The sequence below is a fragment of the Vanellus vanellus genome (assembly GCF_965231255.1).
Source record: "Vanellus vanellus genome assembly, chromosome: 5".
NCBI lineage: Eukaryota > Metazoa > Chordata > Aves > Charadriiformes > Charadriidae > Vanellus > Vanellus vanellus.
The window spans coordinates 62,803,922-62,922,257 of record NC_138910.1 but is presented as its reverse complement, the minus strand read 5'-3'; the positions used below and the strand labels follow the sequence as shown (position 1 = coordinate 62,922,257).

The following is a 118,336-nucleotide window of genomic DNA, read 5'->3' as shown; positions in this document are numbered from 1 at the left end:
TCCAACTCATTTTAATTGGCAGTCCTTTTGAACTATATATGTCGGTTATCAGTCTGCCTGTGCCACCTCCGTGCTCGCCCTTAACCTCCTCCTGCATGCCTAGGACAGTCAGGCATGTCTGCATAACACTTTGCCATCATTGCTTGTCGTATTTTGTAACAAATCATTTTGTTTAAATATCTTCAGCAGTAGAGTTTCATCCCAGTATCCATGTATGCTGCTAAAACTATACCACTGCAACCATCATTACATTCCAGTTTTTGGCATAACTGATAAGAGGCCATAATGTATTTGTGTTGATTTGGGGAAATAATACATCTCAGCTCTAGCCTACAATGCAATCAAGAGAAACTCCTAGAACTGTGGTCCATCTTCAGCACTTCAGTAACCTGTTGTGAGCACTGAAAACCTGGAACACCACCAGAGAGGATTCACCACTGCAAGCTAATGACTGTTTTCAGAAGTCAACCACTTGCCATTCAAATGCTGCCTTAAACTCGAGTGCCTAAATCTGTTGTTTGCCAACACTACCACGTACAGTATCCCGCAAAGGGCTTTGCGTCTCAGCTCTTTCCACAGTGCTGCAGCTGCTGAGGTAGCCACGATAGGTGTTTTCTAGAGCTCTACTTTACCGGATACATGGTGCATCATGAATTTTATACATTGAAACATGTATCTTTTCATTTGACTTTAATATTTTTTAAAATATTTTTATGGAAACTGTCTTTTAGTTTTTGACTATGAAGTTCCAATTTTACTTACTGCAGTGCTAGTCCATTTCCAGGTGATGCTTCATTGTATGGACCAGTTGAAATTTGAGTGATACTTCGTAATGATCTATGTGCACTTTTACTTGTAAACAATTGAAATTTGGATATGTTTATACATGTAAATATAGTTGTCTGCAGTGCCCCTATTGCTTATGTTGTCTTGCCTCCCATTTGTGGTTCTATTAATAAATACATTATATCTGATTTATTAGGGCGATAAGAATTAGATTAGAGATGTTGGGGGGAGGGATACTTGTATCAAAGCGAGCTTGTCAACCCAGCCACCTGCTGTTTGGGGAAACGTAATAATAATCAAAACATCCTGTTTTTCTGGGGTCTGAAGCAATATTTGGATGCAGCAGTGCTGGATTCTTTTTAATTTCAGTGTTATTAGGAACTGTACTACCCGTAAAACTGAATTTGAGTGACTTGTGTAGAGGTTTATTCCTTTTGTTATGTATACCACTATTACACAGCTTGACCTAGTGTATTATGGGGGCTATTAAACTCTAAAGTTTAGATTTTTGGAGCTTGTATACAGGGTTATTTATATAATAATGTGACATTACTCAATACTGACAAAACTACTTAGGTAGTTTTTTGGGTTTGGGGGTTTTAGTTTTTTTGTTTTGTTTTCTTTTGTTTTTAAATCTAGTGCTTTTTTATTTTAAAGTTAGAGAAAAGGAGGAAATGTGATCTGTGTATTTTCTGCTAAAGGACCTGTGGTTTGCCTGGCTAACAGCCTTGCAGGTCAGTAATAATGCTTCCTGGTAAAGGACTAAATGTTCCTTTAACGCTACTGTTTGTTTTTCTAAAACCAGGATTTGCTTCCTTTGGAGGCAGGTTGCTTTCATGAGGGATAGTGCAACTTGTATGAGGGTTATTAAACATAGGAAAAAAAAAATTGTACTTGCACAGCTAGTTATAAATCACTTATTCTAAAATTCTGAACGTGAGTTGTCTTAAAGAATCTTACATTTTCCAGTAATTTTTAATCCTTTTTTGTGCACATGTTGATTTCCTAAATGTTAAATGCTTTGTTTAAAAATAGTGTTCTCTGTTGAGAATATTTTCATGGAATAAAAAAATCTTTTCATGGTCTAAGTAATTGGCTTCCCCATTTGTTTTCTGTTAAGATTGACAGGGAGACCTGCAGCATGAGGTCTGTAACCTCTTGTTATGGTGGTAGAACCTCTGCTATGGTTGTAAATGGGGGGAACAGATAATACCATTTTGGTGTTGGTTTTGTTGTTAGCCTACTCAAATACTTTCAAATGCTGTAAGTAACATCTCACTCCAGAAAAAGGCTTACTGTCAACAAGCACATGCAGCTCTAACCATAGTTCTTGCTTAAATATTTATACAAGTTCTGAGGATAATACTTACACACCAGCTCCGTATGTGACAAAGTGGAATTTGCTGCTAAAGCATTCTTTATATAAACACCGTGCATGCTGATTTCCTGTGAAAAGTGCTAACAGCTTATGCTTTGCCTTCATCCAACAACAACAAAAAACCACCACCAAAACTACTTACCAAAGTGATTCACCTCAGTAAATGAAGCAAGTTTAATATATACATACACCCACATTTACTCATATCTGAAAGCATTTTAATTATCCGGATTGTTTGTTCTTGCCATTTCATCATTCATTCCTGGCAGCGTAGCTGTCATGCAGGCTCCAGCAAAAGCCAAAGTACTACAGATGCTGTCTTAAAAAAAAAAGTAAGTTGTCCCAACACACACGCAACTAATTTTCTACTTTCATAGGTGCAGTAATATTTAAGCCTTCTGTTGTGGTCACAGAAAAAGGATAATTTCTGCAATCTGCAAATATGCATTTTTTTTTTTTGCATAAAGATACACTTTAATTCACGATTCTATGTACACTTTTATATTCATTAAAGGAGTATTATACAACAAATTTTCTGCAATGTCACATACTTAATCTATCATTTTATTTACACTATTTGCTTCATTTTAATATTAAGATGCCAATGCCCTTACTCGTAGGCATCAAAACATTGCGACTCTGGGGAAATACAGAAAGCTGTAGGACTACCTTACAGGGATAACCTAATTGTTTAAAAGGATCATTAAATGACTTGGCGACACAGTAAATAAATAATTTGTTTAGCAATCAGTAGTTTCAAAACAAGTGTGCACTGTGCAGTTAAAAGTTCTAAACATCTTATGAAATGCAAGAAGTTTGTGCAGTATCACATTGCCAAAAGAAAACTAAGGTTATTTCAAGTATATAATTTAAATAGTGTTTACAGAGTCTTATATACTCAATTGTTCCACCTGCTTCACTGGAGGAGGTTCCAGTTTTCGGGAAAGTGCAGTTAAAATCTGGCTGAATTTCTCGTATCTTTTATTTTGATTAACTTGTGCTCCTTTGCTGCCCCAGAGCAATCTCATTTGAAATTCTGTCTTGAAGATTTCACTCATCTCTTCATCTGGCTGGAAACCTAGTAAGTAAAAAGAATCCCACAGTATCACCATCAGGCAAATTGTTAATTCAGAGGTGGCTTTTAAACTGTATTGCCTGCAAATAAGATAGGCTGTAGCGTGCTGGGTTCCTTTTGCACACTGAATTTAACAACCTAGTAAAACAGTGAAAATCCTTTCCATCTGTGATGCTGTAGTAGCTCACAAATGGCTCTAGAGACACTAGTACAGGCTATCTTTTACTCAGTTCTAATTGGCTAGAACTGTCATCGTAGCCTGACCTTAAATATAATTACTGACATATACTGCTGCCTGCAGAAATACTTACACGTCTCTCCGCTCCCTTAACTTTTTCACTGCAAGTTTGAAATACATAGTCAAATTATTAACATGTTGATGCTTTCTGGCTACAAGCAGTCAAGATTTCAGCGTTGCATCTCGCCCTGCTGTAAAGAATCTTATGATGGGTGGAATTTTAAGTTGTACAGAAGACAGGAAGTCATCCTCAGTCCTTACTGTACATTGTATTCAGTTGCCAGAAGAGTCAACATATTAAGTCATGAGAACTTCTGCGTATGTTTAACAAAACTGTATGCTATATTGCTTGGTGAACTATAGTGATGAATAATTTACTGTCTGCTTTTAAACAATATTGATGATGTCTTCAGACTGCATTTCCTGCAGGACATTTGCTACTATCTCCGCTTCCATGAAAGAGGAGAAGAATTTCCTGCACTGACTTTTAGCGGCACTTAGGCGGAGACCTTATTCTTCAGATGTAACCCAGACATTCTGTTAATGTGCAGTAGTTTCTTCTAGTAGTGCTCCCTACCTTCCAGCATCCGTTCTGCAGTCAAGCTGTACATTTCTGCATTCTGTGCTATCTGGCGAGCTGTGGCCAAGTGCTTGAGCATTATTTCGCAGCTTTGGTCACTGCTTTCCCACAGGTCCGTGCCTTCTAAAGTGACAGCTTGTCGCTCCATCAGGGTAACAAGAGGCATCAACAGTGGTACTGTTACATTGTTCTGTAGAGCACTGACAGTCTCTGGGATATAGAGAGTAACAAATGAATCGTATCATCCGACAGTATAAAACCTACTAATTGAAGAAAGTATTGTAACTAACTGCAGTATTCTTTTCAAAGTTGGGAACTACCATTTGTCTTTAATCTTTAAAATTAGCACTTTACCTCAGATACACCTGTCCTACCAGTTTCCAGTGAACTGATTGGGAGAGAAGGCCAAGAGTGTTAGAAAACTGCATTTGCTACAGGAGAAGGCTCTGCTGAATTATTAGACAGTGGCATAGAGATTTTAAGCACATAGAAAATCTGGGTCATTCCAATAAATTCTGTGATGCTAAAAAGTTTTCCTTCTCTACCCCTTGTCTTAGAGAAACATTCAGCGAAATGTTATCTCCCCCTTTGGAGACCAGAGCGGCAAAGACTCTCATGCATGAGCACCTGATGTTAATTATCTGACTAACCCATTTTTTTGTATTTGAGGATTCATCCTCTGATCCAATAGGCAAAGCAAATAAAAAGCAAAATCTGCCAGAAGTAACTCTCCTCTGAGGAAGAGGGAGATTTTTTCCTGTCTTTGAGGCAAGATGATGCAGTGTTTCAGCTCCTGCTCCACAACGAGGGAGCGTGGGTTTGGGCAGGATCGCGTAGTCTGCATGGGTACATGCACACACTGATGTTTGGCTGCCAGCTTGTTTCCTTCTATTTCATTGTCTTATACGGCATTACACAAGTTCATGTAGTCTTTTTAATGTATGATGCACAGCTATCAAAACAGCAGCTGCCTCAGCTCAGGAAATCAGTAGTGGGACTGTTCAAAGGCTGAATAGAAACCAGCGTTGCTCATACTCACTATTCCACTCATCTTGTCCTTCGTGCAAAGCTTTGCTGAATGGCTTCAGCTGTTTCTCGTACATAATGGCAGTCTGGGTATAGCGATGTCTTAGAGACGTCCAGGTTTGTTCTAACCTAGTGACCTGTTCAAACAAAACAGAGCATACCCATTATTGACTCCATAGCAATTCATAGGAAAAGTACACTGCTAATGACAAAGTTTCTGTTCTGATGATCTCTCTAATCTCAAAGAAATTGCATACATTAAATTAAATAACCCATCAAACAACTCCATGTTTTGGAACATAAAGAGAAACTGATTTGTACCTGTGGCATTTCCAGTGCTTTCATAATGGCAGAAAATGCATACAAATCCCCCAGTGAGTCCTTCAGCTCCACTGCAACTTGGATGATCCTGTTTAACGTTGCTGCTCTATCTTCTACATTTCCTGTGCAACCCAAGATATCCACAGCTATTCCTATTGCCATAGTATTGTGCCTGTAAGTGAAACAATTTATACTACAGGTTACAAATTAATAATACATTATGCTGTAAATATGTTCAGAGATCAGTTCAAAGGTGTATTTCAGTATCTTGGTGTGCCCACCAAACTTGCCAACATCTTTGTATGAAGACCAATACCATTATGTGGAATATATATACATTGGCTTTGAATTTGAGTTTTAATAAATTTTCCTAAGATACTACTACTATACAAAATTCTGCTCAAGCAATGAATGAATGAACACTTACTGGAAAGTTACCGCAATTCCCTTTGTCTTCCACACTCAAATCCTGGGACCTTCTCCCTAAACTTCAGCAACCAAACTATTGAAGTCTGAATCAGAGAAGCAGAAAATCTAGCTCAGGGATAGAAGACCCTCATTGTTCCCCCTTAACTTGTGCAGAGGTTTTACAAAAAGCTTTGCTGATCATTTTTTACTTTGCTAGATCCTCTAGCCTCTTCCCCAGCTGCAGAAGGCTACTACCTTCAGTCTCTTTCACAACCACTTATGTGCTCAGCTATATGATAGGTCCCCTGAACTTCAGTTTACCTGAGCTCTCAAAGGCGAGCTGAGTTCAGCAGCTCTAAGGACCCTGCTTTCACTACAACTCCCCTTTACCTGTATTACATGCGTGGAGTTGCCCCGTGATCTTAAGGATATTTTTCCTGTGCAAAAAGAAGTTATGTGCTATCTCGTTATATCTTCTGTACGCACAAATGCAGAAAACGTGCAGGAGAGCATTCTTTGAGGAAACATAGAGTACAATGTAGCAATGTTCTGATCTTCTGGCCATCTGCCCTCGAAATGAGTAACAGGAACATTTACCTTTCAATTAGGTCAAGGCGCAGTTGATGTCCATAAGGCAAGGTAATCAGTTCAAGACCAGAGTTCACTCCCATAATCTTCCTCATCTCTTCAGAAACTTCTAGTATCCTTGCCACCTGTCAAGTGCAAAAATTTGTGCATAAGTTTTGAAACTAATGTATTTCAGAAAAAAAAAAAAAAAACAAAACAAACCCTAGCCACGTAGAAGTCCTCCAGGTTAGTGCAGGGCATATAGAGCTAAGTGCACAGCGTGCAACATTAGAATATAGTCATCGAAGAAAAACCATTTTAATTAACTTATGCACATTCAGTGTCTTACACAAAAAGACCTTTTTTTTTTGGCATGATTCAGCTGTCAGAAAACATAAAATGTGTGACCAAAATGCTTTATCAAACTTCTGTCCTCCACTTACAGATTCCAGAAGGAGATTCATACGCAAGTTCAAGAAACATGGCACGCTCTTGGCCTGATGCTTGTCATGGTGCCATCGCTCTTTCCCCTTAAAGATGTGCACATTTGCTTCACCTTCTTCATTTCTAAAGATGACGACTGCTCAGAATGATTTTGGATTACACCACAGGGTCCTCATAAGGATTAATAAGTAAAAGGACTTTAAGGAGGACACTGAATGTTGAGTGCCTAATAAAGTCTGTATGTGAAAGCTGACACCCTCACCAATTTGTCTTTGCTTTTTAAACATACAGTATTAGCTACTGGTTATATCAGTAACAATTATATATGCTAATTACAAGCAAACCCACATTAATATGATCATGTGAGATTATCTGCTGGTTTAAGGCCTGTATGTTGACACATTTACAAACCAATCTGCCTGCTCTTCCTGATACACCCATCAGCAGGCTTTCTTGGTTATGAAAAGATGAATGTAATCTGGGCCACACAACAAGCCTCACTGGTACAAAATCTAGCACTGCAGAGAAACTTGTTTCAGTCTAGAGACTGCAGGGGTGATATGAAGCCCCTGGAGCCACGCTGATTACTACTCCTGCATCACAAAAAGCCCTCTTAGGCATGCAAGTGGCCACACTTGCAATATGGGTGCTTCTTTTATTATTAGAAATGTCATTATTTAAAATGCAATCCGAGCTACTGATGCCAAGAGAAGCCCTACGAACTTCAGCCTTATCATGGATCTCAGTACAAAGCATTTATTCTGACCCCGTTCACATGCCAATCTCATTGTCTCATGCAGTTCTTATCAGTGCAGTCGTATGCAACAAGTTACCAGTGAATCACAGTCACTGGCTCTCAGCACTGCCAGATGAAGGTAAAACAGACTTCTCTACGTGTCCTGGCTAGTTACTGTTCCTGCTCCAAAATCTAAAAATCTGTTTCTGTAAAACACTCCAGTGACTCTTAATGAATTGTAGAGGCTCCCATTCTTCCAGCATGCCAGCTTCCTTGGCCTCATTCCAAAGTTGACAGGATTTTAAATAAGAAGATTAATAATGACTGATTGAATACTCTCTCTATATATAACCCCCCCTACTACTTCTTTAAGGCATGCATATCCTATGCCTTCAAGCAACATACTCTCTTTACCAATATATTAAAAGACATTCTGGTTATTGTTATTAGGTTGAAGGAGGAAAAGGTGAGTTTTGGAACCAAAATGTTGGAGAATGCTGTTACTATTCTTGGAACCATAGTGAAGAAGCCACAATCTATCATTTCTGAAAAGACCAAGCAGTTGTGGAGCTGAGTTTCTCTGAGTCACCATGTCTGCATGAAGCCTCGCTTAGCAGCAGCCGACACTGCTACTGAGGGGGGAAGCTGTGTTTGCTGTTGGCAGGAACCCAGCAGCTGGCAGGCACTCACACACACTCCTCCAGTGCAGCAGCACTAGGAGAGTGCTTACAGACATGTTTCTTCTGGAGCACCACCATTCCCGCTTCCCTGCTTGCCTGCAGTGGAGTTGCCCAGTGAGTAGCTGTGTGTGCTGCTTCTCAAGCTGCTCTTAAAAAAACAACTGACCAAAAACCAACAAAGCTGGCGGCACTTGGTTCCGGTAGCGACACTTGGTTCTAGTAGCTGCTCTGTGGCAGGTACAGCACTCAAGTCATCCTGGCAAAGCAGTGCAGTTGCATTTCTTTTATTACACAAAGTCATCATCTCATAAGAAGATGACTTCTCCTGTCTTTCCATATTTCTGATCCAATAGCTGATCTCCAGGCCCTGTCAGCTGAGCAAAGTCTACATTGTGAAAAATACTTCTTTGTGTTTTCACATCTATCCAGCTGTAAAACAGAGACTCAGACAAAGATTAGGAGAGCAGCTAGTTTTAGAAGTTTCAACATATTTAGTGCCATTGCACATCTTACATTACAGCCAGCAGTATGGCAACCAGGTAATGTCTGTCTACTGTTTGCCCTTGCAAGACAACTAGCTATTTCCTGTCACAAGCAGTTCTTCCCACAAGGGTTTACAGCATAGCCAGCTCTTCCTCCAGAGGAGAAGAAAGGCTGAATCACAGATACACAACAACTGATAGGAGATTTAAAACATGTATGGAGCACTGAGAGTTTGAGTTTAAAGTGAAGGACAGTGGGAGACCTTCAGTCCAAAGGGTTTGTTAATGATCTTGTGCTTCAAATGGGAACAAAAAACCACTCCACCCTAAAAATTCCTGCAAGCAAGGCAATGCATTTATTAGCTGCAAATCTACCCATTAATCTTTTCAAATCAGTTCTTTAAAAACTCTAAACTTGCAAAATGTAAAATAAAATGCAAGATTTTTTTTTTTTTTTTTTTACCTTGCAGTCCATTCTAAGAATATGCTGTGCGATAATCTTCGGATTGTTGTTGGTGAAAAGCTCCTTAACTCTTCTTAACATTGATGTTTCCAATGGCTTGTTTTCAGAAGGAAGTAGCCTGGATTCAAAATCGTTTGGTTTAAAACTAGACACCATCTCAAAAACAGGTGCAGAAAAGATGCTGTCTTCTTCAGCCATCTCAGGTGAAGCTTCTAAAGGATCTGCAGAGTTCATTGTAGGGTCATCTTCCAGGATGAAATAGTTTGTTTCAGAGTTCCTGAATGAGTGTGTTACCTTCTCCTTTCGAGTCAGATGTTCCACATAGCTGTTTTTCTGACATAAATGTTGTTTTGTAGCTGCAGGATCTTCAGCAGGGCTCAGTTCACAGTAGTGTCCTTCTGAACTGTGGGAAGCCAAAGGAGAATCCGGGGGCTTCATCAGGGGTGCTTTGCTGGGTTTAGGTGGAGGCTTCGGATAGAGCTGACTGTCTGAGCCTCGAAGAGCTTCCCCTACTTGTGACTCAGAGGTGACTTTCTGAACAACTGTGGGGCTTAGAGAAGGTTCACTGCCTGTTCTAAATGCAGGAGAGCTTGGACAGGAGTCTGCTTCAGGTAATTGAGATGGACGTCTTGAACCTGCAGGGGAAAACACTAATTTACAAGGCCAAAGCATACAATTCCTGATGCCTATACCTGTGTTCATCTCTTAATGCTGTTTCCTGAGGAGAATATTATCAGTTCATGTCAATTATTCACTGACAAAAATGTATATGAAATTATATTTTGAGGACTGAGCTAGCCAGCAAATTCCATTCACTTGCTGATCCTCCCAAAATCCCAAATACACAAAACAGCTGCACTATAATATTATTCTGTGGTAATGCTGACAATCATTCCACTCCCTGCCACATACATGGGCTATACTGTCAGAGCTGGATGGCTTGGAATAGGAGGTTTCTTTGTAACCTGATCTAGGCTATAAAAGCAAAAACTTCCAGCCACACCACATAAAAGATGAGTCATTTCTGAGAACGACAAGTTTGAGATGAAAGAAAAATTTCCCAAAGTCAAGCCTGAACCTGCAATAAGGAGCAGAACCTGCAATAGTGGAAGGAATGAATTTCAGGGATGCTAATCTTTTTGCTAAACAGTAGCTGATTTGAAGAATTGGAGAAATATCCATATACTTGTGTGTATTTATGCCTCATCTGGTACTCGCATATGCAAACCTCGGCATCCAATATTGGACTGAGCCCTAGATCAGACATTCCCAATCTGCTGGTACCTACAGCAAAAAGGCCACTTGCATCATGTGGGCTTTACTGCTTGTTTCCAGCTGCCTCTCAGTTTATGCAGACAACAAAATCTGCAAATCACAGCCTGTCACCACTCATAAGCAGTATGATACCAGAACCTGCTCATAGGACCCCCACAACAGTACTCTTCGGGTTAACTGTTACAGTACCAAAAGAAACATTTTTGTAGCCATGGGTTGGAGTATGATAATAAATTCGAATACACATGGACAGAAGCTTGTTTTATGAATGTCTGCCCATTCCACTCTTAAACACAGGAGGACACCATTTCTTATCAAAATACAATCTCACTATAGAAATACTTAATATTTTCTTTGTCTCGAGAAGTCTTTCCACAACAGGCACTATAAACCTTAACAGCTAGCATATTCAGAATTACTAGCAGCCTTGGAGGTCAAACACTACAATTTGTTCACATGGGAACAGATGCATCATTGCAAGCTTCCTTACACAGTGTGTTAGTATGGAAACAATTACTTAAACCTCTGAAGAATCTGAGAAAGAAAAGGCCACAATCAACAACTGATCAAGTGTTGGTACACCTTGTATCACTGGAGGAAGAAAAATGACAGTGGCTGTGGAACCAGACAGCAGCAAAGGTGTTGAAAGGAACGAAAAGCAAAAGGGATGGTGAGGAGAAAGAGATTGAGAAAGACAGAAGGACAGAACTGAGTACAAGCACCATGGTAGCGCTTTTCTCCTGGTGAAGAACACTACCACATCTGTGTACTTTACCCTGAGAAAAAGCAGTTACCAAAATTTCCATGAAACACCGGTTCTACTTAATAGACTTCTGTCAGGACAAAATGAGTGAAACAAGTCAGTTCTTGTAAAGCACAAGTAAGGAAAGGTAACACTGTCAAAAAGGATATTAATGCCAAGTGTAGCTGCCACTTTTTTTTGATGTAGAAGCCTGCTGTGTGCTGAGGTACTCAACTAGCTGGTGCGTTGCAAATAAAAAACCTGTTCCAATGACTTAAAGAGCAAGCAGTATGCTAACACAGCTTACACTGGCCATTAAATATTTAATTTACAGTACTCAGAACACTCAACAGTCTCACTTTGGTCTGAAGTGTAACAGACCACCTGGGCACACACAGATTCTAAGTGTGAAACATTTAATTATAAAACATACCTATTAGCAGATAGCTCTCTGACTGGTGAGCCTTTAGAGGGAATCTTTTCTCCAGAACATGATCCAAACTAGCTGGTTGGCTACCGCTTTTTTCTTTGTTTCTAGGGTAAACAAAAATGCAAACAAAAATATATCAGTATATCCAACACTCTTAACATACATACCTAATTGCCAGAATGTACCATAACCAGGGCAAGGATCATTAGCTTTCCACTTGGGCAGCTTATAAGAATAAAAGGTACTTCATGCTGTTGTGGTAGCAATGACATGGGCTACAGTATGTGTGACCCTGCACCATTCATGAGGGTGCTTTTTGAATGTTGAGACTTTTTAATAGAATGTTTGATTTGCACGCTGAAATTAGGATCCATTATTCCACACTTGGTATTTTTATTGCAGAAGACAAATATGGAAAGAAAGACTTCTCTGGAGCAGCAGTAAGATTTTATTTTAATCCTTTGTCTTATGCTAGTCAAGATTTGCCAAGTCACCGAATAAGCTGCAGTGCTGTTGTATTTCCAGAGTCTACATTTGCTCTTACTCTGTGGACTTGCTGATTTCTTGGGCCCTAAAAAATCCTTTGCTAAAAATCAGCAAATCCTCATGCCTAGTCTCCCACCTAAAATCAGAGTGAAAATTCACATCACTTACAGCGGGAGCTGACAGAGTTACCTCATCTCCCCCCATAAGGACAGCAAAATTAAAGTACCTCAAAAGATTTCCTCTGGGTGTGTTCTGCTCCGGGGATTGCATGCTGGATATACCAAGACTCAGCCTTTTTGCAGTTTCTGTTTTTCCTTCAGGGACACTTGGCTCTTTTTGTCGGGCTGGAGTTACACCATACTTTTCCTCTAGACACCGGAGAGGCACAGTCCTGTTGATAGGCTGAAAAATAATTGCTCCGCTCTGCTTTGATATCGGTGTGCGATTCCCAACATAGTATCTAACTAAGCCAGGGATACTGTCAAAACTTTCAAGTTCAAACTGATACTGAACGCGGCAGTAGGCTTCATTGAGTCTTAGAACCGTTCTGTTGATTTTAAAATGCTGAGAGGTATTTTTCCACTGACAGGTAAGAACAAAGTTCCCAGGACTGGAGAGAGAATCCCTAATCAGAAAATCTCCATCTCTCTGAACTAGGCCTTCTGCCACCTTTGAGGAAAAAAGAAAAATACTTTCAGAATCAGAAAACAAGTCGTCAAATAACTCATTGCAACAAAATATTCTTTAACATAGGACTCAATTTGGCTGCTCTGGGAGGACAGACAAAGCCAGAAATACAAAGCAAAGAATGAACCGTTGTAGAAGAATGATGTCTCCAATTCTAAAATTAAGAGCTCATCCCACAGCAGAAATCTGGAGGGGCTTCTTGGAAAACGCCCAGCAGCCAGAAGCATGACCCACTTTTGCATGTGTATTTCTAGTTTGCTAACAGAAAATAAGGCACGAAGGGAAAGCAGTGACTCAGGATTTTAGAGTTTAAAACCTCTGAATAGACAGTCATGCTGAAGTTCAGAAGCCATTACTACAGGACCCCAGAAATTGTCCTTTCATTATTACCTTAAGTTACAGAAGCTTTCACTTTTCATTCTTTGTGAATACTGCATAGTACTAGGAAGAGCCAGAAAAACCCTGGTTTTCTGTTTTGCATTAGTCCTTTCACGGGGTAAAGTGAGGTTAAGCGCAGCCTGCCCGCCTGCGGTGCCGCCTCTCCGCAGGGCCGCCCGCAGGGGGAGCTCCAGGTGCTCCGGCAGCCTCAGCTCCAACCCAACCACAGCTTTAACCTATTTTTAACTTCCTTTCTAAGGATCGAGATTAAGTTATCGCACAGATTTTCTTGTGTTTGGTTGGTTGTTCTTTTTCCCTCCCCCGAATTCCAAGTGCAAGAAAGAAAATAAACACGAACATTTTAACTTTGATTAAGAATACTGAACCAAATTAATGTCAGTGTGTCTGAAAAATATGTGGAGACGGTATTCTCATACAAAGCTCAAATTCCACTTCCGCCCTTATTCAGTGCACGCAAATCCTGAAATATCTATGTTTTCCACCAGTGTCTGCCCTGAATCCTCATTTTATGCCAAGCTGTGATAAATACCATAGCTTTCACATGCATAAGCATTACGTTTCTACTAAATTCATGAAGATATCCGAGATGCGTATAGCACTTTAGTGTAATTCTGCTTGTCTATAAAAGCTCAAAGCACTGTTGGCAATGCAAAGACCACATACCTGCCGAGGAATACGTCCGTGGTACCAGGCATGGCTACGCAAGTCTTCACTACTTAGCTGCAGTTCTTCCTCTAACTCCTTCTTCAGTTTTTCTGGGCTGTTATCCATAACCTGCCTCTCCCTAGAAAACTGCAATAAAAGATTAAAAGCTTCGACTGTGCCAAATTTAGTGATTAACATTTTACCTGGGTTATAACTTCCATCACATGATCTGCACTAGCCACTGGAATGCAGGTGCTGCCTTTAGCCGGCTGGCTTGGCTTTGCTCACTAGATTGTGTTTGTAAAATCCAGCATTCAGCAAGATAACATGTGATTGTTATACACTGCACAGAACAGAGCGAAGTGTTCTGTTTGTACACCGAGCTAATGATGACACACCTAACAAGTCACTTCTCTTATTACTTTCTCTTTCCCATAAGAATTCTAACTACACCTCAAACAACGGAGCTGGACACAAATGTCCTGCTCTAATATTCTTTCTCTTGTTTAAACTCCCATTTTCAATTCAGATTCTTTCCCCTACCTCCCCCTCTCACCCTTTGAACCCATCCAATTAAGAACACTCCAAATGCACCAAGATAGGCTAACCTGGACATACATAGTTGTTCAGTATTTCTGTTGCACTAAAAAAAAGTTTGCCAAAGTTTTCAGCCTTAAAGGGCTTGCTTCTAACGGTCATTAAATCTGCATGTCCAAGATGTTCCCTTCTTAAAGAGGGAAAAAGTTCTCGTTGTCCCTTAGCACAACAAGCATGAGATCTGCTTGGACATATCCCCATCACCACTATACAACTACTAGGAGATTTTCTGGAAAATTTCAATCTTCATCTCTTCTTGGAGTACAGCTTCCATGCTGGACCACTCTGGCTCATTAGTCCTCGTTGTTGCAGTGCTGTTACAGTAAGGTGCAGTGTTTTCCCTAGAGAGTTGTCATGTACTCTTCCGTAAGCACTCAGGGGAGGGAATTTCTTTGGACTTCCTTACATTTTCCAAGGGCCGGGGACTCCAGCCCGTCTTTACTGTTGCTGAAGTGTTTCAAAAGCCTAAGATACCCAAGAGAAACAGCTTCATTGCAGGGGACATGTTCTACACTGATCAAAGAATCAGAGTATACCCTCTCTTAAAAGAAAGTACATTTTAAAAAAGAGAGGGGGGAAGAGAGAGGGACCTCCAGCTGGAGAGCAGACTAAAATGCAACATTTTTCCCCAGTGCATTATGGATTTTTTTCTTAGCTCTGGATATGAGCCAAAGCTCACAGGTTCCCTTCACTGACACAGTGATGTAAATATGCAACACAGGCATTATTAAAAAAAGAACTGAGAATGCTCGCCCACCAATCCTATTCTTTCCGTGAACACTGCTCTCTATAGCATTTTCTTCATATTGAGTACTAACAGCACCTAACCGTGGGAGCAGGTGGCATACATTTAGCACTTCTTTCAACAATCCTCCCTGCAATTTCAGCAGACTGAATTACAACAGATTACTAGACAGCAGATTTTTGGTGGAATAATGCCAGAAGAGGCATCGTGCTGCCAAAGCTATTTAAACATGCTGGGAGCCCAGAGAAATTCTGAGATGAGTTCTCCTCCTCTCTCCACTTCTCTCCAAGAAAACTAAAACATACGCAAATGAGCGTAATAGCTTATCCAGGAAAGCAACATGTAAAAACAACCTGGTAAAGAATCACTTTTCACCTCAGTTTTGCTTCTGTGAACAGGGTGGTATTTATCCATACAAATGTGGTTCAAAATGGACAACCATTTTCAACAAGGAGTAAATCCTTTGTGCTTGTCAAGGCCTGTCATCAACTCCTCCCAAGCTTTACAAGAAGTAGTCTGTGCAGGAACAAACCATGCCACAAAAAAGGACCTTCACTCCAAGGGCTCTTTCATAAAACCATGTACAATGTGAAGCGATTAAGTTACTGGGTGTAGAAAGGGTCATAGAAGAGGCTTGGTGAGGACTCAAGTCTAAAGGCATATCAGAGTCTCAAAACATAGTCAAGTAAGGCCAAAAATGCCTCCTCCACACCAAACCTCTGTGACCTGTCAGACTAACATAGTTAAAGGACTAGTGGCACGTGCCTGTCACCTTAATTTCCCAACTCAAACGGCTGGGTACCCATTTAAAGCTGACTGGCATCTATTCCAGAATTAACAGTTAACCCTTTCACTGTCACATCTCACAGAACGCTAGTGAGTATTATAGCATTTACATAAGCTGAAGGTAGAGTGAAGAGCACACAAATTGAGAATAGACTTTTCAAGAGCACCTTTCTCCTGACCACTCAAGGAAGTGGCTAGAGAACTTTTAAAGTACCCCCTCCAAACTACAGCATTCAGTTGCAATGGTATATAAATCTTTCATATTCATAGCTGTGTATTTTGCTGACCTTCTGAAAGGAACTACTACTTTTATGTGAACTGTATTTAAGTTTTTGAAAGATACTTTTGACTGAATAGAGATCTCAAAAAAACCCCAAAACTACTGTAAAAATTGTTACTGTCATTCCAAAAGCATCTCACTTTATCGCAGTGGTAGGCAAAGCTACTGTAGATGGAACAGAGCATAGCACACAAATGCAATAACTGAATTTGCTTGGGAGTGGCTAGATTCTTAGCCAACAGAAAGAGCTATAGGTCTTTGTGTACAGACTAATTTCATCCATTGTACTGACAGAAATTATCTTTAAAAAACCAGGCTGATCAAGTTACAGATAGACATGAATTACAAATACAGCAGCAAAACCTAGAATTTCTTCTGGTGGTTAAATGGATTTTTCACTACTCGAACAAACGTAATGAGACACATATTGCACTTGAATTACATCTAACAACACAACAGGAAAAACATTTAAGGAAACCAAACCAACTGAACTGTTAACATTCATGATTATTGGTTTGTTAAAAATCCTCTCCACCATGGTCTACCACACCGAGCATGCTCTGATTGCCAGAGGTCAGGCATCTCCTGAGATGAAGCAAACATGCTTAAATAACCCTTATGCAACTCTGAACTTAGTGCAAGGACTCCTGTGGGTAGCACAAATCCCAAAATACACAGGGGGAAAACTGCCTAGGTAAGCAAGTTTAGTAATAGCATGTCTTCCTGGACAGTTTTTTGTTGGTTGAGACTGATTTCTTATACAACCTACATCCATTAAAAGAGAAGTGTGACCAACGAACTGGTTGTAACTAGACCAGCCTATGCCTTTCTATTCTAGATGCCATACTCCAGGTCCTGCAAGAATATCTGCATGCACTGAACCTCCCATCATGCAAGTAATCACTTGCACGCTCAAAAATCACGCCAGGCACAGCCTATACAAGCATGTTACTCTGTAATAAGGAAGAGCATAAACTTAGAACCATGTAATTAGCTATGTCAATGCACCTTCTTTTAAAAGAAAAGGTGACCTACTCCACACAATGTGATACAGATACTTCAGCCTCACTTCCCAGTAGCACCCAAAAGTTAATGGACAGTAATAGTATGCTGTAAATTTGCACTAACCATTTCATGGTATGTCCACAGTTTACGCCTTTGTCTAAGACACTTTGTTGGCTCCTATCCAATAACAGAAAGAAACCTGAATTTACATTTACAGTTACATAGTGAAGTGGATGCTAAAAAGAAATTATAAAAAAAAAAAAAATCAAGGACGAAAATTAAAGACTTCAGTATATTCTGCAACAAAACACGGTGACACAGGGAAGCTTCCAGTTTAAATTCTTTAAGATTTCCAAATAGTAACAACCCTGTCAGAGATCCCTGGAATATAAAAGCAATTCAACTCAGCAGCACTCTTCCAAATACAGATGCTTTTCCTGATCTACAAAGAGCTCCCCCTAAGTATGTGCTTTCCAGAACTGTTTGTTCACATTTTAGTCACATTGTTTCCAGTCCTGGTGCTATTTTAAGTTATTCCTGCCATGCTGAGGTTTTGTGAACAGGTCTTTAAAAGAAAAATACAAAACTATTTAGTGATACGATATTATCAACCTCCATCAAAAGCCCTCAATCCTACCCAACAGAAAACCTAAAGAGACAAGAGTTTAGAAGGAGGAAAAAAATTTCCAGTCAGTACAGTTATTTGAGTGTTTTTAATAAATGCCACGCAAGTTGATTGTATTTCACAAAGGATTTCTACTTCAGGGACATTAAACTGAAAGCAGACTGTGCTTACAGATTTAACGAGCTACCCTTGATGTTACATATTCTTCTACCTTTTTTCAGGCAAATATTAATCTAGCATACCAAGAACTGGAAAATAGCAAAGTTTAAGGAAGTAAAACATCAAAATATGTTCTTATTCAGGGTAAATTTAAAGAGGACTTGATCTACCACAATATGCTGTACCTATGAAACTTGTGAACATGTTTTACGGGGAATTTCTCACAATAATCTGTTGTTTGTGCATCCAAGGGGCTACTTTCATTTGACTTTGGTTTGAGAGTTCGGCACTCTCCAAAGGAAACTCACTATTATCAAGCTCTTGTGTCAACCATCCTAGCTGAACTTATCACATTAGATGAGAATAATTTTCAATTGTGCTGAATAATCCACTGTATGAGCTTGGTGGTAAACAAAATAGAAGTCCCGCAGTTATTTCTGTTGACTACTGGCAGTGAATTCTTTTTCCAGTTCATATCTGTAACAACTCCAGTGAAGTACATGCACCAATGGAATAGCAAAACAGCTGAGAGGAGTATCACACAGGTTTCTACATACATACCCAAAGTTGCATCTTACGTGTTTTAGCTTTCATGGCTTACCTCAATTGTTATTAATTCCTCTCTAAAGTGATCAAGTGGGGATTGTTTGTTTGTGTTTTCAACAGCTTGAATTATGAGGGAAAGACTTTTACTTTTTAGATACAGTTTGGAAGTGTTCCAAAATCTGTCATACTAGATCACCTCCTTCAGTTCTGATAATGCGGACTTTCATATCACCTCTCTTTGTATCCTTCTGGGAAAGTATTATTTACTTAAAGCACAACCAAGGACTGTTACAGGTACATGGCTAAAGGTGGCCACATTTCCATCCAATCTCAATTATTTCCTGATGCTTTGCACAGCTACGCCAGCTGATATTTAAATTAGCCCAACAGGCAGCCTTGGAACCACCTGACTAAAAAAAAAAAAAAAAAAAAGGAAAGAGATAAGTATTAGGGATAAATGAAAACAGCTCTGCAAACACTGAAGCTTGATCGGAATGAGGAAATAAGTCAAGCCAGTATGAGGAAATAAGTCAAGCCAGTACCTTTCCTAAACGTTTAATATATGTACTGTATCTATCTAAATCAAATCTATTACAGCTTTTTTCCAAATCCATCTTTTCTCCAACACTAGAGGCCTGCTACGCTTGCTTAAGTGCACCATGAACTCTGAACTACAACTTCCTGACCTATCACTAGGTCCTACAAACCCTCCAAATAAATGAGGAGAGATGGGAGAGAATTTGTGATTCAGCAAAAACTTAAACTTTGTGAGATTTACACAGCTTTTAGCCAAATGGATAATTTAACAGAAAGACCAATCAACAGAAAATGCGGAGGGGATGCTGGGGCAGGGACAGGAAATACCAAGAGGAAAGACAAAGATGTGAAACAAGAAAGAAGGGAGGAGATGCGCAGACACAGGACACTAAAAACATCTGGAAAAGTGAAAAATTAATGAAATTCTTCTATTTCCAAACCACTAGAGAACAATCAACTTGTTCATACAGAAAATGAACATTTTATTGTCAAAGTTCCAATTCTGGATTAAGAGATACTTCACTGGCTGCAGAGATCCCTTAAGTCTCTAACCCTGTGCTCTTGTGATCCTGATCAGACTGCCTGTCTGGCACTATGAGTACAACTATTTTAAAATATACAGTTACATCAATTTATAGTATGTTTTAATTTTATTTATAACGAGTACAATGTATTTCATTTCACTTATAACTATTAATCGGCCACCAAAATGAACAGACTTGCACTAGGCATTTAAAAGAATACCCATGTGGAACCAGACTTTCCATCTTTGTTGGAAAACATTTTTGTCAATCCTTATTTTCCCCTGCACAAAAAAGTAGTACCATTGGCCAAGAACTTACAAAGTGACAAGAGCACACAGAGAAACAGTTATTTTGAGAAAGAACTAATGAGAAAAAGGGAGTTTCTAAATTCAGGAAATCATTTTCTGATTAACTTGGACATTTTGAACTACAACTGTGGCAATGTTCGTCTCAGGGGCAGTTTTCTCTTATCATCCAGAGTGCACAAAGTTCACACAGGACTATAACAAGTGCTATGTTAAGTAATGGGAGGTACAAAATGGATGATGAAAGGCTCTTTGCATAGATGACTGCCATCTTCTGCGAGATTTTATTTTTATTTTGTAGTGGCCTAATTAGTTGGTTGAGACATAGAACAAATAATATATAAGCTTTCAGCCATGCCCAAGATACAGGAGAGAAATCTTGAACTAATCAGAGAGATGAATTAGTACAGGAGAATGGCAATTTTGAAGCCAAAAGATTTCTGTGTGCTTGTTTAGGTAACAGGTGACAGCTTTTGAGGTTACTGATGAAAAGATAACAAATCACTATGAAAACTTCCATGACGACTGTGATGGCTCTTTAAAATCAAATAAACTCCATCATGTGCATGTTCTCAGTCTGCCACTGTGAACATCACCTACCTGACAATCACAGAAAAGTGGCCATTTTTTATTGACTAATAAGTGAGATATTTGTTTGGGAGGAGGAAAATAAAAAAGGCGTTTAGTACCAAGTTCAGTTTAATGTTAACTGAAGATAACGAAAAGACTCTGTATCCACCTTCCACTACAACACTACACTGATAACAATTCCTTAATTTTCCAGGTGACCGCATTCAGAGCTAGGACAGCCTCGTTTCTGGAATATGGATCCTGCGACATCCTGAGTTTAGAGTCAGTCAAATCCCAATCTCCTCACTCAGTGACCCCGAGGGATTTTGACTACCAAATCTAAAGGATTTTAGAAGTTGGGTAGTCGTGTTTTTGTTGTTTTTTTTTTTTGTTGTTGTTGTTGTTGTTTTTTGTTTGGTTTTTTTTTTTATTTTAATCTGAGAAATAACTAAATGAAAGGTATTACCAAAAAGTTAACAGCATAAATATCTACGAGAGAATGTTCCCATTCCCATCAAACAGGAATCACTTACAGAGCACCACTGGTCCCTCTGCTATCTATATGTTTATGATAGAGGTTATACTGAAATGAAAATTTGATGAACTGTATAAAATTACCATGGGAAACTGAAAAAAAGTTCTATAGCATAATACTTATCAAAACTCAAACTCACCAGCAAGACAATGGGGAATTAAAGTTCAGGAAGCTATACAAAATTTCACATCATTTTTATTAGTCAGTCTTTTCTCATCTGGTCCTGTCCAACAACAACAAATCTAACATCAAAAAGGCAGACCCATAATGCTGGGTGGTGATGACTTATAAACTCATGTTATCAAATCCAACTGCCTCCACATACATGCTGAAACTGGATACACGAAGCCTGAGGATGCCAGTAACACAGATTTAGATCATCACATACTGAAGAAATATTAATTAAGATCTACTATCTATAAAAAGTGTTTGCAATTCATCCAAGATAAGAGATGGCACTTGCAATAAGTAGCTGCTTATAAAAGGCTTCTTACGCATGCCACATTCATAGCATTAGTACATTACTCAGTAATGTACTAGATCAATGTGCTGGAAGTTTTAAAACTTGGCAGTCCTGATAATTTCAGCGGCCTTCCCCTTTTGTGCAGCTTCAGCTGAGGGTGAATCATAGCAGAGAATTAAGAATGAAGATACTTGAACCCCAATGTCTTTCCCTCTGATATGACAACCATACTAGCAAGAACAAAGAACAACTGTCTTGTGGCAAAGATAACTTCAGTAATTAAGACCTCTTCATTTCTTAAATCACTGCTTATCACTGATTTAGTTGTAACATAATTTTTAACTTCAAAAAAAATGCAAAAATTAAAGAACAATATTTTGGCTTGGAAGTGGTGTAAGTCACAATTTCGAATCCTCTCGTCCCTTTCTTTTTTTTTTAACCACAAACACAAACTGCTTGCCTTGAAGTTTCCCTTTATTTTCCTCAAATGTAGAAGCTGTCCTTAATTGTAAACGGCTATTAAAACCAAATGGGATTGTAAAAGGTTCTCACACATCACAACTGAAGAATGAGTTGATTCACGGTTCAGATCTTCTGCACTGATCATTATATTTTCTGTTAATGTATGGGAAAACAAATCAAACATCTGCTATTGAGATCCTAATTTCACATGCTAAAATTAAGTACAGCAAAATGTAAGCACTCAAGTGCTGTACCGTTTCCTGTGCTTTGATGGGACATAACGAGGCATCTCTAAGCTTGGCGACATACTGTTTTCAATTTAATCAGACAACAATTACAATGAATTTATCTCAGTGCAGAAAAAAATCTAAATCTCTCAGAGGTAGCTGTGGACTTCAACATGCTTATTTATGGATCAATTTGGTATTTCATTACAATTATAATTATTGGTAAAACTAAGAATTCGTCTCATCTAATTACACAAACTGATTTTGCTGGAAGTGGTATGTTTTCACAGATTAAGTAAGAAGACAACTTAGGCTCCGTTGTTCATATCATCCTAGGCACTTTGGCATTTCATAGTACGTACATCATTTGGCTCTAAGGTGCAGACCTTACTTGATTTGACCACCAGCTGTTTCTATAACTACAGCCACTTTCTCTACAGCAAATGCACCCCCGTTTCCTACCATCAGAACTTCTTAAAATAGCAGTTCATCAGATTCAACTAATGCTAAATCTGCATGATGGAATGCATGCATTCAAATCTATTTTAAATGCTGCAAATCTCTTTAAATAGAACCTTATTTTTGAAAGAGCCCAGCTATGATTTGTTTCTACATAAATGGTTTTATTTTTTACCCTCCATAGAGCAAACACTATTAATGTTTCAGTTTCTCTAGAGACTATATGGATTAGACCAAATGGAAAGTTGCCATGACAACACCACTGTTATTTTAGGTATTAGAAATTCATGCCAAGTTAAACAAAGGGCAGGCATGGTCAAGAACAACGGTTTTATAACTGCTCTGACAGCCAAGAATAAAACCCAATGTCATTTTTAAAGTTCTAGAACAGAAGAGTTAAGTCTTATGCTTAAAATTGGAATGAAAATGAAAATTCTGAGATTTGTCCCACTGAGAAAGAGAAGAAAGTCTGATCAGAGTCACTTTTTCAATGTGCCCAGCAGACAGTCCCACACCCCACTTTCAGAAATGGAGAGTTAAAAGGCTAAATCACTGGAGGAGAGAGAAGAGGGACAGCTGTTCCCAACTTTTAAGTGCCTCAATCAAAGTTTGAAAGCCGACAGGCCAGAAGATAGTAGTAAGCTTCACATCCTTCCTCATTGCAAGCGCTCCAGAAAATCCATACACATCACACAGTGACTTACAGAGCTGACACTTTGTTACTCAAAGAACAATTCAAGCATAAATCTTCAATAAAAAGATTTATAAGCTTAAGTGTAGCTCACAGGTCCTCAAAGGTAGTTAGATACGCCACCTGATTACAATTCAATTCCCAAGTCACTTAAACACTTCTCTAAGTCTGGCTCTAAATGTTTATAAAGGCTTTTTCTTTGTATATAGTGCATTTTTGCATAAAGTGAAAGATGTCCCTGCCCATGGCAGGAGGGTTGGACTAAATGATCTTTAAAGGTTCCTTCCAACCCAAACCATTCTATGAGTATATGATTTTGTGCGTTTTTTAATTTTAAAAGTTCTAAGATATAAGGACAAGTCCAAAATTCTCTGAAGTATTAAAAAAACCTGAAGTCCTGAGCAAAATTGCCTAGGTTTTCAGCAAGTAGGTGAAAAAGTTAGGGAACCTAATGGTCTGATCAGCTAAATTCTGAAAGCTTGAAACCTTGCTAAAATTCTTTTCAGCAAGTCCCAAACCAGGGCATTTCTAACTTAGTGCCTAATCATAAAGACAGTAAGATTCAGGCTTATAAAACGGAAAGTTGTTTAAGCTTCTCTCTGAGACAATGGTGAATTCTAAAGAAGTTCTTTAGAACAGAAACAGACTGTACCCAACCATTGTATAAAAACAAACACATCTGAACAAAACCTAAAAGCATTACTGACTAGTACATTGTGTATTTACTGTTATTGAAAAAGGGCACCTACCTTGACTCTGATAATAGACTTACGATGATAAAAGCAGCAAAATGCTGCAATCAGCATTTGAAAAACATTATAATCCTTCGGCATTTTCAGTTCTGCTGTTTGCAGTTCCTCAAGACTGAAGACATACAGTCACTATTAGCAGTTTTCAGAGGTTTATCAAGCTCTTTAGTATCACCACTGCCTGCCAGAGCTGCTACACCCCCTTACTCACATATCAGTCCGGGACACTTTCCGCAGCTGAAGCTGATACTATCAATTCAGTGGCTGCTGGCATGGTTGCTTGCAGCATGCCATATACAGAGTGCCAGAATCCTCATGTGATCTGTTTCACTCACCAGTGAAATCCTAGCTCTTCTATCTTGGTATCCCCTGGCTCAGAGATGTACTGAAGCCACCAGTTCAAGGCAAACTTCTCTTCTTGATGAGATACAATACCTGACTGTCTCCCTGTGCTGATAAAGGCTTAATCAGTTACTCCAGCTCAATCATGAAACGTCTATCTGCATCGTCAATAATATACACATAAAACAAAAAAAATGAAGAGGAAAGCAGTTGATTACTGTCTGACAACTGTTACTCTTCATACTCAAAAAACAATTACATCCTTAGAGCTTAGGTAACCAAGAAAAATGATAAATCTGTTTATTTTTAATTAGGGAGCTTCTGGCAAGCAGTCCTTGGTAAAAACAGCAAGAAACTAACATCGTCAGCATGGTCAGTATTAGTGGTGCAACCAAGATACCTTTACTATTTAAAGCTATCAGTGGACAGCTTTAGCTTGGTCATAGTCACACGTGATTGTGCAAACCGCTAGAGAAAGAAAGGACTGAATTCAAGAACACCTTTGATTTGGCAGAGTAAAAATAAAAAGCAGCAGTTTTATTCATGCCGGTGATTCTATTCTCTTGGACAGCATAGTCCATAGCTCACTGACCAGTAAACCACTCATCAGCAAAGGATCTGTCCCTACATAGCTCAAGGCCCTCTCAAGAGAGAAGGCAAAAAAGGCACATAATTTGGCTAATTATAATAGCTGTTAAGAGACAAGACCTCACCTCCATAGCAGCCCAATTAACAGACTTTGTGAAAGGAAACAAAATGCACTGGATTGAGGGGTACAAGAAAGCCTGTAACAAAAAAAGAGAAACTCTGAAGATATCAGTCACTTATAACTTGGTTGGTACAAAAGTCCAGGAGTCACCAATATTTCAGACTTCAAATTAGGAATAAGTTAGTCCCAAGGAGTGCTTAAAAGGAAGTTACTTGTCTTTTTCTTCAGCAACAAATATATTCTATAATTAGCAGGGCATATATATTAAATGCTTATTGATGTCCTCAAATATTACTTGCAAGGCAATACTTCTCACCTAATAATAGAGTACTTCCTTCCCACACTGACTGAACAATGCGAAGTGCCCTCAGTGCCTGCATCAAGCAATGGCACTAGGCACATAAACCAAGCAGCAGCACTGAGCAAAGGCAAGACGTAAAACGTGCACTGCCTTTCAAGGCAAGTGGGATGGAGAGCCTATCCAAAAAGAAAAGGAAAGCTTAGTCTTGATAACAAGAAAAGGGAAGCGTGATATGTAAAGTTCTCTCACCTGTTTGACCACCTAAGGTTTGCAGGTATCTAGCACTAAGTTAATCACTAAAACCAGAATGTTCATAAAGCTAGTCAGACTACTTGGCCATGTGTAGGAGATGTTATGCCTGTGACTCTTTTGAGGAAAGGAAAACCCTGTGGGAATAAAAGATCAGAGCATTAAATGGTCTGAAAAGTGATTACCCTGAGAAGAAAAAGGATGAAAGATGGGCTCAGAAAAGAAGCTGAAAATAATGACTTTGAAGATGGAGTCCTCCTATAGCTGGGGAGAGGAAATGCCTCTCCAAGTAGTTTATGACAAACTTGGACAATGAATGAGTAAATAAAATACTAAGAATGTGAAAGGATCCCCCTTTTCTCTCTATGCTGCAGCATATTTTATTTTAACTTCTTTTTACACTTTGAGGAAGTCTATAGGATTGCTTTAGCAGGTAGCCAGAGAAGATAAGATGAAAATATACCCTGCAGAACCCTAAACACAACAGCCTTAACTGACTTCTTGTCTGGAGTTTTTTGGCACTGTGGGAGGACATCTCATCAAGGACTGTATTTTTGAAGAATCTTCATCAATTTACAGAAGAGAGGGGGGAAAAAATGACAAAAAGGAAAATGAAATTCAAGGATGCATCAGTTGAGGCATTTCTGTTTTAACGGTGACAAGAAAGTATTAGTACCACAGCAAATACACTGAAGTTTCTTTTGGAATATTATGAATGGAAACTATCAAGACAAGCAACTCAAAACTATAACAGGTGACAAGAATGGATTTTAGGATGACTGATTTATTTTGGCAGCAGAAACCAACTGGTTTAGCAATGAAAAATAAGGTGGGCCGCTTTTGCTCCGAAAAGAGTTAGAAGTAAGTTCTAAAGAGGAGAGGAGTTCTTCATGGATTTAAAAAAAAAAAGGGGGGGGGGGACGACACGACACAAGAAGTATTATGATCTAGCAACAAGTAAACCTGTACTGGAATTTAGACAAAGGTTCTCAGTCATCACCAAAAATAAACCCCTCAACTTTCCAGAAAATGGATGGTTGGAATGGCAGTTCTAATAAGAGTTCAACAAGAAGCACTTCATAAAAAGAAAAAACCAACACTCAAGTCCCCATAGTAGTATGATATAGTACTTGTGACAATAGTGAGGATGCAGTATCCCTTACGAACTCATGTTTTCCTACTTTGTCAAGTTCAAGATGACAAATACAACCATTATTGTGGTTCACTAGCTAACACATGTCTATTTCCCCAGGCCTCAATAACTTTACACATACATTCATGTCTTACAGAAAGACCTATTAGTTTTGCAACTTCTCGTATGACTCGTTTACCCAGGGATACTTACTGGTACAGTTCCATTGGTGTAGTTTGAAAGATACAATTCTCAATATGGTTCCTTCCCCCAAAACAAATAGTAAAAACAGAAAGAACAAAGTTTTTACAAATTAATCATCTTCCCAGACCTTTTTAACAGGACCTAGATTCCCCCTTTAGTCTTTTTCTACATAGAGCAAATGAATGTAATGGGTTTATCCTCAACAAATTCCCTGGATTGTAGGCACAATCTCCCCCCTTCAATGGGAATAGCACAGCTCAATCTGGAAAGTAAATTTGGCCTAATACATATTCAATATGGGAGTGCCTATTTTTCATTTGAAAGGCCTGTTACTAAGCAGCAGTGAAAAAAGTTTAAGTGTTACATCCACAGCTCAACATGAACAGCAGGGCATAAATTACAAATGGTAATTGCCAGTTCCTTATTTCTTGCCTACAATGGAGTAAGTAAAGAATCAAAAAAATACGTATGCTGTGAGAATGACAGAAATAATGAACCTTAAAAAATAATACTGTACAATAACATACAGCAGCTGCTGACATTTTTTTGATCAACAGTATAACTGGCAGGAAAGAGGGTACTTTATTTAGATAGTGAATCTAATTTTTTTAAAAACAAAACTAATGGGATTTTTGCTTTTATTAAAGGTTAACATGACTTCTGCACATATGGTTCAATGAATGGATGACACGTTCTTAAGATTCAGAACCAGAAGCTTTCCATGACACTGTGATACAGCAGTAAAAAAAAAAAAATAAAATTAAGACTACTGGAAGTATAGTGTGACAGCTCCTGCACTGCTGGCTATCATGAAGCTGTTTTCAGCCAGCATGTTTGAGAACAGCCTTCAGGCTGCTCCACGTTATATTTCATACACAGATAGGACTTACATTTATAAATATTGACTTAGAGAAGCAAAGGATGGTTTAGCCATTTTCACTCTCCTGTCCTGTGACTTTTTGCTGGTCCTTTGACTCTGTGTGCGAGCAATAAACCAGCTGTATCTTGCACCTTAGAAACAGTCTTTCTGCTAAGTCAATCTATTGATGTATTTCTAATGCTCTCCAGCATCAACAGATCAACCATCAGCTTCATTTCTTTGTTTTCAAAGATCCTTGCCAAGAATCTTAAAATATCTGATAATCCCTTCATCTGTTTCTAAGGATGGCTGGCTAGAGTGGTTTTGATAACTAAGTTTATTAAGAAAGGATTTCTAAGTTCATAGAACTCAACGCCACAGGAGTTTAAAGACACTCAATTATATATTCTGTGCTGAGTTCCTAATAGTCCATCAGGAAGAGAAATGAAGGTGTCTCTGCCAGCCTCATCTGTGTTATTACAAAGCATTTAGAGTTATTTAGGTTGTTTTCATGGTCTGCTTTAAATTACACTTACCCAGCATGGCATATTTGGATTCTTCCCCTGACACACCTAAACTGTGTCCAGCTCCACTCACAGCACATTGCATATGCAGGAGTTTGAAGCCTTCACATTGGACAGTGTAAACCTGCTCTGGGGGAATTCTTTTAGGCTGCTTTAATTGTACAGGTCAAACGAGACAGAATGTAGGGATAATTTCTCTACCGGGGTTTGGTTTCTTTTTCTCCCATCAATAAAGAAAAAATAAAAAATTCTTGGGCTTCAAAGTTGTAAGTGGCTCGAGTAAAGCAACTAAACTCCATAAAAATATAAACACACAAAAATTCACAAGGAGTTCGAAATTATCAAAACAGTCTGCAGATCAACAAGAAGCTACGTTGAACCAAATATCACTCATGTTCACGGAAGTGCTTGTAATTCACAGACAGAATTATGATTTGCGATTTCATATTACAGAGAAATAATTTCAGACTAAATTAGATGAGGGAATTGGTGGCTTGCCGCTATTACTAAGTACTAGATCAACAAATCATTTAAGCATTTAAATCAGCCTAACAATATTCAGTGAAATACATGTAATCCCTCAGATTTCTCTCCACTAAATGAAAGTAAACAATCCAGGTGGAAAGCCAGATGTAAATGAAAGAAGGCATGGTGTACCATACAAGAGTCAACAACATAAACCTGATTTGATACAGCACACAGCCAATCCAGAGCACGCTGCTGTCGCTGGACTAATGACACCATATGGAATACAGATACGCCCTGATTACACAGTCCACATGCACAATCTAACTACAGCTGTGAGTACCTGTGGCTATAAAATGGCACCTGTGTAATAAAGTATAACATGAATAAAACTTGATAGAAAAAAAAAACAAAGAAAATCAAAGCATTTAAATCTTCAGATCGAAACATTCTTCATGTATTACATAAGACTTTTCTCTTTAACTAGTTATTTGTTCTTTTTAAGGTGAGAAAAAGTCAGGAAACGGGACAACAATTCATAAATAATTTGTCTATGCAAACATCATCTTCACAATGCCCACTACCATTCAGTCTTAGTACTTAGTCCATCAGACATGGCCCATCGCCTCTAACAACATTCTGTGGGGGATGCCTCCAAATACAGGTAGTGCCCATCTGTTTACAGCTGAACACTTTTTAAAGTGTAGAATAAGTGGAAGAAAAGGGATGACAACACTGCCAGAAGTGTTGCTTACTTTTATCAGTTCCTAACTCAACTGTCTACAGGCGCATAAAGTGTTGTGGTTTAGGCACTACCAAGCTTATGTCCTACCATTCCCGTGTCATTTCTTAAATAGAACTGACTTTCATACTCTCTTCTATACTCACTTCCTGCAGGCTGTTGTTGCTGCAGCTTCTGATCATAAATCAATAGATACAGCTGCAACTGTAATTACACTTGTTTGCATTGCAGGGGTGTGGTACGGGAGAGGTCAGCATAAATTCTTCCTCCTCTCTATCACAGTTCCATGAGGCAAAGTCAGAAATACACTGCAGTTGTACAGGAATAGTGAGAAAACAGAATTTGCATATATTTAGTTTTCAATGCTGCTTGAATAAATCTCTTTGAAAATCTGATTCATATAAAAAAACAGATTGGCAGCTGCAAGAAATAGGCACCCAACCTGCTTACGAGCTTTCTACTAGGTGCTAATTTGCACTTTAAGACATCCAAATACCTTTGAAAAATCTCATCTTTTATACTTAAAAACATACAAACTTTACAGTCATCTGGCAATAGGCTTGGTTTTCCTACTAGCCATCTTCCTATTAAGAAGCCACCGGCAGGTTTTATTGACCCTACCAAAAACTAGTATACGTATTCTTGAGCTCCACCTACTGTCTGCCAACCCATGTACAAACATGAAGCAATTTTATAATGTCTCACCCGTCTTTCCTTCAATTTATTCCTTGGATTAAAAAAGAAAAAGAAAACATGAAAAGGCATGAATTTCCTTTTGTTCAGAATTAGTTCACAATTTATGGCTCATACTTTCTTCTCTTTCCTGCTGACTTAGCTGTCATTAGTCTAACTTCAGCTTTTCTGGAGACAGTACAAGAGCACTCTTGCACATAAAAAGAAGCCATTAACACAATCACTAACTTCAGATTTCTGTTTTTGAAAGCCCCCCCAGTCCTGTCAAAGTAAAGTGTGTGTTTGTCTGAGATTTACACCAATTCCAAATATAATTCAAAGATGAAAAAGTTCTGTTACTTCACCAGAGTGAGTGGAGGCATTTAAAAATCAACTATTTATCTAAAACTCCTGAATACCCTAAAATACTTCCCTTTTATACAAAGAGAGATTTTGGATGTGTAGCACTTGAAAACACAATTGACTCGGGCTCTGTCAGAGCTCAGTTCTTCCAAAGTCTCAAAATTTTCAAAATACCAGCATGTATGAGTTTGAAGGGGCCTGTCTCCTGCCCACGTTTTTGCACAATACACTTTGATGAAGCAAAAGCAGCAAGCTCACCTCAGCTCATATACCGCCCTTTCAATGTTCACCCTTCAAACAGGAGGATTTGATGGCAAGGAGGCAAGCAACCTCTGGGTATTCTAGATAGCAACATAACATTATACTCCCTCATTTGTGTAGATCCTTGGTTCCAAATAGTATCTGACATACAAAATCTCAGGCAAACATGCTCCTTTGACAGCACACATTAACAGATGGCATCCCAACTGAAACGTACCAATGCTCCTTCTGCTGCCCTCTCCACGGCATGTCTCCAAAGAGGCAAGATGTACAGGCACACACACAACGTTATCAGTCTTACTCTAATTACTATCTATAAACACAGCTCCAAGAGACTAGGAGCTTTACCTCCATAGGCTTTATCAGTAGGAGTACCCAAAAGGTTTATTAATAATCTGCCTTCCACAAGCTATATACTCACTCCCCCTTGTGGTTCGTATGCTTACATACATTTAAAAGTGTACTTCAGCAAGGTGTTGCTATGAAGGAGTTAAATATAAATATTTTCATGTCCCAGTTAGCTTTTGCTATTAGTCCATCTTCAAAATTATGAAAAGGATCCAACAACACCAGTAACTATAATCTTAAAGGCATAGTTCCCGTGGAACAATACTGAAAGCCCCAAATGAATAGAAAATTACATCTTCCACATAAGAAAGCAGCTCGGAAACAGTTAAGAAAAGATCAACACACAAGATGGTAGACTGTAGTCTGAGCTCTAGTGTTATTAACAGTTTAAATACCTCACATGAAAAGGAGTAAAATTCTATGTGGCACTCACACACCTTTTATATATACATACACCTATTCATATACGTATACGTATATAAAAGCCTGCTGTAAGAATTCCAGCAGATGCCATCATACAGACAGAAAGATCTTCTCTTTGTGTCAATTGACACAAGTATTTGCACAGAAATTGAGACCGGAAAGAAAACCGTACTCACTTCACAAGAAGATAAAGTTTTCTGCATTTTACTGCTTAGTCTCCACTCAAATCTTCAGATCCTTTTTATGATGCACAGTGATGCTCTTACCAAGATAGACAAAATGTTCACTATTGATGAGGTAGGAAAAAATCAGGCATGGCGATATTATAATTCAGCACCTTCCTTTCTTTCCCATAGATACCACCTCTGTGGGAAATGACATGTTCTTTCCTGGCAAACAAGGCAATACCATGCCTACTGCAACGCAACGGATTGGATCCACGATTACACCTGGGTGTAATCAGTACAGATTCAGTACAGGACACTGTCAGAAATGATCAGTCACTTCAACAATCACTGTATCTGACAGATGATACAATACCTCTGTTTGCAATGAAAAAGAATCACAAATCAATGTGAACCAGACAATGTCTTAAAATAAAAACTACCCTTTTTTTTCTTTTCTTTGAAAAGTAAATACATGTCACCATTTACTAGTATTTCCTTTCACTGACACTGTCATTTTGACTTGGGGATATTATCAAGAGGAATGTATAACTGTCAGCATTTGAGAGCCACAGATGTTAATATTTTGGAGAAAAAGGGTAATACAGTTACATCCAAGTTTCACAAGATCACTAAAGAGAAAATAAGAAGAAAATGTCTTTGTACTTCAAAACTTCTGTCCTGTGGTTCAGATTCAGACCTTTCCAGCTTATATTTCTCATCTGTGAATAAAGCTCAGTAGTAGTTACTGATCATCTGACAAAGATATCGAAAAGATCAACTAAGTATCTACTGCCACTAGTATTACTACTGATGCCAAGGAAATTAGTGCAAAGTAATTTTACGGACAGTTTTCAACTCAAAGCTCAGTACAACCGCAGTGTATGCAGCAGCTTTTAATGACTCCAGATCAGACATAATTTAAGAGTTAAAGAGGAATAATACAAAAAGGAGAATACAGACATTAATAGAGTCAAATTCATGATAGGACAGATGTAAGACTAACCCTTAGCATGCAAATAGAGAGAATGCATACTGCAATAAGAATTATCTACATTTTAATTTACCAAAGCATACTTAGCATCACAAAAGATGTTCCATAAGTAAAATAACCTGAACTCCATTTCAGCATCAGAAGGGAATGCAAGAACCACTGCTAAAAGACGTCACAGTAAAAGCCAGAATAATTAGAAAACCACTATTCACTTGACTGAATTCACATAAGGATTATCATTCACAAAGAAAAAACAACCCTTATACTTCACAGTATGCTAAAAAACAAAACCCAAAAAACCAAGCCACAAAACCCCCCAGGTCTTAGAGCTAATCAGGTCATTCAAGAATCAGGGGCTGGGAAACAACAAAAAGCCCCAAACAGTAGCAGGCTAGCTTGCGAATCTCTCTACTAGGAAAACATGAAGTAGGACAGTAGACTAAAAAGTGCATTGTTCTGCAGAGCTGTAGAATCATACTTCCTGCATATTTAGTGCAAACACCAGCTTAGATTTTATTAATCACTTTGCACCCAAAAGATTACAGAACCGCTGACTCAACCATCTTTTCAGAGACTAGCCTGTTGGCAAACATGAGAAAATACTGAAACTTGGGTGTAAGATTCCACCACTAATTATGGATAACTTCATTTTATCAAATAAAACAAGTTTTCATTAACTCCAAAACAAACAGGGCAAGATTCTCATAATGATTTTAGGGGAATTAACTACTTGAGAGCTGCTGAATTTCAACTACGTATGTAACTCCTTAAGTCTTTTTTGAAATTTCCCGGGTTGCTGAAAGCTTTTAGGAATATCTATCACACATACTTAAAGAAACAGTTGCCCCTTCTAAGAAGAGAAAGGGCACGTGTTGTAAGAAACAAGCCTGGTATGAGGCTGAGGAAAAAATTCTACTACCTGAAACTGGACTACCACTAGAACAGCACTAAAAGTACAAGACAAGATGATTTGTCCAACTTATTGCAACAGCCAAAACTTATCCCACTAGCAAATTACATCAAGGTAACAAAAAGAAGACCAGGGAAAAAAGTCACCTGTACATGCAGAAAAGATGATTTACATCACATTTTAGGAAAAACTTTTCCACAGTAACAATGAAAAGACAGTTAGACTAATCTAGTTTGGGAGACAGCAAAGATTATCTTGGGAGGCTACAGAATCTCTTTTGCTGGAGGTTTTGAACAAATCAGAACACCTATTCTAACAATCTCAGTGACACTCCGACAAAGACCTTTCTAAAGTTCCCTCTAATGACCTACTTCTACAACTTAATGGCAGGAAGGGGGGGAATCTTTCCCCCCCATTCTATGCCTCTGGAGAAAAGAGCAACCAACTTCAAACAGTCAGGCTACGGACTTTTTATTACTATGAAAGTTACAGTGAAATTATTATGAAAAATGGGATTTTAATGGCCATGACTTGATTAGAAAAATATACACTTAACCATGTTTTTCTCCAGCAGAGGGCAGTGTGTAACTAGCAACTACTCATCAACCATCAAACCTGAAAGTTTTCATTGCGAGACAGATAAATATATGTATTTAAAATTAGATTAGTTCTAACAGGATCTTATCTTTCTGAATTATACAGCTTGTATACAAGAGCCAACTGCTGAGGAGTTATGTTTGTGAAGCTTCAGTTCCTACTAAGTAGAGAAACGTGGGGAAAAAGGTAAATGTCTCTCACTGACACCGATAATGACCTTTGAGTTGGATGACAAATCCGTAATGACAAAGAGAGATGTGTAAAGTCAAAGTCAGCTATATGGGCATACTCCTTTTCTCCTCAACAAAATACACTCCATCTGATAATTCCACCTTCTGTTACACTGTTGCCCTTGCTGCAGTTGCAAAAAGAAAACAAAAAATAGAGCTACAGATTAAAAAGAACTTTCTGATCATTTGGTGCCTTAGTGTCAGGCATTCCTCCGAGCTCAGATACTTACTGTATAATGCCGTCAGACAATGCAGAAACCCAACACACTTTCTGCTCACAGGTCACAACTTGCATCTCAACAAGCAAGTCTCCACAAGAGAGTGATATGCAGCAGCTCGTGAACAGGCATACGCTGTAGTTGGCAACTTTTCCAGTGGGATGGGGATGTCTCTAATATATTTCCATGTCTGAAAAAGGCTCCTTGCAATGAAATTTCAATGTCGTCAGGAAGAATTCTTTCCCAAACTGTGACTACTCATCTTGCTGACACAGATTTTTTTTCTAAACATTCCCAAACACACATACAAACTTCGCTTTTGATATTCTTACTGTACTATCTTCTTGGCACAGCCATTGGAATGATGAGAGTAAAACACCTACACATATATTTGATCGGCATCCACAATATTATGAATTTGTGCCATTAACTATACAAACTGTGCCTCAATAAACCTCATCACCTGACCAAAGTTTCCTGGTGTTGAATTACACCCACAAAGTTTTGCCCTATCTTGCAAAGCTACAGATAACAACCAACACATCGGAATGTCATAAAAATTTTATTTTCAGTTGCACTCACAAAAGCCACCATAAATGACAATAATGTCTATGACAGTTTGCTTTCTAATAACATCAAGGTGGAGTAAAAAGAAGGAAAAATGAACACTATGGGATTCAAACAAGAATCTTTCCATAGAACTTCACAAGGAAATAATATTTTTCTGTAGGTGTAACTTCCTTAGACCAGTGACAGTTATTTCAAGTTTGAATCTAAATATAAACTTCCCTCATGACCATGCTGAGCAGACAATCAGTCATAAATTTTGTAATTTTTCCGCTAATGGATTAAAATAGAACTCCAAAACCTCAGGCCATAATAATACTCATCAACTCATTGCTAATAAGTATTTCTGTAATTATTAGCACTATTTCCACAGGATTCCATGAGCGGAGGAGAGAAATCTGTTTTTCTTTCTTTCCACCCTTATACAGCCTTAATGATTATAGCACAGACTTCTATTAAAAGATCCCAAAGTATTTATAATGAATAGGAATGGGACAGAAAGCTACCTTTAGTTCACATGAATTTGATCAAAATGACTCACAAGAAGTTCTCTGACACACTCAAAGCTGCCAGCACTTGATCCCTTCTCCCTGCAGGACACTGTTCTATAGATGTGCAGACTCAGGGTGTGGGAAGAACCTGCTGAGACTACCAATGGATCTATTATTTGGCTCATAAAACTTGTAAAAATCTCACAGAATGTACAACGTGCTATTGTGTCTGTAAATCTCTTTCATGACTTGGTTAGCAGCCTGACTCAAAGCAGTCTGGCCTGTTTTCACTTCTACCATAAAAGGGTTTTTTGAAAGAGCCATTTAACTGTGACCATGGTTTCAGCAACACTGAGAAGACAAAGGAACGGTTGAAGCCATATGGATACTTCAGTACTCAGACTCCAGCAAATCAGTACTTTTATTTTTTCTTAGAACTTGCTTTTGCATAATTAGCTCTCTTTATATACTGAATGAACTAATACATCAATATTCAAGATGCAGGAGACTGCCATTTGTGAGCTGTAATTTAGATTCAAGTATTAGAAACCATAGCGCATCTATAGAGAGCATTCTCTCGATAAATGCCTTCAGAGGATTAATTTTATAATCAGTGCTTTCCATCTTGTATCTTGAACAGAATAAAACAGGAGAAAAAACAATTTATTTTGCCTTTCCTCTGTCCAGAGTATTTCTAAATACAAAGAATTATTTATATTACTTTTAGTCACCAGATTCTAGCAAGGAAAGCTTTGTATAAAAAGCAAATTGATATACTCATCTTCTAAGTTTACCATCAGTCTCTCTGCCCTATACAGCAATGCCTGCTTGTAGTCACTACTGCCACAATAAACACTATGATATTCTTTTCAGCGCGAAACAAAGCACACTGAATCAAAAAAAAACAACAGCCATGCTACTTATTCTCAAACCTCAATAAATTCTCTGCATTCTATTTACAGTACAGTTCAGTTCTGAAGAGATGTTGATCCCTCCCCAGCAGGAGCACATTCTGAACAAGTATTAATTATCTTTCTTATGGGACTCACAAGAAACTCAAGTAGCATGCTTGCATCACTGCAGAAACAGTGCTAATTTGCAACTGTGAAGCTGCAGGATCAGCTCTGTGAGACCCCACCTGGAGTACTGCGTCCAGCTCTGGAGTCCCCAAATAAGAAGGACATGGATCTGTTAGAGCAAGTCCAGAGGAAGGCCACGAAGATGATAAGAGGGCTGGAGCACGCCTCCTATGAAGACAGGCTGAGGGAATTGGAGTTGTTCAGCCTGGAGAAGAGAAGGCTCCAGGGAGACCTTACAGCAGCCTTCCAGTACCTAACGGGTGCCTACAGGAAAGATGGGGAGGGACTCTTTATTAGGGAGTGTAGTGATAGGATGAGGGTTGATGGATTTAAACTGAAAGAACAGAGATTCTGATTAGATATTATGAAGAAATTCTTTACTATGAGGGTGATCAAACACTGGAACAGGTTGCCCAGAGAGCTGCCCTCAAACCAGGACATTGCCTGATCCCTGGAGGTGTTGAAGGCCAGGTTGGACGGGGCCTTGAGTAACCAGGTCTAGCTGAAGGTGTCCCTGCCCATGGGAGGGGGGCAAGTCAAATAGACTTGTGCAAATGCCAATGTCTCACTACAAGCATACAAAAGTCTATTCCTTCAGCTTTGTAACTTGAGTGGGTTAGTGTTCTACAGTTTATTACCTGACTTAACACTGCCATCATAATTTATTCAAAGAGCTGGAAAAATTATAAACATTAATATAATAGTTACCATAAGATAAATCATAAAAGACAATAAACACATACTTGCTGAAACTTAAGCCAAGAAAGGGGGTTCCAAGATCCTGTTGTTATGAATTCAGACACATCTTTTACAGTCATAGTAAACTGATAACAAATTATTGACGGGAATGCTCCTTTATTTGGCATTAACGATCATTTTTTGTGTAAGAATACATTTCTGGAATCAGTTTTTTGGGGGGCTACATTTATTAGAAAGCAATTTCAGTGTATTTTTCAAAGTTGTAGTTTAAGATTTCTTGTCTAGAATTCCTGTTATAATACCATTGAACTGAGGACTAAAGTCACCGTTCACTGAAGGTAGGGATATAGACAGGATAAACTGAAAGAGGATGGAGAAAAGAAGGGGATGGTAATCCTTTTATTCTCCCTCATAAGTCTCTTTTCCCCAGGCTTTCCTCCCCAACATCAAAGTTTTAACAATTAAGCTTAGCACCACTGCTATTGACAAGAGTCCAAGACAAGCTTCTACTAGAGAAGTTGAAAAGATCAGAAACCACATTTATAACATATAACTTGCCGCAACAAGACAAGACACACATATTGATGAACTGGCACCTGAAACCTCTGCCTTCTATTTGGCCATATTATTAAAACTGTAGCAATGTACTCTGTACAGGATAGGGCAAGATACACAGTAAATTAAATAGAGCAATTAACATGTCCACCATTTTGTTGCCTTTGGCATCCCCTCTTCTACAGTACCCTTCAGAAGGCTCTTGGCCTTCTCTGTTTCTGCTACTTTACCATATCCCAACTTTAGGCTGGGATTGGGGCCAGGGACCTTGCAACACTGAGCCAACTGTTTAGAACAGAATTCCAGCAGCAGTCCTCAGTGTCCTTTGGCAGCCCCTTTTCCACAGACCTTCAGGTTCTGCTCTTCTTCTCTTATTCCAAACCCTAATTCCTACCTCCACCCTAACTCTAGGCAAAAAGCCCAGCAGAGGACACCTCCATATTTTCAGGCAAATTAATTCTCGGCACTTTCCTTTGGCAGTCCTCTCTTAACACTGCATTATGTTCTTCTAGCTCACTTCTTCAATCAACCTGAACCCTAGCCTGGGCACCTCTCCATTTTCCTCAGCTATGAACACCTACAGAGGGAATTCTACCAGCAGAACCCAGTTGACTGGCTCTCCTCAGTCTCTTCCTCACCCAAACTCTAGCCTGAAGCAGAAATTCAGGTTTCTGAGAAATTCAGGCTGTTCACATGAATAGCTACAGAAATATCCTACGTTCAAAGATAACCTGTGTTTATCAGACACTTTTCAGAAGATTAGTCTTCTAAAAGACAGGGAACAAAGCCCAACAATTAAAGAAGCCCATTGTTGAGAGATATGACATAGAGGCCAGATTCTTTCAAGGTTAGGAGAAATAATATTCACTTAAATGAAACATGTTGAAAGGTACTAATTCAGTGGAAATTACAGCACTGCAAGACACTCTCAGTACAGAATCACATCCCTAAGGTTTCTTCAAAACTTTCTATATTACCAATCCAATCCAGGACTGACTTTTGAATAAAACTTATGAAGGGTCCAGAGTATTTTTTATTTACTCCAACAAAATACACATTTATCTATTGTTTCAGCACTCTGATCTTGTACAAACAGAAAACAGAACTTACAATTTTGACAGGATTCCAGTTACTTTTTGGACCACAGGTGAATTTTTAACTGTAACGTAAGTATATTGCTAAATCTAAATAAACCTAAATCTGACATTTTTATGATCTTTTCAGACATGTTCCTTTATTTCCCCAGAAACCCTTAAGCAAGAAATATGGATTCTTTTAATGTTAACAAAGGCAAGATCATAGGTAGTCGCCATGTAACTGCAAAGAGGCCCCAATATAAAAATGCAACCTACCCCCAAAGCACAATGCCCACAAGTATTTCACTGAAGCATGCAGAAAATAGTCTGACATATATAATTAGTTTTTTTCTGTAGCAAAAGATAGACGGAAGCACTATTTAACTACAAATGACTGGAAATGACGTGACAGTGCTAGTTATATATTGAATAAAATATTTTGAGGGTAAGAAATGGTACCTTACCTTAACATATTCCAAAGTAGGAGCCAGAATATTCTGATCTCTGTAAGAAAACAGGACGAGGAGGGAGGAAGAAAGGACACAAAAACAAAACAAAAAATGGTGAGTCCAAATATAATCTCATACTGAAGGGATGCAGTCATATGAGCAACGGGCTACTAGGTCATGTCAAAATCCTCGTTAAAAACTGTGTGCTACAGCTAGATGGCCTAAGCAATCTAACTTTTAATAAATATATAAATAACTGATTTCTTCTAGAAGGTCAGGTAGTGAAGCCACTAGTAATTAATTTGGGAAATCAAATTAATCATACAGTTTTAAGCAAAGCAAAAACAATCTTGACATTTCAACAGATGGCTGAAAATACTTATATACCACCTAAAACATTTGAAATAAATTTAAGAGAGACCTCTCCCAATGGCTTCTAAATTTATTTCTTTGCTTGTATGTTTTCCCATTTAAGCTACTGCTACTGACAGCCTTAAGAGGGCATTGCTAACATTCACTTTTTATAGAAACAAAGTAAAGAATTAATAGATTTGCAAGAGTAAAATGTTTTATTTTACATTTGGAAAAAATAAATATGGTTCTTGCACTCTTTTAAAAAATTCTCAAAATCATCATAATTTCAACATTACAATTATTTGAAAGCCAGATAATCAAGTCATTGCCCCATTTTAAAAAGAAAAGCTCTCTTTGCAGGTTTTCTATACATACGGATGGCAAAGGGCACAGAAGCCTAAGTGGAGAGCACTGTGATCAATTACAACTCTTTCCATAAATAGAAATAAAAATAAACATTTCTTTTCAAAGGTTTTTGTATATTTACTTTTGTAAATAAGTATATAAAGTAGCAGGTTGGAGTTTGCAGTACATGACTTGACACTTTCTACAGAACCTGGGACAACATACATGGTGCTGCCTTAAATACAAACACATAACAGGCACAATGAAAGCCTTGCAAACTTACAGAGGGATCAGGAGCTTCTTATAGCAATCATGTTTGCACACAGACAACATAGGGCCCATAAATTTAGAAACAATTCTGTTTGGTGGTAGTTGTCGCAATGATGCAACACTGGAAAACTAAAAATTTGCAGAAATTCGCAGCAATTGGGCTACACCAGAATCAACCAATCCAGAATACAGTCTCTAAACTCCCTGTGCTGTTTTGAATGTAACTGTATATCACCTGAAACTAAGCTATCATTTTATACTCGGTTTTTAGTCTGGTTCCCGAACAGCTTTTAATCCAGAATACCTATATAGAGGCAAAACACAACCCGCCCACTTCTTAGATCTGCCGGTAAAAGATGGTGCTCAGCTGTTCAGGCTGTATCATGTGTTACTGTTTCACATTATCCCAATATTTACCCAGGGTCAAGTTCCATTCCCAGCTTCATTTAAAAAAATAACATCAACAATGCTGCCAAATTCAACAGAAATAGAATTTGGACCATTTGAAACTTTTTCCTAGCCAATACACAACGGAGGGTCAGCTTGGTAACTGTATGCACATAAAATATGTACAAGCATACCAGCGAAAACAGGGGTGAAGGAAGCACAGAGGAAAAAGAAAAAGGAAGTTCCTAAACAGAAAAAAAGTTTCTTTCTCAACACTTTGCAATTTGACTGTGAAAAAAAAAATCCCATTCTTAATCAGTTCAGCAAAGTCATTAAGCATGGCTGAACTCTTCTCATATTCAAATGATCTGCAGGAAGTTGTGCCAGTAGCAAATGCTTCTAAAAACTTTGCAGTTTAGTTTTTCACTAGCCTGTGGAAACTTTCAGGACAAAGGGTCTACCAGCACTGCATACTCAACACACTCCAAAAGAATGAACCTGAGCAATAAGACTAACAACTCATTTACTTGCTTACTTCGTACTTCATCAGTAAGCACGTTTTGTTATGGTCTGCATTTACAAACTCCACTCCCACAGACTAGCCTTGCTATGGACTTCACTGTTCCCACTGTCAGGTACAAAACAAAAGATCTTTAGGACAGATCAAGCCATAGCAAAATGAAAGAGGTAGAAAAGCTTTAAGACAAAACAGGCTATTTACTGCTATATAAAGCAGGAAAACCAGAACAGAGAGAGAAAAAAGCGACCTACATTTTCTTCACCATCCACATGACAAAAGTGCTTTGAAAATGCTGGCTTTAGGAAATGGATAGTGTAACAAATCTCTTCACAAGTACTATAATATTTGATCTGGTAGGCTGTTACATAACAAAATGTAGGAAACCCCACAATTCACCACAAGCACATTATATCCAAAGATGTTCATATTGTAGCCCTATTCACCTCAGATACCTTTCTCCTGCCAGATTGACCCCTCTCTCTCCCCATCTTCCCTTTTTGTCTAATTCTTAATCTTTGTGCAAATTTTTTGAAGTTATTTTCAAGGAATGATAACTTTCATTGCTTTGCAGTAACTAATAGTAAAGATTAACAACTGCATTTTCCTGTCATTCAATTCCACCATAACAATTATATGCAGAAAACCAGATTAAGCAGCTAGGCCAAATAACTAGGAACTAATCAAATAACTAGATGACAAAACTAACTGCTGAATCTCAGCTCCCTGTTAGCAATGATAATGTGCTCCTTTATGCCATATGGTCCCAGCAAAGGAAATCTCTAATGGCTGGAACCTAAGAAAAATATAAAGTACTTCTTTTCCCTTCCATTTTCTCTCACAAGGAATCTTAATAGAAATGGTGAACCCACAATCTCACTTCTTGTATTAAATGATCTGCAGAAAGAAATTAATACTTTCAGATCACTACCAGATCAGATGAAAGTAGACAGTAAATTATCCATGGCCCAGCAATGTGCCCTTGTCGCCAAAAAGGCCAATGGAATCCTGGGCTGCATAGGGAAGAGTGTGGCCAGTAGGTCGAGGGAGGTCATTCTCCCCCTCTACTCTGCACTGGTGAGGCCACAACTGGAATACTGTGTCCAATTTTGGGCTCCCCAGTTCAAGAGGGGAACTGCTGGAGCGAGTCCAGCGAAGGGCAACTAAGATGATTAAGGGCTTGGAGCATCTGCCTTATGAGGAAAGGCTGAGAGAGCTGGGACTCTTTAGCCTGGAGAAGAGAAGGCTGAGGGGAGACCTTATTATGGCATACAAGTATCTAAAGGGTGGGTTGAAGGAGGATGGAGCCAGGCTCTTTTCAATGGTTCCCAGTGACAGGACGAGGGGTAATGGGCACAAGTTAGAACACAGGCAGTTCCGTTCAAATACACGGAAACACTTCTTTATGGTGAGGATGACAGAGCACTGGCACAGGCTGCCCAGGGAGGTTGTGGAGTCCCCTTCTCTGGAGATTTTCAAGACCCGCCTGGATGCAGTCCTGAGTAATGTGCTCTGGGCAATCCTGCTTTAGCAGGGGAGTTGGACTAGATGATCTCTAGAGGTCCCTTCCAACTCTGATAATTCTGTGATTCTGTGAAAGGTACTTGCAGGCTCTGCAGTCTCTCAAATCAATTCAGTATTATTGAAACAAACCTTCAGCTAAATTCTTCATTTTTCAACTGATTATGTTTCAAGTAATGCTAATGTTTACCTTCATAATAAGCTTGACTCTACAGCTGTATTCATTTGCATCTCTTTACCTACAATGTGTATTTATTACAGTCTGCACATAAGTCAACCATTACCGTGTAAACTGTGGGTTCACAGATTGGGTTTTATTACACATTTTGGCTTCCTAATAATCAGATAAGCCCAACTTCCATTCAGATAAAAAGCACATTTAATGCAGAAAGACATCACTTAGAATAGAGAATTTTTCAGAACACCTCAAGCTAAGGTGTTGGGTAAGGGCTGCAGTAGGACACACAGTATTGACTTTATGCTCTTTTCATACTCATTCTATCACAGAAAGACATTTAAGAAAGGGATGCAAACACCCTCCCACATCTATTTCACGTATTCACATTGCTGCCAGACTCTATCACCTCATTTCATGACAAAACAAAGTCCCTTTCCAGTATTTTTTTTTTGCTCATAGGAAAAAAAATGGAAAAAAAAATATGCCTGACTTGATACATGTAATCAAGCCATTCTCCTGAGTAGTATAAGTCCTCTATTGACTCTCCTCCACATGCACAAGGTCTGCGTGGAAACTGTAGTAGCATAGACACTCCTCCAGTAATAATTCATCACTAAAAGAAATCAGTTAGTCATCACAACCTTCACCATTCTGAGGCTGTCCTAGCCAGAAACACATTCTTTCTAGATCATCCCTACTGACACCTGACAAAACCGTTCTCTGCTGGCTGATCTTGCAGACATACAACCCTTTAGCCTCTCCCTAGTACTCTTTGGAAACTATCTCAACTTCTTTTCAGTCCAACTACAAGATTCTTATTAGAATTATGGGGGTTTTTGCATGTATGGGTTTCTTACTGATATTGCCAAGAAAATATGCAGAGCTTGAAAGTCAGGCAGGGAGCTCCAGCAACCCTACAAAAAGATGAAGACGACGAGAGAAAATGTGGAGTTGCTCCTCTGCTCTTCTTCCCTCAAAATAAAATCTGTTGCAATAATGCTTGACATCATACTGGTTGGAAGTGACTGTCTGTGAGCAAATACTGATACTTTTGAACACTGTGAGAACCAATGTAACTTCTCTGAAAACAGGGATTATCGTTATACGTAGACTCCTTCAAGATACAGCTAAAGCTGACTGGAATGAGAAAAGAGAATTAAATTCAGATATTATTGGATGCTACTCTTCCACTTCCCAACACCTCTAAGTAACAGCCAAATATGTGGGAAGAATTAAAAAAAGAAAAAGCTTTCTGAAATTGTCAACATCAGCAGTCATCAGCTAAAAGGAAGAAAAAATCCCTGTAGGCAACCTGAATCGTACTTCTGGTATGACAAACAAAATACTGCCATACTGACAACTTCAAATCCTGCATTGATTTAAAGACAACGAGCAAACAAACATGAAAATCCAGTAAAGAAAACATTGAAGTCTGAGTAACTAGTCACTCTTTTAAAAATATTTGATAAAATTGTTATGTAGTTATAATCAATGCTACAACTTAAAAGCTGAATTCTGCGGTCCAACCCCAACACAAATTATTCGGTTCAGTGGGTGCAGGAGAATAGCCAGAATCTCAGTAATTCAGAAGCAGTCTTTTTTTTTTTCGTACTCTTGACGTTTGTCCAATAGTTCTCTATAGAACTGCTTCAATAAAGAACCTTTAAGCAGATACCCTGTAATCTTTAGCTGTTCATTCCATGAAAACCCCCACCTTTCTACTAACAATTGTGCATTACTCCCTCTCTCATCACTGTTGCTGTAAAGAATCCTGCAACATATAGATGTGGCCCGACTAAGGCATATTAAGCATCTGCTTTCTCCAGGCCTTTGGCATCCTCACAGACATACCAACCACAATTATAAATTAGCTGTGATAACTTTAACAAAATTTAAGTGTAGACACAACAGCATTATCAAAGATGCCCAAATCCTCACCATCATTCAACCATGATATATATACTCTTACAGTGGTAGAAGCTGCCGAATGGCCCTGATGCAGCTTTGTGCTCCACAATTTTATAAATGCACTTGTGAGAAAAACATTAGGACACACTGCCAGTACTTGATGTATGAAAGTATGTTTGTTTGTTTCTTTTAAAGTGATCTTTGCTAGGGACATTTGCAAAAGTATCTCCTTCCTACTACATTGAAAGAGCAATCCTGAGAAGAACAATCTTCTCAATAGGGCCAACACCAACAGTGTCAGTGCCAAATCAGAATGAAAGCAACACAGGCTCAAAGGCAGCCTGAGAAAAATATACCAAGCTGTTGCATGGCTGCTTACACAGACCAAACTGCTATAAAGAGACCAGATGGGATCAAATGCCTTCTTCAATTTGTGCCTTTGAAATCTCTCTGTCTACAGAGATTTAAGAAATAAACTCACACCGTCATACTTTAGTAGTGTAAGCATGCTAGACAGACTGTGTTTAAGTATATGTACTGCAGACTGATGTTATTTGTACTGTAAACTAGAGTAAAAGATCCAGTGATTTTATTCTCCAGCAGCTACTGCTTCACACACACACTCCTACTACTTTCCTAAGGCCATTCCACCCTTCTGTCTACAGCTGCACAACACCATGGACATGACTCATTCAAACACCAGTGGAAACAAGTGCAAACTGCTATGACTAACTGTGTAATGACCGGCAGTTCACACAAGAACAGTAGGGACTCTTCAGTAATTAAAACTCAAGAAAAGATACAATGTACTTCTCTCTGAATTAAATGAAATCTCAAGTCATTCATATTTGTCCAGAACACCCCTGCAGAGATAATGTTATAGCCATTTACTTCTACCTCTTAGATTTTCTCCATGTGCCCGTAACTTGCTCCATTTTACCTATCACAGCAGAAAAATCTACCCCATTTTTTCTCCCTTTTCCAAATCAATTTCTGCTTCTGCACCACATACAGCACTGGACTCTATAACCTGTTCCAAAGTTCAGCCTAGGCACCCCCATTGTTTTTCCTTTATTTTCTTTAACATTTAGGACTCCCAGAGCCCTTCTTAAATCTTCTGTTCCCAAGACTGTTACAACATTGTGAAAGTAGTGGTTGGGCCACAAGACTATTGCTTATCCAAAACGTTCACTGTTTTTACAAACTTCCCTATAGACACACTTGTCTGTTGACTTGTACCTTCAGCTGGCAACTCTTTACAGTCAGTGCTTTAGTTGCTGCAGTTACTTAGAATCCAGCTCTGCAAATTTTTAAGCGTTCAAAAATAACTTAACCTTGCAAAATAAATATGCACATTCCCAAAAGACTGACGAATGCTCAGTAGAATCACAGACTCCATCAATTCATCTGAAATTCATGTAAATCTAGGTTCAGTTTATTCACAAAGCATGGTTGTCACTTGGCTGATATGTCTTTCTGGAATGTGTATTTGGAGTGAAGCATAGGAATGTTAATCTTTCGCTTTAGTACTGAATAAGTTGATGGTGGGAGGAAAAACTGTCCTCCCTGTCTATTCCCTTACCCCAATTTAAGAAGCTCATTACATCAAATACCTCTCTACGTTGGATATTGCGAGTGAGCGTTAGGAATGTATTCCCCTATGTGACAGTTAACTACACTTGGGGATATTCTACTCAATTTCACCAGTTTCCTCCTAACTAAAAGAAATTTATCATCCTGTATTACAGTTGGATCACTCATCTTCCCTCCCCACCTCCCATCATCAAAATAGTTTCTATTTTGACAAGTTTGGACTGGTGAGTTGGAACAAGCTCAGAACACAACTCCAAGAACATGCAAACTTCGCACATAAAAGTGGCAAAAAATGGGCACAAAACTACTGTTCCTTTATTAGAGCTGGTTAGCAAATATTAGGGATATTTGATTTTAATTTCACGTGTCTGTATGTTTCTGTGCTATGTGAACCGTGAACTGTGCAGCAGTAGCTTAAATTCTTTAAATGTGGAAGTGTCAAATTATTATCAGAACAGACATAAAAAATCCACTGCCCTACACTTTTTTTTCAGCTGCAGAACAGAAAGACTGAAAATACCTTTAAGAACAAATTGTGAAGTATAACAAAGCAGTTCGAATGTATTAAGAAGGATAGCAAGGCTACGGAAGAAGAGGAGCTGTGAATACCTGACTGTAGCTTCTATAAGACTTTCAGAGGCTAGCAGGTATCTCACAACCTATCATAAAAACACGTATCAGACCATAGCGTATTAGAAATTGCAATGCAGTATATCTTTTGCTAACACTTCTTGCTGAAAGGAAGAAGTACAGCTACAAATGGTAGTTTCACACAGAAAGTGATAGATTAACAGGTGGCTTGCAGCATCTATACAGTTGGTAAAACTATTGTTATAGAAATAGTTTATCATAATCTAAAAATGTAAGGATAGTTGTCCTAGTACAATATTGTCATGATTTCTTCTGAACTGTGTTCTTAAAAGACAACGTCTAAAATGATTGCTGCCCTGATTAAGAAAAGTGTTTAATAGAAGTAAGCACCTAAGCACAGGTGAGAAAAAAGGTATTTTAAAATTGTAGTTGCCTTTTTTGCGACACATTTTCTCCTTCATTCAAGGACTGAAAAGAAAATAGTGACTTTCACATTTATCTGCAGGACTGCTGGTTCTTAGCCATAGGCATCAACATACTGTTGTCATGCCCTGCAGTAGTCATGGAAAGAGGATTTTTATTTAAAGCATAAAAGGGGCAGAAAGGAAAATGAATAGTCACATGTGGACAGGAGGCAAGCTGAAGAAGCAATATAGTACTTGGTACAAGCAAGCAGGGCTCTCCAGAATCTTTACAAAAGAGACCAGGGAACAGCATAGCTAAGAGAGAAACTTTGGGTGTGACAGAAATTTTCCACTACATACAGTGTCCTCTGCCCAAAGAAGAAATGGCCTGAAAAGAGAGAAGTTTTCAGGAAGTTTTTGAAAAATAACATACACTCATTTTGGTTGAGGCGTTGAGGAATTTGGGCTAAAGCTTACCTGCCAAGTCATTCATTAACAATAATGTCCTGACCCCACAGTTAATTCCAAACAATGATACAACTGTGCCCATCCCATACGGCACTTGAGTTCCTCTGCTCAGAAGCTGAAGGACTAGGGTTTAATTAATCTCCAATACTGGAGAGATGGCCTCTCTTTTACAGACACTTTGTCCTGTTCCCCTTATCTCCCTCCCTCGCCCATGATCCCACATGGGCAGGCTTTTGATAACTGTCACCTGTAGTCAGGTTTCCAAAATGCCCATAAAAAGCAAGAAATGAAGCTTTGGTTCTGCAGGTTTACGTCAAAAAAGCAAAGACAGCAGATGCAAGCATCAAATGGGAACAAAGGGGTGAAGTGTTGAGCAGAACTTCACAACAGAAGAATCTGACACTAACAATGGACAGAGGGGCTAGAAAGGAAAGGCAGACAAGCCAAGCCAGAGAAATTACCTCCAAAAGTTAAAGGATAAGAGGATTTGGTACTGAATGTAAGCAGCTATTCTCTGCTTATACAACAGAGCATACCTTCTACCACAAACATGTGCCAGCTTTAGTAGGTAGCTCTGCTCCACCTCTGAGATAGACCAGGTCAGATTTGCAGGTGCGTATCGAACAGGACAGATCAAGAGAAAGAATGGGAAATTCTGGGACAAAAAGCATGAAGCTTTGGCAACATCTAAGGAATGCTTCCTTTTGAAGAACTGTGTGTGTGCATGGAAGAAGTCAACGAGATATTCAGTAGCCCTAAATTCACCATACTTGTCTTACTCTTATTAAAAAATCACAACCACAAATTCGCAGTCCAGTTCAGGATTTTTGGAAAACAAAACTCATACTAAGAGGAAGTTTCAGGCATTACACCAAAACCATAACTATTTTTACTTAAAAAATTCTGTGGTTTCATAAAAGTTTCCTCCCCACCTACCCTAAAATTTAAAAGGAACTAAAGGTATTGATCTTCCTCCAGTTAATCTTGCAAATATTTTCATACCTGAAGAACTACACTGCTTTCTATAAACCAAACAAACACTATTATTTACTTTTCTCCACACAAGAAACATGTAAAATACTTATTTTACTTGATATATTCAAATATTAACTTGATAAAAATATTTTTTTTTAATTTTCGAAGTGCACCTAACCATATGCTGTAAAATGCACACACAGTATTCACATAAAAAAGTAACACATATTCAAACTAAAACTATCCAACAAATAACATTTTCAAAATCACTAGTTAGAACAAATTAAATGCTGTCTAAATACCCGACCCACCACATTCTCAGAACCCAAAGGAAAACAGAACTTGTAGCATTTGGAGAAGCTAAACAGGCTGCAAATTCTGACAAAGAAGCAGCAAATCCCTGAATAGTGTGCTCCTCACCAAGTACTGCCTTGCCAGCTCCTTTTCCCTTATGAATCAACTGTCCATTCAAGGACTTCAGCAGGTCTCATCTACTGTGGTAATACCACTAAGAGGAAAGGAAAAGTTGCAGGAACCCAGAATCCAGCCATTAATGGCTTTATACCTCAAGACTAATACCTTGCTAACACCTTCCAAATGTACTGCCCTCTAATGACAAGGTCCTGCAGAGGACAGTGAGCCTGCTTAACTTAATGTTGATCAAGTTACCCTATTAATGTCAGTGGTACTAGTCAAGTTTAAAATTGAACTTTTTTTTTTCCCCCTGGACAGTTATGTAAGATGAGACAAGTATGCAAGTCTCACTCAGCTAAACACACAGAGCCTTGAAGATCAGAAATTTTGAAGAGTACAGAACATCCTAAATGACCAGATAAACTAGTCTGCTGCAGCAACTGAAAGCCCAATGCTAGATGATAGCACTTTATCTGAAATAAGGGGGGGGAAAAAGCTGACATAGGAAAACAAGAGAAAAAAAAGTCTGCCGACCAGTACTCACGCTAAGAGTCTGAAGTCTAGCTAGATATACAGTTGGACACACCTATCATACTTTCAGAACTACACAAGCTAGGCATACTGTAGGTACTTAGGGCTAGTCTATAAAATACATTTTAGTTTACATGTTATTTGCCACATTTTGATCTTTTGCAACACAGTTCAGTGAGCACTGGAAGATGTTAGAGCTACTGGTTCGCCCATTTCCTCAGTGCAAGATTCAAGTTAAACACAACCTGTCCGTCCCCGTTCCGTCCTCTGATTCAATTTTTCTTTTTTAACATGTCTGAACTATGTTAGAAAAATTAACAGCTCATGTTTGAGATTTTGGTAGAGTAAAAAGAAGCTCTTATGCCTTATCTACTTACAAAAAGGAATAGTTTGTAGCTACAACACTACTACTTTTTTTACTAACGTAGCTAAAATCGCATTGAGGACTTTCAGCATATCCAGCAATTTACAGGGCTTGAAAACACAAAATCAAGATGAGAGAAAAGGAGAAAAGATTAAAATTACAACAGCTCTCTAGTTACAAACCTATGCTTCCAAATATATAAACAGTTAGAAGTAAAGCTTTAAAAACAAGGGGGGAAAAAAAAAAATCTAGTTCTGCCCAGTTGGTAGGTCAGACCCTCTCATGAACAGTGATAAAACAAAGCATCCAAGGCATTATGTGTAATTTAGAAAAATGCACGAAGCATTTTGATTCCAAGCCAGTTCCAACAGTACAGCCCTACTGTTTATCAGTGACTCTATTTCTGAAATGTCAGTATAGACAAAGAATGGAATTTGAACAAAAAATTGTCTTTGCAAGTGTGAACAGATGAAATGGTTACTGGAAAGACAGCCAGTAAACAGGAATTAAACCAGCATATACTCACAAACATCCCGTATAATGGAAAACAGCCAGTGTAAATTAATGTCAACTTTATTTGAAGGCTTTAATTAGCATGAAAACTTAGAGTTATAATTTCTGGCAGTTGGTATGCTTCAACATTTCCGAGGGGAAGGCTCAGCAGAGGAAGGATAGTGATTTAACACAAACGTGTAACCACACAGTTTCTCCTAAGATATCCAAAGCTCTACTCTTCAAATAGTCCCATACTACACATACAGGGCAAAGACAAAATTAACTCATCTTTCTTTCCATCAAATGCTAAATTTCTCATTCACATACTTTTATCAGTCAAGTATCTTTTCTAAAAAGTCCGAGTTGGACACACATGAAACACGAAGCGCTTTAAATATGCATATTACTCTACAAACTGCATAGAAAATTAATAACCTTATTCATAAGAAATTGTGTCTAGCTATGATTTTACTACTGTGCTAGATTATCCATTCTGAAATTTGTATTAAATTCCTTCAAAGCATTATGAAGAGAAAAAATAAAACCAACAATGCCAACTTTGTGCAAATTTGGATCCTATTTCTGACCTCTTGACAGTTTATAGTTTCACTCCAGAGCTGTTATTAAACTGAATTTCACTTAATTTTGTTGCAAAGCTGGTTTGTTTCAACAGGAATACAGGCTGGGGTTTTTTTCCTATTACTTTGCAGGCAATAGAGGAACTACCAGTATGGAGAAAGAAGTATCTTTTTTCTTTCCTTCACCATGCTTTAAACTGATTGTGAAGATCACATCTTTATTAGCCTGATTCTCTAAAAACACAACTTGTGTTATTTCTCTCCCCACAAAACAACTTTGGAACTAGTGACCTGTTTGGCAGTGGGGTATCAAAAATATTTTTCTTTCTCACAATTTCAAAATAAATAAGTGGCTAGAGGCAGCAGAGGGAATGACTTCCTCCATGAGAACTTGCTAAGAGGAATACTGTGGCATGAGGTTAAAAATTTATTTGTCAGAGAATCCACATAAGAAGAAATGCTGTGAATATTCTAACCGTGGAAAAAGTCTTTATTGATGTTTATTCTATACCAAGTATTGAAGAATACATGCAGCAGCAGACATGACTGTGCAATGGATTTTTGTGTGTCTTGTAAAAGTACTAATTTCAAGTCAAAACCTCAGATGGAGGAAAAACCTTCAGAGTATGTCTTATGCACCTCTTTCTTCTTCTTTTCTGGGTATGTGGATTGGCTTACCAATAATGGATAGTATATATGCTGCCGTATTGAAATTCAAACAAAACATAAGTTTTGTATGAGAAACATGTCTGTTGGAATCAAGACTCTGTTAGTTTTTATGAAACTGTTTGTTAGATTATTTTTTTAATTAGGAAGTTTAGGAACACAGAATAGTATAGCTGTCAGCTGCCAGACAATCCAAGAAGCAGTTACTTGTTCTGTGATCTCTTGCAACCACACTGCCTCATGAAGCACGGAATCATAGAATCATAGGGTTGGAAAGGACCTCTGGAGATCATCTAGTCCAACCCCCCTGCCAGAGCAGGGCCACCTTAGAGCAGGTTGCACAGGAATGCGTCCAGGCGGGTTTTGAATGTCTCCAGAGGGGGAGACTCCATAACCTCTCTGGGCAGCCTGTTCCAGTGCTCTGCCACCCTCAAGGTAAAGAAGTTCCTCCTCATGTTTAGGTGGAACTTCCTATACTCAAGTTTGTGCCCGTTACGTCTTGTCCTGTCACTGGGCACCACCAAAAAGAGCCTGGCCCCATCCTCCTGGCACCCATCCTTTAAGTATTTATGAGCATGAGCACAGAGCATATACGCTATGCACAGAGCATATATATACTATGCACAGAGCATAGTATCAGTCCAGGAATCCACTTTTGCTTTGGAATATTTGCAGAAGATTCTTTGCAAAAAATCTTTGCTCCATTCCATCTTCTTAACAACCCTCAGAAATTCCTTGCATCTCTGCATGAGGAAACATTTAAGTATGCTTGTATCAAAGCCAGTACCAGATCCACAGAGACAATTACCCCCTTAACCCAAGACTACATGGGTACTGTTGACATCGAACTGAAATGGCGTAAAATATCAAAATTGGTCTTTGACAACTGCCTTCATCACTACATTCAACGTGCTGTGATAGTGCTAATTCTGCATTGCTTTTAGGTCTTGTTTATCTGAGGGCTATTCGGCTGCATTACTGAAAAAGCAAGAAAATTCCACAGGTCTGTTAAACTGGAATGTCAGTCATGGAGAACCACAATCATCCAAGCGACACCGTTTCTTCTGTTAGTCCAATGTAAATTCAAGTTTTTGCTTTTAAAAACACGAGGCTATGACTCCTTATGTCTCTGATTTTTGCCACAATGTAGGTATGACAAATCTTCCTAATAAGGACTGCAGACTTGTGATGTTCTTGGTCACATAAAAATTGACATGAGTTTGACATTTCCAATATTAATTTATTTGAAATGAAATATGCTTTGTAAGATCCATAGAGAGTCTAAAATCATGCAAGTAATTGACTAGCATTGACTGTGAAAACTGGGAAAGTATTGGGGGTGGGGGGAAGAACCATTTATCTTTCCCAAAATGCTAGAATAAAGAAACAAGAATTATTCTACTTCTCTGGAACAGATACTAGTCAAGATAGCTGCACAAGACCATGAGTATCGGCATAGTGAAATGAAGCATTTGATATAGCAAATACAGCCAGTACTCTTTGCCTCAGTAAGAAGAGGAAGAAAGATGTCTGGGCTGACCCACTTCATCCAAACAAGTGTGAAACTAATTATTAAAAACTTGGAAATTCTGGGTTTCCTGGTGGCAGCCACAAGCCAAAAAAAAAGATTAAAGGTTCTAACAACAGATATGCATTTGATCAATTTTTCTTTTAAATAAAGGTATCATAATATAAGGCAAAGCTAATTAAACAAAGATAACCCATGGACCAGGTGTCAAAAGGAAATTCCAATTGTGCTTTATTTAGGTTTAATTGTTCTTTATTATCTGATGTTGACATTACACACAAGCAGCTTTACAGTTCTTAACTTTCAGGAGAGAATTCTTATTTTAGCCAATAAAAATAACTTCCAAGAACTTTCAAGAGCTCAGCTGCTTCTAACTTTGGCCATTTAATTATTTCCAAGAGACTCTAACAATCAGATATAAGCTTTCTCAAGAAAGAAAACTTTTTTTCCCCTTGAACTAACTAGCACAGGTATACATTCCCAAACCAAACAGAAAAGAACACAACCTTATTGTATTGAAAGTTGACAAAATAATTTTTCCAAGTTTTCAGAATTGACTGTGCGGTTTGAAAAGACTTAATCTCGTGTGTTTTGTTTGTTGTGTTTGTTTTTTTTTTTTTTTTCCTGAAACTGCACAAATTAATTACTGCAACATTAGAAGAGTGCTTTTGTATGTCAGAATTTTATTTTTCCATGTTAATCCAGCAGATACTAGAAATTCCATAAAGACATACTATTTGTGGTCATATAAGTGTAAAAATCCTGACAGAATATAATCCTACAAATAAATTACTATACATACACTTCATCTTGGCTGCAGAGTAATGCAATTAGGTGGCTGTAATATAATACAGGATAAAAGTTTCTAGAAATCACAAGAGTTTCATTAGGGAATGGACCATCAATTATCTTTTTCCTATTCTCGCTTTGGCTTATTTTTTGTTCCACAAAATTATGCATTGCATATTTATATATTAAAGATTATATTACTCATCTTGAATTACTGAAAGTGTTATCATAGTTATGTTTTTAAAATTAGAATTAATCAAACAAACTATGACATGCCTGAATCATAGTTCAGTATAATCAGATCCATGTGCACATAAAACACTGTAATCCTAATGACTATTAGTTCCAGTCCACTGACATCAAATACGGCACTTGGGTTGAACCATGCACCATGAAAAAGTTTGATTAAAATGTGTGTTCACACTTTTAATTTTTGTAAACAGCATTATAGCAATGAAAGACTGATTTACTCCTGAATGAGAATACCCTTGTAACATTATACTATTTCACAAGTTCCTACATTAAAATAGAAATATAACAGAGCTTTTTTCATAAAACTCTGATAAAGTAACATGGAATTCCCTATACTATTAGTACCAACTAATTTCAATGTGAGTGTAAATAACACAATATATACCTTAGCATATATGGTAGAATGCTTACCACAGGAAAATCAAACTTGCTCTCTCAATTTTCTTTTAAGTATACTAATGAAAGGCACAGAGTCATCCCAAGAAGACTCAAGAAGTGATATGTTTGCTGACTGTCAAGTTGGTAGTGTCTTCTGCTCTAATATAACTCGGCTGTCAGGTCACAGAGCAGAATGTATAAAGATCCATTGTAAAAATTAAAGAAAGCAAAAGTCAGAAGTTGTTACCATAGCATTCCATGTGTGTTTTAGCAAAGAAATTGAAAGATCAAACACAGGAACAGCACTTGCTGCTATGACTCAAAAGACAAATTCTATTAACAGGCTGCACTAACAACATCCTTTGAATCTCTTACTATTTCGAAAGCATCGATTTAATTCTAATCAGGCAGAACTTCTTGACACTTTCCTCTCAAGCATTCTGTTCTTACTCTTATTGCTTACGCAAAAGTGTTCTTCACAGGACAAGGAAAGTTATCAGTTACAAGTATAAATATATTTAATATGGAGGCTTTGGTCTCTCAAGAAAAGAAAACATCTGTTGCAAATCACATTTAGTAACTGCTCTTGAGAAGGAAGACCTAAGATAAAACTTCAGTGTATACCACCATATTCTTTTTATGGCAGCAGCCCTAGCTGCTTGCGTTCTCTAAAAGTATGCAAGTCAAAGCAGCAAATTATGTTAAACAGCCAGTTCATGTAAGCAGGTACATCTCGGAGATCAGTGACAGAGGAATACTAAACACACTGAGGCCCTTTCTTCTTTCAAAGTGAATGGGGTATAGAGAAGAAAGACTTCTTTTCAAGGGAGAAGAAAGCTTGATCCTGTATGCAGTAAGCAAAAAGCATACAAAAACCACTCTACACACGCAACCCTACATAATTAGAATCGTCCTTCCCTCACAGGATTTGAGAACAAGAAATCTTATAGTGATGGACACAACAAAACTATTAATCCTAATTCAGAAGTTGTCATTTGGTTATTGTTTCTCAACCTTTGTCTCAGTCACCCAAGCAACTCTCATATTTGTGCCTTTAACTGATCCACTGCATTATACTGCATTTTTCTTGTGTTAGCTGGAATTTTTTTCCCATTTTATACACCTCAAAATCAGCACGAAAAAAAGGACATTTATAAAATTAATTACTTTTTTTTGTAAGCAATGAAATATCAGTTAATGATAATAGATTCCCAAAAGAAATGCTAGCTATGAGAGTACAATTCAAACCAAGTTTGAACAGTTTGACTTCTTGGTTAAAACCACTCTGGTAGAACAATGCAAAGGGTTATTTCAAAGCAATTCAGTGACTTCTAAAAGCTTCCTCCATGGTAACAGTACATGCAACGCTACACCTTTTAAACAGAGGTGAGACTTAGTCCTTAAAAATTATTTTTAAAAACTACACAGATGTCCAAAGAATGAGTAAAAATCCAAATCAGTAGATCCCACTGAAAGAGTGGTACAGGAGTATTTAACAGCCAATATACTGACTGGTCTTACTGCAAAAGGAAAATTGTTTTGAAGCTTGAGCTATTCAGTAAGTCAAAAAAAGAAGAAATTCTCAGAATTCCTGAAATCTATGCATCAGATCCACTCCCCCCCTCCCCACCCCACACATGGTTCACTCTGGTTTTTGTTTGGCTTCTTCCATCAAGAACCTAAATTGAGTACTAGGGAGAAAAACCAATCTCTGTTAGAATGCAGACTTATAATAAACAACTGCACCTATAACTGGACATTTAAAGGTCTAGAAAAACCTATGCAACAAACATATGTAAATTAAGGTTTTACAAGGTACCTGGCATGGAGTTTGTTGCTCTTCCCATTTTGTGAAGGGTACTCTTCTATAACATCCTGTACAAAAGGTGGCTGCTGCCGATGTGTTCTGGTGTATGGCAATGTTCCCATGTGGCTAAACATATCACAAGACCTAATGGGAATTGTCCCCTTCTTCTTCCTGGGGAGAGTACCATGGATAGAGATGTCTTGAAAGGAGCCTGAGCGATGCTCAGGTGGTGAAGGTTTAGTGGTCAAAAGGTCCATGGAAGAAGCTAATGAGAACTGGTGGTTCACCGGGCCACTTCTGGGAAGACTTGAAAATTTTCCTGCAGCTATCATTTTTGTTTCTGGAAAAAAACAAAAACAAGATTTATCATAGCGCATCAATCCTTAAAGCCCCCACTTTAATGGAAGTTAAATAGCATGACTAACAAAGGCATCTACAACTGAACTTCTGCTTTTCTTTGAGGCAGTCGGATACCTCAAGATGTAGCCTGTATTATAATCCAGTCACATTGCTCCCAACTGCACACCAAACACACATGTATATTAACTTTTATACACATGAAAAGTCACAACAAAACCCAACTCATCTGGACACATGCGCAAGAGCAGGCCCTGAGCAATTCTCCATTTTTATCCACAGAGTTTCTCTTTTTTGCTCTTTCACATCCTGAGGACTCAGATATCAACTTAAAATCATTAACAAAAAGCAAAGTTTTAAGAACATTTTGACAAAAAATAAAGGACACTCTACAGCTTGGTTTGGAAGAATATGTTTCTAAACCCAGCAGTTGGCACACTGTGAGGAAAAAACTGTTTCTGAAGCATCTTGCTCAAGTAATAAATCTAGCAGAGAACCGGTCACATATTTCTAACAGGCTGTAAACTAAAGGGCTCTACCCAAGAGATAAGGGCAGGAGCAGATTACTGGAATTCTCTTCCTCAGCATGCTCAGCCTGCTGGCTCAAATCATTGTTGACATTAGGGATTTGCATAGTTGTCAGTCTCTTGTACAATCAATTCTAGCCTGCCATACAGTACAAGTTTTTCTGTTACCGTGAGAAAAAAAACTTTGAGAGACAAACACTTCAGGCACCTTAACAGATTGCTGTTCTGTTCCTCAAAAAATGCTGCCTTGTGCTCACTTTACAGTGCTGTATTACAGAAGACAGACTGCTTTATCCTATCCAGTTATATTAGCCTGCAAAAGCCACTCTATGGAACATACACACAGATCTAAAGGTCAACCAGTCCTACATTATTTAACCTAGGTAGTAGTCAACCAGGTGCCTCCTATAAAAACTGGGAAAGCCACAGAAGCGGCAGAGATTGATACGGAATCAGAAAGCAGAAGAGCTTTTGGAAAAGAATTATGGACAGGGAACAGTTCTGACCTTGGACAAATTTCATGATGAAAAATAAGAGCAGCACCGTGAAGGTCCAGCAGCCTGGAAGTTAGCTGCTTACAGCTGCACAAGAATTCCTCTGGCTTGGGGGAACACACAGGTGTTGCAAAGAAAACAGAGCTGCCTCTACAGCCCTCCTGCTCCCCTCTCCAGCCTCAGCATCACAGGTACTATCAAAGTGTTGCTGCACTGAAGCTACTGTTTCTTCTACTCAGAGGTTATCATAACAGGCTTACTGTTACAGTAACACTAAAGATGATCTCAAATTTATGAAAGAATTCTGCTATTTCCTGTCAGTTGCATTGCAGAGATATCCACAGGCTGGATAAGGTTTCCAGACTTCAACAACATATCCCCTCCCACTTCTCCCTTATTGAAGTCCCTACAATAAATACTCATTAATTAAAGATTATAAATAATAGCTAGATCTTCAATTTGCCAAAGCTCTGTCCGAGAACGGCTACTATGCACTACAGTAGAAAAAACTCTGGAAATAGCACTTCTGCCCAGAGAGAATCTGTTTGACTTTGGTCAGGTTTCTTCTTGAAAAAGAGTAGAAAAGAGTTGAGAAGTCACTAAGAATCAACACTTTCAGTTACACAGATCCAAATACATTCAAAATCCTAAAGAAACCAAACTACGTTCTCAGAAAAAAATCTGCCATAAATTATCATATGGGTCCTTGATGTGAAATACTAAATCACCTCTCCATTTATCATGTGGTTTGAGGACACAGTTTATGCTAGCTAGTATTAATATCACATAATTATTTTCAAAATAATAATAAAAAAGGGCTGTAAAGTCAGTTTTGCATTACAACTGTTCTAAGCAAAACAACCGGTCCAGAGACAGGAAGCTCTAAAATGCAAATAGCTTACCACAAAGCTACAATCTCCTATTGCTAAAGCAAACTGACAGAGCTCGTTTCCAGTAAATTTAGCTTTATTATTAGACAGCAATGATAAAAATTACTTCAAAAGTTGGGGGGCGGGGCGGGGGGGGGAGCTTCTTAAAATTCACACAATCATTTGAAAACTCAACTTTATGTATTTATTGGAGTAAGGCAACAAACACTGTTTATAGAGTCTGGAAAATTGGAGGACAGCTTGCTCATATTGCACAAACATGTTGGTACTCTCCTTTTGGGGGCTGCTAAGATTTTGTACTTAATAGTTGTACTTTCTTATTGGTCTATAAAAAAAACCCTCCAAACCTCTGAATTCTGACTATTTAAGTGCAGGTCATCCGGTTAGAGAGATTTTCCTTAGGCTTTACTGCAAGACTACCACCACTATGCTGAAATGAAACACATGACATTTCATGCAAACGGGTATAAAGACCAAGCAAGTACAAATATATCCAACAAAAGCTTCAGTTTAATAATTGATACCAGGTAAGTCCATGATAAGATTACAATGACAGTAAACTGTTGACCACTTCATGTGTGAGGATCCATAAAGCAAGCTGAGAATTCCCTCTCCTAAACAAATCACAGGAGAATTATTATAGTAATCCAGTAGGCTTTCAATCCAACAGTCTGATAATTTTAAACAAATAAACAATGACCGCCTAAAGTACAGCATTTTCCATTTAACCTCCCCTTCTAAGAAGCCCTTCCTAAGAAAGAAAACCAAATTCCTTCAGTTATGTCCTAATTATTGCACCTTTTAAGTCACTCTCAGTAATATCCCATGATTTACAAATTCAATACCCTATCCTCAAATTCAAACCTGAGTTTTATTTTGAGGAATCAAGTTAGAGTTCCAAAGTTAGCATGAAATACCTACATTCAAGAACTTGCAAGACACTTCGTCACAATTATGTGCGTACAGAAGCTCTGATAATATGTCAAGCAATCCTCCCTTTAAAACCCCTCAAAATAACAAGCAAAAAAAAAAAACCCAAAACAACAGACCTGCTAACTTCTACCCATAAATCTATTTGCTTGCCAGTGTGCTGCTGTACTATGTATTCTTCATAAACATAAACCAAGAACTACAACAATTAGTTCAGTAACAAAAGTTCTGCCAACTATCCATACATTTTTCTCATTTTGAATGTAAACACTGCAAGGAGGGAGCCTCTTCAGCTGAAGACTCTGGAATGTCTCAAATACTTTAGCATACGATTCAAAGAATGTTTGACTTTACTAGATATAGAAACCCTGAAAATTTTACTCCCTAAGAGACAGTGTGCTTTGAACATCTGCCATCATGCAATCAACACTGGAAATGGTAGAAATTATAGCAGAACCATAGCCCAAAAGGAACTGAAATTTAATTGTACACATTCCTGTTTGTCAAAAGGCAGCATTTAACAAAACAGAGCACTTTGGGAGTCATACAAGTTTCCCTTAACTAAATGCAAACAAGACTGAGGCATGCCAATATAATGATAAAAATATTAAGTGAATTTGTATTTATATATAGAGTGGCATTTCTCTTTCTTCGGTCTGTAATTTGTGAAAGTATACAGGAATGGAATTGGCAGGAGTCAGACTGTGAATTCAGAGAATCAGAGGGCATAAAAAATTTCCAGGTAACTTCTGACGTGCTTTAGTTTTTTGTTATGAATGAGGGCGAGGGAATACAAATGAAGTAGTCTTTAAAAACAGCATGGCATTTAGGAAAACAGTATGAGATAGGACACAGAATAAAATACATATCTGGTGGGCAAGACCAAACACGCACCAAGCTCTAATCCGATGGGGTGTGCATCTCTTCACATCATGGCTCAAAACAAGTAAGAACCATGTGAACAATGAAACAAATAATCTTTGCTTCCCCAAAACAACATACAAAATATCCTTCTAACTATGCCCTTGGCTTTGGGATGCAAATACAAACTTTCTGGCTCAGCTTGTCTTCATGAAAACTTTCTGATGTTCACACAGTCTGAAGCAGTGTTCTGATGGTTCAGTGAACCCGATACAGGCACAAGAACAAGGGCCCCTTCCATACCATAACACAACACAACTAGTGGCAATGCCTGCTACTTTGTTGTTTCAATATATTGGAGGAGGAGAAGTGAGGGAGACAGCAATCTCCAGTTTGGCCTCAGAGATTCAGGAATGGCATGACAAACAGTCCAAGGCTGTATATGCCAATGCTAATGGAAACCTCATAAAAGGAAATAGAGAAGCAATTTCAGAACCTTGAATCAAGCTACCTCAAACCTCTGAGTTATATCTAAATCAGTTTCAGACATTAAAATACTCACACTTCTCTCAAAGTCTTACTGATCTGCAGTCCAGGTAATTCTCCCTGTTAGATCAAAGCCTCTGAAGTCTATACCTGGTGTTACCATATCACCAACGGTACAATACTTTACACAAAGTCTTACCACGTCTTTATCATTATCTATGCTATGAAGCGAAGATGGCTTGAACAAGGTACAATACATCCAACTGAAGAACAACTGCCTTGTGTTCTCAGGTCTTTACAGGATGGAGTCAACTTTTGTGAAAAAACCTACTTACTTTTGACACAGCAAATCTCCTCACAACCTCCTCCCACCTACCTGCCCTCTCTCCCTCAAAGCCAGTAACAATAAATTGGGATGAGTGGGAGATATATTACCCTCTTCTCCCTGCTAAGTTATTGGCACATTTGCATGCACTATGCAGATGCACATGGGAAATAATGAAAGTTATCAACCTTAATGGTGAAGAAAGTCAAGTTCAGGACAAAAACCAGATCAATTTCCTGAGATTTATTTTTTGTGTAGTAAGACAGCAAGTTATGGAAACAAAAAGCACGAGTGAGAAGCCACTAAAGTTAACATATCATAGGAAGATATACAGTTAAAACTATAGCCACTATAAACTAAGGTAGATTTCACATTAATTACCTCCCTAGAAGCAATGTACTCTTCTTCCTCAGTAGAACAAAAAAGAGAGGATTCCTGATCCCAAAATGGCTTATAAGCCGCTTTCTACAACCTGTATTTTCTGCCTTTTTTTTTTTTTTTTAAAAACAAGATAAACTGATGCAGTAGCTGCTATAGCAAACAGGTCACAGGACTTTGAGAACAATATTAAGGTTCAAGAACCTACAGCCTGTTATGATAAGAAGAAATAGATTGAGAAAGCATATGCAATAGTTCAAAGGCTACTATCAGAAAAAACACGTGTCTGTCAAACATCAAAAACTCCCCACAAGATTACAGACAGGTCAGTGCTCCTAAAGGGTCCTTAAGAGCTAGCAAAATGTTTGTGCTCTCTTTCTCTCTCATTATATATGTCATACCATTTCCACCCCCCATACAACCTTGCACTGTAATTTGAAAATTTATTTTAAATGTTTTCTTTAACTATTATTCTCAGGCAACAGAAAGCACACAGGCTAGGATAAGTTATCTTTAAAATTTCTCTGTTTCCAGATGACAGAAACAGATAAACCCCACACTTCATGAGTTTTCACATGTAGAATGCCTTGATATCTATAAAAAAATGCCATGAAGAAGTGATCATTGAAGAGGATTCAATAATAAGTAGAGACCACCTCATTTGGCCTATACTACGATATTATCTCAGAAACTTAAGTGCCCAACCAGTTAGCTAAGTAATCCTGACTGGTATGAAGCCTTGACTTGAAACAAACATTCTCTCCCCATTTTGCTGGCAGAAATAGAGGACTTCATCAAGGTTACAGTCGAATCTAAGCATTTTTCAGCTAATGCTTCCAAATACAAGCTTCTGTTCCTCCTCTAGTATAGGAAGTCATTTATTATTTTGCCTGCTCCTCTGTTCCCACGATGTTACTGAAAAAAAAACCACAAAACAACCCACTTTAACTGGAAACTAAGTATTTGAAAAAAACTTTTCAGCAGTAAGTATGCACTTAATTATTCTGAACTAACAACCGACTTATGGAAATTACAAATTTGGACATAAAGAAGCACTTTTATATACGCTCCTCTTTAACTGACACACACACAAAAAAAGACACAGCATTTCCTTTCTCTCTACTCAGCGAAGTATCTCAGCATCTCGAGTACGTCACCGCTTTATGCTTAAAGAATATTAACAGATTTCCATAAGATTCATTCCTAAGCATTGGATCAAACGTCTCGGTAGTTACTGTCGCTACATTTCTAGTAGCCCGCAAGTCAACCGCCGCCAGGGCGAGGGCTCGCCCTGCTGCCCTGGTCCCTGCCCGACAGAGGCAGCGGGACGCTCCCACACACAACTAGCTTTTCATTCTCTGCCCGAGAGGACAACGCTGTCCCCACAGTTACCAGTCTGATCACTTCTGCTGCTTTCCAGGCTTTCAGAGGATTAGTCGGAGGTTTCGTCCCGGCCAAGCGATCTCCTGGCAGCGAGTCCAGTCCAGGTGCCTCGGGGCTGCGGAGCCCCGCGGGCGGCGGTGCCGGGGGGGGGGAGAGGGCAGCCGGGCAGGAGGAAGAGGTGGCCGGAGGCGATGCGGAGCGCTTCCAGCAAACGGACGTTCTCAGAAGAGCCCAAGGTACGGCCGTGCCGCGGCAGGCGCCGGTGCGCACCCTTGCACCAGCCCGCCCAGGGCAGTTGGCGATAACTAAACTAAGAGCGACTCAAGCGGAGTCTCCTAAGAGCGCCTTATCGCTCACCCGCCCGGGCCGCGAAAGTACGGACCTGGTTCCGCGACCCTCCCGTTTTCACTCCCAGCAAACGAGAGACCGACTCCCGGGCGCCGCTCACCCGGTGCGCGCGGCCCCGGCGGGCGCGGGGCGGGAGCGGTGGCGCCGGGCCGGCCCTCGCAGCCCCTGCGCTCCGTGCAGCCGCTCAGGCAGCGCGGCGGCCGCAGGCGCTCTCCGCTGCCCTCCCCCCCCCCCCCCCCCCCCGCCCCACCGTGATTTACGGCGCCGCAGCCACACCCCTCCGCGGGCTGCTCGGGCCGAGTCTCGCCGAAGCCCCAGCACACAAACCCCTTCGCCTGCAGTGACCTCCCCTTGCCCTTTTCCACGGATTTATGAATTTGCCTGCCACAATTTCGCCCCTCAAATTAGCACTGCAGCAAAAATTAAGAGTTTCCTAAATCCACCCTGTTCACGGACAATTCAGGATCTATTACACACTTTACACACACAATTTGCTTACATTAGCAGACTTCCCCCTCATCCCTCCATGTTACATGAAGTTATCTGTGCAACAGGTTGGTGGTATGAAACGCGTTTTCTAAAACAAAGAGTCAAATAGCTGTAAAGGACCAAGAGCTACTGACAGAATAGATAGCGAGTTAACCTACTGTTGTAAAGTATACCCTTTAAAACAATCAGATAACTATAGACAGAACATTCATTTTTAACATATTACCTCAGGCACCTTCAGCTGTACTACCGACTCGGCCAAAGGGCATTTGCTTAAATGGAAGTCAAGGCACACTTAGTTCACTTTTAAAGCACTGTCTAGATCAAATTTTTTCTTTAACATTGCGTTTGCCTCTTTCCTGTTGGCTCAGTCCTTCAGGCTGCCTGGCCAACATTTCTCTGGTTTTACCGCAGTTATTCCAGTTGTCCAAAGCAATTTTGATAATGCTGTTCTTTCCCCCTTGTCAGAATTCATAAGCCAACAGTCTGCAAACTTCTTGACAGCTATCCTATTGGCATTAGCTTCCCAGAGGCAAATATTTCTCTGCCTAACCAAACATTTAATTGATTTTGACATAAAATATTCAAACCCCACTAGTTGTATGGTTCTTCTGGTTTGGGACATCCTCTTCATGCACTATTTTCATTTCACTCTAATGTTCAATCCTTTCACTCTCTCCATTTTTACCGGGACTAGCTTTCATAAGCTTCTGATGCGCCTACTTCAGAGCCAGACCACATGATGTTGCTGAAGTTGTGGTCCTAAACTATCTAAATGATAAATGTCATTAAGGAGCAGATTATTCATCTTCCAGGGCCTCTGTGCATTATCAAACCAATCACCAAAAAGAAATGAAACTCTAGTGTTCTCACTTCAAACAAGCTAAGCTAACCTCCAGTGACAACAGCAGGATTAAAATTCCATATGGTGACTTACCATAATGACATCTCTGGGTACTGAGTAGAACTAGGGCATCTACCTCTTTTTTTATTGTCTAGAACATTGAATTTTGCAATCTGAGCTATCTAAAATACCTTACAGCAAAATCAATTTCACGAAAAATGAAGCAATTCAAGACAGAAAGAGCACTGGGCCTTCCTTTGAAGTGTAGCTAGAGCTTAAGAACCATTTAGCTCATCAAGACAAGGTTCTTTAGCCATCAAGTATGTTGCAGAAGTAGGAGAGGAAAGTTCTTGGAAAAGTCTAGGAATTCTCATGAATATGAGCAGAATCTTTACGTAATAAAGCTAAAGTAAGATGAAGTTTAGTATAAAATAAGGGGAAAAAAAGACAGAGATGGCTCAAATATGCAGTAAGGGAAGAAGAGGAGACAGAAGATTAGAAAATTACATTTATCTAATGTATTGATGTAAAGGAAGCTCACAGTGGCATTTCTGACCGGTGTTCCCCTTTCCCATAGCAACCTCACTCTGGGTCCTTAAGGCAGGCACAAGCAGGAGGAAAGCATTACCACTGTTGGTATTCCCACACACCTCTTACAGGAACAACTTCCAAAACAGAAAAGTTGAGGTAAACACAAAACACAACAGTTTCCCAAAGGATTCATTCACTGGTGCTAGGAAATAAGTCGCCATTTTGTGGCAAGCTGATGGACAGAGACTTCTACACTTACATAACTTTCTTCCCTCAAATTACAGAAAATTTTAACATCATACTGACACTGAACAGAACCTTGAAGCTAAGATCAAAATTCAAACCAATTTCACATGAAACGAGGCCTAAACGCACAACAAAAACTCACTCCAATCTTTTTTTTAATTAAGTTTTTCCCCAAATGCAATAACATTTGAGCTACTGATAAACTAGGAAAGCTAGAAAATCTTGAATAGGCTTATGGCACTCTGCTTTTGTCATTGCCAGTTGTGCAAAACCAGGTATTGAGGACAGAGAGGTACCAGAAATGTTTCAGGCACAGTGACAGATTCCAGAATTTCACTGCCACAAGTGACAATTTATGGAGATTTCCCATAGGATATTTCAGGCACAATCTTTCTTCAATATACCTGGGGGAGGGAGGGGAAGAGCAGGAGGAAGAGAAAGGAACCAAAAACCAACAGACTGCAATCCCATCTTGGACACCAAAATGCCTCACTAATATGTCCTGTGGAAGAAAAATGAAGTTATGGTGAGAATACGGAAAGAGGAGTTGAGATACCTGGATTACGCTTCCAGCTCTAGTATTCTGACCCACTTACTTCCTGCATGACCTATACTTACATTTTTGTAACGTATATCAGAGTGGTAGATATTTTTCACAGGAAAGACCGTACAGTACTTTATCAACTTATCAAGTGGAAGGTGCTACTACACTATTATTTTCCTCTTTGCATAACGGAAAATGCCTTGCTTCTCTAAATCATACATTCCACAGTTTAGGCAAAACACATCTACAAGCATGCCAAAAACTCTGAGCGGTTAGCACATAAGATGGTCTCTATTGGCTGATAGAGAAACTCAGGAAAATTTCAGGCACTGTAATTACATAGGAAGTAATGTCATACTTCATTGTCATGTTTTATGAATAAGAACTAGAAAAGAAGAAGTAATTTCCTTAGTTACACGACTGGGTGCTAAGTAATGGGACTGGTAGCTGGGCAGCCCTGCATGAACTGTGATTACTCTTGCATGAGTCATTACATCCTTTTCCTAGGACGTCTTTTGTGTCTTCAGATGAAATTAAAAATTGATCTTTGTCTTCACATATGACAATTTACACAGCCCATCTGGTACATACTTGCTGCAAAGCTGTTAAAGAGAACTTGCTTGCAACCTATAAGAATGAAGAATTTGCAGGACAGCCTACACTAGCTACATTAGTTGTGAGTTACTTTGAGTTAAACTAGATTAGATTCCTTGTTGCAAAATTTTTGTTGCTTTCATGCTTTGTATCTACTTTGGAAATGGCCTTACTGAGATACAGGATGAAGTCTGGAAGCACCAATGTCCTGAAACAAGCACGACACCTGTGTCAAGCCCTCCCCATCAGTATTCCATGTTGACCCGCCATACCCCTTAATACCCATTACCCTGTTTATCTATATGGCATCATGCTGTCTGCTATCACCTTGCCACAGAAATGTTAGTGGTGAAGCACTGTCCCTTGTGACAGCAGCCTGAGGGAGGCTGAGAAACCAGCAGTGTGCAGGCTGTCACTGGCCACGCATCATACACTGCTGTGGCCTTCTACAGTCACCCTTGACTTCTGCTTTCTGAAGGCAGGTAGTATGTAGAGATGCATCTTTCCACCTAGTGCAAAGACATGTATACAAGCAGCTATCTGAACAGATAGGTGAGGAAGAACGGTAACTGGGACATAGGTCCAGTGTTGGATGTACCTGTGATGCTGTAGCTTGCCTACCTTAATCGTGCCAAGATTTGGGTACTTGCCAGTTCTTGAGAGACTATTTTCAAAATATTCCTGGCTTACAGTAACAAAAGAGATGATGGGACAAAACAAGATGATTCATTGGAACTTTTCAGTTTGACCTTAAACATCAGAATTCCAGTCTTCCTAAAATAACCAGGAGAAAATACATCTACTCCAAAAACACTGCTGTGCAATGATAAAATGCAGAAGTAACTGCACAAGATGAGGACATGGTATGCATGGATTGCTCACACAGCAGTTCTTGTAGATTTCCTGATAAACAAAAGTCAAAGCAAGTTTCTACTGTAGACTTGTCTTAGAAGAGAAAGGACCCAAACAAACAAAATGCTACATTCCCTCAACTCCCACAGATGCCACATAGAAAATATAATGATCAGCATAACTGTTGGATAGGAAACCAAGTTTATTTGCTGGTAATTTTCAAACTAATCAAAGACATATCAAGCCAAATTAGAATGATAATATGAAGTGAAAAATGCTCCAGTACTTGAAACCTGACAATATTTTGTTTGAAAACTGTAAGCTATGGCAACTGTGCTTTCTAAGGTCCCCCTGGCTGCCAACTGCAATGGTCAAGTTTAGTCAGCAGCTATCCACACCTCTGTAATAAAGCTCCCAACATCCAGTCTTGCTATTTGATCTGCCTTAGGTCTGGAGATATGAGGTCTTTCAGAAACTGCAGCAGAGCTATCTGTTATGAGTCAGAGTCAAGAAGCCTCGTGATCCCTAGCCTCAGAGAAGTTTGCAAGCAGGAATGTGCCATAGCTGATCATTTTGGAAATAATGCTGTAGTAAAGCAGGAGAATTTGAGGAGTTATATAAATCTTAGCTCATTCAGTGACAAACTGGAGCATGAACATGCTCTGGCTTGCTGGAGTTTCTGACAACGGCACATTTAATTTTTGCAGTCCTAGAAGAGTACAAATTGGATACATATAATACCAGATGTCTGATCTTCATTTATTAATAGCTAAAAATATTAGTTCTGACAAATCAGTGTTTTCCAATAGGAATTGGTTTACTGTTAAACTCCTCTAATCTGCAGCTCACTAATTTTAAGTCTTAAATCAGAAAGAAAACAAAACTTTTGGAAGGATTTGGAAAAAAATTTTCACGGTAGCTATCAGAAGTTCTCAGGGCTACAGAATTCCATATGTTTTGAGTCAGCTAGTATCAGCCACTGCTAGAACCAAAAAAAAAAATAAGTACAGCCCTTGTCAGATATAAGAATACTGAGTATCATCTTTAACAAAAACCAATTAATAGTAAAAAAATTAGTAAAAATAAATTATTGCACATATTCTGTGAGAATAACATGTTGTGTTCCTTCCACCCCACCTTCAGTTTGGTATTGAAAATAATGTCTAACAGTTTGTGCTGGCATAGATTAGACAGACCTGTTTCAGAAGTTTGAAATATATGGGTAAAACTGCACTAAAACCAGTTTAATTTTATTGACTAGTTTTGGTAAATGACATATTAAACATGACAATACCAAAAAGAAGCTCGATAAAGTTTTATGGGTTTCTTTTAACAGGGGGTCTATTTTCCTCTCTTTGCTTCTAGCAGTGGAAGAACTGTTACTACGGGGCTAAGCTTTCCTTGTAAACTTTTGGTTTTCCATGTTTCTGTGAAAAGTCTCAAATGCAAGAGAATTAACAGCCTGTCTTTGCATGTGACAGTTGCTGGGGGCTTTTTCATTTAGAACGTAACTGATGTAGAGACAAGGATAAACAGAAGGCCAGAAAGCAGCAATAAACGAATCTGGAACTTGTAACAGATGAAATGGTACAGTCAGAGGTGTAAGTTTACAACTTTGTAACAGCATCTACGTTTCTGGCCTCCTCAAACAGAAATAGCAAAATCCTTCAAATCCTTGTGTCTCTCAGTGAGAGCAAAATAGACCACACAGGCAGCAATACCACCTCTAACTATTATGCAGATTAAAGTGTTCAAAGCTACCTCCTCTCCATCCATGGGCAAAGCTACCAGAATACTTTAGCACTGGTCTGGAATCTACCAGGTTGACACTACATACCACTACTCCAAAGCACCCTGGTTGTGTTTGTAATGTTTCAGAGAGAAGCAAAAAAAAAAACCAAACCCAGAATGAGTAAAAGGGCTTTATCTGAGAGTGACAAAGACAAGATATCTGGGTTTGACAAGTTATGACAACCAGTTATGGCTTTATGCTAATTATTTTTGCCATCTAATAAAAACACATGAGGGTGTCCCTCAGTTATTTCAGACTTTCTTTGAAGATGGACTTGTCTCTATATTGTCACAAGCAAGGATGTGTACTGCTTGCTCATCTTCCTTCTTAATAGCACACATCTTAGGTCTTCTATATAATGAATGGCAAGGAGAAGACCCACATAGCAAGAAACCACTTCATATTTAACTTTACACTACTGCAGCAGGGCAAGAAATACAACATAGGCAGAAACAGTTATTTGTTTAAATGCAAACTCTTTTCCCCATGACATGCAAGAAGTTATGGCATATTAATTACATTTAATCTAATTCAGGTTTTGCATATTATTTTATGTTCACCCACAATAAATTATGTCAACATATATATTTTATTTAAATCCATTAAGGCTGGCCTTCTTTGTCTGACAAATAAAATTTTAAAAGATCTAAATATATACCCTATTAAAACTGTAATCTCTCTGTGTAAGAAAACCCATACAAGACAAAAAGGAAAGATTCTATAAACCTTTAGCCTCTCAAAGGAAAACATCCTAAGATATTAATGAAATCACATTAAGCCATAAAATGTTATTAACCAGAATTCAGCTCAGTAAAAGAAAATACTGGAAAAAACAAAGTTCTAGCTCTTAGAACACCTCAGAAAAAAATCTTTTTGTCACTTAGCTTTCTGTGTATCTTTCCACTCATAACTCAGCCAATAACGCAAAGAAAAGTACATCATGAATACCTAAACCCTAACATTTTAATAGTCAAAAGCTTTCCAAAATAATTCTATATTTTAATTCATGGTTATAAAGGAACCAAGAAATGTCTTCTGTGTCTGGCAATATCCAAAGTATTTTTTTTATTATATCAAAATAGACATTTACATTTATATATTTACATTACCCTCTCTATAGGTTAACATTTTTACTGCATTGAAGGAGCTGGTCACATCATGGTGGGATTCCTCAACACATCTGAAACATGATTTATTCTTTTACTATCAGTCATAAGAAATCATAATAAAACCACACTCCTAAAGACTGTAGCATGATATGGTAACATGATTAAATATCACTCTGTCCCAATCCCACATAGCATCAGACCTTGCTTTAGAGGATACTGAGAAAACCACAGTTCCTTCCCGAAGCACTACTCTAAGTACTGGGCTACAGATTTCAGGATGTCTGTCTTGAACTGCTGGTTGTTACAGGACAGAGTGCTATGCCTCATGCTCTGGGAAGGAAGACCCTTTTGTGTAATAGAGGAGTCAGATTGCACCTAATTTGTCACCCGTTTCTCTCAAACCAGAAGAAGCTACTTCTAGAAGAGGATATGTTGTTTCCTAGCTTCTTTCCAATGCCAAACAAACTCTTCCAAAACTACAAAAAGGAGCTAGATATCCACTTAGAATATTCCTATAAGCACAGTCCATATTTTGCATTACTTGGGAGTAGTTTAGTACCCGAATTTTGAATGCATTTTGATTCCATATTGGGACAAGCCCAGGCAAGCTGCAGGCCCCACCCTCTGACTACAGTCTCCCTGGAACAGAAAACAAAAGGTACATCTCAAAGGAGTCACGGTGTGCTATGAATACATGAATGGATATTGGTCTAGATGGCAGGACACCAAGATCCAGAACGTGCAGCAGTGCACGTCAAAAGGTAAGATACAGGCAAACAGATTGTGGAAAGAGTATTTATTGCTCTTCACATTCATACCTTTTTGAAACTTCATTTTTGTTAGATTAAATGCTTAGAGGCTGAGAAAGTATTCTGGGAAAGCATCAGTATGGGTTGGTGTGCTCCTTCATGTTTCACTTGACATCTACTTTGCCACTACCTGATACAAGATCCTGGCTTTGAGCAACTATCAGTTTGACTCAGTACCAGCCATGTGGGCTTCTGCTGATGAAACAGTGGTAGGAAGTACGTTCAGAACTGGTAACAATTTCGTACTTCGGAAGAAAGTTTCCAGAAATTGGAAACATTTTTCCACTTGTATACTTTGATTGCCAAGGAAGTGAAATATAGTGATAATCCGTAAACAAATATTTGAGATCATCAGGATTTAGAGAAAAGGAAACAAACATTTTCTTGAAATTTGGAAGGCTGCACTCAAAAGATGAGATGAAATGTTCCAGGCCAACTACAGTTGTAGCTTTTAGGCCTAAATTAATTCCACCAGCTGTCAGCACTTGCTGAGTGATCTGCCAGGAAGTCAGCCATCCTGGGATAGCTCTACAATAAAAAAAAAAAAAAAAAAAAAAATATAGACACCTACATAAGGTAATTAAAATTGAAAGTGGAGTGAATTATCTGCTCAATTCATCTGTGTCTTTCTAATACCTACAGAAAGCACAGAGCGAATTGTCTCCTAACAGAACACCTTCAGCTGTGGTTTCATTGTAGGCAGTGGGGCTGTTCCAGTCCCCAGGGCTCACCTCTGCTGTCTCTTCCTCGGCCATTCATACCTGTACAAGTGTTTGCCCTGCTCAACAGTGAACTGGCATGGGGACTTCATCTGGATGAATATGAGGGGGAAAAATGTTGTTTTTCAGCCAGATAAATTTCCCAATGGGTTCACCACGCAGCTGCAGGATAGTTTTATTGACAAAAAAAGGAATGATGCAAAGATAGGGAAAAGCGGTTAAAGGAAAGCTGGAGGGCACAGACTGCTTAGGCTAGCATTTTCGAACTCCAGCTTCAATTAAGGTCAAGAGCTAATAGCACAGCAGTCTTTCAGTTTTCTAATACAGATCAAATATATCAGAGTCCCATTATTCAAAGCACTGATCCACTAAAAAATTCATTCTGCTGGACTGAAGTGGTTTAACAATTTTGAATGGTTATTTTTCTACCGATTAGCTAACGCTAGCCACGTCAAACCACTTATTCTAATTGCTTCCCTATCATTGGCTGGCATAAAGACAGCGTAAAAGCATAAAGGTAGTGAACTTTGTATTGTGTACTTTGCCTAATTCAACAGATATTTGATCCAGGTCAAATGTGTTGCTGGGCATTATGTCAATGAACAGATCTTGGGCTGTGTTTCTGTAGTAATTAATATAAAGCAGTTAGAGTTAGATGGGTGGGATGAATCCAAATCTCAGTGTACCGAGACACGTTCTGTTCAAAGTAGTTTCAGAATCAGTTAACATTTTAGAAAACAGAAAATGTTTTGACAAAATTTTCCAAAACTTAACTTCATTGTACAAAGAAATGCTTAGTCCTGTAAAACTAACCTTGTGAAAATGCTTACATATTAAACTGACTTATCACATCAAGCACTGTCTGGAAACTGTTGAACCAGCAACAAATACAATGCCGTTGTTTAAAGCTCAAAATAAGAGCAAACAGAACAATGTAGCCTTTGCTTTGTACTGGTAAGTACATTAGTAGGACATTAGTATTTATTTAATAGAATGAAAGATTAAAAAAAAAAAGAAGTTTTTTCTAATGTCTGACGTCAGTACAGTTCAGTGCTGGAAAACAAGCGTTTCAGTGTAACTGATTAAGCACTTTGCTCCTAGACACAGCACTCTGTCAAAGACAGACTCAAAACAAAACCATGTCATAATAGGCTGGAGACTAGATAACAACCATTAGTCCTGACTGGGAAAACAAAACAGTCTGCACTCATGTATGACTGACTGAACTGATCTGTTTTGCAGCCTTCCCAGAATTCTTTAATACAACAGGCAAAGCTATCTAGGATGTAAATATCCTGGTGTAAACAGAGCAACTCAGAGATCAATTTGGCTCTATTTTTTCAAGCGCATAATTCAATTATACACTTAATTGTTTTCATTAGCCAAAAACCAGAGAGTGAATGAAAACATTGCTCTCCAAGATAAATGCCCATAAAAATATAAACCACCACTACTTTTACTAGAACTTAGCTTAAAGAATTCTAGCACTTAACTGCCAAAAAAAAGAAAAAAAATGGCATCACGCTGTCACCTTGCAAGACGTATGTCCGGAGGTCAAAAAATAAATACACTCCAGTTTGGAGATAAAACGTTTGACTTACACTCAAATTCACTGAAATCACTACCAGTATGGGAAGATTAGATTTAGCTCAACATATCTGAAGCTGAACAATCACAAGTTGTAGCTATAATTAATATAATTTGGAACATGCCAATGAGTTGATTGAAATGTTACATAACTACCTATAAATCAATTCACCACACGAATGACAGTTTGAACAGTCCTTTCCTCTGAAAAAAGTGTTACATTGAGAACTGTAATACATTTCTCACTCCAGTGCCTGAAAAGGTTACAAAATGCAGTCCCAAAACCACATGAAAATAGATTCTAATTGAAATACCTCTAGTTTCACTGCAGTAATCAACTTGAATAATTTCCTAATGTGTTCACAGTAGTGGTTACAAAAATTTATTTATATTCTCATTTTAAGAAAGTTAAACCAATGAATTGTAGAAGTTACATAATTGTTAAACCAATTTTGAGCTCCTCAGAAAACATTGAGAAAATACACTGATCTACTTGTACACAAACAGTTCTAGTTTCTTCTGAAAAGTTGAAGTAGCTAAACACATTTTATGAATATTTGATTTCTACACATGCTCCAAAAGTCTCTTTATTTGCACCAAGAGAGGGTAAAAGCAGGAATGTTAGCCAAGTAAATCATTGCTTCACATTAAATTTGTAAAAGCCTTAGGCAGTGATCTTTAGAACTACTGGGCAGCCTGCATAATACTTGTATCTTGTTAACTATTTTCAAAATATCCTATACAATGAGTCACAGTTGAGTAACATCTCACTATATCCTTCCACTCAGAATAGAATGTCTTACAGGGCTTGTTCCAGCTCTCATGAACCTGAGTTGAATTTTGATACCAAACTGACAAAAGCATCATACAAGCAACAAAAGATATAGTGATCAAGTCTTAATTCACAGCAAAGTCCCAAATGGAAAAGGAGGGTCAGGACTGTCTGTGTAAGCACTCTTCCTCTCTCCTCGCTAGGGATGAGGTAGCATGTACACAAAATAGCTTGGGTTTAGACCTTTTGATATGATCTTTCCAAGTGAGGAAGACATTTGTGACACAGTCTTCCGTCAATTATGGTCTGTTAACATTACTGTATCTTGTTACGCTGAAGACTGTGAGAGCAATAGAAAATGAAATTAAATTGGAGCCTTTTCTAAATGACAACTTCTAAAAAAAGTACAGGTTATATTATTATTTTTTAAAATGCTGCCAAAAGATTAATGTTTACCTATTCTTCTTATTGTCTATACAAAGTGTCCCTGTGACCTGTATTCAGAGCAGTATCCTAGGCTGAATCAGAGTATTAGTTTATCATCTCTTTGCGACAGGAAAGCTTGGGTTGCCTTAACTCATCCTTAGTCTTTAGGAGACAACATGGAAATCTTACCTCTCTTTTTTTCTACCTCCTGAAGCAGCAGGATATTGGAAACGATGTGTGTTCGGTGGACTTGATTTTCAATTCCCATATTTCTAAGATCAACTTCTGTAAGATGGAGTAAGTCCTGTAGCAAATGCCAGAATAAGGAACATACTATACCTATTAGTCCAGGAGAATTCAAATTTCTTTCAGATAGGTTTGCTGTTTCTGATACCGTAAGCTACATAACAGCAAATGTAAGTATATTCATGTGTTATATGAAGTCCCTTTGTCATGATAAGGTATAACATTGAAGGGATGAAGAATTTTTCTTTTAAAATGTTAATTTATTGTCTCTAAACTTTTTCTCAAAACAAAACCGGTCAAGATATCTGGAGAGTTTCTAAAAGCTATGAGTCCTTTCAATAATAAAAAAAAAAAAAAACCACAACAAAACAAAACAATCCCAAAGTGCTAGTATGCCAATTACACTTAAGCTAATGAAGGAAGATAAATCTCAGAGTGAACTGAGGGGCACAATAATATTTGAAAGGAGGGTCTTGGATAATCAAGAGGATATTCACTGTAATTAATAGATAACATGGGCCGTGACACTGTTTTGAAGGACATGAATTTCCAGATAATGCATTTGGGTAATTAAACCTGAACCTTTCTCTTCATGAAATTGTTACTACTTTATTTTCAAAGTAAGCTGCTGAATAATGCAAGGCTTATCTATCATCAGTACAAAGTTTCAATTTGATGTTGATTTATAAGTATGTACAAAATTTCATTTGATGATGACATCTTTCAGAGCAAGAAGAAGAAAACACATCCAAACCAGAAAATTTATAAAAAAATGTATTTTTTTCCTTTTTTTTTTTTTTTTTACTGTTCTGTATTTTCACTGTAAACCAGATAAAGAGATATCCATAAGATATACCCCATTTTGTTACTGACAAGTCATATTACTAAAAGTGGCCTTTTCTAATGGAAATTTGACAAAGTCAAGCCTAGGACCCTAAAATACAAAAAAATCACATTATTTCACTGTGTAAATAAGAAAATTGACACCGAATTTACTCTAAGTAAGCCACTGTTTTTGAAATTGTAATTTAAAAATCTTTCTTTCAAACTAAAACCACTGCAAAAGCACAGCATTTTTTGATTTAGAGTGAGTAGTCCTCTTATTGCAGAAAGCCTCAATTTTTTATGTTACCAGCTATAACTATTTCAAAAGCTGTTAGGGAAATTTAGCCGCGCCTGAAAATGTCATATTAAGTGTTTCTCAAATGATACATCATATGTATCTAATGACATGAAAGAATGGTGTTGAATAATTATTACTCTTACTTTATCCTTTTCTAGGTTTACCTGCATACAAAAATTGGTAATAATGATTAATTCAGATTTCAGTAGAAAGGCTTTTTCAGCTTTGGCAACACTGACAGAGGCTCCCTCTGCTCCTCTCAAAAAACCTCAACACCTTCCTCCTCAACCCCCAAAATCATCCTCCAAGAAAAAACATACAGAAAGAAGTACAAATGCAATATGCCTGCTCTTCAAACTTCAGCAAAACGCTTGTAAGGAAGAACACAAGAAGGGTTAGTGTTAACTCCAGTACTGAACAGCCTATGCTCAGGGTAACACAGTGGGAGCTTTTATAGACACATTTGGGTTTTTTTTTTAAGTAGCTTTAAAGAACTTGCTGCATTTTGTAGCAGACAGCACTAATATGTGGAAATTTTATTTGTCAGGGAGAACAGTCTCTCGCCTTGAAGTTTTCTTTCTTCCTTTGAGATCATAAGCACTTTCTGGTCTGGCTTAAGAACTGTCTAGAGCAGTTGACTGAAACCCAAGAACTGTGTCTTCTACTGCCATGAATTTACTACTTAGCTAAGAACAATTTAACTTAAGAAACTGTGCACCACTGTCCTCAGCAAAATGGGTATAATCATACCTTCTACTGCACAGATAAAAACCCCAGTGTAAATAGTTATTAGTAATTATTTTTAAAAGTAGAAGACATCAAAAGCAATTACTTAGACTTTCAAGAACTTAGAAGCTTGGTTCAACATGGTTCTTAAGTGTATGCCTAGTATTAAGCAGGTTAGTAAGTATGTGAAGTCAGGGTAAGTCTTAAATTAAAGTTTTGTTTCAGGAAAATATCCAGTTTGGCTGAGGAACTAAGACATGATACAATGCTTGTAATCTACAGATATTGCAGAACTGAAATTCTGACTCATGGCCTTGAACTAAAGAAAAGTCCACTGTATCCAGAACGATGCACAGAGCCTATTTTAAAGTTTTGCACTTCAGCAAAAAAAAATTTTACAGGCAGCTTTCAGGCTCGGTAAGCTGTAAATTCTCTTTGCAGCAGGTTTGTTTGTTTGTTTGTTTTTTTTATTGTTGACTGTGAAAACAGCTGTCTACATTGCTGTCTTCTGTGTTATAATGATAGTATGAATCACATAATAACATTTTCAAACGTGCTTTTAAGTCTTACTGACTGAGTCCATTTGGGAAAGTAGAAAATGCTGTCCTTTTCCTAGTAGTGACAAGTTCTAATTATATTTAAAATCTTTTAATATTAATTTTGCTTGGTTTATGATATTATGACACTCACTAAGAACTCCGATATACAAGCAGCACAGATGCGACACAGAAGCTAATTGTAAATAAACTTTAGTGCCACTTCATGAAATTTTCATTAGTACCAAAAAAAAATTGTACAAAAATTGTTTCTGAATTAGGAATACAGCAAGACAGAACTAAAACATGTCAAAGCAGCATTTAACTGATGATATAGTATGTAAGTGTCAATAAATTTGTACATGGGTAATAAGAACTGAAAACACAAAATGGACAATAAAGAGGAAATTTTGATCAAGTATGACCTGTGGGAAAAGGGCTTCCTAAGAATTTCTAAATACATTTCTAAGGATCTTCAAGATGACCAATGTAGGGTCCTTCTGTAATGTGGTATTTGTTCAATGGAAGGATTATTCTTAAGCCACATAGTATCCATTTACCTATAAACAACTTCATATAACAACTGGCACATAAGTTTATATTTTGTCTAGTTCTGAATTTTAAGAAAGAAACTTATTTGTTAACTTTTGCAGAAGAAAAGTAATGTATGTGTTTTTACTTTGGTGAACATGTCCATTTGTTACAATCTGAGACAGTGAAGACTGATACAGGACAAGCAGCACTAGAAACAGTAAAATGTTCATTTTATCTAGCTCATCAGTAAGTGACTATTTCTCTGTGAGTTTTAGTACACAGTTACAAAAGACATTGGTTTTATTTTCCCCTCTCCTAAGACAAAAAGCAAACTATCATCCTTTAGGGTTTTTTGCTCCAACATCATATCATGGAACATTAATCACTTGCGTTATATCATCTTGCTTGACATTTTCTAAAGAATTTTACTGAAAAAGCCAATTCTTACCTCTATGCCATCATATTGTTCAAAGAGTGTGCAATATTCTGCAAGACCAAGCTGAGTCAGCCAGTTAGAAATGGGTAGATACTTCATTATCTATTCCCTCACCTCACAATGCCTTTGACTCTGAAAAACAAAACCAAAACCCAATTACAAATGCTATTGCTTTGGAATGTTAAATGACTCAACAACTCAGAAAGCATTTAATAGCATGGAAGTCCTACCATTGTGGCCAAAGAGATTGATACTTTCTTGGTCACTTGGTAATAGGTTGTTATCTACGCATTAAGATTGTAACATTTAATTCACTGTTTCATTGTAATCCTCATACAAACAGGGAATGTTGAAGAGTGTATTTTGTTTAGCTCTCACAGCTGAATTAATCTCTTAGAAGATGAATCAGAGTCACTCAATACTGTGCTATCAATTAAAAAACACTCAGCCTTTGTGTTCAAAGAGAATGTTCCTCAACATGCTTGTTCAGTGATAATGCCATTTTTCTTACATGAGTAACACATATGACAAAATGCACAAAATGAAGAGGAATAGCCAAAGGAGCAGTGTTATCTGTAGGAATATGAAGGAAGTGAATGAAACTGCATATTCTGTAAGTCAAAATGAAAAAGGTTCTGTGGTGGGTGTTTGTCCAAGATATGAACGTAGCTAAAGTAAACCTGTTACAGAGTATTCATATGACAAAAGCAACTGAAAAATTGTTACAGTTTGGTCTCCATCATGATGTCATCTAAATTTGAGTTATCTGTAAATAGAAATACTTTTTGTTACCTTTTTTCCAGTTGCTACAATGAAATAAAAGATAGACATTAAGATGGACACAATAGACACAGGAAGACAAGACAGGCACATAAAATGTTCTCCCAACATCACTGCTCTATGTAAGCAGTTATGTAAGAGCAACATAAACAAATACTTAAACTTCCAAACAACTGCAGAGTTTGTGAAGAGATTTCTACTTGCAAGTTTGAGCACATACTAAATAAGTTCAAGGAAGCCCAATTTTAAATCTGTAACTCATGACCTGAACATTTCCTATCAGAGCACTGACGCCAGAGGCAGGAAATGCTCATGTTCAGACATGTAGTGTCTTTAGTCATACATTTTTGATACATATTTTTATTTGAAGATTTTCCTCTCATCTGTACTTCAGGAGAAGTACTTGCCCGTTAGCTCTGTATAAACCAACTGGAATTATGACTTTCCAGCCACAAACCACTTGTTCCAACTCATCTGTCTACTCTGATCGCGTGACAAGAAGCTGCCCAAAGGCTGACATGTTACGGTCAGCAAAGAGCCAATGTTCTGCCAGACAGAGAGCTGTTCAGCATTTTTATGATTCTTGGAACACTAGAAAAGTGTTGAAGCTTTTCTTTTTCTTTTTTTTTTTTTTTTAAATACAAATTGTAAACCCCAAAATATTGTCCTGCAGAAAGGTAGGCCACAGTAGCAGTATTAGCTGTGTTAAAGTACAATACTTTCCTAGAAATATTTTAAATTAGAACAAGTACCGTTAGTAAGACACACAATGTTTTGGAGTAGACATTGTTTTGGAAGCCACTATGAATTTTGCCTCAGTGGTCAACCTTGGAAACAAGTCAAAATGGTTACACTTCAGAGACGCATGCACCATCACACTGCAGAAGTTGTAATCCTCAAATTTGTCACTTCATGAAGAAGAGAACAAACCTTCTAATTTGTAACACACACTGTGAAATCCCTCTATCCTCCACTGGTATGCTCCACTATATTACTTGCTTTATGGCAGGTTTTTTATTATTGTGAAAATATTGTAGACTACGGATGATGAGTATACGCCTAAAGAATGGTGGTATTACAGTAACTAAGAGCATCTTGTGGAGTTACAACGATCAGAACGTCTCAACGTTTAATGGACACACCACAAAAGAATTTCTTTGAGGAATGTTAAAGCCACAGAGAACATTCTTACGTGAGGCGAGGACAAGCTCAACCCCTGAAATCTTTCATTTATTGGCTTGCCTTAAACAGGTACTTTCAGATTGCAAGATGGTCAGCATGAAAGGCATATGATTTTCAGACAGAGAAAAGGAAAACACAGCTAGTTGGTTAGGACATTAGTAAAACCGTGTCCATATATAGCTCTTTTCTGGTTCATATACTTCTAATTCAGTCACAGACTTTAATTTTGATATCAAAAAAGAACTTGTTTTCAAAATTGTTTAACAACTTCACTGGGAATATATCTTTTACAACTAAAAATTTTATATTTAATTTTGAATATTTAGCTTCCATGCTAGTACATGACAACTAAAAAAAAAAATATCTACAAGGTTTGGTGGAGAGTGACCGCACGTTATTCCAGAACAAAGACAAATTCTGCACTAAGCATTAAAGGAATCACAGAATTTCCACAGAGCAACATTCTCTTTAAACAATATAGTGACAAACAGTGGCTATCTAATCTTACTCGGCCAGCTGCATTTGCTCTGTTATTAATTTACACCAAACAAAAAACCCCAACCAAACAAAAGCCCCCTGCCACCCAATAACCCCCCACCTCCAAACCCCCATACCAAAGGAAATTCAAGTGCCTGCAGAAAGTTACATTAACCTTATATGACAAGATACTAAGAGATACAAGATGCATTATTTTCAAATGTACTGCACTTACACCTTTGAATGTGATTATTTTATAGAATACATTTATGTGTTTTTAAGTCTTTGTTGACACCTGTGTAGATTTTTTCCCTACTGTTTTAATGAAAAATTTGTTCCTACAGCTGAAAGGGGGAGAAAAAGAAAAATCACCTTTCTCCCACAAGATAACTAATTGCCTTTCTGATCCTCCTCCTAATGGTAGTTTTGGTGAAGAAAGGTAATAAACATTAACATCTCTTATTTAACCAATATTACACTGTTAATTGGATACAGGGTACAACCTAGTGGTCAGGACACAAGATATATTCAGAGCTTGATCAAGGTTAAGAGTAACATGGAATTACAAAATAAAATGTAAAAGACCCTAAATATATCCTTATGAGAACTGGTTTTGGGCAGAGGGAGTTTCCCATTATTCTTCTACTTTTATGCTATTTATTTTTATTTCTGAAAATAGGATTAACTCTGGCTTAGGGCAGGTAATGCCAACATTTTTTTAACATCCAAAATACGATTATAAACACACTGGCAAGGTGTGTGGCAGATGTTGGGGACATATATTTTCCCCAGCGAGAGATAAAAATCCTTCCTTTCCAGAGGAAGGAAGGAAACAAAAATATAAGGATGAGGGGTAATGGCTTCAAACTGGAGGAGGGTAGATTTAGAACAGATATTAGGGAAAAAAATTTCACTATGAGGGTGGTGAGGCACTGGAAGAGGTTGCCCAGGAAGTTTTGGAGGCCCCATCCCTGGAAGTGTTCAAGGCCAGGCAGGATGGGGCTTTGAGCAACCTGGTCAAGTGGGAGGTGTCCCTGCCTATGGCAGGGGGGTTGGGACTAGATGATATTTAAGGTCCCTTCCAACCTAAACCATTCCACGGTAAGATGACAGCATGTATTGGAGGTCCAGGTTCTATTTACCCATTCTAAACACTGTCACTTCCTGTACACCTCAGGTTTCCCTGCAATAAGGAGACTGTCATAGGTTTAGTCAGGTCACCAGATTTTTATGGGCTAAAACCACAGTTGCACCATGACTTGCTTCTATCTATTCAATGAGACTTCTTCTTCTGTTATTACTTATCAAGTTCATCAGTGAAGTCATAGTATTTTGAAATCCTTACGTGGAAGGTCTTGCAGTATTACCCACATAATTTATAAAATTTCAGGTTTTTTACATCAAAATAAACAATTCAAATCCAACTTAGGTTTGTACAATTCTGTTTCTGAACACCAGCTGTTCAGAGGCTTTCATGAAGTGAAGTTGCTGCCAAAAAGTTATCAAATGTGAGGTTCCTATAGTGGCACTCTGATCTACTGAATTGAAATTAGCTTTTACTTTCGAAGTGCTTTTCTGTATTGTCTTAAAAACATGCTCACAGTTGCAGTCATACATATTGGGGCATATTTGAAGCAAGAGCACACAGAAAGGTGTTTTCTGTGTAGCTTTTAAATCCAACTGTTCATACTGCAATGCTTTAATATACTGATAACTCATTAGTTTTCTTTCCTCTATTACAATATGCCAGAACTATCAAAAGATGATGATGCTGATGTTGGCTTGTTATACTCCAGACACAAGGCAAATGATATGTAATATGAGATTCTTAATTCAGCTATATTTTCATCACGTTAGCCTCACTGTAATTTTTTAAAAGTGGGTATGTATGTATTACAAAGACACCAAGGTTGAGTAACTCCAAATCGCTGTGTGGATATAGTAAGTATTCCAAGGACAACAATTCATGCACCTTTTTCAGTCTCCCTTGGGGGCTCAGGCTGTAATATGACAAGGAGCAAGCCAGGTATCATGGTGTAATTCTGTCTCCACCGAAGTTACTTAGGAGAGCCAGCAATTTAATCTCATCTGGAAAGTCATTTCTCTTATTGTGCCTTTTCTGCTTCAGCAAAATTGACTTGTATTGTACTTCCAAATTAAGACTAACCTCCTGCTGTGACATACTCATTTATTAGGAAAAATGGATTTATTGGACACCTTCATGAGTAAGCGTTTTCTTAAGGATTTTTATCACTTGAACTTGGCATGCCTTCTTAACTAGCTCCCTTGAATCAAGGGCCCATCAGTTTTGTTTTCAGATGTACTTTCATTTTCATTTTCAGATGCACCTTTATTTTCCTCTGGCATCAGTGAAATCAACAAACTCTCGAAATTACAGCCTCAATAACACTCATCTTCCCATACAACTTTCTGTACAAGCCAGGTCCTGTACTGTGACACTAAGTAATAACACCAACCAAAGGTCTGCTCTTAACTATTTATGCTTAACTGAGCAATTTAGACAGGCATTTCTTGAATGCTCCATTGTAATGCACATTTGAATGGCAGAAAGTTTCTGCCATTGGAGTGCCAGCTTCTCAATGCAGTAGAATGAAAAACTAGAAAAGCTGGAAGCGGTCATCATGCTTGTGATGCCGCCTCTCAGAGATTTTACCATCTAAATACAAAAAACCTACCTTTTCTTTTGCAGCCCAGCTCATATTTCTATTTCTCCTCTCCCTTCTTTACACAGTTTGCCAAGAGTAAAGCATGTTGTCAGTAGTACAGTTTAAGACAATAAATCGGTGTATTTTGGAAAAAACTCAGAAGGTGACTGTTCTGTGAAAGGAATACTAAACGCAAAGTGGGAAAGTCAGAAAATAACAGTCAATGATCCAAAGCTTGTTTCATCTCTACGGCAGTGATAACATCTTAGTGAGAAAAGAAACCTTCTTCTCCAGGATTTGTTAATACAGTAAACTGCCATAATTTCTGTGAGACTTGTTCTAGCCTACTCCCTTAAACAAAACCCAGAAATTTTCCAGTTAAGAACTGAGCATTGTTCTCCTAATCTAATAGGACTATAAGTTGGTAATACATTGATCAAACTCAGTGTATTATAAAGCCATCTCCATCTTTTTTGCTAGCAAAAAGGGAAGGGCATCTGCAAGACAGGGCAAGAGACAGAAGCAGCAGAAAAACCTGAAAAGCAATCCATCAGCAGAACCAAAGTGTCAGACACTGAGCAAACAAATACTGGCACTGTGCAGTAGACAGTCCAGAGAAAGCACTTCTTGGGCCAAGTGCTGTGGCTGAAAGGAGTGGGAAACTATGACTTAAAAACCTGTTTCCCCTACTGTGTTAATCCTCTCATATTCACAGAAACAGAGCTTGGTACATTGCATATAAACTGGATGACATCAAAGATAAGCTACCACCATTTTTTTTTCTTCAAGTAGGAACAACATGCAAAACCTTGAAGTTTTGGTTAATTCTGCAAGAAAAGGAAGAATAGGCAACAGCTACTCATCATGTAATAATTGCTACAATCAGATTCCATCAGAAAACATCTTACAAGGGAAGAATTACCTACATAAGAAAATGTCACAGGTATGTGACCTATGTACAAACCATATGCAGAGGGCATCAACTGTGGAGAGGGAAAAAGGAGAGCATGAGAACATAATGTAAAAAAAAAAAAAAAGACTAATGTTCTTACAACAATGATGGTTTAACAAAATAAAACAAAGAAATAAAAGTGATCAAAGTAGTACCTCTGATAAATCCCTGTTATGTAGAAAACACACAAGAAGAAAATCACGGAAAAAATGTGGCCGATCCAATTATTTTACTTAAGACAACATAAAGACATGCAAATTAAGTTCAGAAAATCTGTGGCCTAGTAAAGTGTAATACATACTCAATTCTCTTGGAAACTAATTGCATCCATAGAGTCTAAACTATTAATAACTTCTGTGCTTTATGAATCAGCTGTTGACATAAACCTATTCTCAGTATCATGTAAGCATGCAGAGTTAAAACAGTAGTAAAAGACTCAAGGAGCTATCACAGTACTGGAAAAGGAGAAAATATGAGGTAAAGCCATTTCCATAAGGCAGCATGCAAAGGAATTAGAACAGGCAACTGAATAGATCTCTGAAAAAAACTGGAAGTATACGGGGGGAAGGAAAGAGCATGAGCAGGTATTCAGTAAGCTTGATCACAAAAAAACCATAAGGAATCTAATTAGTTGACTCCTTTCTAGTGTTGTTCATACTACAGAACAGAAAAAAGATGCAGTCTTACAATTAAAATATCTATAAAACAAAGGTGGTTCTCAAAAGAGCACAAGCAATAGTAATTAGCAATTTCTAAAGAATCTGTCAAACCATGTATCTAATGTACTTACTTTCTTCATTTTAATAATCTCATGCTGTACTGGAACAAATTAACTGAACAAAAGAAAGAACACTAACAGGACAAACTACTGGACATGAAAACGTTCAGTGCAAATGTTATCTGCTAGAGCTAGCAAGGTGTTAGCTACAGTTAGCTTTATTAAAAAAAATCTAAAGTTTTTCATAAAGCCTATCACACAGCTTAATTTTCATCATCATTACATTTATACTGTTTCCAGTGTACTATTTCGATTGGTGGTGATTTTTACTGAAAAATAGAAGAAAGTATTGGATATCTAAACGAGAAATTCTCAATTTAAAATAGATTCAAAGACTGACATTCCTGTGTAATGAGTCACATCAGCTATTTAAAATAAATACATTTGTATGTATTGAGAATGCAAACAAATACTTACTGGGGTTTTAAGTAATTTGGGGTAAACTGGTAAAGTTGAAGCAACCAGCTTCCTAAATATTATCTGCCTAAGCAAATAAATTAGACCACTCCAAAGGCACTATGCGTTTGCACAGAGCATACCATGCTGCTGGCAGTATACAGTAATGGCTGACATAAACTGTGTTAAACTAATATTAGGTTGTATATCACTTTCCCAAAATTTAGAGATATATTTGCATTTTCAATTTTGCCTTCTTCAGTGCTGAAGAGGCAAATAACATATTTTTTACTTTGGCAGATAAATCAAAAAACTTGAATAAGAAAATTTGGTTTGGATCAAACAAATGAAAAAAAGAGTCAAAGGTCTTTGGCTAACTGATATACATTTTTTATTTGTGTTAATCTTATTTTTCCTTTTTTTATTTTCTTCTACCCTGACCTCATTAAAATTAATTCAACTGAGACTCCAGAATATAGCAAAAACTCATAAGCTAACACAAACTGTTATTTCCTTGTACTGTCCACATAAAATGGGAAGACTTGTTGTCCACAAATGTGGAAATATCTTGTCTATACTAAATGTGCATTTAATATATTGTAAAAGAACAATTTTCTTATAGTTCTATCAAGCATTTAGCTATTGCGCTTTCAAGAGATGTGAATAAAAGCTGTAAAAATGAATAGAGAAGAAATGTATTTGTATTCCAATAGACCGTATAAATCCTGCTTTGCTTTTCTCTGTCATATTCATTTGACTATGACTGTTAGTCTTCAGTGGCTTTCAGCTATGGTTGTACATCTGGTGGCAGCACTGCTGAAGCCAATTTATGTAGCTACCATCTATTACTAGCCTCCAACTCAAGGTGCTTGTTTCTCCCTTGCACCGATTTCCTTGCTGTGCCAGCACCAGCATTTGCTTGACCATAGAGGGAAGGGGATCAGAGACTTGATATGGTGAAGAAAAGGAAGGGGTTGTTATTTCAAGTCAAATTATGTGTCTTCTTTCCTTCACTATAGAGACACAGAAAAGCTTGTGCTGGCACAAAGCAAGCAATGATGATGAAGTGGTCAAACATCAAAAGTGAGAATCCGAGACGTTAAATGTCCTCTCAAATTCTGCTGCAGGTTACGGACTCCTCTGTCATCCAGAACACAGTCTGCATGTAAACATTCACCCTTTTAATCCATCTTAGACTGCAAAATAAAGCAAGCGAGGCACAGACTTTCTTATTTCTGCCAACTGTGTTGTGGAAACAACTACAGCAAAGGGATAGGGAAGACAGCTGGGGAGTGGCAGCACTCTAAGTCACTGTAGCTGTTTGATTCAGTGCAAAAATCAAGGCCCATAGACAAGAGAAACAGTAAAACTGCACAGAAAACTTCAGTTCTGGTTTGTGATACCCAAGAAGCTTAAATATCCATTTTCTTTTGCTCTAGAACAATCTGCAAGTCTTTTAAACATACCAAGTTGATATACATGTTAAGCAGTCCCCTTCTCTTAATGAAAGGACAAGCTAGATTAAGGTCTCTCTGTCTATCCCATGGGAGTCTATGCTGAAGCTGTATTGCTGAAAAACTACCAAAACATACATTCTACTGGGGTCATATTTCATGATTTAATGAAAAGAGATGAGTACTGGAAAACAGTATGAGAAACAAAGCAAAAGTGCATACCACCAAGTGTACCACTGTCTTGCGACACTTGAGGGGAAACAGATCAAAGGAAGCACTTAAATCCAACCAGTAACCATATTACATTGAATTTAAAATACAAATGAAAGCATGTCCCATTAGAACTTCTAAACCACCATATTTTTCAGTCATAATCAGTACTTGCAAAACACTATAAAAAACAACTAAACAAAAAAAAAAATCTTAAGACTATGCACATATGAGATGTAACTTTCTCCCCTCTTGCCTCTTTCTTGGGCTTTCTAGATACCCTGGTGTTTCATTTCAAGCTTTTCCATTAACCGTGACTATTAAAACATAATTTAAAACTCTGAAATTCTCAAGTTATCACAATATTCCATGGAAAACATGAAATCCAAAATAAATTGTAATCTATAGGAAACGCACTCAATTTTTGTCCTAAATGCAAATGACAAACCTAAGTTTCCTTGTATGAGATCGCAAGCTGCAAGCTTCCTTTCATATTTGTATTGATAGCAATTAGCAGAAAGTGCAACAAGCCAGTCAGATGTAGGTGAACTTTATAGATATTTCACATCGTAACTGTAAGTTACATTTGCTTTTTTCATCAAAGGAGTTAAATAATTAAAGCACAAGTCTGATACTCCTACAGCTCAAGTATACGATGACAACTACTCCTACAGTGTAAGTATATGATGACAACTCCTCCTAGTGGAAGCACATCTGACATAGCAAAATCCAGGAAAATACAGATTTCCTAGGAATAATACCAGGCTTTTGCTGGTACTGGCTAGCTCTGCGTTTTTTTCTCCCCTCTTTATCGATTTAAATTAGACTCATCCAATTTTTTAGTACTATCAAAAAACATCTATGGGCTTTTAAGGAAGATGAAAATCACTTCACTAAAGTTTGCTGCTATAATGGCATAACATGGCTTATTTCTACACATAAATGAGAATCAGGTTTCAAATTAATTTAAAGTAATCTTTTACTGTACTTTTTATGTCTCACCACTACCTCTTAAACTTTGGGTGAGACTGATGAGATGTAAAGTAACTTACATGAAGGTCTGCTGATTTATGGTGCTGAGAGTGCAGCCCTCTGTAGCTCCTTTTTGTTGCCTCTTCCAGTCATACTTTGCATCAACTGTGCCAGGAATGATTTCCATGTGAATGCATCCCCAGCGTTCATCTGAATAGACTACTCTGTTCAACCAATTCCATCTCCAAGGGCTCTAACTGTCACAGACATTACACATGCTGTTCAGCCTGAACCTAGAGGAGTGGTTTTTACAATAATAGCTCAGAGCAGACAGAGCTAGCAGGAATATGCGGTAACGCACAATGTACTGAGCAGACTACCAATACTCTCATTCATTTATTTTAATCCCTGATTTCCTTCATATTTCCTTGTTCAAATCATTGTTTTAAGATATCATAATAAAAACATTTTGGGGGAAAACTTTGACAAATTGTTGTGAAGGACTTAAGGATACTGAATTCTTTGAAAAGAAACCATTAGCATAAGTATTGTTGGCAGGCTAGGCACTGAAGTGACACTTCTAACCTGGATTTTTAGTTCAGTCGGACTTTTAGCAAATCTATTACAGACCACAGAGAAACAAACACAAAACATGACTCAACTTGTATATGCTGTTTTGGCCAATGTTTATGTAAAGATAAAAGAGTCTACAAAATACCAATCAGGACTTAAATACATACTGACTCAGCAACTCAGCAACCACAGGGCACATTATCTTTCACAGCTAATTAAAGTGCACGCCTTAACATCTACTCAGACTATTGTGTCAGAATAATACAGTTATATGGAATATATCTATTTAGTTTTCTCCTGTGATACAGTTCTGTTTTCCAGACATTTCACAAATACCACAAGCACTGTGATACTTTATCCTTATGTCAGACTTCAAACCAAGTATTTTCAGTTGGTAGGCAGCCAATACTTACCACCAGGAGCTTACAAGAATCAACTAAGACAGTGGTTCATCATTCTTTTTGTACTGCTTAAGGAAGGCATAGACTAACCACCCTTCATTTACCTTCCTTACATAACAGAAATGCAACTTTCTCCACTTCATACCATCAACATATTTTTAGTTATTAAGCAGCAGTTCTAAACCAGAAGCAGCAGTTTTTCCACACAGTCTTATTCAGTGGGGAACATACCATCACAGATGTAAAGTAGCAAAAGTACAAATGAGCTTAAAAGACAGTATGTGCAGAGAAAACAAAACAACAAAAACCAAAACCTATTTAAAAAAAAACATAGAGACAACCAAAATCTGTGAAAATCCTTACACGATGAACTACCAACAGCTGTGGTGATACCCCGGGGATAATAAGTACGCCTGTATACTTATGTTGTTACAACACTTTTATAAGCATAAGCTTGTCCTGTGAAGAGACTGATACACTTTTGGTCTGATTCCATGCAGATGTTCTTGCATTTCACTTGGAGTGCAGAGCTGGCGCCAACCTGCTTCACCAGTGCAAATCAGTTCAATGAATTTTTAAAGTGTCCCTTTGCTGTGCAGACTTTAACAATTCTTAATTAGCACATTGGCAATTCCCTAACTCCATGTCCAGAATAGTTATTGCCCATCCTTCTGCTACTGGCCTAAAGTTAACACAGTGTACTGTGTGTGCATGTGCTTATTGATTCACAAAAATGGTTAAACGTTCATGCTTGATGCAGGTCAGTTTTGCCCTGGCAGGCGATCTGATGGCAATCACGTGATCACGTATTAATGAACCTAGCATCTCACCAGAAAAGTCTAGTACAAATCTCCAAATTCATTCCATGCGTGCAACTACTTTGCAGGTATTTTGAAGACTAGGGCTAACTGTAACAGTACTTATGGGATGTAGAGTGTAGTTACATAAACAAATAGAACTAAGATCATCAAGCACTTCAACAAAAAGTGTTGATCAGGACAATCTAGTAAGTCTTTCCTCTTTCTGTATGTCTACGTGGTCTTTTGTAGCTAGATGGGAATTTATTCTACCTACACCTGAAGCCAATCAGTAGCAGCACGTTAGTGCAATGCTGAACTTGAGCCAGTATGCACTGTTGAAAAGGCTCCTCAGCTGCTTCTCAGCTTGAACAGCCAGAGCCTATAATGCACCCAACAGTAACAGACTGTAAATCCATATGCCATATAATCAGCAATCTGGTTAAAGCTATCATGTTAGCTAAGCTCTCTGTGGGGCGAGGGTATCAAGAGAAAATGAAATTACTGCTGTGATTCCAAGCTAAGATTTCACTGTAGACTAATCCAATTTAAAACATTCTAGTCCTGCTTCAATTCCTCAGCCACGTCAACCCAGAAGTTACTCACCACCATTGCACCAAGTGTGATCATTCGCATGATCAAATGCTAAACTGGGTACGTGAATTGGGCGTCTTTTGCAACCCCCCCCCCCCGAGTGTGCTTTTTAAGAAAACGTGCAGATCCAGGACCACTCAAGAGCCTGTCTCAAGTTCTTTAACTACTAGTTAATACTGCAATAGGCTTCTGAAATGTTTTGTCATAGAATAGATTAATCTTCACCTGTTCTGTCCTTCAGAATGGGAAAGAAATAGTAGGACTGCCATATTTTTTAATAAGGCCGCTCATACACACAGAACTCTTGAATCAAGCCCCACAGTTTTCTGTTTAATAACAATATGCCTTTTATTTGCCTTCTGGTGCTTGCACTTTGATGGTAAATTTAGATCTTGATCTTTCAAGTTGGTCTATAAACAATGTAACTTTTTTTAAAAGGCTGAGATACTCACATGACCAATTAAGTGCAGGAATTGAGTGCCATCTAATCTACCAAATTAGACTTGTGATAAGAATCAAACTGGCAGCAGTAATATTAACAAAATAGAGCACGGGGGTGTGTGTGTGTGCTAAATTAAGACCAATGGACAAACACATGCTTTCGTTTTCAAGTAGTGCTTCATTACGCCCCTCTATTGCAGTATATTGCTGTGCAGCAAAAGAAAGGACTGCGTTGGCAGGACTGTGCTGGCACTCCTCACATACATCAGTGCTAAATCAATCTTTTTAGCTTAAGACATTGATAAAGGTGGTTTGAGCAAACCCATCTGATGTTGCACTGAAATGGATGAGAACAAAAGTCCCAGTTTATCTGAGCTTGGTTTCTCCTTTTATGCAACAGTTTAGTAGTCTTGGGCCTCTCCACTCTACAACCTGCCTTTGCTGTCACATACATGCATTCTTACTGCTTGGCCACTCTAAACTTCTGAACCGCATAGTTAACAACAGGAATTGTCTCGTCCTTCCTTCTGCCTTCTCCCCGTCCCTCACTCCTCCCCATTAGTTTGGTACCCCAAACTGCAAAGACATGCCTGCTGTGTTTCCCTAGCCAGCTATGCACTCAGTTTTGTTGATTTTTATTTTACAATTTCAAGCACAACTCCTTATGTGAACTACTTCTATTTATTTAAATAATGGATTATGAGGAAAAGACACTAGACAAAACAATTCATATTGATTACTTAGATTATAACTGTTCCAGTTATGTACTGAATCTCACAAAAACAACAAACCAAATCCTAGTGACAAAATACAGTTAAAATGAGATCTAAGACAACAGGAAAAATACATTTGTGCTAAGCCATGGTGCTTTCATTTAACATAAAAAGGTTTATTTTGTAACTTTTACCTGCAAATGAAATTACTCTGACATAAAAATATTTCGTCCTTATAACACATAACAAACTGATATCATAGCAAATGATGGTTTGTTAGAAAAATTCCTGGTACTATTTCTAAAGCAAGTGAATGACAAAACCATCTACTGTTTAAGATGCCTGGTTACCCAGCAAAGATAATGAAATTATGAGAACTGTTTAGGGGTTTAGAGCAGAACATAACATACTACCTGCTACCTCCAGACAGATTTCATAAAGCTGCATAATAAGCAATACAGAAATAATTAACTTTGATGGAAATAAAAAATAATTTAGTTGCAAATTCAACCCCCTCAGAATGTAAAATCATTCACCGATTTGTTTCTTTTAAATCAACTTATAATTACACAGGAAAAGAAAGAGAGTGCGTTTCCTGAAGATTATCAATAATCATAGAATCAGTTCGGTTGGAAAAGACCTTTAAGATCAAGTCCAAATAAGCAGGTTTATTAAAAAAAAATATTGTATTCTGTGAGAATGATCTATAGAGCACTGGGCACAAAGCTGGAACAAATGTCCTTTTAACCTAAATTCTATTTTAATTTTAGGTTGATGTTCTATCCCTCTTCTAAACTGAATGTCCTTGCATTCATGACAGTTAGAGCTATAACTCACAAGACCAGGTAACTTGCATTGAGACAGCTAGCAATATAAAAATTCTGAGTATCATTAAAACTTGGACTAAAGATGGCAACAGTTCAGAAGCTGCTTTATGAGGAGCTCAGCCATAAAGGGCAGGATGGGTCATAATCTCATCAACTTTCTCAGTAAAACAGTCTGCCTGTAAGAGTCAGACAGACCCTTTACTTACTAAATTCTAGCATCTGATTGTGTGTGCAAAAAGCAATAGCTTACTTTTCTACTACACCTTTGGACCCAAAGAGCTAGCTAGCTGAAATGTTAGAATGTTTGGGTTCTAGTTGGAGAAAACCTTGGTGGCGTGTCAGGAATTTCTTTGAATCAACTGAGTTTACTTGCAAAAATGCTACCAGTTGTATTTTTGTGAACACAGGGCAAGCCTGATAAACAAAGAACTAATTCCTTTCCCTTTGAAGATACAGTAAAAGCAGTGCCAGGATTCCTAGAGCCAGATAAAAAAACACCACAGGTAGATAACACAAAATGCTGAGCCAGTCTAAACTTGTGATGCCAATTCAAATTTGTTCAAAGTATTTTTGATTAATTTTGTGGAAGTAAACTTCATGCTTTACCAAGTCTGTCTACACAACAGTTTTATTTATCTTTCTGCAGATAGCCCAAAGGATTTCTTTCCAGTCCCTTCCTGTTTCCCTCCTCCTCCTCGATGCAATGTTACTGCATTCAAGCCATGAACCACCTTTAAATGAAGGCTGGATTCTATTGATTTCTCAGTCATCACCACTGAGCTTTCCTTACCTGCTGGCTCCTGTACTGTGGCATTCCATTGACACTATCCTGTGCACTGATCCTCTTCAACAGAAGGCCCTCCAGCCTTGCCTCACCATATTATGTAGCAATCTGCTGCAATAACACAGCAGCAGTGCAGAGACACAATGATCCATGCTGCTGAAGCACAGAACACCATCAAATAGAACTTTGGTTCTCAAGTGTAACCTACAGGAACCCAGCTGTGACTGAGAACAAAGCTTATTGCTTCAGCCAAGCCCTGAATTTGCACCAATATGTGAACACCTGTGGAGTGACACAAGTGCATCTTAGATTGCATTAAAATCCCAACGCATTGCAGGTGAATGACTGGGCTTCCACCTGCAGTACTACTTTGCCTTTGATTGTTTTATGTCTGTAATCTTGCAATTACCAGATAAACTCCTCATCACAAATTTTATGCCATATCAACTACAACCTGAAAGGAATGCTTCAGCACTTTTAAGCACTGAAGTATAACTCATTACACTTTTCCTCCAGCATCCATCTGAAGCTTTAGGTATTCTTATTAGAAGAGCATAAGAAGGCAGAAAGCTCATTTCCAACTCTGTGCAGCAGTAACAGCAGCTCTCCTTTGATATATTTTCCTTCATTTATACACCATTTATTTCAAAGACATTCTAAGTGTTTACAATACAATAATAAATCCACATGTAAAAGTAACACAGCACTAATGTTCCACAAAATGAAACTAAACCAGAACCTCACTCATCTCCTGTCCTGGAGGGCTTGTTAAATAGGTTTGCAAAGTCAGCCTGGATTAGGTTTACTGTGGGGGAGGGTCTGTTTGCTGTTGGAACAAGAGGGTAAGCGAGTTTCAAGACTGACAACATTGCATTGTAAAACCTGAAGTTTATTAGCACAAGTATCTTAAAAGTCACGCTAACATTAACGGATACATTCAGAAACCTGAAGAAAGAAGTACAACAGTCTGCAACACAGTAGTCATTGTACTAAGTGCGTAGTTGTACTTCGGAGACTTTAGTATAGTCCTCTCACATTAAGCTACAATATAAAGAAATATTTCCATAAGACAGTTAACATTGTAAGGAAATTTTCTGCTGTCAGTTCTACTGGCTGCACATGGGTGGACAAACAGAGCTTGTACACAGGACAGTGGAACACCAGTCAAGAACACTGTGCTTGAGGACTTCTGCCTCCTATCTGTATGAAAAATCACTCTGACAGCTTTTCTTTCCTTCACTGAAATGTTAGAAAGTATTGATGGTTCCCAGACCTCATGGATGGAGTAACGTGAAAAGTTTCCTAAACTGTTTTTGCTAATTCTGTTCTTTTTAAATTTTATTGCAGTTTTTCTGAAGTCATTCTCTCTCTAGGTATAACTAAACAACTCTGTTTTATCCCCCTTCTCAAACCATCTTGTCCTTTTGCTCTTCACTTTCCCTTTTACAGGTTCATAGACTCCTCCATTTCTAGACAAGTCTTTCTAAAAGTATTTTCAAAAAGTAGGAAATTCCTATTTCCTTGATTTGGAAATCAAGACAGTTATATTTGATAACGGTCTTTTTCTTCTTAAATGGTATCTGCCTGCATACAAAGCGAGTCCTTTTTTTTTAAAAAAAAAACCAACCTACCAATACTCCACCCCCCCAAAAAAACCCAGAACAAGCCATAACCCTTTCCAGTCTATTATACCTATATTACCTGTTATATCAATGATAATACATCAGATAGCTCTAATTTCAACTGTTTGCAACAAGGACAATACAAAGACACCAACCAAACTGAAAAAAAGAAAGTGTATGGAGGAAGTGAAATGAAATTATTAAAAATACATTTTTTTTTCTCATTCTAAGATACAAAATGTTTATGATGATGGAGAGCTTCAAAAGCACAACCATACAATATTCAGTAAATGTTAGCTATTGTTTAAAACCACTCAACTTTTACTGACTCTTCAAAACTACCACTAGGTTCTATAGTTGAAAAAATATTAATGCAACAGGGAACTGGTATAGCAAGCCTAATGATGAGGGGCTTAGAATGGAAATTGAGAGCACTGGACTTTCTTTTCTGGCAACATAGTTCAAATCCCAAGTGAGACAGTAGGATAAATGAGCCAGAGGGCACTTCATTCATTCTCCAGCAAACAACACACCACAAAAGATCCATACATTATGCCAGGAAAATACTCAGAAAGAAAGAGAAGCCTTGGAAACAGAAATTCTTGACTCAGAGCCTGGTTGAAGGTCACTGCTCTGACACTGCAAAGTTCAATTGATTTGCATTTGATATATTGATATGTAAAGGAATTTCTGAGTTGTAATAAATAAAATTTCTTTTATTTGCTGCAAATGATCCAAAGATGAAGGCAAATATTAATCTTTTTTATTTCATATCTTGGTGGGAGGGGACTACAAGAAATGCTGCACATTATTGAAGGAGCTATTGAAAATATATAGATAAACTTTTTTTCTAATTCATTTTCTGTTAAATTAAAAAAGAAAGTGTCTGTATAAAGGAAAACAGAGTCAGATTTAAAGTTTCCATTTTCCACACCAGAACCACCCTATAAATTAATAAACCTACATCTAATTTGCTAATTCAGATCCTGTTAAATAGCTTCAGAAAATCCCAGTTAGCTAATTAAACATGATGAACTGATGTTTACTGATTTACTAACCTTCACCCTTTATTTCAAAACAAATCTACGCTACAATGATTTTTTTTTAATTCCATGATGCTTGAATCAAATGAGATTAGACACAGTTAAGAAAGCAGCACTAATCTGATGACACTACTCCAACAAATAAAGTGACAGGCCTTTCATTAAAAACATACAGAAAAGACTCCAACAGTGACTAGATTATTTTCCTTCTTTTCAGAAACCCTTTTATATGGCAAAAAGAGTTCTTAGCCTGGCATCTAATTATAATTCCAATCATATAATCCACTGCAAAGGATTATGCAATCCTTGCACAATTTGGAGGTGTAATTTACTGCAGGAACCAAAAATGCATTTAGATATATATCTTCAATGCTACGAATCAGGTAGGTAGGTAGCATCCAGACATTGGTACTGGTGATTGTAATCAGTCGCTGTGGCAGAAAAAAAAAACAAAATTATGGGCATGAAATTAACAGTCACTTTCAAGAATTTTAGACTTGGCAGTGTATTATTTGAACTCAGTTCATTCCTGAGAGCAACCAAAGAGGAAGAGACAAAGAAGCATTTGCTTCTTTAGGAGCACTTGATCAAATGCATGTGCACATAGAGAACACCCACTAATCTGGTCCACCATTATAATGACTGTAAGCAGCTGAACGATTTTCCTTGACTCATGTCTGACAAATACTGTCTGAGAGTATTCTTTAGCCAGAGACATGTATCTTCCTCTAGCTGATTCATGAACTAAAACCAACTTTAGAAATACACTGTAGTGTAGGGACTATAAGGCTTGGTATTCGCTATCTTTTGAAAGCAAAAACAATCTAAAAATATATGTCATTCAGTCAGTGCATCTTATAATTTTTGCCATCCAAGGAACAAAGGCACAACATCTCATTTATTGAAGTCAAATTTCTAAGATCATAAAATGAAAGTGCCTCTATCAATAGTACTTGTATTTTGGTTCCCCTTGTGTTGAAGCATGTTAGCTTCAAGACTTGGAGGAAATGAGCCTGAGCAGAGGAACATGGGTGGATCCTAAAAGCTTCAGCCTGGACAAAAACATCACATAAATCAGGGAATTATAAAATTAATTGCACCATGAGGTCTTGCCTAGGAATGATTAATGCGTTTCAAAGTTCCTACTAACTTCTTTCTTTGCTGACAGCGTGGCATATAGAAACAGAAACCGCAGCCTCTGACCCTTGCACACAGAACTAAGGCAAAACAAGGACATGACATAAATTACTGCTGTAGCTAAGTAAAGTTTATCTGCATACTTGAAAATCTTTCTTTGACAGTACCAGCCACTGGTGAGAAGAATGTGTTGCTACCATTATAAGGAAACCTAGAACTGGGGGCATTCTGGTATTACAGTATCATGGTGGTGAACATGCAAACAAGAGAAGGCAGAGAGAGATCAAACCAGCAATGTTTAGAAAAGATATATTATGTATATAACACTATTTTTCTAGGAATTTGTGACTATTGTATTGCACTTCGGCACCCTCTGGTGTTGACTGGTGCTGAGAGTTAACATTCTGAGAAAAAAATCCACTCCATAACATTACTAACTGTAGAGACGCTCCTGATGTACGTAAAGAACATGATCCTATTATTCTAAGCACAAAATTAGTGCTCCAAAAATAAGAAATATGCAGAAGCACTAGAACCCAATGCATGTAACTTATTAGCAAGAAAACTTTGCCTGAATATCCTTGAAAATCCTTGTATTTTTGATAGTTTGGTGAAAGAGTTACTTCTTAAATATCTCCTTGCTTAAAATGAGTTATTTATGATTATAGGGTTCTTTGCTTGTTTTCAGTTACATATTTGCTAAAAATAAGATCATTACTACCACAACACTACAATGAAAACCTCTTTTAGTATGGCCTACTGTGTCATCCCTCACAAAGAAGTTGATGCTTGTGCCATGACTGCAACATTTTTCCAAGAGCAGAAACAAGTACAGTCATGTGAAATGAGCTCTCCGCACTACTGCTGTGAAAGTGGGAAAGCAGACATTACACCGACGGGGTATTACAGCTGCTGTTTTCCTAAGCCTTTTCTACCGTACTCCAACAGTATTAGACCACAGACATTTACAGACAAACTAGTCTACATAGCATGTTTCAAATCTTTTCAGTCCCTCTGTGACTCTCAAAGCAATCATTGCATCTTTTTGTTTGACAGTAAAGTTGACATAAAGCTATCAATTACAAAACAAAAATTTATTCAACATATTCCTGTATTTTTCTTCAAGATTCTCCCTTATTTTTTCAAAGGCAGCTGAAAAAATACATTCAAATAAGATTAATTTTATCTTCCAAATAATTTAGATTGATAAATTGACAAAAAAAAATATAAAATCAATTCAGGTGTCTGAAAAAAATAAAAGTACCCTGAACATAATACAACACAAGAAGATTCCCTGTATTACTTAACTTGCAAGTAGTTAACACATACAATTTTTATGAAAAATGCAGACCATGTAAAATTTTTTTATAATCATTTCTCTCTTAAATTATTACATTATTACAAAGAAAATTTTTATCTTATTCTCTGTGGATTTGAGAATACCCCTTACTATTTTATAATCATATTTCATTCTGAATTGTTAAAAACTGCCACAATTAAGATCCCAAATTAAGATCTTTCCAAATTTTAAACCCACAAGAAGTTGGTTTGGAAACATCTGCTAGCACACCTAATTATTTGTTATTAACCAGTGAGCACTATTCATAACAATAAGAGAGTACTGATTAATAAATATACATACAACAGTTCTTACCATAGAAGGCGGTTAGCACGGTCTATTATATAGTCTTAAAATGCAAAAGCTTCTTGGCAAAAGACACACCTTGAGAAGCCCTATGCCCAATCAGCAGTCGGACCTGCCTAGGAGACAGCAGCTGATGAATCACAGTGACGATAACTGAGCAGTGAGTTTCTTTTTTTTTTTTTCTCCCCTTAAATCAAGGAAAAGCTGTGTACTGTGTTGAATGAACTTTTCCACACCTTATTTTTAATTATTATTATTACTTTTCTACTAGGTGAAAAATGTGCCAACTATTTGCCAATGAGCTATTATGAAATACAGAAGTTCCTACTTTCAGCTGAGAGTTTTGCAGGCTATTTCTTTAAAAATATTTCTTATAAAAAAATTCTTCGAATAAAGTTTACTTATACACTGGAAGAAAAACTTAAAAAAAGAAAACCAATCCACAACACAAACCCCCCCAAACAACAACAACAACAAAACTGGTGTGTTTACATCAATGTGAAACTATGCACAAGCTCAAAACACCCTCCACCAGTCCAGAGCTCAATAGATTAACAGGGAGAGGTAAACTTATCTACTCCAGGCATCACATTCTATTTTATTCTGTATTATTATTATTTGATTATAGAAGCCACTTAGGAGTTTCAGTTAGGACCATTCCCCACTCACCTAGGCTGTATATCTGCCCTGAAAACATTTATGCTCTCAAAACCTAGAGGTATAATTGCATCACTTGGCAATTATTTATCCAAGCGATTTTTTTCTTCTATCACAGGTGTATTGATCCTAACGCGAAGACCACTGTATTGAGGAGTTAGTGATCTGCCTAGCAGGCGCAGGCCAGGGCCGTGCTGCAGGTACAGCCTGGCTGCCGGACCTGTGCCCTGCGGCACATTTCCCTTGGCTGCAGGGTAATGTAGCCGGTAGCCAGCTGTAACAGAGGAGCCTGCAGGCAGCCCCCACTCGCTACAGGCAATGACATCCCCTGGGTGTCCTTGTCTTTATCTCAAAGTGCAGCAAACAGCTCCCCAGTGAACTGCCTTTCTGTTTGACAGTAGAAATGAGAGATAGAATTGTTTTAAGAAAATTCTGTAAGAGCTCAAAAGACCAAAACAGCAGCTGACCTTTCCACAGACAGGATCTGCCCAGCGTGCTGGACTCTGATTTCAGACCTGTTCGATACCACGCAACTCAGCATCTGGAAGGACATGAAATTATCTACACTATCCTTTTTCTTTACAGTGTTAGCACCAGTAAATGGTATTTTAAGCAATACTTTACAGACTGAGTGTCTTCCTTACTGGGACCATAACAAACCAGTATCTCCTGGCGCAAAATAACAGGTCACTACATTGCTTTTAGGTATAACCCCAAGGAAGAGAGGAATGATGTCAGGACTGTTAAAATCCATAAGTTGAAAACCGATGAATTTATTGTTTATGTAAGTATATTAAAGTTAAGCTACATATGGCTCGCAGGTATAAATTCCCATGCTGGATGTATGTCACACAAGCTCTGCCAGCACAGAGATTGCAAAACAATCTGAATTTCTGATTTCACAATGAAACAAACTAGTACAGGCTGCTAGGGACTCATTTCATCATGTTTTACTGGGGATTAGCCACACACTCACCCCAACCCCATTCTGCACTACAGGAGTGAAGACCCTGAAAGAACAATATCAAACCAAAGCCGCACCACTACCAAAGTCTTATTAGCACCATCAACATTAATCTCTTTCACCATAGTCGAGGTCCTTATGCTTCTCCTCTGCCCCTTCTTTTGTTCACCTGGCCATTCCACTGTACTCTCACGTCTTCCAAAGATTCCAGAGTAACTCCTCTGTCAGGTTCCGCTATCCCATTTTAACTCAGTGTGAATGTTACTCGTCCAGCCTGCCTAGAGATACCATTCCCACACGTTTACCAAATGCTGTTTCACTGTTTTCTCATTCTGATTAGTAACATAAAACATACAACCATCTCAGGAGCTAACTGTATCGCTGAAAAACAAGATGCAGAACTGCTAGTCAAAAAACGTAAGGCCTCAATGTAACTAACACCCATTACATAGCAATTAATACCAAATACAGAAAGTGCCCATTTCCCTTCCAAACTAGCCTTGAATCGGATTAGTGCTTGAAGGTAAATTAAGAAGCCATATTCCCACTTTAAAGCATACAATAGAATACCTTGTCATCATAACACTAACAAAAGCAAGTGATGATTTTGTAGCAAGCTTAGTGAATAAAGGCCACTTGTATGAAAATTTGATTGAAATGTCCCCAAGCCTCTATCTGGGTGTAAATGTCTACCCAGATCTCTCTGTAATTTTGGATGGGGGTTGTGATGGTATTTCTTTCGTCTTTTTCAAACTATTTCTCTGGATTCCACACCCTAGCGGTTGAAAACTTGAATATTAAAAAAAAAATAGCAGTCATGTATTGCAATAATAATAATATTTACATGATTCCCATGGAGGGTGATGGCAAAAAAATAAAAGAGGTCTTGTTATAAGTTTTTCCTATGATTTTCAGCTATCGCTGACCCTTGAAGCTGCTTGTTTTGCTTTGCTGCAGAAATGACTGGTACCTATTACTAATTTGAATAAACCAAGATAAACTTATATAAATGTATATCACAATTCTGAACACAGGAAATGAATTTTTGGGGTTGTTAAGTCAATGCTTACTGTCTGCCAGCATTTTGGAAAAAAAAGTAAAGCCCCCTAAAAGAACAAAGGACATTATTTTACTCCAATGCTAGAACTGAGGAAAATTCACTGCTGATTTAGAACGGCAGAGCTAACTCTGCACATTCATCACAAAGAAGCCTTTGTGTTTGCACAGAAGCACCTTTGATGTGCAGCTTTTTTGTTTCTTCATATTGCACCTTCTGCAGGGTGATAAGTTGCATTAAACTCAGCGACTACTTTTATAAGACAAAAATTGGAAGGAAGAATATGGAACAATGATTATGCAAGGATTAGCTATAAAAATCACTTGCTAGTTCCATATTCTTCCACTATGGCTGTTAAAACAGAAAAATTTTTACTCATAGATTACAGAAGTGCAGAATCTGAGTTTGGTGTTCTGCTTTTAAGCTAACCGTAAAATTGCAACATGGCATTCACTTATACAATATCTAAATGACTTCCAAAACAAATTTACTGTGTTTACAGATACAAAGCATATTTTTTTTACATCTGCCAGTCTCGAAGCACTGATCAGACTATAATATTCTATACTGTAATATACCAGCATACAGTGCAGCTGCCTTTTTACATAGTAATTCCAACAAGGATTCTCAAGAGCAAATTTTAATTTGTATATGGGGAACTTTGCTGTTTTCACTTTTGTCAGATACATCTATTATCTTCAATATATGCTAAATTAAATCTTGCAACTGTAATACAAGTTAGCTGGTTTTCAAGTTGGCTAGTACAAGATGGTAAATCTGCCTCAAATAATGAACATAATCTATTGTAACCAGCGATAAATTTGGCAGATCTACAGTTCTGAAAATATTAGTCAAACTACATTATATAATCACCTTCGTTATACAATTTTCTGGATGGAAAATAAGACAAAGGATAGATTAGAAATCCAGACAGGTAACTCAGAGCTGACCTGGCTCTGCTAGTGACTGGCAGATGTATTTGACCAAGTCACTTAACCATGAGTCAGGCCACCTACAACTGGAATTCTGCAATCTATTTTGTTTTACAAAACCGTTTGATATCATTAAATTGAACTTTAAAGGCTAGAAATTACTAAGACAGTTACAAGCAAAGTATAAATTCCAAGTAACTGCTATGCTATTTCTAATCTTCATAATCCCAATTACATCTTAGTTTTCCAGCTGTGAACAAACTTCCAATTCCTTCTGTTTGCTTCCCATACTGCAGGGATTCATGTATGGGCACTTCAGATAGGCCCCCCTGCTGTGCTGCTTTCACAGAGGAAGAGTGGGATCCTCCCCTGTCATAAGGACACCTCTTCACTGATCTCGTGTCATCACTTCTTTTTAGATTATGATAACCCTTCCTCAGGACATATTCTGTCCTATCCAAGCCTCTCATGCACACTGAAAGGACTAAAGAGACACCTGGGTCCCTGTAACCTTCACCCTCAGCCTCAAAGCTTCACAGCCCCTCCTGATATGTCCTTGGTGGCCACACAGACGTGCAGCAAGGGCCAAAAGTCTAAGGGCCAGACAAGCCTTGACAGTCTCTCTGCAGCACCCTGTATCCAAGCCCAGCACTCAGCAAACATCCCAAAACATCACATCAGGGCAGAAGACAGGTGCTTCCTTTCCCTACAAATGGGAAACTGCAATACCTATCAGCTCTCTTTTACTCTTCTTGTTGACGTTTGGTTCAGGATCAGCTGGCTCTGATGCTCTCCTGATGGTCTTTGTTCGTCCTCACCTCTTCCCAGGGCACCACGCTTGTTCTACAATTGCAGCTCTGCAGGCAGAGAAGGAGCCTTCTCTTCTGTTGCCAGAAATAACATGGCTCCAGACCTCTCCATTTTGGGATTGATTTCTTCTTTCTTCCCCAATGGTACAAAGCCTGCTCATCTCCTGTCACAGCTCCTTAGCTCCCACAAGTTGGCCACCTCACCCCCGTTCCCAGGGAGAAGCACTAGACACCTAGACGCTCCCCGAATGGTCCCTCTGAGTAACGCCCTCAATTTTGGTACGGCTCTTAATAGGAATTATTCTATGTGAGAAAATTAATTCCTGCCATATGGTCACTCAATGTCATATTTGCTTATGTTAAACCTCAAAAGGCTGACGTCCTATGGTATGTGTCATGGATGGGGTCAAGGTACCAGGTAAAAGAATTTGGGAACCTTCCAAATAACAGTGAGCACAACTACCTTGTTTATAATAATGCCACTGGAGGGATACAGAAGTTTCCAATTTTCCCAGCAACACCAGATCCATTCTACCAGTATTCACTATCATGCAACAACTTTTTTTAATACTTCCCACATAGACCTAAAGAAGATAGCCAAGGGTTTAGGGGTGGAAATCTGTTTGGATTTCACCCTTCTTTTAGGATTCTTACACTTAATATATGTACTCTTCAGTATGACAGAAGCTGTTGTTACAGAATGTTTGATCACTGCACACCTCGAGGCTCTACGAACTGGAGATGTGATAGAAAATTCACAAGAGATGTTATTTATGCATAAAAATATATATTCACATAACAAGATTTCATAATAAATTCTTTTGGAAATAAAGGAAAAAAAGACAGACATGCCCTTTTCACACGAAAAGCTGCTCGTGTTCTTTATATTCAGGTCACGGCAACAACCAGAACTAAGCATTTGGCTGGCAGCCTTTAATTTAATTCTGTTCAAGTGAATTTCCTCACATTTTCATCAGAGAAGAATTTACAGCAGACTGCAACCCAAACAGAATCAAATCATAGCTTCCCCATCTGCCTATCATTACCAATAACCCACATAGTAAATAATCTCCAGTTATCTTCAAAAAAAAAAGACATAAAAAATGTTATTTTTCAAAAACACATATAATACAGTACGTACATTTCACCCCGTATGTGAAATTTTTTCCTAATTCATGGAAATGTAATACAATTGTAAATTCTAAACAAGAATTTTTGACAAGGTTGTGGACAACAATTTAAAAAATTTGAAAATTATATTTCAGAGTTAGCCCATATGGTGCACATCACCCACTTGTGACTCTGCAACTCCTTTGTTCCCATTTACTCTACTTCCAAACTATCAAAAAGGTACACCGTTCCTTTTCATGGAAGCATCACGCCTGTCATTAATCACTGACCACAGACCCACTTCTGCTTCATACCATCCATCACACCCTTATCTAGCCTATGCATAACTGCCAGGGTCTCTGTTTGCCCCTAGGACACAAGATTCAATCTACTGCTGTGCATCTCTGAGCTACACTCTAGTATCAGAAAAAAAAAATCTGAAATCTTCTCTGACTGCTCACTATAAAAATATTTTCAGGTTTCTACCTGTATAAAAGAGAATGCTCATTTTCACAAGAAGTAAATCTGAAGTTCCTCTAACTCCTGTAAAATGAGATGAGCTTTCTTTCCCACTTGGCAGATAGTATGCAGGGATGCAAGAGAATTAAGACAGTAGCAATGTCTTGTTAGACACATCTTTCGGTTCAAAGGAGCTGGAGTATCCACAGATAACTCCTTTGTAGTACAGGTGCTTCATCACCTTCCCTGTCTACTGTGTGTGTGTGAACCACAAGCTGCAGAGCATCTTCTCTGCTCAATTGTGCCTGTGGAGGGTCACATGCTCAGTCACACACCCTTCACACTTGCCAAGTGGGAGTAAAAGAGTGAGAAAGATGAAGAATGTTAGCATAGGGTTAGAAGGCTATGGGTACTGACTGAAGAGTTAGACAACTCCATAGAAATATTACGGAGTTTAAATTCTGCAGCACCGCAAGCTGGATATCACCCTCACTTCACCTACAAGAAAATGTGAATGGCTTGCCAAGCCATGCTGCAAGGCCAAGACAAAAAGAGGGTTAGAATTTGGGAATTCCTGGCACCCAGTCCATTACCTCATATCGCACCCTGAGTTTAGCTACAAAAATCAAATTCATAAGTTGTGATACTCCATTAAGTGAGTATTCAAGTAGATAAAGCAAATTTACAAATAAACCTTTAAAATACAATCCACATTTCCTGGTTCTAAAATCCACAAAGGGATAATTTTGCTGAAAAGTTCCAGTACAGGAAAATCAACAAACATCTGAAACAGATCTAGTAAAAACTTGTTGGGGGAGGGAGGAGATGAGCGTATATATAATTCTGGGCTAGATTCCCAGCCTGTGTAATATTTGTAATTAAAAGACTGACAAGAGGACAGAATTTTTAAATTGTATTGTTCCTGCAATTAGATCAGAGTCAGTATTCACATGGTATGCTGAGTCAGTCACTCATATTCATAACTGAGCTAAAAGCAAAATTTAATCAAGAATAAAAGCTTTTTGTCCTTTTAGAACATGCTTGGTAAGCTCTTTCCAGACATGGCACTGACTACACACAACCAACCTTAGGGGCACACTTACTACCCAGTGATGATCAAACAGTTAATAGGACACTCTGACCCCATAACAACTTTTAGCTGTCAAGAATAGTCCACACAGTACTAGTACCACACTCTGAGAAATTTAAAGAGAGAAATAAATGCCACAATATTAAAGTATTCCTTATCAAAGAGACAAGAGCCTGCAGCCATTTCTCTTCCTATCCATATTCAGAGGAGGTCCCAGTCAATGCAGATTAAAAGCTTTTTCCCCTGAAAGAAAGGTAATGGCAACACTTAAAGCCTGGCTGGATTTATTAACCAGGGACATCTTCAAAGGAAAGGTTGCCAAAAATCACCTGCGTTTTCTCTGTTAAAGTGAACGTCGTGTTCATTACAAAAAGTGAGGTACACCGGGCCAAATTATACTTACTAACATTGATACAGCCTTGAAATAACTCCACTGGCTTGGTATTTTTAGTTCAGAGTCAGAATGATTCAAATGAAAGCAGAAGTTAACAGTGTTTTTACTTACAAAACCTTCCTGTTATCTGCACTGAACCAGCTGACGGCACTGCGCCACTGCTTAAACATCGCACCTCATTCCCAGAGCATGTGGGTGAGGAGAAAAAGCAAATACTACATTTAAGCAGTGCAGGAGAAGGTAAGGACTTTTTTAGATTGTTTCAGGTTCATCATCCTTTACCTATATATTCAAATTCTTGCTTTTAATCTGCATACTTGAAGATGAGAAAAAAAATATATCTTAATAATCTCAAAGTACTACACCTTAGCACATATGCTAGAGAAACATGTCATCATGCTCATCTTGATTATTTTGGAAGCCTTGAGACCAAATCTATATACTTGCTGTTGGTTTTCTAGTATTTGTTCTCTAAGTAAATTCTGGCAGAGGCACCATAATTTTTATCAGTGTCTCAGGTTTATCTGGACAATACAACTGCTTCATTCTTACAAAATGAAGAATGAAGTAACTCAACTGAATAAATAGGCAACAGGAGAACTCCGTCACCCAGTGGTCCTCTCTGGAAGTCAGATGTACTCCACTTTTGGCAACAGGCACTATCTGGGACTTCTCCAAATGTCCTGTTGCAGTGCGCAGAGAGATTCCACAGGTCTCTGCATAGGTTTTGCACTAACAGGGAGCACTCTTGAAGTAAATGTTTGTCAACCATTTCCCACTTCAATCCTCCAGGAAAAAAAACCAAACAAACAAACTAAAAACTCTGTATGTGTGATTACTGAAATTGATTTCTGGAAGCATTGAGGATGTCCTGCAAGGTGCTAACGCTCCAATTATTTTCAGTGAAAACAGTCAATAGCAATATCACAAAGGACGTCAATGGGAATGAAAGATGAAAAGCACCTTGTAGTCATAATCTTCATTCTTGTGCGATATGAAGAAAGCACTCTTGACCATGACTGCAATAATCTGCATTTATTAAAAATGTTCCTTTGGCCATTACTCTGTACCATTGCAGTGAATGGCCTCCAAATGAACATGTTCAGGAAGCAGGAAAAACATCGGGAAAAACTCTCACAAAAACAAAGTCACTGTAGACATCTGGGTTTATGTACTTTGCTTTATGAATAAAATGTAGCAATAAATACGGAAATAAAATAATAATAACATATAAATAATAAAATAATAAGAAATTAATAACAAGTGTGTGGTACATAAATATATTACATAATAAAACTAAATATGAATGATTAAAATACAATTATCATTTTGCATTTATTCCAAAATAAGATATTAGAAGGAATTTGAGCAAATAAGAATGAACTACAAGTGGCACCATTCAGCCAGTTCCTAGGCTCTTCCACTAATTGCATCATCACAGAAAACAATGATGAAGATCCACAGATTTAAAAATTACTATTAAAAAATTACTTATGCTACATGAGGAAAGGGGTTCAAACTTTTCCATCAAAGACTGTATTCATCTTACAGACAGCTCTGCAGCAGCTGCTCTGTTAATAGAGCTATACAGAATTAACATTGTCTGCAGAATTAACATTGTACTCCATTGTAGGAGTGATTTGGCATGATTGCTAATGTTCCCCTGACTCCTCAAGACACTGCCCTTGGGAATTACTCCTACCTACCCAAATATACTTGAGAGGACAGAACACGTATTAGTCCAACAACAGCCATAAATAAGGTAATTGGAAGAGGTTCTTAACAGCAGTCTTCCTGCCGGCAGCCTGACAAACAAACCGGGGTAATTCTCCAATGCCATGATAGTCACATGGAGATTACAGCCCCCACGTAGGAAAAGGCAGAGATGCAAAAATAATCAAATTGTAAACTACCAAAAGAAACCCTCCCTGAAAGAGTTCTTTTCAGTACCCTCAGGCCCTGTGCATCCCAGCATTTTTCCCTCCAGTTTGAAGAGTGCTTTCTCTTGCTGCACTACACAGATGAATCATTTTAGCAGTAGCATTATAATAATCCCCACTTCAAGGGAGAGAAAGAAAAGAATCTGAAATGCACAGATTGTGTAAGGGTCCCATTCAGATAATCTATACATGACAACCTCTTTATCTGCAACCTTCTATGACCTCTTGCTCTCAACAAGTACATTTACTATAAAGGTTTGTAGAGAAAGATGATGGTACTCCCAACAAACATCTGTGGAAGCTCTGTAAATTTGGAAATTGCCCTTTAATAAATTCACTGAAGCTCAAACCTTAGCAAAATTAATTATACAGTACATAGCGCTTTTTTTTTCATAATGACAGAAGTTAATGCTGAAACCCAAGTTGTAAAAAGTCTCTTGAAGAACACTATAATTTCATAATTAATGTATAGATTTTTTTTTTTAAATCAGTGGAAGAGTGCTATAGGACAGTGCTATTCTTGGCCTGCCATTGCTGTCTTGTGTCAAGGTATTCCTACTTCAGTTTCTCCTCCTATTTAAAATTGGCAAAATGGCACATAGCCGAGTTCAGCGAAAATTTTCTAAATGCCAGTAACTAAAACCAGCACAATTGTGCTCCACGGAACTTCTACTCCCTGAAACAGAGCATAAAGCTGAAGAGGAGCTAAGATGAAAGCCAGCTTGCAACAGAAGTGGACTTCAGCTGGTTCCAGAAAAGGCGAAGTCCAAAGGACTGGTCCAGGTCCAGGTGCCAAAGGTTAATCTAATCTGTTGTTTTTGCCTAATGTACCATACCACATTTGGTTAGTTCATGAACCGAGCGTCCTGTTTCTCATACAGCAGCTCCATCTGCCGTCCAAAAGGATGGGTGGACTTTGCATTGAGACTACATTTACAGAATAAGAAAGAAATTTGACTTGAATAACTTGAAATATCTCTGGAAAATTTCCAAACACTTCCCCAGTCAGTCCTCCTGCATGAATGGAACCCACAGCCAACCTCTACCTATTGGTGTAAACCAACTAGCCAAAACGAAAATGAGAGGAAATAAGCATCATATGAGCGTCAGATTTCTTCACTTGTACACCTTCAGAACTAGTGTCCTCACAGCAAACTCCTATTCTTCACTAGCTGCAGTCATTTAGTGCTGTGCTGCCCAAAGGTACCATGTTACCAAATCACATCGATGAGGTACCAACACTCACTTCACCGCACAACAAATGTGCCCAGGTATTCACAAACTACAAGAAGTTTATGGAGATTAGTTAGTTACAAGTGGTTTATCTGAGTTGCACAAACATAAATTTAAGCTTATTATTCTGAAGATCAACTCAGTTTTTAAAAACAAAGTTCTGTTCCTTTTATGCAGCGCAGGGCCTTGAGGACTCAAATTAAACTTTCCACCCTCTGTGTTGCTTTACCAGCAGCACTATGAAGAGTTCTGTCCATAACAGAACAGTTGTGGCAAGAGGACCCAGAGCTTGAAAATTCAATCAGACCTGCTCTGAATCTTGTACAACTTGGCAATTCTTGGTCTGTGTTTACAACTGCTGGGGCTCCGCAAGAGTTTGTTAGCCTGGGGGGTGTACCTCCAATACAGTACATGCTGTAACTGCTGAACCCTTCCAATACCCACACCCCACCCCGTTTATGGGCAGCATTGCAGGAGCTATTTAATAATCAGCCAGCTCATGAGCTTTGGCTCACTGCTGGCCACAGGCTCACTAGCTGACTTCATGGGATTCATGGGGCATACTACCAGCGTGCCTTCATTACCTGAGTCACCTTGGTTATTCATTACACTCGGTATCTCAGCCCTTGATGCAATGCTGGTGGACTGTGTAACCTAATCAGCTTATTGTACATGCATTTGATTAGCCTCCTGGTTACTCAGATTTTAGGGTGCACTTATTTTCATGTTTTTCTCCACTCTTATGGATACTGATACTTTTAAATTATTATCAAATGAAACACGAGATTCTCACAAAACCGTTTTCCTGCATAACCCAGGCCACGGCACTACAGAGCAGATCTTCCAGCCCTGCCCACTCCAGCCCCAGCTCACTCCCCTGAGCCCCCCAGCACAAGCTAGTGCCTGGTAGCCCCACATGCCCTCCCCGAGCCTGGCTGGGGTGGCTGCAGGAGGGCCAAGCCAGGGAGTCACCCCAGCAGCAGAAAGCTATAGGCTTCCTTTAATTCAGATGCTATTGTTTAAAAATAAAACCAAAACCCCCATGTTTAGACTGTCCCTAAAGACCTACAATGCTGGAAATCACCGTGTTAATATAACTTGGTTCCAAATAACTTTGGAACTGACCCAGTGTAGTTCCCATATTCCTGATGCTATGACTAAAAGGGTTTTTTTCCAAAATGTTCACGTTTAATCCAGAAGTGGAGTGCTGTTAAAAAAGCACGTTACAAATAATTGCATTATGAGAAGTGTTCACATTTGTTAAAGCAAAATCATTTAATCTAATTCATCAATGTATCCCCTTCATCTGTGTAAAAAGGCCCAAGCTAGAAGGGCTTTCTTACGCAAATTCATGGGCATTCGGAGGAACAGTTCCCCAATATAAAGCAATTGTGGAATAGAATTACATTCCCCAAACATAAGGATTAATACTGAAAACGCCCAAGTGGGATGACAACAAATATTTTACACTGATTACTGATGAACTTTTAAAAAAGTCAGTCTTTCACAAGAAATAACGACGCAGCCCTGTGGCGAGGCGAGCACGTAACAGCGAGCGGTGGGCCGCACGCGGGGGCTGTGCTGAAGCAGCACGTAGAGGTTGCCCCAGGCTCGTTAAACAGCGGTTTACAAGGCTAAGCCTGTCCATACTTGCTAAGAAACCGGGGAAAGCTAAAGCACCACCGCCACCTGAGGCAGAGCTCGCCCGCTGCTCACCTCTCGCGCCGCCCGGGCCCCCCGCGGGGGGCGGCTCGCGCGCAGGCTCTCTGGGCGGTGTGCAAAGATTCCAACAGGTGGCTCCGTGGCGCAATGGATAGCGCATTGGACTTCTAGAGGGTGAAGGGATTCAAAGGTTCCGGGTTCGAGTCCCGGCGGAGTCGTATCTGCTATTTTTATTTCATTCCCCTCCCTCCCCTTTCGGCTGACACCTTTTACCCGGCTCTCCCGTCCCTTACCTCGCCGCCGGAGAAATCCGCCCCACCGACCTGGCGCTTCTCCCCGGCTGCCGGCTCCCTTCAGCGTGGCGCTCCTGGGCCCGCCTCCCGGCGCGGCTGACGGAGAGCGGGGAAGGCTGGGAGCAGGCGGAGACAACGGCACCCGCCTCCATCGAGCGCGGTAGCAAAGCGGCCGCCTCCGCTCCAATCTCCGCGGGGCTCCGGCGACACCGAGACGCTTCACCGCCGGCGAGAAGAGCGGAGGAGGGACGCCGTGTGCCTGCAGGGCGGCGGGAGAAGGGCGCTGCTCCGCCCCGTCCCTCAGGCGGGGAGCTCGCGGCAGGAGGGCGGCGGCTGCCGCGCGCAGCTGCCGTTTCCAACGCCCTCAGGAAGGAAAAGCCACCAGGCAAAGGCCTGCGACAGCAGCGGCCCGGCCGGATCCCTCCATACCGGCCTGCTTCTGCCGTCAGGCTTCGCGGACACCCCTCGGAAAGTAATTTGAGTTGAAAATGAGAGTGTCTGTTTCCTGGCGGCACTTCAGCGACGTCCTGCCGCGCCTTCCCGGGTAGTTTCAAGCAACAGAAAAACCCACAAAATGCAGTAGACAAACCGAAAGCATTTCACACTTGAATTAATACCACCTTTTCTTCCTAACTTACGCATACCTATAGACAGAAGATGATGAGCCATTACAGTAACTGCAATCAACGTAAAAAGTGTGGTAAAACACCGAACAGCAGCGGCACCAAACAACCCTCCTTGATTTTGCTCAGGATTGAATAAATTATACATTAATCTGATTCATGATTTTATTCAATTTGTGGGTTTTTTGACATTATTTTTAATCCTGCATGTGTGACTACAGCCACTTTTTCAAACTGTAATATTTAAAAAGCAATCAACAAAAAACCCACACAATTGAAATGAAACACACGATCAGTTTTGCAGCACAGTGACCCACTTTAGAATGCCGTCTAGCTATAAAATCTGTATAAACCTTTACAGAAACATCAAGCTTTCACAGAATTTGCACACAAACAGCAACCCCAAAACCATCTCTACATTAACTTCATAAAAAGCAACTAAATCAAATGACAAGACAAAACGTTCCTCCTTGGTCACTCGCTCCCAGCAATGCATTTCAGTCCAAATACTATCTCCTTTTGTATTTATATGTATACTATGTATATATGTATACTATTCTCTTTTTGTATTTAAGGATAGCTTCATAAAATTTGCTTAGTTCCAAGTAAACAAAAAATTGGAAGGCAGAGGCTTTTACATATACATGTCTGCATATTGCAAGCAATATTTACATAATCAATACTCTAAAAATGCAGAAGTTAATTGTGGGCTACAGTGCCAAAGAAAAAGAGGAAATTGCAGGTTCAAGAAGCAGGTTATTCCCTAGAGGTGAGCACGGGACAGCTCTCCTGCGATACTGGCTGTGTAACAGACTGTAATGTGAATCCAAGCAGAAAAGTATAGGGACACAATTCCACAAAATATTTGTATGAAGAGGGTTTTGAGGAAAATGTCCTACAGACAACATACTTATAGTTTTTCAGAATGCATTAAGAGAATCGGAAGAAAAAAATCAATAATTATAGCAATCAATATAAATTGGACAGATGCTGCTTGCTACAAATTTATGGAGTAATTAAAAAGAAAGCAATGTGAAGGCAAAGAGGCAGTCTAATAATCTAATAATCAATAATAATCCTATCTGACTAGATATGAAGAACTTATTTTGCTGTGAGGACAGTCAAGCAGTGGAGCTCTGGGAGATGTGCAGACTCCATCCTTAGAGGTTTTCAAGACCTGATTGTATAAAGCTCCTGTGATAAAGACAGGACTTTTTAAAAATTCAGAGATCAAAAATAGTTTTATCACATGGAAAACAGCAATAATAAGAAGATACCTTCAGTTTTAAGGAGACCAAGTTGAGAGATTAAAGACCCCCAAAGAAGGAAAATGGAAGAAGTGTGAACAATGAGAGCATGATAGAGAAAAGTGAAAAGTATTTTACTTCTATTCCTAAACTAACCATGCCTACTAGTGGCACCACCCCAGCAACGCCTCAGCCACTGTCAGCCTCATCCCTTTTCATTACAGCCTTTTGAGTGTGACATCTGGGAGATGGACTGTCAACTCACTAGGCTGTACAACCGTTGGATAGTCTCCGCTCCAAGGGCAAGAAGCAAAAGGAATACTGGCAAAACCAAGGGGAGCATAAAGAAGGAGAAAGGAATTACTACTGTCTGCACAAAACATGCCGGTGACATCCAAAACAGCAATAGGTGCATATATAAAAAAAACCAAGAGCGTACCTACTACCCTTTAACCTCAGGGAAATCTCTTGTTAATAATGGTTTATGTCAACAAAGGCAAAATTAGAAATTAACAAAAATATTTCTGACAGTTATTAAAAGAAAATATTACTTGCATTTATTAGCAAATTTTCTCAAACTGCTAGTGTTTCACAAATATTTTTTTTGTGTATTTTCAGAGAAATCTGATAAATTTATGCAATCATATGGTGCGTTTTATTTTTACTCTCTCCCCAGCAACTTAAACAGCAACTTAAACCTTATTGCCAATTTCAGTCTAATTTATTTGAAAGGTAGAGGAGTCCAAAATACTACCTGCCCATGCTTTTATGAAAATTGATGGTTAAGAAAAGGCACACTAACTAGTGCCTTAACTAAAAGAGGCTGAAGCACAAGCTCAGGCAATAGCTGACAAGCAAGCCGGCAAACACGGCCCGCAAGTACTGCCGTGCGGCCCAGCAAACACTGTCTGGCACAGCGCACCTCTTGTTCAGAGAGGAACGTGGACACTTGCTGGGCACAGCGCGTGGCAAAACAGAAGACGTTAGAAAAAACAAAGGAAGGGAAAGGATATAGAACATAAAACAAATCCCTCACTACCCATGTTGTACACTAAGTAACTTCTGATAACTAGCTATTGAGCAGCCTGAGCAAGACACTGAGTTGTTGCTGTGAAATGCCAGAGCTTGCATATCTCTTTTAAGGTCTTTTAGAGTTCCAAGTTGCTTTTCCAAAGTTGCACTCAAACATCCCAGGATGCAAGAGAATGACAACTACTGTGGTGTCTTGTTTTCTTTCCTCAGTGTTCAGTATTATTTTTTTGTGTGCTTCCATGTCTCATCCAGAGAACAAAACACCGTAGTTGTTTTTATTGGCTTTTTTATCATTTACAGAGAATTGAGTCTATGTCTAGCATACATATAATTGTATTAGAATTGCATCTGCATGTCAGCTGAGACTTGGGGACCGGTGGTTCTACTTGTATGTGTTTGATACTAATTGAATTCTCTTTGCTTTGCACACCTTTCATCTCCAAGCAGTCAAGACTTGTTAAGCAATCTACGTTCCGGTCTGTCTCTGGTAGCAAAACATTATGGTCAACTTCAGAAGAATATAAATATCAATATATACCATGATGTTCATTTCATTTTAGCTATTTCCAGCACAAATAGCTAATCCTTAAAAAAACAACCACTTCTCATTCTCAGTAGTAGAAAATTTCATGGTTAAATATTGGTAAAGAGCATACTTTTCTTGTTTAAGATCGGCAGCCTCTAAAATTCAGTGTTCGTATGGTAAGAATACAACCAACACCACTGGTCCTCTGATAATCACTTCTAAATCTTTCTCACCCAATCCACCCAAGACAACATAGTAACAGTTTTATTTCTTCTATTATCTGTCTTTTCTGCTAAGGGCAGTAACTGAGTTACACCAATTTTAACAGCAAAGTAACAACCAAGTCATTAAAAACCAACCCAACACCACAACAGTTCTGACAATCACAAAAGGTTATGAACTGTCCCTAAAGGGGAACTGAGCTGATGCCATATCTGGTTCTATAATGGTAGCAGAGGCCTTCCAAACTCACTCTATTCATTTCCCTGAAGAACTGTTCCAAGTCAGCTACCAGACCACAATCTGCACGCTACACCCTAGATAATGGATCCCACTGTCTTTTCAGAAAGATCATTAGAAAATTATCAAATGGTAAAAATTAATAAAAGCAACATATGATGGAATGTTACAATTTTATATATAACATATTTACATTATTTTATCTATTAAACAATATGTAATTTATATCTTCTTTATTATTTTTATATTTATTTATTTTATATATATAAGTATATGTGCAAACGCTGAATTCCAGGACATTCTAAACCCTATTATGGTCAGTGTTGAAATAAGCCCTTCACAACCAAATTATTTTTCAATAACTTCTATTACAGAATTGGCCAGCAGCACCTCTAACAAGACATGAAAAAATTTGTTCTGGCATGTAACGGGTGCCAAGGTGAATTACACACATAACTTTAAACTGGTTTTACTAATTCATTGATGTAAAGACTGAAGCCTGAAAAGACCACAATAAATGAAGTTGGATTTTGTGTTCAGCTTTAACAATGTGCTTTCATATAATTATCTTTTTACATAAACATTAATTTAAATAAAAAAAATATATTTAAATCTAAATTAATTTAAATTTATATACTTGATAATTTGGTAAAGCTCCCTACCAAATTCCCACTGCAAGGAACTCCCTAAACCATGACCTGCAATCTTAAAAACGAAAAAAAACCACCACAACCAAAACATTCTGTAAAAAGTTTTATAACAAGTAAGTTGTTCCAGCTTGTTATTTTTCTTCAAGTCTTTCTTAATTGTGAAATTTCTTCTTCTTCCGATTCCTCTTCCCTGCTGCAAAAGCTGCTTTTTCACTCATGATCTCCTGATACTTCTTTTTATTATATCTGAACAAAATAGATAATTTACTTTTAAGCATGATAAACCAAAGTTCAGGAAAAGATAACATGGAAAGTACTCTACATATATAGTTTGCCAAACTGAGTTCTCTCATGTTTTCCAAGTCAGACTTCTTTAATTTTATACACTTATGCATAGGTAAAAGAAAATCAACACTTGGATTAATGATAAATGCAGGTAAATTTGTTTTGGAAGTAAATTTGATGAAGAATCATTAATTTTGGCATAAACAAGGGGTTCTTCAATGCATACACAATCACATTTTGGGCAGTTTGCTAAAACACTGCTACTGCTCATAGTGCAAAGATTCATCAATTTTGACAATACTATGGACAAATTATACCCACTTTTATGCTGCCTTCTCAGCAAACTCAAGATAATCAACCTTAGTCTACTCAAGATTGAAAACTGAGATGAGATTAACACTAAACAATGAACGGGATATACATACTGAATATAAGTTGCTAACTCCTCTAATAGATTCTTAAGTACCCGTACCAATTACCACAATGGATTACTGCACACTGTGCAGCACTGAGGCTTTTAATTGTGACACTGAAACCTGACAAATATCTGCACCAATGCTGAAGTATCTTGTTAAAGCCCTTTATTAGCCACAACATAAATTAACTGATCAAATTTCAAAGACATTAATTTTAAACAATAGCTTCTAATAAATACCTTACAAATCAGGGCAAGCCAGAAAACTAGTTAAGAAATAGCTATGCTAACTTGCCTTCCCAACATTAGTAGTTCATTTATGAGCCTGACAACATTAACCTTATAATCCCAAATAGTGTACTACTTCCAAGAAAACATGTCATTATGTGAAAAAAGAAGTGCAGATTAACATCATGTAATAACCAATATCAAAACAGATCAACTAAGAGATCTACCCCAGAAACTGTAGGTTAGGCAGACATTCATTAAACCAATCACATTCTTCAAGTAAGACTTCCAGCGCAATTTTAATTCCTGTGACAGCTGGCAGACTGACATGCTTATAAAATGAAATCGTATCAACTTTCATAGAATTACAGTCAGCACTTTTCTATCAATTATGACAAGCAAAAATATTCAGTCTTTAAACAACAAAGAGAGTGCATGCATAGGCATAAATCCCTTGTTCAGAGGCCTTGGTTTTGGGTGTAAGCCTGTGCAGACACTTATTTTAGAAATGAACCAGAATAGGGCTGATATGTTCTCTCTTCAACACTGACATTATTTTAAGAGTGGCTGCCAATAGCAATGACCCAAGTTGGATAAAACCCTTTTATGAATATCAAAAATATGCTGTCTCAGTCTAACTATCCCCTGTCCCTTAGATCTTCTCAATGGCAGTGCTGAAACAGTCTAAAAAGTTTTCTCTGAAGTATAAAAAAACTGAGTAAAACCAACAAAAAAGAATATATAGTTAAAAATACTCCCCTCTTACATAGGATATTAGAATTACAAAACCGTTTTTAAATACCTTCTAAACTCAGAATCCGCAAGCAGCTCTTCGACAATTGTTCTCTTCCTTTGTTTCTTAGGGATTCGACTATGGTAAAAGT

General features: G+C 38.2%; 2 protein-coding genes across 3 annotated transcripts in view; both read right to left on the bottom strand.

Moving 5' to 3' along the window:
* Nucleotides 1-2,193: 2,193 nt before the first annotated feature.
* Nucleotides 2,194-79,042, bottom strand: BCAR3 (BCAR3 adaptor protein, NSP family member; the record flags this gene model as incomplete). 2 transcript variants are annotated; one of them, XM_082484217.1, is made up of 13 exons in its annotated part: nucleotides 2,194-3,242; nucleotides 4,055-4,267; nucleotides 5,097-5,220; nucleotides 5,405-5,576; nucleotides 6,410-6,525; nucleotides 9,185-9,819; nucleotides 11,635-11,735; nucleotides 12,344-12,786; nucleotides 13,867-13,995; nucleotides 39,752-39,791; nucleotides 57,062-57,389; nucleotides 75,532-75,646; nucleotides 78,956-79,042. In XM_082484217.1, 13 exons carry the CDS (start codon nucleotides 79,040-79,042, stop codon nucleotides 3,055-3,057), a joined length of 2,691 nt encoding a protein of 896 aa, XP_082340343.1. In that variant the 3' UTR covers nucleotides 2,194-3,054. The 2 variants fall into 2 exon arrangements, with proteins under 2 accessions (XP_082340343.1, XP_082340344.1); XM_082484218.1 differs by lacking the exons at nucleotides 39,752-39,791; nucleotides 57,062-57,389; nucleotides 75,532-75,646; nucleotides 78,956-79,042 and adding an exon at nucleotides 24,114-24,212.
* A 37,572-nt stretch (nucleotides 79,043-116,614) lies between these two features.
* Nucleotides 116,615-118,336, bottom strand: part of DNTTIP2 (deoxynucleotidyltransferase terminal interacting protein 2) — an 8,040-nt gene continuing 6,318 nt past the window's right edge. Inside the window, exons 6-7 of the mRNA XM_082484216.1 lie at nucleotides 118,255-118,336; nucleotides 116,615-116,770 (exon numbers count right to left, since the gene is read on the bottom strand). The exon at nucleotides 118,255-118,336 is cut by the window's right edge and continues 28 nt beyond it. Of these exons, the coding sequence (XP_082340342.1) occupies nucleotides 116,677-116,770; nucleotides 118,255-118,336 (176 nt within the window). The 3' untranslated portion in view covers nucleotides 116,615-116,676. The remainder of the gene's footprint in view (nucleotides 116,771-118,254) is intronic.